General features: G+C 40.3%; 1 protein-coding gene across 1 annotated transcript; it reads right to left on the bottom strand.

The window, feature by feature from the left end:
- Nucleotides 1-66,538: 66,538 nt before the first annotated feature.
- On the bottom strand, nt 66,539-113,311 carry LOC124361376 (protein eva-1-like). Its single transcript, XM_046815423.1, has 11 exons — nt 113,284-113,311; nt 110,750-110,983; nt 110,517-110,707; nt 110,087-110,431; nt 100,923-101,046; nt 92,655-92,804; nt 87,883-88,026; nt 80,399-80,632; nt 75,742-75,918; nt 69,203-69,432; nt 66,539-67,599 (listed from the first exon to the last, which is right to left on the bottom strand). Exons 1-11 carry the CDS (start codon nt 113,309-113,311, stop codon nt 67,522-67,524), a joined length of 1,935 nt encoding a protein of 644 aa, XP_046671379.1. The 3' UTR covers nt 66,539-67,521.
- Nucleotides 113,312-144,179: the final 30,868 nt, after the last annotated feature.

The following is a 144,179-nucleotide window of genomic DNA, read 5'->3' as shown; positions in this document are numbered from 1 at the left end:
TCGTTATATCTCTAGCATAATAATATAATGTATAGTTCAATGAGCTACTGTACACATGATCTTTCAGTGCGGGAGCTTGTCAGTTCTGCAGCTGTGTTATATTGCTTCTATCGGTAATTCTCATCGTTATGTCTACAGCATATTAATATAATGTATAGTTCAATGAGCTACTGTACACATGATCTTTCAATGCGGGAGCTTGCCAGTTCTGCAGCTGTGTTATATTGCTTCTATCGGTAATTCTCATCGTTATGTCTACAGCATATTAATATAATGTATAGTTCAATGAGCTACTGTACACATGATCTTTCAATGCGAGAGCTTGCTCAGTTCTGCAGCTGTGTTATATTGCTTCTATCGGTAATTCTCATCGTTATGTCTACAGCATATTAATATAATGTATAGTTCAATGAGCTACTGTACACATGATCTTTCAATGCGGGAGCTTGTCAGTTCTGCAGTAGTGTTTTATTGCTTCTATCGGTAATTCTCATCGTTATATCTCTAGCATAATAATATAATGTATAGTTCAATGAGCTACTGTACACATGATCTTTCAGTGCGGGAGCTTGTCAGTTCTGCAGCTGTGTTATATTGCTTCTATCGGTAATTCTCATCGTTATGTCTACAGCATATTAATATAATGTATAGTTCAATGAGCTACTGTACACATGATCTTTCAATGCGGGAGCTTGCCAGTTCTGCAGCTGTGTTATATTGCTTCTATCGGTAATTCTCATCGTTATGTCTACAGCATATTAATATAATGTATAGTTCAATGAGCTACTGTACACATGATCTTTCAATGCGGGAGCTTGCCAGTTCTGCAGCTGTGTTATATTGCTTCTATCGGTAATTCTCATCGTTATGTCTACAGCATATTAATATAATGTATAGTTCAATGAGCTACTGTACACATGATCTTTCAATGCGGGAGCTTGTCAGTTCTGCAGTAGTGTTTTATTGCTTCTATCGGTAATTCTCATCGTTATATCTCTAGCATATTAATATAATGTATAGTTCAATGAGCTACTGTACACATAATCTTTCAATGCGGGAACTTGTCAGTTCTGCAGCTGTGTTATATTGCTTCTATCGGTAATTCTCATCGTTGTGTCTACAGCATATTAATATAATGTATAGTTCAATGAGCTAGTGTACACATAATCTTTCAATGCAGGAGCTTGTCAGTTCTGCAGTAGTGTTGTATTGCTTCTATCGGCAATTCTCGTCGTTATATCTCTAGCATATTAATATAATGTATAGTTCAATGAGCTACTGTACACATGATCTTTCAATGCGGGAGCTTGCCAGTTCTGCAGCTGTGTTATATTGCTTCTATCGGTAATTCTCGTCGTTATATCTCTAGCATATTAATATAATGTATAGTTCAATGAGCTAGTGTACACATAATCTTTCAATGCAGGAGCTTGTCAGTTCTGCAGTAGTGTTGTATTGCTTCTATCGGCAATTCTCGTCGTTATATCTCTAGCATATTAATATAATGTATAGTTCAATGAGCTACTGTACACATAATCTTTCAATGCGGGAGCTTGCCAGTTCTGCAGCTGTGTTATATTGCTTCTATCGGCAATTCTCATCGTTATGTCTACAGCATATTAATATAATGTATAGTTCAATGAGCTACTGTACACATGATCTTTCAATGCGGGAGCTTGCCAGTTCTGCAGCTGTGTTATATTGCTTCTATCGGTAATTCTCATCGTTATATCTCTAGCATATTAATATAATGTATAGTTCAATGAGCTAGTGTACACATAATCTTTCAATGCAGGAGCTTGTCAGTTCTGCAGTAGTGTTGTATTGCTTCTATCGGCAATTCTCGTCGTTATATCTCTAGCATATTAATATAATGTATAGTTCAATGAGCTACTGTACACATAATCTTTCAATGCGGGAGCTTGCCAGTTCTGCAGCTGTGTTATATTGCTTCTATCGGTAATTCTCATCGTTATGTCTACAGCATATTAATATAATGTATAGTTCAATGAGCTAGTGTACACATAATCTTTCAATGCAGGAGCTTGTCAGTTCTGCAGTAGTGTTGTATTGCTTCTATCGGCAATTCTCGTCGTTATATCTCTAGCATATTAATATAATGTATAGTTCAATGAGCTACTGTACACATGATCTTTCAATGCGGGAGCTTGCCAGTTCTGCAGCTGTGTTATATTGCTTCTATCGGTAATTCTCGTCGTTATATCTCTAGCATATTAATATAATGTATAGTTCAATGAGCTAGTGTACACATAATCTTTCAATGCAGGAGCTTGTCAGTTCTGCAGTAGTGTTGTATTGCTTCTATCGGCAATTCTCGTCGTTATATCTCTAGCATATTAATATAATGTATAGTTCAATGAGCTACTGTACACATAATCTTTCAATGCGGGAGCTTGCCAGTTCTGCAGCTGTGTTATATTGCTTCTATCGGTAATTCTCGTCGTTATATCTCTAGCATATTAATATAATGTATAGTTCAATGAGCTAGTGTACACATAATCTTTCAATGCGGGAGCTTGTCAGTTCTGCAGTAGTGTTATATTGCTTCTATCGGTAATTCTCATCGTTATATCTCTAGCATATTAATATAATGTATAGTTCAATGAGCTACTGTACACATGATCTTTCAATGCGGGAGCTTGCCAGTTCTGCAGCTGTGTTATATTGCTTCTATCGGTAATTCTCATCGTTATGTCTACAGCATATTAATATAATGTATAGTTCAATGAGCTACTGTACACATAATCTTTCAATGCGGGAGCTTGCCAGTTCTGCAGCTGTGTTATATTGCTTCTATCGGTAATTCTCATCGTTATATCTACTAGCATATTAATATAATGTATAGTTCAATGAGCTACTGTACACATGATCTTTCAATGCGGGAGCTTGCCAGTTCTGCAGCAGCATGTATAGTTCAATGAGCTAGTGTACACATGCCTTGTCAGTTCTGCAGTAGTGTTGTATTGCTTCTATCGCAATTCTCGTCGTTATATCTCTAGCATATTAATATAATGTATAGTTCAATGAGCTAGTGTACACATAATCTTTCAATGCGGGAGCTTGCCAGTTCTGCAGCTGTGTTATATTGCTTCTATCGGTAATTCTCGTCGTTATATCTCTAGCATATTAATATAATGTATAGTTCAATGAGCTAGTGTACACATAATCTTTCAATGCGGGAGCTTGTCAGTTCTGCAGTAGTGTTTTATTGCTTCTATCGGCAATTCTCGTCGTTATATCTCTAGCATATTAATATAATGTATAGTTCAATGAGCTACTGTACACATGATCTTTCAATGCGGGAGCTTGCCAGTTCTGCAGCTGTGTTATATTGCTTCTATCGGTAATTCTCGTCGTTATATCTCTAGCATATTAATATAATGTATAGTTCAATGAGCTAGTGTACACATAATCTTTCAATGCGGAGCTTGTCAGTTCTGCAGCTGTGTTATATTGCTTCTATCGGTAATTCTCATCGTTATGTCTACAGCATATTAATATAATGTATAGTTCAATGAGCTACTGTACACATGATCTTTCAATGCGGGAGCTTGCCAGTTCTGCAGCTGTGTTATATTGCTTCTATCGGTAATTCTCATCGTTATGTCTACAGCATATTAATATAATGTATAGTTCAATGAGCTACTGTACACATGATCTTTCAATGCGGGAGCTTGCTCAGTTCTGCAGCTGTGTTATATTGCTTCTATCGGTAATTCTCATCGTTATGTCTACAGCATATTAATATAATGTATAGTTCAATGAGCTACTGTACACATGATCTTTCAATGCGGGAGCTTGCCAGTTCTGCAGCTGTGTTATATTGCTTCTATCGGTAATTCTCATCGTTATGTCTACAGCATATTAATATAATGTATAGTTCAATGAGCTACTGTACACATGATCTTTCAATGCGGGAGCTTGCCAGTTCTGCAGCTGTGTTATATTGCTTCTATCGGTAATTCTCATCGTTATGTCTACAGCATATTAATATAATGTATAGTTCAATGAGCTACTGTACACATGATCTTTCAATGCGGGAGCTTGCCAGTTCTGCAGCTGTGTTATATTGCTTCTATCGGTAATTCTCATCGTTATGTCTACAGCATATTAATATAATGTATAGTTCAATGAGCTACTGTACACATGATCTTTCAATGCGGGAGCTTGTCAGTTCTGCAGCTGTGTTATATTGCTTCTATCGGTAATTCTCATCGTTATGTCTACAGCATATTAATATAATGTATAGTTCAATGAGCTACTGTACACATGATCTTTCAATGCGGGAGCTTGCCAGTTCTGCAGCTGTGTTATATTGCTTCTATCGGTAATTCTCATCGTTATGTCTACAGCATATTAATATAATGTATAGTTCAATGAGCTACTGTACACATGATCTTTCAATGCGGGAGCTTGTCAGTTCTGCAGCTGTGTTATATTGCTTCTATCGGTAATTCTCATCGTTATGTCTACAGCATATTAATATAATGTATAGTTCAATGAGCTACTGTACACATGATCTTTCAATGCGGGAGCTTGTCAGTTCTGCAGCTGTGTTATATTGCTTCTATCGGTAATTCTCATCGTTATGTCTACAGCATATTAATATAATGTATAGTTCAATGAGCTACTGTACACATGATCTTTCAATGCGGGAGCTTGTCAGTTCTGCAGCTGTGTTATATTGCTTCTATCGGTAATTCTCATCGTTATGTCTACAGCATATTAATATAATGTATAGTTCAATGAGCTACTGTACACATAATCTTTCAATGCGGGAACTTGTCAGTTCTGCAGCAGTGTTATATTGCTTCTATCGGTAATTCTCATCGTTATGTCTACAGCATATTAATATAATGTATAGTTCAATGAGCTACTGTACACATGATCTTTCAATGCGGGAGCTTGTCAGTTCTGCAGCTGTGTTATATTGCTTCTATCGGTAATTCTCATCGTTATGTCTACAGCATATTAATATAATGTATAGTTCAATGAGCTACTGTACACATAATCTTTCAATGCGGGAACTTGTCAGTTCTGCAGCAGTGTTATATTGCTTCTATCGGTAATTCTCATCGTTATGTCTACAGCATATTAATATAATGTATAGTTCAATGAGCTACTGTACACATAATCTTTCAATGCGGGAGCTTGTCAGTTCTGCAGTAGTGTTGTATTGCTTCTATCGGTAATTCTCATCGTTATATCTCTAGCATATTAATATAATGTATAGTTCAATGAGCTACTGTACACATGATCTTTCAATGCGGGAGCTTGTCAGTTCTGCAGTAGTGTTGTATTGCTTCTATCGGTAATTCTCATCGTTATATCTCTAGCATATTAATATAATGTATAGTTCAATGAGCTACTGTACACGGGAACTTGTCAGTTCTGCAGTAGTGCTGTATTGCTTCTATCGGCAATTCTCATCGTTATATCTCTAGCATATTAATATAATGTATAGTTCAATGAGCTACTGTACACATAATCTTTCAATGCGGGAGCTTGTCAGTTCTGCAGTAGTGTTGTATTGCTTCTATCGGCAATTCTCATCGTTATATCTCTAGCATATTAATATAATGTATAGTTCAATGAGCTACTGTACACATGATCTTTCAATGCGGGAGCTTGTCAGTTCTGCAGCTGTGTTATATTGCTTCTATCGGTAATTCTCATCGTTGTGTCTACAGCATATTAATATAATGTATAGTTCAATAAGCTACTGTACACATAATCTTTCAATGCGGGAACTTCTCAGTTCTGCAGCAGTGTTATATTGCTTCTATCGGTAATTCTCATCGTTACGTCTACAGCATATTAATATAATGTATAGTTCAATGAGCTACTGTACACATAATCTTTCAATGCGGGAGCTTGTCAGTTCTGCAGTAGTGTTTTATTGCTTCTATCGGCAATTCTCATCGTTATATCTCTAGCATATTGATATAATGTATAGTTCAATGAAATGAAATGAAATGAAATGAAAATTCCTTTATTTAAACAGGCAAAGTTAGGGCCTCATGGCCCTTTCTTACACTTAACCTGTCTGATCAATAATTATTCACAAATATTAACACTAATCTACCTTACTAAATACATTAAATTAAACATTAATCTAAACACTAAAAAATTATATATATGATACTTCTAAATAAAAATATAATTATACAATCATAACACAAAATAATATTACAACTTCCATTTTTGAAATAAATAATATATATGCAGTTTTGACTCACTCACACTCCTCACACACAATGCCAGCACCACACCCACAGACCCCTAGGACGGACCCGCCCCGACCAACGGTTCATGGTACAAACGTCTCAGTGCCGCCACAAACCGCCGATCTCCCTCAATGGAAGTGATTTCTGGAGGGAGGGAGTTCCTGTAGTTCAATGAGCTACTGTACACGTAATCTTTCAATGCGGGAACTTCTCAGTTCTGCAGTAGTGTTGTATTGCTTCTATCGGCAATTCTCATCGTTATATCTCTAGCATATTAATATAATGTATAGTTCAATGAGCTAATGTACACATGATCTTTCAATGCGGGAGCTTGTCAGTTCTGCAGCTGTGTTATATTGCTTCTATCGGTAATTCTCATCGTTATGTCTACAGCATATTAATATAATGTATAGTTCAATGAGCTACTGTACACATAATCTTTCAATGCGGGAGCTTGTCAGTTCTGCAGTAGTGTTATATTGCTTCTATCGGTAATTCTCATCGTTATGTCTACAGCATATTAATATAATGTATAGTTCAATGAGCTACTGTACACATGATCTTTCAATGCGGGAGCTTGTCAGTTCTGCAGCTGTGTTATATTGCTTCTATCGGTAATTCTCATCGTTATGTCTACAGCATATTAATATAATGTATAGTTCAATGAGCTAATGTACACATGATCTTTCAATGCGGGAGCTTGTCAGTTCTGCAGCTGTGTTATATTGCTTCTATCGGTAATTCTCATCGTTATGTCTACAGCATATTAATATAATGTATAGTTCAATGAGCTACTGTACACATAATCTTTCAATGCGGGAGCTTGTCAGTTCTGCAGTAGTGTTATATTGCTTCTATCGGTAATTCTCATCGTTATGTCTACAGCATATTAATATAATGTATAGTTCAATGAGCTACTGTACACATGATCTTTCAATGCGGGAGCTTGTCAGTTCTGCAGCAGTGTTATATTGCTTCTATCGGTAATTCTCATCGTTATGTCTACAGCATATTAATATAATGTATAGTTCAATGAGCTACTGTACACATAATCTTTCAATGCGGGAGCTTGTCAGTTCTGCAGTAGTGTTATATTGCTTCTATCGGTAATTCTCATCGTTATGTCTACAGCATATTAATATAATGTATAGTTCAATGAGCTACTGTACACATGATCTTTCAATGCGGGAGCTTGTCAGTTCTGCAGCTGTGTTATATTGCTTCTATCGGTAATTCTCATCGTTATGTCTACAGCATATTAATATAATGTATAGTTCAATGAGCTACTGTACACATAATCTTTCAATGCGGGAGCTTGTCAGTTCTGCAGTAGTGCTGTATTGCTTCTATCGGTAATTCTCATCGTTATGTCTACAGCATATTAATATAATGTATAGTTCAATGAGCTACTGTACACATAATCTTTCAATGCGGGAGCTTGTCAGTTCTGCAGTAGTGTTGTATATTGCTTCTATCGGCAATTCTCATCGTTATATCTCTAGCATATTAATATAATGTATAGTTCAATGAGCTACTGTACACATAATCTTTCAATGCGGGAGCTTGTCAGTTCTGCAGTAGTGTTGTATTGCTTCTATCGGTAATTCTCATCGTTATGTCTACAGCATATTAATATAATGTATAGTTCAATGAGCTACTGTACACATAATCTTTCAATGCGGGAGCTTGTCAGTTCTGCAGTAGTGTTATATTGCTTCTATCGGTAATTCTCATCGTTATATCTACAGCATATTAATATAATGTATAGTTCAATGAGCTACTGTACACATGATCTTTCAATGCGGGAGCTTGTCAGTTCTGCAGCTGTGTTATATTGCTTCTATCGGTAATTCTCATCGTTATGTCTACAGCATATTAATATAATGTATAGTTCAATGAGCTACTGTACACATAATCTTTCAATGCGGGAGCTTGTCAGTTCTGCAGTAGTGTTGTATTGCTTCTATCGGTAATTCTCATCGTTATGTCTCTAGCATATTAATATAATGTATAGTTCAATGAGCTACTGTACACATAATCTTTCAATGCGGGAGCTTGTCAGTTCTGCAGTAGTGTTATATTGCTTCTATCGGTAATTCTCATCGTTATGTCTACAGCATATTAATATAATGTATAGTTCAATGAGCTACTGTACACATAATCTTTCAATGCGGGAGCTTGTCAGTTCTGCAGTAGTGTTGTATTGCTTCTATCGGTAATTCTCATCGTTATGTCTACAGCATATTAATATAATGTATAGTTCAATGAGCTACTGTACACATAATCTTTCAATGCGGGAGCTTGTCAGTTCTGCAGCTGTGTTATATTGCTTCTATCGGTAATTCTCATCGTTATGTCTACAGCATATTAATATAATGTATAGTTCAATGAGCTACTGTACACATAATCTTTCAATGCGGGAGCTTGTCAGTTCTGCAGTAGTGTTATATTGCTTCTATCGGTAATTCTCATCGTTATGTCTACAGCATATTAATATAATGTATAGTTCAATGAGCTACTGTACACATGATCTTTCAATGCGGGAGCTTGTCAGTTCTGCAGTAGTGTTTATATTGCTTCTATCGGTAATTCTCATCGTTATGTCTACAGCATATTAATATAATGTATAGTTCAATGAGCTACTGTACACATAATCTTTCAATGCGGGAACTTGTCAGTTCTGCAGTAGTGTTATATTGCTTCTATCGGTAATTCTCATCGTTATGTCTACAGCATATTAATATAATGTATAGTTCAATGAGCTACTGTACACATAATCTTTCAATGCGGGAGCTTGTCAGTTCTGCAGTAGTGTTATATTGCTTCTATCGGTAATTCTCATCGTTATATCTCTAGCATATTAATATTGGGGGGGGGGGGGGGTGGGGGGGGGGGGGGGTGGGGGGGGGGGGGGGTGGGGGGGGGGGGGGGTGGGGGGGGGGGGGGGTGGGGGGGGGGGGGGGTGGGGGATTGGGGTTTTGGAGTAGTTTGGGTTTTATTTTGGGGGAAACGTCTTTTCGGTACCTTCCCGAATTTAGATCTAAAAAGTGGATACTGAAGTGCCCAAAATTTGTGGGAACCTTTTTTCGGTACCTGGGGTATTTAATCTGATAATTGGGAGTAGCTGATGATGTTAAATATTTGGGAGACCGTCTTCGGTACCCTTTGGGTATTAAGATTTTTTTTTTTTTTTTTTTTTTTTTTTTTTTTTTTTTTTTTTTTTTTTTTTTTTTTTTTTTTTTTTTTTTTTTTTTTTTTTTTTTTTTTTTTTTTTTTTTTTTTTTTTTTTTTTTTTTTTTTTTTTTTTTTTTTATATTGTTGGGAGACCTCTTCCGGTCCCTGGGGTAGTTAGTCGAGTGAGTTGAGTAGTTTGGGTTTTTTATATTGGGGGGGAAACCGCCCCCTGGGGTACGGGGGGTTTTAAAGATCTGAGAGTTGAGAGCGGTGTATATTGGGGGGAAACGTTTTCCCCCTTCCCGGCCCCTTTTTAATAAAATAATTTTGGATTTTTTAAAGCTGATGGTGTTTTAATTGTGGAACCCGTCTTCCGGTCCCGGGGGTAGTTGTCTGATGTTGAGTAGCTGGTGTTATTTTTGTGGGAGACCTCTTCTCGGTACCTGGGGTAGTTTAGATCTGAGTAGTTGGTACCCGGGTTTATTGGGGGGAGACCGTTTTTCTCGGTCCGGGGGGTATTAATCTGAGTAAGTTGGAAGCTTTTTTTTTTAAATTGGGGGGAGACCGTCTTTGGGTTCCTGGGGTAGTTAGTTTGATGGGTTGGAGTAGGAGGGGTGTTATATGGGGGAACCGTCTTCTCGTACTGGGTGGTTAATCTGAGAAAAGTTGGAGTAGTGAGATGTTATTTGGGGGAGACGTCTTCTGGTCCCCTGGCGGTATTTTAACGATAATTGGAGGTATGGTGTATATTGGGGGGAAACCTTTCGTACCTGGGGGTATTAATTGAGTAAGTTGGGTGCTGTGAGGGTTTTAATATTGGGGGGAAACCGCTTCTGGGTTACCTGGCGGTAGTTAGATCTGAGTGTTTTGGAGTACTTGGTGTTAATTGGGGGGAACCCGCCCTTCCGGTCCTGGGGTATTTTAGATCTGATAAAGTTGGAGTAGCTGTGTGTTATTTTGGTGGGGAAACCTTTCTTTCGGACCTCGGATTGTTTTATAGGGAGTAAAAAAGATGTTATTTTGGTGGAAAACCGTCTTCTCGTACCTGGGGTATTAGATCTGATAATTGGGAGTAGTTTGGGTGTTATATTGGGGGGAACCTTCCCCCGGGTACCGGGGTGTTAGATCTGAGTGAGTTGGAGATTTGGGTTTTATAGGGTGGGAGACCGTTTCTCGTCCTGGGTATTTAGATTCTGAGTAAGTTGGATAGCTGGTTTTATATTGGGGGAAACCGTTTTTCCGGTCCGGGGGTGTTAATCTGGTAAGTTTTGGAGATGATGAGTGATATTGGTGGGAGCCCTTCTTCTGGGTCCCTGGGGGTATTGATCTGGGGGAAAAATTGGAGTAGTGAGATGTTATATTGGTAAAACCGTCTTCCGGTACCTGGGGGGTGTTAGACTGAGTAGTTGGAGTAGCTGATACGTTATATTGGTGGGAGCCCGCTTTCGGTACCTGGCGGTAGTTAGATCGGGTGGTTTTGGAGTATTGGGTTATATTGGTGGGAGAGTCTTCTGGGTCCTGGGTGTTAGATTTTTAAAAGTTGGAGTGTGAGGGTGTATATTGGTGGGGAACCGTCTTCCGTTGGGGTATTTAGTTTAAGTTGGGTAGGGATGGTTATATTGGTGGGAGACGTTTTTTTTGGTTTCCTGGCGGAGTTAATCTGAAAAATTGGAGTAGGGGGTGTTATTGGGGGAACCGCTTTCGGTACCTGGCGGATTAGTCGGTAATTGGGAGTTGGGTTTTTGGGGGAACCGCTTTCGGCCCCTGGCGGTAGTTAGATTTTTTAATTTTGGAGTAGCTGAGATGTTTTTGGGGGAGACCGTCTTCTGGGCCCTGGCGGTTTTAGATTAAAAAAAAGGGGGGAGTACTGATGGTTTTTTTTTTTTTTTAATTAAAAGGGGTTTTTTTTTGGGGTCTTCTGGGTACCGGCGGTGTTAATCTGAGTAATTGGGTGTGATTTTTTAAATTGGGGGAGCCCTCTTCTCGGTACTGGTGGTAGTTGATCTGAGTGGGGTTGGGGAGTAGTGAGGTGTATTTGGTGGGAGACCGTCTTTCGGTACCTGGCGGTAGTTAGACCCTAAATAATTTGGAGTGTTGTTGATGTTTTTTTTGGGGGAGCCCCCGTTCTTCTCGGTACCGGGCGGTAGTTAGTTTCTAAATGGTTGGGATAGCAATGAGTGTTATATTGGTGGGGGGACGTCTTCTCGGTACCGGGGGGTAGTTGGGATCTGAGTAAGTTGGGTAGCTGTTGAGTGTTATATTGGTGGGAGACTGTTTCGCGGTTTCTGGGGGTAGTTAGATCTGAGTGGGTTGGATTTGCAAAGGGAGTGTTATATTGGTGGGGGGGGACCGTCTTCTCGTTACCGGGGGGTGTTAGATCTCAGTAATTTGGACGAGTGATGAGTTTATATTGGTGGGACTGTCTTCGGGTACCTGGGGGGTGTTAGATCTGAGTGAGTTGGTTAGAAAGCTGAGGGGAGTGTTTTATTGGTGGTGAGAACGCCTCTCGGTACCTGGCGGTAGTTAGTTTGGGAGTAATTTGGGGAGTAGTCAGGGACGGGTTATATGGTGGGGGGCCCCGTCTTCTCGGTACTGGCGGTAGTTAGATCTGAGTGGGTTGGAGTAGCTGATGAGTGTTTATTCGGGGGAGACGTTTTCGGTACCTGGGGGGTAGAAAAGATTGTTGATTGGAGTAGTCGGTGTTATTTCGGGGGGACGGTCTCCCACCAATATTAATTTTCCGAGAAACCCGATCTCCTCTTGAATAAAAATACGACTTTTTATAGACCCGTGTCATTTTATTTGATGCTGCACTGTGGTCTGCTTGGGGGGGGGCCTAATATCCGATAAGGTACGTTTCTCGGTTCCTGGGGGTAGTTAGATCTGAATGAGTTGTAGTACCCCGTGTTATATTGTGGGGACCGTCTTCTCGGTACCTGGGGATAGGGTTAGATCTGAGTGAGTTGGAGTTAGCTCGTGTTATTATTGTTGGGAGACCGTCTTCTCGGTACCTGGGGTGTTAGATTGAGTGAGGTTGAGTAGCTTGGTGTTATATTGGTGGGAGACCGTCTTTCGGTACCTGGGGGTAGTAAGATCTGATGGTTGGGAGTAGCTCGGGGTTATATTCGTGGGGCAGTCTCCCACCAATATTAACCCCTTAAGACGTTGGCCCGGGAGTTTCCGTCCTTCCCCTTTGCGCGGCCAATGACTAAAGAAGGGCAGCGCCGTTTCCCCTGACAGACATTTGACGATATTGAATATATTGCCCATTTGTGCAAGAAAGGGATTCACATTTTTCTGCATTTTTGTTCCCCAATATTCTAGTTATGTTTTTTTTTTCTTCTTCGTTTGCTGAAAAAAACTTGATATTGCCTCAAATCGTCTTGGCAAAACGCTTTCTTTTGTTTGTACACAGTCAAGATGGGGTCTCGCGGGGCCGGAATGATGTGTTTGTAAATTCGGGATGATTTTTCGGCTTACGTTGCTTGTTTTAGAGAAAAAGGGGGTGAGGGGAAAATGACAGTGACAAGGGTGACCCTAATACATGAAAAAAAATGAAAGTCTGATGGTTTCAACCCTTGACAACAGTGTATTTGAAGTGACGAAAACCCCGGCTAGGGGCCTTGTGATTTGCGTGGGTTTTTGGACCAAAAAACTGTTAGTAAAAAGGCGTTTTTTCCCCGGGAATCATGGAAATAATCCTATCATTTCGAGGCAGTTAGGAGAAAACTGCAACTGAATCAGATGTGTTTCCATTACCTTCTGTGACGAAAACCTTTTGGGCTCAGGTATGTAATGAAACGAACTCAAATATGCCAGTGATAGCCTAGGATTGGGAGAGGGAGACAATAACAGAGTGTCTAAATGGAAATACATTTCTGTAAATGAAAATTTAAAAGGCATTTTTTTGCCTTAGTTATCTTTTCGGCCCAGAATCCAAAGTCTGCAATTAGTGACTATTGGTCTTCTAGATGAGTTTAGTGTATGCCCATAAATTTTGGTGAAACCATGGCAAGGGGACCCGTTTCAAAAGTGTTAATTTCAAGGTATCTCCATTTTTCATCGTCTCTAAACCCGACGGACAAATTGAGAAAAACTCAGGCCCATTAGTTGATTATCTCTTACTAGTTTTCAAAAAGATTTTCACCCCTAGATAGGACATTTTGTATTGATGAAGAGTTGATGAGTGTTTCGGGGAAGGGCTTCTTTGGGGGAGCGGTGAGGTTGATACAAAATTTCAACCAATCAAAAAGAGCCAAGGTTTGGGATGGATAAAAATCTCATAAAGTATGTGATTCAAAATCTGGGGTACTGTTATTAGTTTAAAAATCTATACGGGGAAAGAAACTACTGCTTGCTTAGGCAAGAGTTTCTCAGTCAGTGAACAAGTTGTCTTGGACTTATGTTCAGATCTTTTGGATCAAGGGCCCCGTGTTCTGTTCATGGACAACTGGTACAGTTTCACAAAACTCTTCCCAAGGAGGCTTCATGGGAGAGACAGACAATATGATGTGGGGACTGTAGGGGCCAATTAGGCAAAAATTTACACTAGCTGATATGAAAAAACAGAAGTTGAAAAAAGGAGAGCTTACCTTTAGTTCCACCCAAAAACATGTTGTGTCTCAAATGGGAAGGACAGGAAGGATGTCAAATGCTATCTACTATCCAATGAGCGAACGGAACTTTGTAGATGTCGTTTCTCAAAGACAGAAAGATTGTAGGCCCTAACCCATAAAAATCAACTCTCCTAAACAATTGTGTGTGGTTGATTTAATAACCAAATTCAATTTGTGGGGTTTGATAAACAAGATCAGAGGATGGACCTCCTTCCCAGTGATGCGAAAGACCGTAAAAGGATACATAAAAGATTTTTTTCTATATCTTTGATGTTGCTATATATAATTGTCTGAATAGTTGCATAATATAATGACTGGGAAAAAAAAACAATCAATCTCAACATTCAGGAACAAATTTGCAGAGCAAATACTGCAGAATGTGGCAGCTACCTCCCAGAACAATACTGCTGGTAGGCCTCCCGCCTGTGGGGAATCCCTACTGCGCCTTCAAGGAAAAGTTTTGGGGGCATGTTTATTGAGAAGATACCTCCAACCACCAAAGCCAGGACGTCAGAAAATGTAAAGTTTGTGCCTCACAGGGGGAAAAGAAGTGAAACAGTGTACCAGTGTATAAAAGTGTCATGTTCACTTCATCTGGAAAAATGTTTTGAGGTGTTTTCACACTCAAACCAACTTCTAAGATAGTACAATAATAAATTTGTAAATAGTTTGTAATATAATATGTATTATTTTAAAAAACTAAAATTTTGTGTTTCATATAATAAACAAAGGAATAAAACTATGGTAAATTTATTTATATTAATAGCATGTTATACAGTAAGTGTTTATGCAAAGGTGCACCTGTTCTTACACGAAAGCATGGATAATAATCCAAGTACTGTGGTCCAAAAAATTTTTAGTACTTTATTCAGTCACTAATGGGTTATTACGATGCACACCGAATCTCCTCTTGGAATAAAAATACGACTACTTTATAGAACAGTGTCATTCTATAGATGCTGCACTGTGGTCTGCTGGATCCCTAATATCCGATAAGGTAACCGTCTTCTCGGTACCTGGGGGTAGTTAGATCTGAGTGAGTTGGAGTAGCTCGGTGTTATATTCGTGGGAGACCGTCTTCTCGGTACCTGGGGGTAGTTAGATCTGAGTGAGTTGGAGTAGCTGATGAGTGTTATATTGGTGGGAGACCGTCTTCTCGGTACCTGGCGGTAGTTAGATCTGAGTGAGTTGGAGTAGCTGATGACTGTTATATTGGTGGGAGACCGTCTTCTCGGTACCTGGCGGTAGTTAGATCTGAGTGAGTTGGAGTAGCTGATGAGTGTTATATTGGTGGGAGACCGTCTTCTCGGTACCTGGCGGTAGTTAGATCTGAGTGAGTTGGAGTAGCTGATGAGTGTTATATTGGTGGGAGACCGTCTTCTCGGTACCTGGCGGTAGTTAGATCTGAGTAAGTTGGAGTAGCTGATGAGTGTTATATTGGTGGGAGACCGTCTTCTCGGTACCTGGCGGTAGTTAGATCTGAGTAAGTTGGAGTAGCTGATGAGTGTCATATTGGTGGGAGACCGTCTTCTCGGTACCTGGCGGTAGTTAGATCTGAGTAAGTTGGAGTAGCTGATGAGTGTTATATTGGTGGGAGACCGTCTTCTCGGTACCTGGCGGTAGTTAGATCTGAGTAAGTTGGAGTAGCTGATGACTGTTATATTGGTGGGAGACCGTCTTCTCGGTACCTGGCGGTAGTTAGATCTGAGTGAGTTGGAGTAGCTGATGAGTGTTATATTGGTGGGAGACCGTCTTCTCGGTACCTGGCGGTAGTTAGATCTGAGTAAGTTGGAGTAGCTGATGAGTGTTATATTGGTGGGAGACCGTCTTCTCGGTACCTGGCGGTAGTTAGATCTGAGTAAGTTGGAGTAGCTGATGAGTGTTATATTGGTGGGAGACCGTCTTCTCGGTACCTGGCGGTAGTTAGATCTGAGTAAGTTGGAGTAGCTGATGAGTGTCATATTGGTGGGAGACCGTCTTCTCGGTACCTGGCGGTAGTTAGATCTGAGTAAGTTGGAGTAGCTGATGAGTGTTATATTGGTGGGAGACCGTCTTCTCGGTACCTGGCGGTAGTTAGATCTGAGTAAGTTGGAGTAGCTGATGAGTGTCATATTGGTGGGAGACCGTCTTCTCGGTACCTGGCGGTAGTTAGATCTGAGTAAGTTGGAGTAGCTGATGAGTGTCATATTGGTGGGAGACCGTCTTCTCGGTACCTGGCGGTAGTTAGATCTGAGTAAGTTGGAGTAGCTGATGACTGTTATATTGGTGGGAGACCGTCTTCTCGGTACCTGGCGGTAGTTAGATCTGAGTAAGTTGGAGTAGCTGATGAGTGTTATATTGGTGGGAGACCGTCTTCTCGGTACCTGGCGGTAGTTAGATCTGAGTAAGTTGGAGTAGCTGATGAGTGTCATATTGGTGGGAGACCGTCTTCTCGGTACCTGGCGGTAGTTAGATCTGAGTAAGTTGGAGTAGCTGATGAGTGTCATATTGGTGGGAGACCGTCTTCTCGGTACCTGGCGGTAGTTAGATCTGAGTAAGTTGGAGTAGCTGATGAGTGTTATATTGGTGGGAGACCGTCTTCTCGGTACCTGGCGGTAGTTAGATCTGAGTAAGTTGGAGTAGCTGATGAGTGTCATATTGGTGGGAGACCGTCTTCTCGGTACCTGGCGGTAGTTAGATCTGAGTAAGTTGGAGTAGCTGATGAGTGTTATATTGGTGGGAGACCGTCTTCTCGGTACCTGGCGGTAGTTAGATCTGAGTAAGTTGGAGTAGCTGATGAGTGTCATATTGGTGGGAGACCGTCTTCTCGGTACCTGGCGGTAGTTAGATCTGAGTAAGTTGGAGTAGCTGATGACTGTTATATTGGTGGGAGACCGTCTTCTCGGTACCTGGCGGTAGTTAGATCTGAGTGAGTTGGAGTAGCTGATGAGTGTCATATTGGTGGGAGACCGTCTTCTCGGTACCTGGCGGTAGTTAGATCTGAGTAAGTTGGAGTAGCTGATGAGTGTTATATTGGTGGGAGACCGTCTTCTCGGTACCTGGCGGTAGTTAGATCTGAGTAAGTTGGAGTAGCTGATGAGTGTCATATTGGTGGGAGACCGTCTTCTCGGTACCTGGCGGTAGTTAGATCTGAGTAAGTTGGAGTAGCTGATGACTGTTATATTGGTGGGAGACCGTCTTCTCGGTACCTGGCGGTAGTTAGATCTGAGTAAGTTGGAGTAGCTGATGAGTGTCATATTGGTGGGAGACCGTCTTCTCGGTACCTGGCGGTAGTTAGATCTGAGTAAGTTGGAGTAGCTGATGAGTGTCATATTGGTGGGAGACCGTCTTCTCGGTACCTGGCGGTAGTTAGATCTGAGTAAGTTGGAGTAGCTGATGACTGTTATATTGGTGGGAGACCGTCTTCTCGGTACCTGGCGGTAGTTAGATCTGAGTAAGTTGGAGTAGCTGATGAGTGTCATATTGGTGGGAGACCGTCTTCTCGGTACCTGGCGGTAGTTAGATCTGAGTAAGTTGGAGTAGCTGATGAGTGTCATATTGGTGGGAGACCGTCTTCTCGGTACCTGGCGGTAGTTAGATCTGAGTAAGTTGGAGTAGCTGATGACTGTTATATTGGTGGGAGACCGTCTTCTCGGTACCTGGCGGTAGTTAGATCTGAGTAAGTTGGAGTAGCTGATGAGTGTTATATTGGTGGGAGACCGTCTTCTCGGTACCTGGCGGTAGTTAGATCTGAGTAAGTTGGAGTAGCTGATGAGTGTTATATTGGTGGGAGACCGTCTTCTCGGTACCTGGCGGTAGTTAGATCTGAGTAAGTTGGAGTAGCTGATGAGTGTCATATTGGTGGGAGACCGTCTTCTCGGTACCTGGCGGTAGTTAGATCTGAGTAAGTTGGAGTAGCTGATGAGTGTTATATTGGTGGGAGACCGTCTTCTCGGTACCTGGCGGTAGTTAGATCTGAGTAAGTTGGAGTAGCTGATGAGTGTTATATTGGTGGGAGACCGTCTTCTCGGTACCTGGCGGTAGTTAGATCTGAGTAAGTTGGAGTAGCTGATGAGTGTTATATTGGTGGGAGACCGTCTTCTCGGTACCTGGCGGTAGTTAGATCTGAGTAAGTTGGAGTAGCTGATGACTGTTATATTGGTGGGAGACCGTCTTCTCGGTACCTGGCGGTAGTTAGATCTGAGTAAGTTGGAGTAGCTGATGACTGTTATATTGGTGGGAGACCGTCTTCTCGGTACCTGGCGGTAGTTAGATCTGAGTGAGTTGGAGTAGCTGATGAGTGTTATATTGGTGGGAGACCGTCTTCTCGGTACCTGGGGGTAGTTAGATCTGAGTAAGTTGGAGTAGCTGATGAGTGTTATATTGGTGGGAGACCGTCTTCTCGGTACCTGGGGGTAGTTAGATCTGAGTGAGTTGGAGTAGCTGATGAGTGTTATATTGGTGGGAGACCGTCTTCTCGGTACCTGGCGGTAGTTAGATCTGAGTAAGTTGGAGTAGCTGATGAGTGTTATATTGGTGGGAGACCGTCTTCTCGGTACCTGGCGGTAGTTAGATCTGAGTAAGTTGGAGTAGCTGATTACTGTTATATTGGTGGGAGACCGTCTTCTCGGTACCTGGCGGTAGTTAGATCTGAGTAAGTTGGAGTAGCTGATGAGTGTTATATTGGTGAGTTTCAAGAAATATTATCAATGAACTTTCCTTCTATTTTCAGTTACCAGTTCCTATTTGGTGATTATATTGTGTAAACCAACACGAAAGTGTTAAGATTTATTTGTTGCAATAAAAGTTACACTCATACATAGCATACCTCGCGGTCGGTCAATCTATTGCTTTTCTCTGAAAATATATTTTGTATTGATAAATTTTAGTATTTAATTTGTAATAAATATTCTGAATTTTTTTTATATTTGTTGAATAGTGTTACATATCACAGATAGGAAAATAGGTTCTTGTGTCATAGTAGCTGATATACATTTTTAAAAGTTTATTTCTTAAAGGAATTAAATTGTAACAAATAGTGATTGCCTGAGCATTAGCGAAGTTTGTTGCTTGAGGGTGTACAAATTTAATTTTTGTCCGTCTGTCTGTCCGCACGATATTTCGAGAGCGAAGTGAACTAGGGATCTGACATTGAGTATGAGACATTCCAGCATCGAGATCCATGATGTCAAGTCATTTTATTTGGCTGAGTGCTGACGAACATTTCAACATTAATGGCAATGAGAAGTCCACAGGATAAACACATCTTTAAGTAAAGTATTTATGAGTGCAATCATGTGATATAATAACACATTAAGTTTAACTATTCGCAAGATATTTTAAAAAGATATCTTTTGTAGACTTTAAATTGTGCATGAAAGTTTATTTTCACTTACACACAGATAAGTTCTATTACGTTGCATTTTGATCCATGAGGTTTGACTAAGTCGAAAGGCTCTCACTCAACAGGCTGGCACAAAGTCTGTAAGTATGAGTAAATAAATTAGTTAAGCTCAAGATAAATATTATAACATATTTATGAAAATCAAAACAGGAAACAAAATAACGTTTGTAATTAGCAACGATAGTGGCACAAACTCCATGTGCCACACTACATCGTGCCGTATACTCGTACAGTCAGACTCGCCTATTAACGTCACCGCCTCTATAATATACTGATGTCACTAAGCCAAGTGCCGCTGCGTTCATTATCTGGGCTCTCACTGTTGTGACCCCGCGGCTCCACAACACAGAAGTCTCATTGTTATTCAGTAAACAAACAACTAATACGTATACTCAATAAATACATTTTTTTCAAAATTTACATGCCGATGCTGGCTCACTTTAGGAGCCAACAGTAAATCAAAGTAAATTACTGTTCAAAAAACAATAAATCTGTTAAGAAAACCATAAATAATCGAACAACAAATCGGTGAACCACACTTTTAAAACAGACCGAAACATTTACCTAAAATGCAGTTCAAAGGACCATAACATCAAACGAGTAAATTTGTTAAAAATGAATGGAAATCTGCTTGAAATGTAAAATCTTATTGAAAACAGCTGGTTAATGTATCCAATTAAGAATTGCTCGGAATCTATGAGAAACCTCTAAAAAAAACTTAAATCAATAAAACTTATTATAAATTCTATGAAAACCAATTAAAACTGTTTATTCTACAAAATTAAGAGCAAATCATTCTTTATCTGTTATTGTTTTTTCCAGTAACAACTAAGTGAACAGTATGTATTTTGTTCCTCTGTAGATGTTTTTATCGCCTAATATCCGTTCGGTAGGGACACTGTGCACTTTTATAAACCCGCATTTTTTTTAGTTTGTGATATTTCTGATATTATTTGCAGTTCAGATCACGTACCTCATTTATACCTTTTAATTCTCCATCAAGTAAGAAAAAATGTAGCACTTGCATAGCTTTGTACCAGATGTACGGGGACAGACAAACCACATTAAACAGCAGACGACCATAAAACTGCTATCACTGTCCATAAAGGCGGTAAGCCGCCATCTGATGTTGTATTGTTTCTCTCTCGATGACAGGTCAGTCACAGGTAGCACTTGAATAGCTTTGTACCAGATATACGGGGACAGACAAACCACATTAAACAGCAGACGACCATAAAACTGCTATCACTGTCCATAAAGGCGGTAAGCCGCCATCTGATGTTGTATTGTTTCTCTCTCGATGACAGGTCAGTCACAGGTAGCACTTGCATAGCTTTGTACCGGATGTACGGGGACAGACAAACCACATTAATCAGCAGACGACCATAAAACTGCTATCACTGTCCATAAAGACGGTAAGCCGCCATCTGATGTTGTATTGTTTCTCTCTCGACGACTGTTCAGTCACATGTAGCACTTGCATAGCTTTGTACCAGATGTACGGGGACAGACAAACCACATTAAACAGCAGACGACCATAAAACTGCTATCACTGTCCATAAAGACGTTTAAGCCGCCATCTGATGTTGTATTGTTTCTCTCTCGATGACAGGTCAGTCACAGATAGCACTTGCATAGCTTTGTACCAGATGTACGGGGACAGACAAACCACATTAAATAGCAGACGACCATAAAACTGCTATCACTGTCCATAAAGACGTTAAGCCGCCATCTGATGTTGTATTGTTTCTCTCTCGATGACAGGTCACTTACATGTAGCACTTGCATAGCTTTGTACCAGATGTACGGGGACAGACAAACCACATTAATCAGCAGACGACCATAAAACTGCTATCACTGTCCATAAAGACGTTAAGCCGCCATCTGATGTTGTATTGTTTCTCTCTCGATGACAGGTCACTTACATGTAGCACTTGCATAGCTTTGTACCAGATGTACGGGGACAGACAAACCACATTAATCAGCAGACGACCATAAAACTGCTATCACTGTCCATAAAGACGGTAAGCCGCCATCTGATGTTGTATTGTTTCTCTCTCGACGACTGTTCAGTCACATGTAGCACTTGCATAGCTTTGTACCAGATGTACGGGGACAGACAAACCACATTAAACAGCAGACGACCATAAAACTGCTATCACTGTCCATAAAGACGTTAAGCCGCCATCTGATGTTGTATTGTTTCTCTCTCGATGACAGGTCAGTCACAGATAGCACTTGCATAGCTTTGTACCAGATGTACGGGGACAGACAAACCACATTAAATAGCAGACGACCATAAAACTGCTATCACTGTCCATAAAGACGTTAAGCCGCCATCTGATGTTGTATTGTTTCTCTCTCGATGACAGGTCACTTACATGTAGCACTTGCATAGCTTTGTACCAGATGTACGGGGACAGACAAACCACATTAATCAGCAGACGACCATAAAACTGCTATCACTGTCCATAAAGACGTTAAGCCGCCATCTGATGTTGTATTGTTTCTCTCTCGATGACAGGTCACTTACATGTAGCACTTGCATAGCTTTGTACCAGATGTACGGGGACAGACAAACCACATTAATCAGCAGACGACCATAAAACTGCTATCACTGTCCATAAAGACGTTAAGCCGCCATCTGATGTTGTATTGTTTCTCTCTCGATGACAGGTCACTTACATGTAGCACTTGCATAGCTTTGTACCAGATGTACGGGGACAGACAAACCACATTAAATAGCAGACGACCATAAAACTGCTATCACTGTCCATAAAGACGGTAACCCGCTACCGGATGTTGTATTGCTTTTCTCTCGACGACTGTTCAGTCACAGGTAGTAAACTAAAAGTCGTTTACATAAAACGTAAAATGGTTTGGAACATTCGAGATAGTTTCTTTCTCTCCTTTCTCTGGAAAACAAATACTTATAGAAAGTCAATTTTATACTGTAAGTTATTATAGGCAATGTAACAAAATTGGAATTTCACTTTAAAGAAATATGGTTCTGGACTATATTACGTAAATATGAGTTTATCTCACGGTTTTATAAAAAAATGTGAATGTGGTATGTTGATGAAACACACTAATCTACGTCTATATACGTGTTCTTGCAATGGAATAGAAATAGTAGATTATGTCAAGTATTTAGGCTTAGTTATTAACAGGAGCTTAAAATGGGATCACTATATAAGTTATTTAGCAAATAAAATTACGAAAAAGTACTTACATTTTGTATGTTTTAAGAGATTATATAAAAATGAACATTTTAAGCAGTTACATACGATCTGGGTTGAAGGCACCTTACGGTTGGGAATTTTACTCTACGGAGGAACATATAAGATTATCCTAAAACCAATTAGTTATCCAGAGACTTGCAGTTAGAAACATTAACAATATGAGGAAATTTGAACATTTCTTACATTTGTTTATAGAACAACGTGTACCGAACATTAAACAATTGTATGTGTCACGTATTTTAACTTATATTCAAGAACATTTCAAGAACAAGCACTAAGCGAAGTATACTAAATCTAAGATCCTAGATCATAGAGTCAAATAATATTAATACTTTCTTTTACGAAAGGAAATCTCCAGGCACCAATTTTTTTATATAGGTGTTAAAATTTATAATACAATTTTGAAGGAATGTAGTATTAATATTTATTTTTTTAAAGATAAGCCCAAATTCAAAATAAACTTCAAAGTTGTTTAAAACAATCTTATGTTAATCTGACCACACTTCTTTCAATGTAAAATACTTAATTTTTTTAAATTTCACAATGTTGTTGAATATTTAAACTTTCATTTCAATATCTGTTGTCCTACTAAAAGTTAAAATTGGTAAAAAATCACAAAATACTTGGATTACAAAAGGTGTCCTTGTTTCAAGGGACAAACTTAAGTTATTTTCAGAAATCAATAGAACCACGGCCAAAGAACAATTAAAGCCTTTCTTCGAGTTTACAAAAGAACTTATAGGAAAGTAATCATTGCTGCGAAAGCATATGCTGTTTCTGAATAATTCTTTTTTCCAAAACTCTCTGGGACATTATAAACAACAAAAGTCGTGAAAATAATCAAATACAAGTCCAAAAAGGGAATAGACTTGTGAGTGATGCCTCAGAGATCGCTAGCGAGTTTAATAGATTTTTTGCATCTGTTGCTGGTGGGCGAGATCCTCGTTCATCACTTCCACAAGGAAACCCCAGGCGTAGACTAAGCCCAGCAAACTCATTGGCGCTGGCTCCTGTGTTTGAGGAATAGATTAATCAAATAATTCAACAACTTCCAAACAAAAAGTCTAATGACATTAATTTTATATCAATGTGGCTCATAAAAAAATGCTCAAAGCATTTGTCAAGCCAAACAAAATTTTAATCTATCGTTTCAAACAGGACTCTTCCCCTCTCTCCTAAAAGTGGAAAAAGTGCAGCCAATTCATAAGAAAGATAACCCCCATTCAGTAAATAACTATCGGCCTGTCTCTATTTTGCCTGTATTGAGCAAAATATTCGACAAACTCTTTTTGTCAAGAATGCTAAATTTTTTGAACAAGCACAACCATCTCTCAGACGACCAATTTGGTTTCAGAAAGAGAAAGTCGGCAATTGACGCTATATTGAATCTTGTCGATATAGTTGTAGAGGGAGTTGAAGGTCCATAATCACACATTAAGTGTATTTATTGACCTTTCTAAAGCATTTGACTGTGTTGACCACAAATTCCACGGCATTCGAGGCGTGCCACTTTTTATGGATTAGTTCATTCCTAAACCAAATTTCGATTAGGTCGTCCAAATTTCGAATCAAATTTCAAAACATACTGCACTGAGGTATGGAGTTCCCCAGGGATCAATACTCAGTCCAATTCTTTTCCTGATATATGTTAATGACATTGAATCATCACTACTGCATGGGAAGCTTGTGCAGTACGCGATGACACGATTTTCTGTTTTAGAGGAAGTAAAAAAAAAACAATTAGAAATACAGACCTTTGTTGACCGTAACAATTTTGTCCAACATTTCAATAGCCTCAGTCTTCAAATAAACTCATCAAAATCAAATTTCCTAAACTTTTCAATGCGCTCTATAGATATTGAAAGTGGTCCTGCTGTTATGGTTGCAGATACATTATTGGGGAAAGTCTACTCTTTAAAGTTCCTTGCACTACACCTTGATCGAGGGTTGACCTGGAAAAATCACATTGATCATGTTTGTGCCAAATGATCCTCGTGCAGGAGAGCATTTAAAAATTTGCAACTGTTGACTTTGCCATATGTCTCTACATCTTAGAAACAACCTTATATTGTTTGTCTACCTGTGCCTTAACCAGAGGACAAGACATACATGAATATGAGACAGGAGGCAGAGAGATAAATACCGTTCGGGAATGCACAGAACGGTGATTTATGAACATTTGCCTTCGCAGGCAGGTGTTCATTTTATAAACGGATTGTCGAACAAAATTTAAAATGCCTCAACGCCCAAGGTGTAAAAAACTCAAATCAAACTCTGTGTGGCGTCAAACACTTTCTACAGTGTTGATGAGTTTCTGGCATTCAACTGGGAGACCACGCGATGAGAAAACTGACTCCAGCGCCGACAGTGGACGTAATTGGCATGGAATGAATGGGGTGTGAATGTTTGAATGTTGTAAGTTTTAATTTAGACTTGAAGTGGGATGAAAGAAAAAAATTACATATGAAAATTGACGTTTGCTATACAATGTATATTGTCAACTACAATTAAACGATTTGATTTGACATCCACGGCCCCATGCAGGCCGTTACTACAGCGCACTGTAGGTGTGGTGAGCGGAAAAGTGAATATCATCCAAGAACAAAAGCTCTCACCACATACACGGCCGCATGCAGGCCGTTACTACAGCGCACTGGTGAGCGGAAAAGTGAATATCATCCAAGAACAAAAGTTCTCACCACATACACGGCCGCATGCAGGCCGTTACTACAGCGCACTGTGGGTCTGGTGAGTGGAAAAGTGAATATCATCCAAGAACAAAAGTTCACACCACATACACGGCCGCATGCAGGCCGTTACTACAGCGCACTGTGGGTCTGGTGAGTGGAAAAGTGAATATCATCCAAGAACAAAAGTTCACACCACATACACGGCCGCATGCAGGCCGTTACTACAGCGCACTGTGGGTCTGGTGAGTGGAGAAGTGAATATCATCCAAGAACAAAAGTTCACACCACATACACGGCCGCATGCAGGCCGTTACTACAGCGCACTGTGGGTCTGGTGAGTGGAAAAGTGAATATCATCCAAGAACAAAAGTTCACACCACATACACGGCCGCATGCAGACCGTTACTACAGCGCACTGGTGAGCGGAGAAGTGAATATCATCCAAGAACAAAAGCTCACACCACATACACGGCCGCATGTAGGCCGTTACTACAGCGCACTGGTGAGCGGAAAAGTGAATATCATCCAAGAACAAAAGCTCACACTACATACACGGCCGCATGCAGGCCGTTACTACAGCGCACTGGTGAGCGGAAAAGTGAATATCATCCAAGAACAAAAGCTCACACTACATACACGGCCGCATGCAGGCCGTTACTACAGCGCACTGGTGAGCGGAAAAGTGAATATCATCCAAGAATAAGTCATCCAGAAGCCTCTACGAGCATTAGGATATTTTAAGGAGTGCTCAGGGACGAAATAATCTTTTTCTAATCAATGAATGAATGATTGTGAGTTGTAATGTGACTTTTACATTAGAACAATTCGTATCCAGTGAAACTGTATAATTATCTTAAAAGAATTCAGAACCACCTAATTTGAGTAGCAAATACCAGAGATGGCCATCGCTACATGGATGTAGCAGATCATAATCAATAAACAAGCTTGGCACTCTTGAAGCCCAACATATTATATATTATAGTGACTGTTTGTGATATCAACTTTCCTCTCCCTGGCCAGACAATATGTCACTCTACACTCTGCTCTCTGCCAGCCGCACAGTACGACACCAGTCCAGTGATATTTGATCATTTTTAAGGAGCATATTTTTGTCAGATTTTGTACAATATTCAATGTATCTGTTGCGTGGCCTATTTATTTACTAGTTGTTTAAAGTGTGCATTTTGTGGTGTGATTAAATAACGCAAAAAATAGTTTACATAGAAGAATCATTAGATAAAAATAATTAAATAATAATAGGGATGACGCATTATTTGTTAATAAGTGTCAAGTTGTATCAAAAATCAATGAAATGCAAACACTTCACATATTCTTGTGATAGATTGTCAACTGGAAGCTATCACTAGAATATACCATCACACTATTGGGTATCACAATGTAACGTACGGAGGCTCGCCAGAGGAGATCTAGTGTGAGACGTGAGAAGCCTATCACAGTCGATGTCAAAGACAAACAAGGTAATGAGGTGTACTCTCTCAGCTGACTGATGGGCGACCGCTTCCACTTCATTGCCTCGTGTAGCTTCAGAGAAGCGTTCCACATTGTTCTTTCACCACCCGTCAGTGCTTTAGTGCTTTCACCACCCGTCAGTGCTTTAGTGCTTTCACCATGTAAAGCATTAGGTACAACCATATCCTGGAAACAATCCGTGTTTTTGTGCAAGGGCTGGATTTGTTTCAAAGCTTAATTTTGTCAGTGGATTCTTACTCTAAAATTTTCTAAAAGTACTGTAAAAAATCATATCCTGGAAACAAAGCGTGTTGTTGTTGATGATTATTTTCAAGCTTAGTTTTGTCAGCTCTCTGCTATAAGGTAAGGAAAACGATTTCACTATGGACTAGCTTCATATCATTGTACGGTGGACGAGGAACCCTGGCAGCACCCACAGTCGGTCTTACAAACACGAAAAGTAATGGAAAACACCTTTATTATATTTCTTATACACACCAGTAAACAATATCTTCAACAATTATTTAATTGACAAACACACATTACAAATATATAGACATATTGTTTCTAATTACAAGAACAGACAAAAATTGCCTGTTATACTGCTGCAAAAACATTCTAACTGTATTTTATTTCTTAATTATGCTAGACCGGTTTAATATTTAATATTTATTCAAATGTGATAAAAAGAATGTTTTGTTTTTGTGATTTAATAGGATTAAATTATTGTTCAGGTTTAGACATACACTTCAGCAGTAACCCGCGTGCTTGCACGGACACTCATCCGCATATTCTTCTTAAATGGCTTTTCCATACAATCCTGAGATAAGTGATAGTCACTGAGAGATCTTACAAATATACACTTCAGCAGTAACCCGCGTGCTTGCACGGACACTCATCCCCATATTCTTCTTAAATGACTTTTCCATGCAATCCTGAGATAAGTGATAGTCACTGAGAGATCTTACAAATATACACTTCAGCAGTAACCCGCGTGCTTGCACGGGCACTCATCCGCATATTCTTCTTAAATGGCTTTTCCATGCAATCCTGAGATAAGTGATAGTCACTGAGAGATCTTACAAATATACACTTCAGCAGTAACCCGCGTGCTTGCACGGACACTCATCCGCATATTCTTCTTAAATGACTTTTCCATGCAATCCTGAGATAAGTGATAGTCACTGAGAGATCTTACAAATATACACTTCAGCAGTAACCCGCGTGCTTGCACGGACACTCATCCGCATATTCTTCTTAAATGGCTTTTCCATGCAATCCTGAGATAAGTGATAGTCACTGAGAGATCTTACAAATACACACTTCAGCAGTAACCCGCGTGCTTGCACGGACACTCATCCGCATATTCTTCTTAAATGACTTTTCCATGCAATCCTGAGATAAGTGATAGTCACTGAGAGATCTTACAAATACACACTTCAGCAGTAACCCGCGTGCTTGCACGGACACTCATCCGCATATTCTTCTTAAATGGCTTTTACATGCAATCCTGAGATAAGTGATAGTCACTGAGAGATCTTACAAATATACACTTCAGCAGTAACCCGCGTGCTTGCACGGACACTCATCCGCATATGTTCTTAAATGGCTTTTACATGCAATCCTGAGATAAGTGATAGTCACTGAGAGATCTTATAAATACACACTTCAGCAGTAACCCGCGTGCTTGCACGGACACTCATCCGCATATTCTTCTTAAATGACTTTTACATGCAATCCTGAGATAAGTGATAGTCACTGAGAGATCTTACAAATATACACTTCAGCAGTAACCCGCGTGCTTGCACGGACACTCATCCGCATATTCTTCTTAAATGGCTTTTCCATGCAATCTTGAGATAAGTGATAGTCACTGAGAGATCTTACAAATACACACTTCAGCAGTAACCCGCGTGCTTGCACGGACACTCATCCGCATATTCTTCTTAAATGGCTTTTACATGCAATCCTGAGATAAGTGATAGTCACTGAGAGATCTTACAAATACACACTTCAGCAGTAACCCGCGTGCTTGCACGGACACTCATCCGCATATTCTTCTTAAATGGCTTTTCCATGCAATCCTGAGATAAGTGATAGTCACTGAGAGATCTTACAAATACACACTTCAGCAGTAACCCGCGTGCTTGCACGGACACTCATCCGCTTATTCTTCTTAAATGGCTTTTCCATGCAATCCTGAGATAAGTGATAGTCACTGAGAGATCTTACAAATATACACTTCAGCAGTAACCCGCGTGCTTGCACGGACACTCATCCGCATATTCTTCTTAAATGGCTTTTCCATGCAATCCTGAGATAAGTGATAGTCACTGAGAGATCTTACAAATACACACTTCAGCAGTAACCCGCGTGCTTGCACGGACACTCATCCGCATATTCTTCTTAAATGACTTTTCCATGCAATCCTGAGATAAGTGATAGTCACTGAGAGATCTTACAAATACACACTTCAGCAGTAACCCGCGTGCTTGCACGGACACTCATCCGCATATTCTTATTAAATGGCTTTTACATGCAATCCTGAGATAAGTGATAGTCACTGAGAGATCTTACAAATATACACTTCAGCAGTAACCCGCGTGCTTGCACGGGCACTCATCCGCATATGTTCTTAAATGGCTTTTACATGCAATCCTGAGATAAGTGATAGTCACTGAGAGATCTTATAAAATACACACTTCAGCAGTAACCCGCGTGCTTGCACGGACACTCATCCGCATATTCTTCTTAAATGACTTTTACATGCAATCCTGAGATAAGTGATAGTCACTGAGAGATCTTACAAATACACACTTCAGCAGTAACCCGCGTGCTTGCACGGACACTCATCCGCATATTCTTCTTAAATGGCTTTTCCATGCAATCTTGAGATAAGTGATAGTCACTGAGAGATCTTACAAATACACACTTCAGCAGTAACCCGCGTGCTTGCACGGACACTCATCCGCATATTCTTCTTAAATGGCTTTTACATGCAATCCTGAGATAAGTGATAGTCACTGAGAGATCTTACAAATACACACTTCAGCAGTAACCCGCGTGCTTGCACGGACACTCATCCGCATATTCTTCTTAAATGGCTTTTCCATGCAATCCTGAGATAAGTGATAGTCACTGAGAGATCTTACAAATACACACTTCAGCAGTAACCCGCGTGCTTGCACGGACACTCATCCGCTTATTCTTCTTAAATGGCTTTTCCATGCAATCCTGAGATAAGTGATAGTCACTGAGAGATCTTACAAATACACACTTCAGCAGTAACCCGCGTGCTTGCACGGACACTCATCCGCATATTCTTCTTAAATGGCTTTTCCATGCAATCTTGAGATAAGTGATAGTCACTGAGAGATCTTACAAATATACACTTCAGCAGTAACCCGCGTGCTTGCACGGACACTCATCCACATATTCTTCTTAAATGACTTTTACATGCAATCCTGAGATAAGTGATAGTCATTGAGAGATCTTACAAATATACACTTCAGCAGTAACCCGCGTGCTTGCACGGACACTCATCCGCATATTCTTCTTAAATGGCTTTTCCATGCAATCCTGAGATAAGTGATAGTCACTGAGAGATCTTACAAATACACACTTCAGCAGTAACCCGCGTGCTTGCACGGACACTCATCCGCATATTCTTCTTAAATGACTTTTACATGCAATCCTGAGATAAGTGATAGTCACTGAGAGATCTTACAAATATACACTTCAGCAGTAACCCGCGTGCTTGCACGGACACTCATCCGCATATTCTTCTTAAATGACTTTTACATGCAATCCTGAGATAAGTGATAGTCACTGAGAGATCTTACAAATATACACTTCAGCAGTAACCTGCGTGCTTGCACGGACACTCATCCACATATTCTTCTTAAATGACTTTTACATGCAATCCTGAGATAAGTGATAGTCACTGAGAGATCTTACAAATACACACTTCAGCAGTAACCCGCGTGCTTGCACGGACACTCATCCGCATATTCTTCTTAAATGGTTTTTCCATGCAATCCTGAGATAAGTGATAGTCACTGAGAGATCTTACAAATACACACTTCAGCAGTAACCCGCGTGCTTGCACGGACACTCATCCACATATTCTTCTTAAATGACTTTTACATGCAATCCTGAGATAAGTGATAGTCACTGAGAGATCTTACAAATATACACTTCAGCAGTAACCCGCGTGCTTGCACGGACACTCATCCGCATATTCTTCTTAAATGGCTTTTCCATGCAATCCTGAGATAAGTGATAGTCACTGAGAGATATTACAAAAAGTTATCCAAAGTTATCTTAATGTCGGAGAGGACATTTATGAGTACATATAGGAGATGAGTATGCAAAATTTCTATTCAATTTTTCAAGATATTTTATTGAATAGCTCCAACGGTTTTAGTACCAAGTGGATAGTTTAGACCATTGTGGAGAAATTCTCAGTTGAAAATTGAACTAAAGCAGAAGTCCTTAAATTTAAAGGTAACTCAATTACTTATGATGTAATAACATTTTAGTTGATTAAAAGCCCAATAAAACCAAACCTAGGGGAATAAATGCTTCTGTACGTAACATGACATTAATAGTTTATCTGACCTTGACAAATGAATAATGACAAAAATTGCTATAACCCGTTTAAATGTGTATAGATTATTATTCACATTATTTTTGACGTTGAAAGTAAAAAACACAAAAGTAGTAAAAACACATTTTAATATCTGTCGATGAAGCCAAAAAAGTAGTTTTCAAGGCCTGTAGGGGGTTGGACAAAATGATTTTCGAAACAGGAATACGAAATGATTTTCGAAACATGAATAGGCCTATACTCGTATGTTAACCGAGGATCCAATGTAAAATGTTAGTACAATTAGTCCTGTAGATTTAGCGTGATTCAGTAACTCACACACCGCCAGACTTAGTTATGTAATAGTACAGATTGTTCCCCCAGAGGTTTGTTGCCATAATCTATTTCTGAATGCTTTTGGAAAGAATGTTCATGATTAAGTGAGTGATAACAATACTCTCGCAGAGAATTTATCGTCACAATAACAGACACTAGACTCACAACCATTGCGAGATGAGGAACATTACTACATTACTGACGTTTGTCAACTCTTTTCATTTCTTCTTTCACTACGCTTTTATTTTAATTTATCTGTAACACGTAGATGTTATTGTAAGCTCGTGTTGTGAAGTTGTAATAAAATAGCTCATTAATTACAGAACTCACCGAATCATATACAATATTCTCGGAATCAGATTTTTAAAAATACCGTCAAATCTTGCAAAGTGACTTCATAGAAAATTTTAAACTTCTTAAAAATACATATTCTAGAGATTTTTATTTTTAAGTTTATTGGTTAGGATTGAATTTACTGTTAGTATGAGCCCAGAATCAACAAACAAAGTAATAAACATTAAAATTTACACCTAAAATTAACTAATCGTTCCAATCACCTCACTGTTTATATACATGTAAGAATACAGGTTTTATTTTTAAATAACTTTACTGCACGGAAGCTAGTGAATTGTTTTCTTCTGCACCTACTCCAAGGTTCAAAATCATTATGTAAAAAATTTTCAAAATCGGGTAGTCAAGGTACATCCCAAACCTTAGACCAGCAAACATTTACCATTTCAGTAATAAAACAATAACACAAAAAATACAAAAACATTAAAAATTTGCCACTTATAAAAGATACACACACACACACACACACACACACACACACACACACACACACACACACACACACACACACACAAATCGATATAAGTTTCTTTATTCGAAAAATAACAGAAGTTAGAGAATGGGTTGCATGCTGTTCGACAGAGCTCAGTTCTTGTGACCAGACAACATTTGACGAACAGACGGACTTTGACTTGTGAAAAAGAAAGGGTTATTTATATGAAAGTTAACTTTTTTGACACAAGTTACTGAACGCTCTAAAGAGAATTCACCTAACCAAGTGGCTATCTTCCAGTTATCTGAGAAACAGGGGGAAATTTTTTTGTTGCTAGACTGGCCTTCTGCTGATAAAAACTTTTCTTAAAAACCCAATCTAACTAAGTAGTAATTCCGGAATCATTCAGAAATAATAAATAATAAATTCCTACTACCATACGATAACTATAAGGAGAGCTAACGGTACCTACACATAAGAGCTATGGTGAAAAGGGTTGATTCAATGGGATTATTGCGCTTAGCTCCAGTTCGCCGCCCGTTTACACTGTCACAGACTTCACTAGTACGATCTGGAGTCAAAAATCAACTGTAGCTTTGTTATGTGTTACAAAACTGGGTTGTCCCGCTGTTCCTAGCTCCAGTTCGCCGCCCGTTTAAATACACGTCGGAGTTCTAACACTGTCACAGACTTCACTCGTACGATCTGGAGTCAACAATCAACTGTAGCTTTGTTATGTGTTACAAAACTCGGTTGTCCCGCTGTTTCTAGCCCCAGTTTGCCGCCCATTTAGTACACGTCGAGTTCTAAACTGTCACAGACTTCACTAGTACGATCTGGAGTCAACAATCAACTGTAGCTTTGTTATGTGTTACAAAACTCGGTTGTCCCGCTGTTTCTAGCCCCAGTTTGCCGCCCATTTAGTACACGTCGGAGTTGTAAACTGTCACAGACTTCACTAGTACGATCTGGAGTCAATAATCAACTGTAGCTTTGTTATGTGTTACAAAACTGGGTTGTCCCGCTGTTCCTAGCCCCAGTTCACCGTCCGTTTAATACACGTCGGAGTTGTAACACTGTCACAGACTTCACTAGTACGATCTGGAATCAACAATCAACTGTAGCTTTGTTATGTGTTACAAAACTTGGGTTGTCCCGCTGTTCCTAGCTCCAGTTCGCCGCCCGTTTAAATACACGTCGGAGTTCTAACACTGTTACAGACTTCACTAGTACGATCTGGAGTCAACAATCAACTGTAGCTTTGTTATGTGTTACAAAACTTGGTTGTCCCGCTGTTCCTAGCTCCAGTTCGCCGCCCGTTTAAATACACGTCGGAGTTCTAACACTGTCACAGACTTCACTAGTACGATCTGGAGTCAACAATCAACTGTAGCTTGGTTATGTGTTACAAAACTTGGTTGTCCCGCTGTGCCTAGCTCCAGTTCGCCGCCCGTTTAAATACACGTCGGAGTTCTAAACTGTCACAGACTTCACTAGTACGATCTGGAGTCAACAATCAACTGTAGCTTGGTTATGTGTTACAAAACTTGGTTGTCCCGCTGTGCCTAGCTCCAGTGCCGCCCGTTTAAATACACGTCGGAGTTCTAAACTGTCACAGACTTCACTAGTACGATCTGGAGTCAACAATCAACTGTAGCTTGGTTATGTGTTACAAAACTTGGTTGTCCCGCTGTGCCTAGCTCCAGTTCGCCGCCCGTTTAAATACACGTCGGAGTTCTAAACTGTCACAGACTTCACTAGTACGATCTGGAGTCAACAATCAACTGTAGCTTGGTTATTTGTTACAAAACTCGGTTGTCCCGCTGTGCCTAGCTCCAGTTCGCCGCCCGTTTAAATACACGTCGGAGTTCTAAACTGTCACAGACTTCACTAGTACGATCTGGAGTCAACAATCAACTGTAGCTTTGTTATGTGTTACAAAACTTGGTTGTCCCGCTGTGCCTAGCTCCAGTTCGCCGCCCGTTTAAATACACGTCGGAGTTCTAAACTGTCACAGACTTCACTAGTACGATCTGGAGTCAACAATCAACTGTAGCTTGGTTATTTGTTACAAAACTCGGTTGTCCCGCTGTGCCTAGCTCCAGTTCGCCGCCCGTTTAAATACACGTCGGAGTTCTAAACTGTCACAGACTTCACTAGTACGATCTGGAGTCAACAATCAACTGTAGCTTTGTTATGTGTTACAAAACTTGGTTGTCCCGCTGTGCCTAGCTCCAGTTCGCCGCCCGTTTAAATACACGTCGGAGTTCTAAACTGTCACAGACTTCACTAGTACGATCTGGAGTCAACAATCAACTGTAGCTTTGTTATGTGTTACAAAACTCGGTTGTCCCGCTGTTCCTAGCTCCAGTTCGCCTCCCGTTCAGTACAGTCGGAGTTCTAACACTGTCACAGACTTCACTCGTACGATCTGGAGTCAACAATCAACTGTAGCTTGGTTATGTGTTACAAAACTTGGTTGTCCCGCTGTGCCTAGCTCCAGTTCGCCGCCCGTTTAAATACACGTCGGAGTTCTAAACTGTCACAGACTTCACTAGTACGATCTGGAGTCAACAATCAACTGTAGCTTGGTTATGTGTTACAAAACTTGGTTGTCCCGCTGTGCCTAGCTCCAGTTCGCCGCCCGTTTAAATACACGTCGGAGTTCTAAACTGTCACAGACTTCACTAGTACGATCTGGAGTCAACAATCAACTGTAGCTTGGTTATGTGTTACAAAACTTGGTTGTCCCGCTGTGTCTAGCTCCAGTTCGCCGCCCGTTTAAATACACGTCGGAGTTCTAACACTGTCACAGACTTCACTCGTACGATCTGGAGTCAACAATCAACTGTAGCTTTGTTATGTGTTTACAAAACTCGGTTGTCCTGCTGTTCCTAGCTCCAGTTCGCCTCCCGTTCAGTACAGTCGGAGTTCTAACACTGTCACAGACTTCACTCGTACGATCTGGAGTCAACAATCAACTGTAGCTTTGTTATGTGTTACAAAACTTGGTTGTCCCGCTGTGCCTAGCTCCAGTTCGCCGCCCGTTTAAATACACGTCGGAGTTCTAAACTGTCACAGACTTCACTAGTACGATCTGGAGTCAACAATCAACTGTAGCTTGGTTATGTGTTACAAAACTTAGTTGTCCCGCTGTGCCTAGCTCCAGTTCGCCGCCCGTTTAAATACACGTCGGAGTTCTAAACTGTCACAGACTTCACTAGTACGATCTGGAGTCAACAATCAACTGTAGCTTTGTTATGTGTTACAAAACTTGGTTGTCCCGCTGTGTCTAGCTCCAGTTCGCCGCCCGTTTAAATACACGTCGGAGTTCTAACACTGTCACAGACTTCACTCGTACGATCTGGAGTCAACAATCAACTGTAGCTTTGTTATGTGTTACAAAACTCGGTTGTCCTGCTGTTCCTAGCTCCAGTTCGCCTCCCGTTCAGTACAGTCGGAGTTCTAACACTGTCACAGACTTCACTCGTACGATCTGGAGTCAACAATCAACTGTAGCTTTGTTATGTGTTACAAAACTGTGTTGTCCCGCTGTTCCTAGCCCTTGTTCACCAATGGTCAAAAAGAAAGTAAAAAAAAGAGAGCTCCATGGAGATGTGATGCAATTAGGGAACTGACTAGGTAAAAAAATAAATTTAAAGCTATGTGTATCATAGATAATAGCGTGGAAGCAAGAAGACGATACTGCGAGGCAAGAAATAAATTGAATGCATCTATAAGGAAGGCCAAAAAGAAATATTGCAATGATAACCTGAACTTAAAAAACTCGAAAGCTCTTTGGGCTACTCTTCGATCCTCGGGTGCATGGGAATCCAAACAGGCAGGTGATGTTTATGGTTTTTCACCTGACGATTTGAATGACTATTTTTCTCGAATGGGTTGTGAAAAAAGAATCAGTGAGGAACAGCTGGAATGTTATGAGAACAGTCAGTGTGATAGAATTAAAAAGCATCTCCTCTACGGCCTGTGGAGCGGACGGTATAAATATTGTAATGGTGAAGAGTCTCAGTCCTTTCTGTGTTGGTGTTATCACTCACCTAGTAAATAGATGCCTGGTGACTGTCTGCTTTCCTGATTCTTGGAAGCGAAGTATTGTCTTGCCTCTGCCAAAGTCTAGCAATCCTTCATTACCCTCTCACTTCAGACCTATCTCGATTCTTCCAGTGGTCTCCAAAATATTATAAAAGGTAGTAGTTGAACAAGTTTCATCCTTTATAGAACAAGAACATGTCTTGCCTGAACATCAATCTGGTTTCAGAAAGGATTTCAGCACTTCCTCTGCTCTTGTGGATATTCTTGATGACATGTATTCTGCAGTTGATAGGAATCTCTGCTGTACCTTGACGTCTTTAGATTATTCACAGGCGTTTGACTCTGTCAATCACCGAATGCTCATCGCAAAACTAAAATTTTATGGGTTTGATGATGCCTCTGTAAGATTTTTTGCATCTTATAGTAGAAGATCTCAAATCACCAAAATTGGTAATGATTTTTCTAACATACTGCACAGATCTGGTGGAGTTCCACAGGGCAGCTGCCTCAATCCTATTTTGTTTTCCATCTATACGTCTATACCTTTAATATATTATGCTCTCCCCGCATTTGGAAATAGTTTGACCAAAGAAAAATTATTAATTTTAACAAAGTTAGAAAACAGAGCCATAAGATTTGTGTATGGTTTGAGGAAATATGACCATATCAGTTCTTATCGTAAATTGGCTCAAATTCCATCAATACAGGACACTTGCAAAATTCAAACTGTGTCTCTTGTCCACAAGGTATTGACAACCAGTAGGCCAACATATTTAAAAAATAAATTAGTTGCCCGGTCAATAATCAGGGAGCGTAAGACGAGACAGGATGCCCTGCTGGCGGTGCCGCGCGTGCGCCTTGAAAGGGGGAAAAAGGGCTTTTCTCACTTCGGTCCCCAGCGGTATAACGGCCTGCCGCCAGAAATGAAATATTTAAGTATGAGGGCGTTTAAAGACAAATTAAAAAAATGTTAGCTTAAGGAATATTGTTAAGTTATTTTTAGTGTTTGGTTGTATATTGTATGTTTAGTTTATACATGACCTGAGTTATTTTGTAAAACAACATCAATGTTTAAAATCGCTCATGAATAAAGGCCTTTTTATTTATTTATTTAATTTATGAGTTAAATGCAAGATTCCATGAAATTAAAATCACTGCTTTAGTCTACTGCTTTATAATAATAATTCTCTTCGAGGTATAATTAAATACCAACCACCTGAACTACAACTTGAGGTAGGTGACATGTAAGCTGACATGTTTCTATCGACAAAGTAAGAAAGGGTCCATGATTTCTTTTTTCAAATTACCTACAAAATAATGATACGCAAAATGGAGAGATATTTTAATAAAAATGTCATCGGTGTTTGGAAGTACCTGTTTATGTGAAATTTTATTCTCATTCATGAAGTTTCTGAAAAGTAAATAAAACAAAGTTTATAAAAGCAAAATATGAACAACCTTTCCAATGCGTATATAATTCATCTAATAAGTTTGGCTACAATACAACTAGACGTGGATATCTTTCTTTGATGGATGCAGCTGATCGCACACAATGTACACACTGATAAATAATATATATATTTTGATTCTCGATTATATATAAATATTGATTGCAAAACTATTTTGGTGAATATTTTTCTTCATTGTGTAAAACGAACACTTAAATAACAAAAATAATATTATACTAAATCCGTTTTATGTATAAATTTACATAATCTCTTACTGCTGTTTAAAATTTGGAGTATTACTATATGGGTCGCTATCAAGTTCAAGGTATCATTTATGGCTTTCAAGCCTCTGTGAGTTATATACGACCCTGTTGTAGACGATGTTCTACGTTATAGATGAGATTACATGTTATAGATGATATATATATATATATATATATATATATATATATATATATATATATATAATATATATATGTACTCGTATATATATGTACTCGTATATAGTTTTAACACAAATGATTTTCTGTTTGCATACTGATGTAAGAAGTGAAGACTTAAAAACAAAGTTTTAACAAAGAGTAGCGACGAGACATGTGACAAAAGTGAGTAATGGAGCTCACCCCGGTCTCGTAGTGAGTCTACTCTCTGTTATTGTGACGATAAATTCTCTGACAGTGAGATTACTGTTGTCCCTAACTTAATCATGACTTTCTTCTTTTTACTAACTCTGAAGCATGGTCAATTTCACAACATCTCTTTGACAGTTCTGCCAGAAGTTTTCTCAATAAAGTTCACAAAACTGAGCCCTCGGAAAATGTCGATACATTACCGACAAAATATCGTACTGTGTTATTATAAACTAACAGTTGTTTTTACTATTTGAGTTACTTCATGCCTAAGAGTATTTCAAAATTAGCTAAATAAATTCCAATCTTTTGAGGAAAACGGGTTTAAAAAACTAAGAAAAGTCAAAATCTTCTAACGAAATGACTAAAATGTATGCCTACATTAGATATAAAGCAAAATTAGAGCGAAGAATTAAGTTCGGTTATGCTCCATGGGCCAAATCAACAAAGACAAAAATAGCCTGTTATATGCAAATGTTATGTTCAGCTCCATTTCATTTTTCGCTTAGAGTAGAAGAAGCACAAAGCTTGATTTTGTAGTCTAAATCAAATAAAAACCATTCAAAGAATTTGTTTCTAGTATTAATTGTATTGTTTCCTAATAAAAGCGTGTAAAACGGGTTTACACGAACGTCTAAAACAATGCGTTTATTTGGGGGTTATGAGGTAAACAAATGAACACCAAATCTATCCTATCAATTTGTGACGGACCATTGTTTACGCTCAGCTAATGAATGAAGTCATATTAAAATAAAATAATAAATTGATACGTCACAAACCGCAGCTTCTACTGTTACTTACATTTTAATTTCCTTACTTTGAATTCAGTGACATCTGACTTATAATAATGAATTTTTGGGAAAATATTATTCTTTGAATGGCACGTTGTAAACCAAATGTATCTTATGTGAAAAGTTTATGAATTTCTCTTTTGCACTCATGTTAAAAATACAATGGATTTTTATTTTGATTTGATTGCTTATAGCGTGAGCTACAGATGCTGATGGAAATACGTTGACAGCGCTGACGAGCTGAACCACACAGATGTACTCTTGTTGTCACATTTCTCGGTCAGTAGATGTTGTAGAGTGAGCTACAGGTGCTGATGGAGCTACGTTGACAGTGCTGACGAGCTGAACCACACAGATGTACTCTTGTTGTCACATTTCTCGGTCAGTAGATGTTGTAGAGTGAGCTACAGGTGCTGATGGAGCTACGTTGACAGCGCTGACGAGCTGAACCACACAGATGTACTCTTGTTGTCACATTACTCGGTCAGTAGATGTTGTAGAGTGAGCTACAGGTGCTGATGGAGCTACGTTGACAGCGCTGACAAGCTGAACCACACAGATGTACTCTTGTTGTCGCATTTCTCGGTCAGTAGATGTTGTAGAGTGAGCTACAGGTGCTGATGGAGCTACGTTGACAGCGCTGACAAGCTGAACCACACAGATGTACTCTTGTTGTCGCATTACTCGGTCAGTAGATGTTGTAGAGTGAGCTACAGGTGCTGATGGGGTTACGTTAACAGCGCTGACGAGCTGAACCACACAGATGTACTCTTGTTGTCGCATTACTCGGTCAGTAGATGTTGTAGAGTGAGCTACAGGTGCTGATGGAGCTACGTTGACAGCGCTGACAAGCTGAACCACACAGATGTACTCTTGTTGTCGCATTACTCGGTCAGTAGATGTTGTAGAGTGAGCTACAGGTGCTGATGGGGTTACGTTAACAGAGCTGACGAGCTGAACCACACAGATGTACTCTTGTTGTCGCATTACTCGGTCAGTAGATGTTGTAGAGTGAGCTACAGGTGCTGATGGGGTTACGTTGACAGCGCTGACGAGCTGAACCACACAGATGTACTCTTGTTGTCGCATTACTCGGTCAGTAGATGTTGTAGAGTGAGCTACAGGTGCTGATGGAGCTACGTTGACAGTGCAAGCTGCGATGTACGAGAACACACATGTGTACTGCTTCTCGCTCTGTGTACTAGTTGTAGTAGATGTTGTAGAGTGAGCTACAGGTGCTGATGGGGTTACGTTGACAGCGCTGACAAGCTGAACCACACAGATGTACTCTTGTTGTCGCATTACTCGGTCAGTAGATGTTGTAGAGTGAGCTACAGGTGCTGATGGGGTTACGTTGACAGCGCTGACAAGCTGAACCACACAGATGTACTCTTGTTGTCGCATTTCTCGGTCAGTAGATGTTGTAGAGTGAGCTACAGGTGCTGATGGGGTTACGTTGACAGCGCTGACAAGCTGAACCACACAGATGTACTCTTGTTGTCGCATTACTCGGTCAGTAGATGTTGTAGAGTGAGCTACAGGTGCTGATGGAGCTACGTTGACAGCGCTGACAAGCTGAACCACACAGATGTACTCTTGTTGTCGCATTACTCGGTCAGTAGATGTTGTAGAGTGAGCTACAGGTGCTGATGGAGCTACGTTGACAGCGCTGACGAGCTGAACCACACAGATGTACTCTTGTTGTCGCATTACTCGGTCAGTAGATGTTGTAGAGTGAGCTACAGGTGCTGATGGAGCTACGTTGACAGCGCTGACGAGCTGAACCACACAGATGTACTCTTGTTGTCACATTTCTCGGTCAGTAGATGTTGTAGAGTGAGCTACAGGTGCTGATGGAGCTACGTTGACAGCGCTGACAAGCTGAACCACACAGATGTACTCTTGTTGTCGCATTACTCGGTCAGTAGATGTTGTAGAGTGAGCTACAGGTGCTGATGGGGTTACGTTAACAGAGCTGACAAGCTGAACCACACAGATGTACTCTTGTTGTCGCATTACTCGGTCAGTAGATGTTGTAGAGTGAGCTACAGGTGCTGATGGAGCTACGTTGACAGCGCTGACAAGCTGAACCACACAGATGTACTCTTGTTGTCGCATTACTCGGTCAGTAGATGTTGTAGAGTGAGCTACAGGTGCTGATGGAGCTACGTTGACAGCGCTGACAAGCTGAACCACACAGATGTACTCTTGTTGTCGCATTACTCGGTCAGTAGATGTTGTAGAGTGAGCTACAGGTGCTGATGGAGCTACGTTGACAGCGCTGACGAAGCTGAACCACACAGATGTACTCTTGTTGTCGCATTACTCGGTCAGTAGATGTTGTAGAGTGAGCTACAGGTGCTGATGGAGCTACGTTGACAGCGCTGACAAGCTGAACCACACAGATGTACTCTTGTTGTCGCATTACTCGGTCAGTAGATGTTGTAGAGTGAGCTACAGGTGCTGATGGGGTTACGTTGACAGCGCTGACAAGCTGAACCACACAGATGTACTCTTGTTGTCGCATTACTCGGTCAGTAGATGTTGTAGAGTGAGCTACAGGTGCTGATGGGGTTACGTTGACAGCGCTGACAAGCTGAACCACACAGATGTACTCTTGTTGTCGCATTACTCGGTCAGTAAGATGTTGTAGAGTGAGCTACAGGTGCTGATGGGGTTACGTTAACAGAGCTGACAAGCTGAACCACACAGATGTACTCTTGTTGTCGCATTACTCGGTCAGTAGATGTTGTAGAGTGAGCTACAGGTGCTGATGGAGCTACGTTGACAGCGCTGACAAGCTGAACCACACAGATGTACTCTTGTTGTCGCATTACTCGGTCAGTAGATGTTGTAGAGTGAGCTACAGGTGCTGATGGGGTTACGTTGACAGCGCTGACAAGCTGAACCACACAGATGTACTCTTGTTGTCGCATTACTCGGTCAGTAGATGTTGTAGAGTGAGCTACAGGTGCTGATGGAGCTACGTTGACAGAGCTGACGAGCTGAACCACACAGATGTACTCTTGGTGTCGCATTTCTCGGTCAGTAGATGTTGTAGAGTGTTCTACAGGCGCTGATGGAACTACGTTGACAGAGCTGACGAGCTGAACCACACAGATGTACTCTTGTTGTCGCATTTCTCGGTCAGTAGATGTTGTAGAGTGAGCTACAGGTGCTGATGGAGCTACGTTGACAGAGCTGACGAGCTGAACCACACAGATGTACTCTTGTTGTCGCATTTCTCGGTCAGTAGATGTTGTAGAGTGAGCTACAGGTGCTGATGGAGCTACGTTGACAGCGCTGACAAGCTGAACCACACAGATGTACTCTTGTTGTCGCATTTCTCGGTCAGTAGATGTTGTAGAGTGAGCTACAGGTGCTGATGGGGTTACGTTAACAGAGCTGACGAGCTGAACCACACAGATGTACTCTTGTTGTCGCATTACTCGGTCAGTAGATGTTGTAGAGTGAGCTACAGGTGCTGATGGAGCTACGTTGACAGCGCTGACGAGCTGAACCACACAGATGTACTCTTGTTGTCGCATTACTCGGTCAGTAGATGTTGTAGAGTGAGCTACAGGTGCTGATGGAGCTACGTTGACAGCGCTGACAAGCTGAACCACACAGATGTACTCTTGTTGTCGCATTACTCGGTCAGTAGATGTTGTAGAGTGAGCTACAGGTGCTGATGGGGTTACGTTGACAGCGCTGACAAGCTGAACCACACAGATGTACTCTTGTTGTCGCATTTCTCGGTCAGTAGATGTTGTAGAGTGAGCTACAGGTGCTGATGGGGTTACGTTGACAGCGCTGACAAGCTGAACCACACAGATGTACTCTTGTTGTCGCATTACTCGGTCAGTAGATGTTGTAGAGTGAGCTACAGGTGCTGATGGGGTTACGTTGACAGCGCTGACAAGCTGAACCACACAGATGTACTCTTGTTGTCGCATTACTCGGTCAGTAGATGTTGTAGAGTGAGCTACAGGTGCTGATGGAGCTACGTTGACAGAGCTGACGAGCTGAACCACACAGATGTACTCTTGGTGTCGCATTTCTCGGTCAGTAGATGTTGTAGAGTGAGCTACAGGTGCTGATGGAGCTACGTTGACAGAGCTGACAAGCTGAACCACACAGATGTACTCTTGGTGTCGCATTTCTCGGTCAGTAGATGTTGTAGAGTGAGCTACAGGTGCTGATGGAGCTACGTTGACAGAGCTGACGAGCTGAACCACACAGATGTACTCTTGTTGTCGCATTTCTCGGTCAGTAGATGTTGTAGAGTGAGCTACAGGTGCTGATGGAGCTACGTTGACAGTGCTGACGAGCTGAACCACACAGATGTACTCTTGTTGTCGCATTTCTCGGTCAGTAGATGTTGTAGAGTGAGCTACAGGTGCTGATGGAGCTACGTTGACAGTGCTGACGAGCTGAACCACACAGATGTACTCTTGTTGTCGCATTTCTCGGTCAGTAGATGTTGTAGAGTGAGCTACAGGTGCTGATGGAGCTACGTTTGACAGCGCTGACGAGCTGAACCACACAGATGTACTCTTGTTGTCACATTACTCGGTCAGTAGATGTTGTAGAGTGAGCTACAGGTGCTGATGGAGCTACGTTGACAGCGCTGACAAGCTGAACCACACAGATGTACTCTTGTTGTCGCATTTCTCGGTCAGTAGATGTTGTAGAGTGAGCTACAGGTGCTGATGGGGTTACGTTAACAGAGCTGACAAGCTGAACCACACAGATGTACTCTTGGTGTCGCATTTCTCGGTCAGTAGATGTTGTAGAGTGAGCTACAGGTGCTGATGGAGCTACGTTGACAGTGCTGACGAGCTGAACCACACAGATGTACTCTTGGTGTCGCATTTCTCGGTCAGTAGATGCTGTAGAGTGATCTACAGGCGCTGATGGAACTACGTTGACAGAGCTGACGAGCTGAACCACACAGATGTACTCTTGGTGTCGCAATTCTCGGTCAGTAGATGTTGTAGAGTGAGCTACAGGTGCTGATGGAGCTACGTTGACAGAGCTGACGAGCTGAACCACACAGATGTACTCTTGTTGTCGCATTTCTCGGTCAGTAGATGTTGTAGAGTGAGCTACAGGTGCTGATGGCTTACGTTGACAGCGCTGACAAGCTGAACCACACAGATGTACTCTTGTTGTCGCATTACTCGGTCAGTAGATGTTGTAGAGTGAGCTACAGGTGCTGATGGGGTTACGTTGAACAGAGCTGACGAGCTGAACCACACAGATGTACTCTTGGTGTCGCATTTCTCGGTCAGTAGATGCTGTAGAGTGATCTACAGGCGCTGATGGAACTACGTTGACAGAGCTGACGAGCTGAACCACACAGATGTACTCTTGTTGTCGCATTACTCGGTCAGTAGATGTTGTAGAGTGAGCTACAGGTGCTGATGGAGCTACGTTGACAGAGCTGACGAGCTGAACCACACAGATGTACTCTTGTTGTCGCATTTCTCGGTCAGTAGATGTTGTAGAGTGAGCTACAGGTGCTGATGGGGTTACGTTGACAGCGCTGACAAGCTGAACCACACAGATGTACTCTTGTTGTCGCATTACTCGGTCAGTAGATGTTGTAGAGTGAGCTACAGGTGCTGATGGAGCTACGTTGACAGAGCTGACGAGCTGAACCACACAGATGTACTCTTGTTGTCGCATTTCTCGGTCAGTAGATGCTGTAGAGTGATCTACAGGCGCTGATGGAACTACGTTGACAGAGCTGACGAGCTGAACCACACAGATGTACTCTTGTTGTCGCATTACTCGGTCAGTAGATGTTGTAGAGTGAGCTACAGGTGCTGATGGAGCTACGTTGACAGAGCTGACGAGCTGAACCACACAGATGTACTCTTGTTGTCGCATTACTCGGTCAGTAGATGTTGTAGAGTGAGCTACAGGTGCTGATGGAGCTACGTTGACAGCGCTGACAAGCTGAACCACACAGATGTACTCTTGTTGTCGCATTTCTCGGTCAGTAGATGTTGTAGAGTGAGCTACAGGTGCTGATGGGGTTACGTTAACAGAGCTGACAAGCTGAACCACACAGATGTACTCTTGTTGTCGCATTACTCGGTCAGTAGATGTTGTAGAGTGAGCTACAGGTGCTGATGGAGCTACGTTGACAGCGCTGACGAGCTGAACCACACAGATTACTCTTGGTGTCGCATTTCTCGGTCAGTAGATGCTGTAGAGTGATCTACAGGCGCTGATGGAACTACGTTGACAGAGCTGACGAGCTGAACCACACAGATGTACTCTTGGTGTCGCATTTCTCGGTCAGTAGATGTTGTAGAGTGAGCTACAGGTGCTGATGGAGCTACGTTGACAGAGCTGACGAGCTGAACCACACAGATGTACTCTTGTTGTCGCATTTCTCGGTCAGTAGATGTTGTAGAGTGAGCTACAGGTGCTGATGGGGTTACGTTGACAGCGCTGACAAGCTGAACCACACAGATGTACTCTTGTTGTCGCATTACTCGGTCAGTAGATGTTGTAGAGTGAGCTACAGGTGCTGATGGAGCTACGTTGACAGAGCTGACGAGCTGAACCACACAGATTACTCTTGGTGTCGCATTTCTCGGTCAGTAGATGCTGTAGAGTGATCTACAGGCGCTGATGGAACTACGTTGACAGAGCTGACGAGCTAAACCACACAGATGTACTCTTGGTGTCGCATTTCTCGGTCAGTAGATGTTGTAGAGTGAGCTACAGGTGCTGATGGAGCTACGTTGACAGAGCTGACGAGCTGAACCACACAGATGTACTCTTGTTGTCGCATTACTCGGTCAGTAGATGTTGTAGAGTGAGCTACAGGTGCTGATGGGGTTACGTTGACAGCGCTGACAAGCTGAACCACACAGATGTACTCTTGTTGTCGCATTACTCGGTCAGTAGATGTTGTAGAGTGAGCTACAGGTGCTGATGGAGCTACGTTGACAGCGCTGACGAGCTGAACCACACAGATGTACTCTTGTTGTCGCATTACTCGGTCAGTAGATGTTGTAGAGTGAGCTACAGGTGCTGATGGGGTTACGTTGACAGCGCTGACAAGCTGAACCACACAGATGTACTCTTGTTGTCGCATTACTCGGTCAGTAGATGTTGTAGAGTGAGCTACAGGTGCTGATGGAGCTACGTTGACAGAGCTGACGAGCTGAACCACACAGATTACTCTTGGTGTCGCATTTCTCGGTCAGTAGATGCTGTAGAGTGATCTACAGGCGCTGATGGAACTACGTTGACAGAGCTGACGAGCTGAACCACACAGATGTACTCTTGGTGTCGCATTTCTCGGTCAGTAGATGTTGTAGAGTGAGCTACAGGTGCTGATGGAGCTACGTTGACAGAGCTGACGAGCTGAACCACACAGATGTACTCTTGGTGTCGCATTTCTCGGTCAGTAGATGTTGTAGAGTGAGCTACAGGTGCTGATGGGGTTACGTTGACAGCGCTGACAAGCTGAACCACACAGATGTACTCTTGTTGTCGCATTACTCGGTCAGTAGATGTTGTAGAGTGAGCTACAGGTGCTGATGGAGCTACGTTGACAGAGCTGACGAGCTGAACCACACAGATTACTCTTGGTGTCGCATTTCTCGGTCAGTAGATGCTGTAGAGTGATCTACAGGCGCTGATGGAACTACGTTGACAGAGCTGACGAGCTGAACCACACAGATGTACTCTTGTTGTCGCATTACTCGGTCAGTAGATGTTGTAGAGTGAGCTACAGGTGCTGATGGAGCTACGTTGACAGAGCTGACGAGCTGAACCACACAGATGTACTCTTGGTGTCGCATTTCTCGGTCAGTAGATGTTGTAGAGTGAGCTACAGGTGCTGATGGAGCTACGTTGACAGCGCTGACGAGCTGAACTACACAGATGAGTTCTAAAAAATCTAATTTTTTGGGACAATTTAAAATATGTAAAATGGTATTAAGTATTGAGTTTACACAGTTTTAATGCGTTAAGTCTGAATTATTCATGTCCGATACTTGGTCAAACCCAGCGGCCAACGAGTCCTTGTGGGTGTACTCGGTTCACAGATGCATATATCTCATGTATTACAGTAATAATATAGAGTATAATATCTTAGATAGTTACTCGTATCTCATGTATCTTTATGTGTTTATACGAGTTAATGTGTAATGTATAACAATTATAATATGGAGAATAATGTGTCAGACATTTATCTTATGTGTGTGTGTGTGTGTGTGTGTGTGTGTGTGTGTGTGTGTTTATTTAGGAGTCATGTATCTCATGTTTAATAATGGGTATATGGCGACCAACGTGTCAGACATGTAGGGTTACTGTATCATGTAGGTATCTCATTATCTCAAGTACAACAATAATTCTATTGCAAATAATGAGTTATTCAGTTATCATTATGCGTTTTTTTGGGTTTGTATCATGTAGGTATCTCATTATCTCAAGTACAACAATAATTCTATTGCAAATAATGAGTTATTCAGTTATCATTATGCGTTTGTTTGGGTTATTGCATCATGTAGGTATCTCATTATCTCAAGTACAACAATAATTCTATTGCAAATAATGAGTTATTCAGTTATCATTATGCGTTTGTTCGGGTTATTGTATCATGTATTATAGTAATACTGTGGTGAATATTGTGTCATACCGTTACATTGTGTATTTATTATAGTTACTGATTATTGTATCTCGCAGTTTATATAATATCACGGTGACTAATGTGTCAGACAGTCATCTCATGAAAATGGAGATAGAACCACAAATGTGAGGGAGAAAGTAGAGTTGATAACTCAGGTCTCCAGGTGGCTTCGATCAGATACAAGGTATGAAATATGGATCAGGACCTAATAACAGTCTCGAGGTTCCTGCTGTAATATAGATCACCTAATCTTTGAAAGAGGAGATAATATTACATACATCAGTTTACCATTGAGTCCGTGTTATATTAATTACAATACAAATGTAACATACAATTTCATGTGTATAAAAATCATTAACACATGAAATTAACTAGCCTATCCTAATACTATCGAAATTGTCTAATTTCAAAGTAGGTACCATTTTCAAAGTACCTTTACAGGTCTGAGAAAATGTTATGCGAGTAATCAAAATAGTCTGAGTTAATGAAGTTCTAATTAAAACCCCTTTTCAGAGGGGGGTGGTATATAATTTTCTACCAGAATCACATTACGTCCAGGTAATGCGCACATCAAGATGTCGGTGAAGATATAAAATACCTTTTATCTAGCCTGTAATGTTCATTTTAAAGATTCCGATATGAACAAATTAGCTGTATATGTCGAATGTAATGGTCATTCCTTCAAGTATTGTTGTAATAAATATGCTATTATAATATTTCAATAATCGTACTACAGGTATTTACTTTCTTCAAACTGTATTATTGAATACGATGAACTCGTACAATCTCATTTCGTTTATCTAATCCCAGTTAAGGGGTTGAACACAAATTATTTCTTTCAGTCTGAATAAAAGCAGATTTCACGTTTATATGAATCAACTGAGATGCACTCATTCGTTAATTTAAAATCTGCATTTTTACAGCAATAGTTAATCCAAAACATATATTTAGTATATTCGAAATATTTTGAAATATGGAAACTGATCTTAGGAAACAAAGGAGACAGTAATGGATGAAGTTGACAATGACAATGATACGAGTAACTAGTGATGGTGAAAAAGACTACTATACGAGTAACGAGCGGTGGTGACTTTGGCAATGATGCGAGTAACTAGTGATGGTGAAAAAGACTATTATACGAGTAACGAGCGGTGGTGACTTTGGCAATGATGCGAGTAACTAGTGATGGTGAAAAAGACAATTATACGAGTAACGAGCGGTGGTGACTTTGGCAATGATGCGAGTAACTAGTGATGGTGAAAAAGACTATTATACGAGTAACGAGCGGTGGTGACTTTGGCAATGATGCGAGTAACTAGTGATGGTGAAAAAGACTATTATACGAGTAACGAGCGGTGGTGACTTTGGCAATGATACGACTAACTACTGATGGTGAAAAAGACAATTATACGAGTAACGAGCGGTGGTGACTTTGGCAATGATGCGAGTAACTAGTGATGGTGAAAAAGAATATTATACGAGTAACGAGCGGTGGTGACTTTGGCAATGATGCGAGTAACTAGTGATGGTGAAAAAGACAATTATACGAGTAACGAGCGGTGGTGACTTTGGCAATGATGCGAGTAACTAGTGATGGTGAAAAAGACTATTATACGAGTAACGAGCGGTGGTGACTTTGGCAATGATGCGAGTAACTAGTGATGGTGAAAAAGACAATTATACGAGTAACGAGCGGTGGTGAATTTGGCAATGATGCGAGTAACTAGTGATGGTGAAAAAGACTATTATACGAGTAACGAGCGGTGGTGACTTTGGCAATGATGCGAGTAAACTAGTGATGGTGAAAAAGACTATTATACGAGTAACGAGCGGTGGTGACTTTGGCAATGATACGACTAACTACTGATGGTGAAAAAGACAATTATACGAGTAACGAGCGGTGGTGACTTTGGCAATGATGCGAGTAACTAGTGATGGTGAAAAAGAATATTATACGAATAACGAGCGGTGGTGACTTTGGCAATGATGCGAGTAACTAGTGATGGTGAAAAAGACTATTATACGAGTAACGAGCGGTGGTGACTTTGGCAATGATGCGAGTAACTAGTGATGGTGAAAAAGACTATTATACGAGTAACGAGCGGTGGTGACTTTGGCAATGATGCGAGTAACTAGTAATTGTGAAAAAGACAATTATACGAGTAACGAGCGGTGGTGACTTTGGCAATGATGCGAGTAAGTAGTGATGGTGAAGAAGACAATTATACGAGTAACGAGCGGTGGTGACTTTGGCAATGATGCGAGTAACTAGTGATGGTGAAAAAGACTATTATACGAGTAACGAGCGGTGGTGACTTTGGCAATGATGCGAGTAACTAGTGATTGTGAAAAAGACAATTATACGAGTAACGAGCGGTGGTGACTTTGGCAATGATGCGAGTAACTAGTGATGGTGAAAAAGACTATTATACGAGTAACGAGCGGTGGTGACTTTGGCAATGATGCGAGTAACTAGTGATTGTGAAAAAGACAATTATACGAGTAACGAGCGGTGGTGACTTTGGCAATGATGCGAGTAACTAGTGATGGTGAAAAAGACTATTATACGAGTAACGAGCGGTGGTGACTTTGCAAAGATACGAGTAACTACTGATGGTGAAAAAGACAATTATACGAGTAACGAGCGGTGGTGACTTTGGCAAAAATGTGAGTAACGTGATGGTGAAAAAGACTATTATACGAGTAACGAGCGGTGGTGACTTTGGCAATGATACGAGTAACTACTGATGGTGAAAAAGACAAGTATACGAGTAACGAGCGGTGGTGACTTTGGCAATGATGCGAGTAACTAGTGATGGTGAAAAAGACTATTATACGAGTAACGAGCGGTGGTGACTTTAGCAATGATGCGAGTAACTAGTGATGGTGAAAAAGACTATTATACGAGTAACGAGCGGTGGTGACTTTGGCAATGATACGACTAACTACTGATGGTGAAAAAGACAACTATACGAGTAACGAGCGGTGGTGACTTTGGCAATGATGCGAGTAACTAGTGATGGTGAAAAAGACTATTATACGAGTAACGAGCGGTGGTGACTTTGGCAATGATGCGAGTAACTAGTGATGGTGAAAAAGACTATTATACGAGTAACGAGCGGTGGTGACTTTGGCAATGATGCGAGTAACTAGTGATGTGAAAAAGACTAATTATACGAGTAACGAGCGGTGGTGACTTTGGCAATGATGCGAGTAACTAGTGATGGTGAAAAAGACTATTATACGAGTAACGAGCGGTGGTGACTTTGGCAAAGATACGAGTAACTAGTGATGGTGAAAAAGACAATAATACGAGTAACGAAGCGGTGGTGACTTTGGCAAAAATGTGCGAGTAACTAGTGATGGTGAAAAAGACTATTATACGAGTAACGAGCGGTGGTGACTTTGGCAATGATACGAGTAACTACTGATGGTGAAAAAGACAATTATACGAGTAACGAGCGGTGGTGACTTTGGCAATGATACGAGTAACTAGTGATGGTGAAAAAGACAATTATACGAGTAACGAGCGGTGGTGACTTTGGCAATGATGCGAGTAACTAGTGATGGTGAAAAAGACTATTATACGAGTAACGAGCGGTGGTGACTTTGGCAATGATACGAGTAACTACTGATGGTGAAAAAGACAATTATACGAGTAACGAGCGGTGGTGACTTTGGCAATGATGCGAGTAACTAGTGATGGTGAAAAAGACAATTATACGAGTAACGAGCGGTGGTGACTTTGGCAATGATGCGAGTAACTAGTGATGGTGAAAAAGACAATTATACGAGTAACGAGCGGTGGTGACTTTGGCAATGATGCGAGTAACTAGTGATGGTGAAAAAGACAATTATACGAGTAACGAGCGGTGGTGACTTTGGCAATGATGCGAGTAACTAGTGATGGTGAAAAAGACTATTATACGAGTAACGAGCGGTGGTGACTTTGGCAATGATGCGAGTAACTAGTGATGGTGAAAAAGACAAATATACGAGTAACGAGCGGTGGTGACTTTGGCAATGATGCGAGTAACTAGTGATGGTGAAAAAGACTATTATACGAGTAACGAGCGGTGGTGACTTTGGCAATGATGCGAGTAACTAGTGATGGTGAAAAAGAATATTATACGAGTAACGAGCGGTGGTGACTTTGGCAAAAATGTGAGTAACGTGATGGTGAAAAAGACTATTATACGAGTAACGAGCGGTGGTGACTTTGGCAATGATACGAGTAACTACTGATGGTGAAAAAGACAAGTATACGAGTAACGAGCGGTGGTGACTTTGGCAATGATGCGAGTAACTAGTGATGGTGAAAAAGACAATTATACGAGAAACGAGCGGTGGTGACTTTGGCTATGATGCGAGTAACTAGTGATGGTGAAAAAGACAATTATACGAGTAACGAGCGGTGGTGACTTTGGCAATGATACGACTAACTACTGATGGTGAAAAAGACAACTATACGAGTAACGAGCGGTGGTGACTTTGGCAATGATGTGAGTAACTAGTGATGGTGAAAAAGACAATTATACGAGTAACGAGCGGTGGTGACTTTGGCAATGATGCGAGTAACTAGTGATGGTGAAAAAGACAATTATACGAGTAACGAGCGGTGGTGACTTTGGCAATGATGCGAGTAACTAGTGATGGTGAAAAAGACAATTATACGAGTAACGAGCGGTGGTGACTTTGGCAATGATGCGAGTAACTAGTGATGGTGAAAAAGACAATTATACGAGTAACGAGCGGTGGTGACTTTGGCAATGATGCGAGTAACTAGTGATTGTGAAAAAGACAAACTTATACGAGAAAACGAGCGGTGGTGACTTTGGCAATGATGCGAGTAACTAGTGATGGTGAAAAAGACTATTATAGGAGTAACGAGCGGTGGTGACTTTGGCAATGATGCGAGTAACTAGTGATGGTGAAAAAGACTATTATACGAGTAACGAGCGGTGGTGACTTTGGCAATGATGCGAGTAACTAGTGATGGTGAAAAAGACTATTATACGAGGTGAGCGGCGGTGGTGACTTTGGCTATGAATGCGAGTAAACTAGTGATGGTGAAAAAGACAATTATACGAGTAACGAGCGGTGGTGACTTTGGCAATGATACGAGTAACTAGTGATGGTGAAAAAGACAATTATACGAGTAACGAGCGGTGGTGACTTTGGCAATGATACGAGTAACTAGTGATGGTGAAAAAGACAATTATACGAGTAACGAGCGGTGGTGACTTTGGCAATGATGCGAGTAACTAGTGATAGTGAAAAAGACTATTATACGAGTAACGAGCGGTGGTGACTTTGGCAAGGATACGAGTAACTACTGATGGTGAAAAAGACAATTATACGAGTAACGAGCGGTGGTGACTTTGGCAATGATGCGAGTAACTAGTGATGGTGAAAAAGACTATTATACGAGTAACGAGCGGTGGTGACTTTGGCAATGATACGAGTAACTACTGATGGTGAAAAAGACAATTATACGAGTAACGAGCGGTGGTGACTTTGGCAATGATGCGAGTAAGTAGTGATGGTGAAGAAGACAATTATACGAGTAACGAGCGGTGGTTACTTTGGCAATGATGCGAGTAACTAGTGATGGTGAAAAAGACAAATATACAAGTAACGAGCGGTGGTTACTTTGGCAATGATGCGAGTAACTAGTGATGGTGAAAAAGACAAATATACGAGTAACGAGCGGTGGTGACTTTGGCAATGATGCGAGTAACTAGTGACGGTGACAAAGACAAGTAGGTATACGAGTAATGATTGGTGGTGACAATGGCAATGATACGTGTAATGAGTTATAGTCACAATGATAATAATAAGATGAAAGATTGATAGTGACTATGACTATGATTTATTCCGTTCTTAACTCACTGACCCTAACATTTATAAACAGTAAATTTTACCAAAATATGTCTTGAAAGTGGAATTACCTAAAAACATATAACAGTAAACGTGGTATAACTCTAAGTGCAGAAGTAGCACTACCCGCATCTCTAGGCTCTGATTTATTTCGCTCTTAACTCACCGACCCTAACATTTATAAAGAGTAAATTCTACCAGAATATGTCTTGCAAGTGGAATTACCTAAAAACATATAACAGTAAACGTGGTATAACTCTGAGTGCAGAGGTAGCACTACCCGCATCTCTAGGCTCTGATTTATTTCGCTCTTAACTCACCGACCCTAACATTTATAAAGAGTAAATTCTACCAGAATATGTCTTGCAAGTGGAATTACCTAAAAACATATAACAGTAAACGTGGTATAACTCTAAGTGCAGAGGTAGCACTACCTGCATCTCTAGGCTCTGATTTATTTCGCTCTTAACTCACCGACCCTAACATTTATAAACAGTAAATTCTACCAGAATATGTCTTTTAGGTGGAATTATCTAAAACATATAACGGTAATCGTGGTATAACTCTGAGTGTAGAGGTAGCACTACCCGCATCTCTACGCAGTGATTTATTTCGCTCTTAACTCACCGACCCTAACATTTATAAACAGTAAATTCCACCAGAATATGTCTTTTAGGTGGAATTATCTAAAACATATAACGGTAAACGTGGTATAACTCTGAGTGCAGAGGGAGCACTACCCGCATCTCTAGGCTCTGATTTATTTCGCTCTTAACTCACCGACCCTAACATTTACGTATAAACCGTCAATTCCACCAGAATATGTTTTGCAGGTGGAATTATCTAAAACATATAACGGTAAACGTGGTATAACTCTGAGTGCACAGGTAGCACTACTCGCATCTCTAGGCTCTGATTTATTTCGCTCTTAACTCACCGACCCTAACATTTACGTATAAACCGTCAATTCCACCAGAATATGTCTTTTAGGTGGAATTATCTAAAACATATAACGGTAAACGTGGTATAACTCTGAGTGCAGAGGTAACACTACCCGCATCTCTAGGCTGTGATTTATTTCGCTCTTAACTCACCGACCCTAACATTTACGTATAAACCGTCAATTCCACCAGAATATGTCTTTTAGGTGGAATTATCTAAAACATATAACGGTAAACGTGGTATAACTCTGAGTGCAGAGGTAGCACTACCCGCATCTCTAGGCTCTGATTTATTTCGCTCTTAACTCACCGACCCTAACATTTTCGTATAAACCGTCAATTCCACCAGAATATGTCTTTTAGGTGGAATTATCTAAAACATATAACGGTAAACGTGGTATAACTCTGAGTGCAGAGGTAGCACTACCCGCATCTCTAGGCTGTGATTTATTTCGCTCTTAACTCACCGACCCTAACATTTTCGTATAAACCGTCAATTCCACCAGAATATGTCTTTTAGGTGGAATTATCTAAAACATATAACGGTAAACGTGGTATAACTCTAAGTGCAGAGGTAGCACTACCCGCATCTCTAGGCTGTGATTTATTTCGCTCTTAACTCACCGACCCTAACATTTTCGTATAAACCGTCAATTCCACCAGAATATGTCTTTTAGGTGGAATTATCTAAAACATATAACGGTAAACGTGGTATAACTCTAAGTGCAGAGGTAGCACTACCTGCATCTCTAGGCTCTGATTTATTTCGCTCTTAACTCACCGACCCTAACATTTTCGTATAAACCGTCAATTCCACCAGAATATGTCTTTTAGGTGGAATTATCTAAAACATATAACAGTAAACGTGGTATAACTCTGAGTGCAGAGGTAGCACTACCCGCATCTCTAGGCTCTGATTTATTTCGCTCTTAACTCACCGACCCTAACATTTACGTATAAACCGTCAATTCCACCAGAATATGTCTTTTAGGTGGAATTATCTAAAACATATTACGGTAAACGTGGTATAACTCTGAGTGCAGAGGTAGCACTACCCGAATCTCTAGGCTCTGATTTATTTCGCTCTTAACTCACCGACCCTAACATTTACGTATAAACCGTCAATTCCACCAGAATATGTCTTTTAGGTGGAATTATCTAAAACATATTACGGTAAACGTAGGTATAACTCTGAGTGCAGAGGTAGCACTACCCGAATCTCTAGGCTCTGATTTATTTCGCTCTTAACTCACCGACCCTAACATTTACGTATAAACCGTCAATTCCACCAGAATATGTCTTTTAGTTGGAATTATCTAAAACATGTAACGGTAAACGTGGTATAACTCTGAGTACAGAGGTAGCACTACCCACGTTGCCCTTATATGTTTTTTGTAAGTCTAATTGCAAAAAGTTTGGATTTGACGTCCACTTTACTTTCCCAGGAAGGTGGATGTGCTGTGCTGTCACTGTAGTGAGACACTTCTAAGTTTACTCACAAGAAAGTCGTAAGAGTGTAGTGACATCAGTTGTATTTACAGTAATTCTTAGCTTACACACAAAAGTGGAGTACATGTGTTATATCATATACACATACAGGATTTAACGTCACAGTAAATTGTAGTTATTCTTTTTTAAATAGGAACGTGGATTTCCTAAGCTACATGATGGAAAGAATAATAAAGTTATTGCCTGGTTAGACTCAGTAATTGGTGTGCCACCAGTTGTAAATGAAAGTAATTCTTCCTTTACACAAGGTAGTGGATTATATTTGATACATCATATACTCAATCCAAATTACTGCCCTGAAAGATTCTGTGGCTTGTGGGATACAATATACTTCTTCCATTGCACAGGAAGGTGGATAACCTATGATACATCATAGACACAATCACGCTTGCTGTCACAATGTGTCAGTGACTAGTGTGACAACAGTTGTAATTTACAGTACCACTTGCCTTGCACAGGAAGTTGCATAGCCTATGATACATCATAGACACAATCACGCTTGCTGTCACAATGTGTCAGTGACTAGTGTGACAACAGTTTAATTTACAGTACTACTTGCCTTGCACAGGAAGTTGCATAGCCTATGGTACATCATAGACACAATCACGCTTGCTGTCACAATGTGTCAGTGACTAGTGTGACAACAGTTGTAATTTACAGTACCACTTGCCTTGCACAGGAAGTTGCATAGCCTATGATACATCATAGACACAATCACGCTTGCTGTCACAATGTGTCAGTGACTAGTGTGACAACAGTTTAATTTACAGTACTACTTGCCTTGCACAGGAAGTTGCATAGCCTATGGTACATCATAGACACAATCACGCTTGCTGTCACAATGTGTCAGTGACTAGTGTGACAACAGTTGTAATTTACAGTACCACTTGCCTTGCACAGGAAGTTGCATAGCCTATGGTACATCATAGACACAATCACGCTTGCTGTCACAATGTGTCAGTGACTAGTGTGACAACAGTTGTAATTTACAGTACCACTTGCCTTGCACAGGAAGTTGCATAACCTATGATACATCATAGACACAATCACGCTTGCTGTCACAATGTGTCAGTGACTAGTGTGACAACAGTTGTAATTTACAGTACCACTTGCCTTGCACAGGAAGGTGGATAACCTATGATACATCATAGACACAATCACGCTTGCTGTCACAATGTGTCAGTGACTAGTGTGACAACAGTTGTAATTTACAGTACCACTTGCCTTGCACAGGAAGGTGGATAACCTATGATACATCATAGACACAATCACGCTTGCTGTCACAACGTGTCAGTGACTAGTGTGACAACAGTTGTAATTTACAGTACCACTTGCCTTGCACAGGAAGGTGGATAACCTATGATACATCATAGACACAATCACGCTTGCTGTCACAATGTGTCAGTGACTAGTGTGACAACAGTTGTAATTTACAGTACCACTTGCCTTGCACAGGAAGGTGGATAACCTATGATACATCATAGACACAATCACGCTTGCTGTCACAATGTGTCAGTGACTAGTGTGACAACAGTTGTAATTTACAGTACCACTTGCCTTGCACAGGAAGTTACATAACCTATGATACATCATAGACACAATCACGCTTGCTGTCACAATGTGTCAGTGACTAGTGTGACAACAGTTGTAATTTACAGTACCACTTGCCTTGCACAGGAAGTTGCATAGCCTATGATACATCATAGACACAATCACGCTTGCTGTCACAATGTGTCAGTGACTAGTGTGACAACAGTTGTAATTTACAGTACCACTTGCCTTGCACAGGAAGGTGGATAACCTATGATACATCATAGACACAATCACGCTTGCTGTCACAATGTGTCAGTGACTAGTGTGGCAACAGTTGTAATTTACAGTACCACTTGCCTTGCACAGGAAGGTGGATAACCTATGATACATCATAGACACAATCACGCTTGCTGTCACAATGTGTCAGTGACTTGTGTGACAACAGTTGTAATTTACAGTACCACTTGCCTTGCACAGGAAGGTGGATAACCTATGATACATCATAGACACAATCACGCTTGCTGTCACAATGTGTCAGTGACTAGTGTGGCAACAGTTGTAATTTACAGTACCACTTGCCTTGCACAGGAAGGTGGATAACCTATGATACATCATAGACACAATCACGCTTGCTGTCACAATGTGTCAGTGACTAGTGTGACAACAGTTGTAATTTACAGTACCACTTGCCTTGCACAGGAAGTTGCATAACCTATGATACATCATAGACACAATCACGCTTGCTGTCACAATGTGTCAGTGACTAGTGTGACAACAGTTGTAATTTACAGTACCACTTGCCTTGCACAGGAAGGTGGATAACCTATGATACATCATAGACACAATCACGCTTGCTGTCACAATGTGTCAGTGACTAGTGTGACAACAGTTGTAATTTACAGTACCACTTGCCTTGCACAGGAAGTTGCATAGCCTATGGTACATCATAGACACAATCACGCTTGTTGTCACAATGTGTCAGTGACTAGTGTGACAACAGTTGTAATTTACAGTACCACTTGCCTTGCACAGGAATTTGCATAGCCTATGATACATCAATGCTAATACACCAATACCAAATGCCATAGAAGCAACCGATTGCACTCATATAAAAATACTGTGCCCACCAGGAGATAATAATGAACTTTTTCGAAATAGGAATGGTTTTTATTCTATTAATGCTCAATTTATATGTGATGCTGATATGAAAATAATGAATGTTGTAAGTCGATGGCCAGGTTCGACCACGATGCTAGGATTTGGGACAATAGTGTTGTTGCTGCAAGATTTTAAGCTGGTATATATGATGGTCAATATACACCGTCGTTTTGCAGGCCTTTTATGCCATGGATTCGTCTTACCTATAATATGCTGTTATAATAGAACTTTTTAGAAAAATAATCTTAAAATTTATTTTCTTTAAAAGATTAATTTCATTTTAATAAAGTGTTTACTTCATACAATGTATAAGTTTACTTATGACCAAGGAACAGTCTATTTACCGAATTTCAAGTCTCTATGTATAGGTTTGCTGTTCGTTGATTATATTAAAGCTAGGGCAAAGACAAATAGATATATTAGCCTAATACTAAACAATTAAGTCTTCATACAGACAATTAATTATTCATATCACAAAGTACAGGAGGGAGTTTTTAACGCTCTGTGTATTATATGTAACATACAATGCTACTTATATTTATTTGATGTCATGCTGTTGGTTTCTTTTGAAGTGGGCACCTCCTCATTCACCAAATTTGAATTATCATTAATTTCACTTTGATGAACATGTTCATCTTCCTTCTCTGAATTGTCTTCCTCATTACTTACCATGTTTTACTCTTCCTTATCATCGTCTTGTACATCAGACACACTTTCAAAAAGTTGGGGAATCATGTCAACAATGGTTTTTGAGGTTAGGTCAATTTCATAGTAATTACTTCCACCGCCAGTTTTTATTCTTTCCCTCTTCTCTTTAGACATTGCTTTTTTTGCCTTAGCCTTACAGTCCTTCCATAGTATCTTTAATTGGCCTAATGTTTTTGTCACTGTTGCCTCAGCATTAAAATCAACAAGTATGTCATCCCAAGCTTTCCTCTTCTTTTTAATTATCATGTTATCATGTTTTTTAGATTCTATTATATTAACATATCGTTTCATCACTTCAAGAAACATTGCCTTATCTGCATCTGAGATATGTTTGCTTTTTTTCTTTTCTTTTCAAGTTCCATTTTTAGAAACACACTGTTGTAAACAAACACAAACCACTATTTTCAGGTTAGAAATAAACCTTCCAAGCTTCCACCACAGAGTATTTGCATAAACTAAAGAAGTTAGAACTAAAGAAGTATCCTGTATTTGAGCTCTCCCGTAGTCACGGTAGTCTATTATACACTTCAGAAAAACTAATATTTGATGGCTACTTTTATAATTCATTATAAGACCTAGAAATTAATTTGTGAAGCAACGTTTTCATGGTAATAATATCGAATCACATGTTTTTAATTTTAAAATATTTCGTTAAACTCATAATTCTTGGTTTTGTTGAAATTTTGACTTTAATTTTTGTAATTTCTATACAGTTTAATCCTATTTAATTTATACTGTGCAGAAATTTTTCTGTTTTCTAAGTTGTCAATAATGTCATTTGCGAACGATATTAAAAATATATTTATAAATATAAACCCCTTTAAAGGAGTCCATACACTCCTCTCTTTTTTGTGTCACCTACCTTTTGTAATGATGACTAAATCAAGACAACGCGTACAATTCATTAGTAATGAATATTTTGGTTTTATTTCGATTATTACAATGTTATGTCAGTTTTGGGAATGTAAGATTCTAATAGCTGTAAAACACATTCATTATTTTATAATAGCGTGAATACATCAAATTTATTACACCATACCATTCGAACCAAATACCATTTATGTTATAAATGACTGGTGAATATTTAATAGTAAGAGGCAAAAAGCTTCAGGAGAGTTTTATGTTTTCGTACAATCTTTATGCAAGACACAAGATTTATTGCGTACATCTTCAGGAAACCCGGACTGTCAAACACACTGGAGGTCCCTGAACGCCTCGATATAAAATTGCCTCTAAATTTTCCCTTATATACCACAGTCACAGCAAATTTAATGAAACAACATGTACTACACGAACATCCAAATTTTTTATCGTAGGTTTCGCGATCTCTCAACTTTCACCAACAACTTTAAGTTTCAATGTTTAAAATTGAGACGTAAAATTATTTTTATTTATATTTGATATCGAGTCTTCTTTCAAAAATCATAGTTTCTGGTGACTCTAACACTGATCTTCTGCTCCTCCGTTAACAGGCCATGAATCAACAATCCTGCTTGATATAACATTAATTTCAAGTAAAAATCTCTGTGTAGACTTTGGACCTGCCACTCACGTGATCCACAAAGGAATTTAACTCCACATTTATCGATTGGTTATAATACTAACTGTCCCGAGAGTTACTAATAGGGTGCAAACGCTCCTGTAAAGGTTCCATTAAAGTAATTTGTAAATGCAGACTCGGCCCCACCCTTGCGTGTCACGGCTACCCAAGATGAATGCGAGGTTTAACTTATGAAATATCTGCTTCTCTACACGACATATTCGGTTTCAACTTGTACTATCCGTTGTGAAAAATATTCTTAACCGATATTTATCTAATATATCTTTTAAATTTACTTTTTTTAACATTATTTAAAAAGTAGTAAATTCATTTTGTTAAGTTAAATTTAGTACGTTAAAGTTATTTATCCGGTACCCTTCTTATGAATCAGCTCTTTGAAAACAGGTATGAAATTACTTTTTGATTATAATCATTGAAAAGAATGAATTTTGGTTATAGAACCGTGAAATAATATTTTAGAGGCTCGATTAAGAACGACCACTTCACACTAGGCAGTGAAGACGCCGAACACACTGATTTTAACAAGAGTTCACTAGGTTACACATAATGAGTTTATGAACAGTGCATATTCAAATAAAGTGTAGAAAATAAACAGTTACCTTTGTTTATATTTAAGTTCGCGTAACGTGCTTAGAATAATGAGTATTACAAGTAGGGCTGATAACTAACAAATATTGAGAAGCGGTAACCATTAAACACAGTAATCAGTTCACCTGTGCTGTGATAGTCTGAAAGCTTGTTTGTCAACAAAACAATGCAGTCGACAGAGCACCACAGCTGATATGATCAGACGTCACAGCTGATATGAGTGGAGAGGGGACTGGAAAATCGATATGCACGGACTTTGCAATCGTGAAAGAACCTGAAACCACACTTTGAAATATGCACTGTATATAGCTTATAAGGGTTGAGATTGCACTGATATTCACCAATGGACTAAAGTTCTTATTATCCGGCTCGCTAAGGACCATGAAAAGAATGAATTTTGGTTATGAGAACCGTGAAATAATATTTTAGAGGCTCGATTAAGAAGGACCACTTCACACTAGGCAGTGAAGACGCCGAACACACTTATTTTAACAAGAGTTCACTAGGTTACACATAATGAGTTTATGAACAGTGCATATTCAAATAAAGTGTAGAAAATAAACAGTTACCTTTGTTTTCATGAGAGGTACCTAACCGTAGTCTGCTGTTGTGGAGGGCCAGGTTGTGATCAGTAAGTGTGGAAATAGGCTGCTGTCTTGTAGGCAGGCGTGAAGACGGAAGATGTCCTTCACGGATTCACTCACGCACAATACGACCGCAAACCAATAGTTCATAACACTGTGGCCAGTCCTGTAGAGCACGGTAGACGCGGGTGTCCGGGAGCAGAGACGTTCTGGTAGAGATTGCCAATCCAGAGCACTGACTTTAATGTTAATGTAAATGTACAACAAATAGAAATAAACTAATATTTTAAGTGAGAGAGTAACACATGGGGGAGAGAGTAAGTATGGTCAGCAGTGGCTAGAGAGTACAAGTGCCCCAGGCGGGACCGAGAGTATAACGAGCAAGCGTGCCTACGCTTGCAAGGTGGGCAATTGATAAGTCAACCGTTGTGATTGGTTGGTGAGTGTACAGTAAACAGCTGATTCGGGAAACAATGGTTCATTGGTCTGTCACTGTACGTGAATATTTTAATCCAGTAAGGAATGGTATTGTAGGCACTAGGCCGCAGAAAGAGATATAGAATTAATGCAGTATATACAGTTTAGTAAAATAAAGGCAAATATAGAGTATAAATTGCCCAAAAAATATATACATAATTATTGTTAAATAAAAGTAGCCTTTTCATATTAGGCAATAAAAAACAAGTTATTTAAGGCAATAATACTTAACAATCATAGTTATTAAGTTGCAACCATCTTTACGATACATTTTTTAATATGGTAAAAAAGTATGGATTTTGGAACGAATTTATGACTGTATTTTTTTATCCTGGCATTTCGGAGAAAATAAAAATTGAACAAATTAATTCATGAATGCAATTTAGACTCTAGGAAGAAAAGTTACTACAAATTCAGCGGTTTAACAAGTTTTACATAAAATTACAAAATTATTAATCCCCAAGAGGTAGTATAAAATCCATTATAAATATGTTTAAACTAAAATTTTTGACACGGTCAACCACAACATTTTATTAAAAAAATTGTACAAGAGTGGAATAAGAGGCGTTGCGTATGATTGGTTTCATAGTTATCTCAAGAATAGGCGACAACGCGTTAGAATAAATGGCGTACTGAGCGAAAGTGCCATAATTAAGTATGGGGTTCCTCAAGGCTCAGTTTTGGGTCCAATTTTGTTTTTAATATACATAAATGACTTGTGTAATGGCAATTTTAAAGGGTTGGTAACATCATTTGCTGACGATACAGCTATAACTTACATCAAAGGCAGTAATGTGGAAATTCAAGAAGCTATGAATGCAGATTTGGCTGCTCTCAGATATTGGTTCGCAGTTAATAAAATGATTTTAAGTCCTGAAAAAACTGTTTATTTGAATTTTTCCTTAAGACAAACGTGTATACTTTTAAATCCTGTAACTTATAAATGTGTTGACTGTTTAACAAAATATACGGCCTGTAGTCAGAATTGTGTAAATTTAAAACAATGTAACAATATTAAATACCTTGGCATATGTTTGGATGAAAATTTAAATTGGAAAATACATGTATCAAGATTAGTAGGGCAGCTCAGCAATCATCTAAGAATTTTTTATTTCCTTAAAGATATATGCAGCAGTGAAGTGTTACGTACCGTATACTTTTCGCTTGTTCACAGCAAACTGGAATACGCAATTTCAGCCTGGGGTGGTACTTATGCAACGAATTTAAATTCTTTAATTGTTTTACAAAAACAATTCATTCGTATTATTAATAAATCTAAGTCGAGGGAGCCATCTTTTCCATTATTTAGTCAAACAAAAATTTTACCAGTAAGATATATTTATGTTTTTAAAGTTTTGAAATTTTTCCACATAAATCGTGATAAATATGCCGCAAGAGAAGACGTTTTACATAGTATGGCATTGCGAAATAGAAGGAATTTTTGTGTCCCGAAACCCTATATAGATTATTTTAGAAAAACATTTAATTTTATAGCTCCTCGTATATATAACGTTATTCCTGGAAATATAAAAGCTTTACCAAGTTTTAAAGTTATTTTTACGCAGTCTAAGAAGCTGGTTGTTCAAACAAGACAGTATAGACTACCTATTCAATGTAGTGGGCTAAGGCGTGACTTGTGGCTGGGGCGCCTCGCATTACTGCCAGGACTGAGCTTTGACGGGCGGAGTGTCTCCGCTCAGAGCCGCATGATGGAGAAAGTGGCGAGGATGCCTTCAGTCTGAGTGGCGACCTTGCAGCAACATTCACAACAATTCGTACACTTACACCTACATACAATATTATCTAAGTAAAGAATGCACCCATACCAACACATAAACCTACACACACTCACACGCACAGGACGCTGCTCAAATCGCGAAAGCCTACAAACAGACAAAGTCATTTTTTTTTTCTTTTTAGTTTTTTCTTGAGACATTTAAACTTTTACGGCCAAAATTAGGGACATATGATCAGCACCTAAAAAGAATGTTTTCCTATCATTATTTGTAGTCTATTAATTATATAATGAGTAAGCTACTATATTATTTATTTAATTATTATGCTCGACTTATAATATTTTGTTAATGTAGAAGATGTACCTCTGCACAGGCTTGCCTTTAGAGGTATATTATATTTCCCAAAATATAAAAAAAGATTAATTATTTAGAGCTGGGGGAGAGTATTTTAAGTATGTTAGTTAACCAAAACGTGTTTTTTTTTTATTTTAATTTTAGTACATTCTAGGAAAACAGTTAAGTTAAACTTTTAGATTATATTGATGTCTATGTAAATATTAATATTTTAATTTTGTGAGCTTCAATTATCTTAGTGTAAATCTTATAGCATATTTTTTCTGGTCGACACCCTGGCAGGTCAAGGACTTTATTGTATACATATCTGTTATTGTTTATTATGTATTAACTATGTTTTATTTTTGGGAAATAAATATTTTCTTTCTTTCTTTCTTTCTTTCTTTAGGAAATCTCTTAGTAATGCGTTCAATTTTGTAAAACAGTCACTAGAATATTTTCCAGGAATCAAATTAAATTAACTCCTTTCTCTGCGTAAGTTGTTAAAATTAGCGTATATCTAATATATTTTATAATTTCAAATTTACAAGAATTACGAGAACACTGTGAAAGACGGTTTTTGTAAATGGGAATTAGTTAAGACGGTAAAAAAATGGGCAACCACGAAAGCTTTAAAATTTTTCTAAAACACTCGTGCATAAATCACTTACATAATATATTCTAAGGTCTTCCTAGAATGAAAAATGTTATATAAATGTTTGATGGATAATTTGAATACAATTTATTCGTAATTTGTTATCGCTCTTGTAGAAAATGCACTCCCTCTCATATTACCACATCACATCCACGTTTAATGAATATGTGGCTTTAACATTACAAACAGTGAGTGAAAACATTGAGTTATAACCTGCCAGAGATTACCACATCACATCCACGTTTAATGAATATGTGGCTTTAACATTACAAACAGTGAGTGAAAACATTGAGTTATAACCTGCCAGAGATTACCACATCACATCCACGTTTAATGAATATGTGGCTTTAACATTACAAACATTGAGTTATAACCTCCCAGGGAGGAGAATTACTTGTGCCTACAATATCAGAATACAAGCATGACATTTGCTTCAATCATCACTAAGTCATATAAAGTACATATCCTGCACTCCAATGGACGGATAAGCTACTAAAGAACTTTTGTCTGTACTTACGCAACCAAGGAATGTGTTTTATAACTTAGTCTTCACATGGGTTTGCAGCCTCTCAGTTTGCAGGCACAATTACAGTCTTGAGATATATTTTCCTCACTGTGGAGATCTATCCTCGGCCACTCATAATACCAAAACGACTTGTCTGAAATTAATGTAAATAAGATTTACGAGGTTTTTGTGTAAAATGGGTACGATATCTGTGACATGGAAAATGTAAATAAACTGTGATTTATTAAAAATACAAAGCTTCTATACAAACATATTTTATTAGTAAAACACATACAACAGGCTGTACAGAAATACACTGTACAATGTCTACAAAGATCGATTCTAGTTTAACGTTACAGTCAGATATATACAGGGTTCAGGCACTGTGTGTGTTAGTAACTATGTCCAGTTCTACTTCAGTTACTCACTTGAAACAATACAGCTAACAAATATACGTAGAATATTCACAAACAGATAATATGAATTCAATTTTAAATTAATATTCTATTTACAAATAAATGTTAACAAAGTTAATCAAATTATTCTCGTTTCTGTAATATAACAAATATCTTAAAATTACTAATATAGTTATTATATCATAAACTTGATAATTTGTAACATAACAATATGCCAGCGATTACAATTTAATCGTAGCCTACTCTCCGATCACAATTTGCAGATTTATTTCTAACACTAATTATTACGTCAACCTATTTGTGTAGTTTCCTTTACATAGTTTATTATTTTCTCCGTTAATTTGGTTCATATCACATTACCTCTGTTAATTCGAACGATTCTACTAAATGGAATATTGTTGTAATAAACGGTTTATAAAACAAGTTTACCATTAAAATAGCTTCACAGTCTAAACAATCACGATTATTACCAATAACATACAAGCATTCTCGTAACGGTCTTATATTATACCTGAGTTCAGTAATACTTATATATACTAATATATATATTACCATCAAACATTCTTTTTACAAACACAATATAATAAAAATATTAAGACGATGTCTTGAAAAAATATACGTTTAAATATTTCAAAATATAAGAGAAATGTAAAAGAGCTAACTGTGCCAGATGAAAGTGTGTTGCTGACTGTGACTCAGTACTCAGTACTCAGTGTACGGTCCGGCACCCACGTCACACCACCGTCTCCTGCTAGAAACAATAGCTCCTGGAACTGTCCGGGTAGACTCCCTCGGTCCCCGGGAGCGGCTCCACGGGAACTATTGGTCACCCGTAGTAGTACTGGTTGTTGCCGCTTCTGCTCAGACTGCGAGGGGCGCTGCAGTCGCTGCCGAATCTGACGACCTGAACACAGAATAACACATCTGCTAATCTGCTACTATAAGGTATATGAGACAACCACTGGTTCCATTGACATTTTACATTACAAAGACCATTTTAGCCTAAGCATATAAACTGGCTTCAGAAAACTTGAACTTGTTTTAGATGCAATCAATCAGTAATTATGATATCAGTATTATTACACATTTATCCGTAGTATTCGTTGTTATTGTATACTTCTATGATCATTATCTTGACACCGTAAGAACTACCACTCCTTACAAATATTTATTTTAAAAAGTTGTTTTTAGTGCGAATGCTTCATTTTTTGAATAAACACAGTCGGCTCTCAAATGACCAATTTGGCTTCAGAAAGGGCAAATCGAAAATAGAAGCAATAGTGAGTCTTGTCGATATGATTGTAGAGGGATTGGAAAGTCAAACTAACATTTTAATTGAGTTTCTCGATTTATCTAAATCTTTCGATTGTGTTGACCATATTACACTGCTTGACAGACTGGAATCGCATGGCATTCGAGGCGTGCCTCTCAAATGGCCTAGTTCATTCCTAAGTCATAGAACTCAAGTTGTCCAAGATTCTAATCATATTTCAAATTCTGTGAATATGAATTATGGAGTCCCTCAAGGATCCATTCTCAATTCCAATTCTCTTCCTGCTTTATGTTAATGACATAAAATCATCACTGCCACACGGAAAAATCGTGCAGTATGGTGATGATACGACTCTTTGTTTCAACGAATCTTCGAAATTAATCTTGATTTATCCACACCTCAATTACGGATTGGTACTGTGGGGTGCCTCTGCAAGTAACTAATTTTCAAGTTACAGAAGCGAGCGATTCGCACCATGAATTGAAGTTTATAGAGTCGTGCAGGTCAACTTTAAAAATGTTGCAACTGTTAACTCTGCCTAGCCTCTACATTTTAGAAAAAACGTTGTATTGTATGTCTAAATGTGCCTTGACTACGGGCCGAGACATTCATTCGTACGGGACTAGAGGAAGAGATAACTACCGAACTGGGAGACACAGGGCCGCACACAAGGCCGAGATAGGGTTGGGGGCAATATCCGTGTGCCCGGAGTGGGACTTGCGGCACTTTGTTCGAGATATTGAGGGTCCGATTGTTGTATTTACCGCACACAAGGCCGAAATTGGGTTGGGGGCAATATCCGTGTGCACGGAGTGGGACTTGCGGCACTTTGTTCGAGATATTGAGGGTCCGATTGTTGTATTTACCGCACACAAGGCCGAGATTGGGTTGGGGGCAATATCCGTGTGCCCGGCGTGGGACTTGCGGCACTTTGTTCGAGATATTGAGGGTCCGATTGTTGTATTTACCGCACACAAGGCCGAGATTGGGTTGGGGGCAATATCCGTGTGCACGGAGTGGGACTTGCGGCACTTTGTTCGAGATATTGAGGGTCCGATTGTTGTATTTACCGCACACAAGGCCGAGATTGGGTTGGGGGCAATATCCGTGTCCCAGGCGTGGGACTGTGGCTCTTTGTAAAACAAGAGTGATAACATTAGTAAATTCATTTACCCATTTTTAAATTCACGTTTAAAGGAACAAATAAAATGCCCTTGATGTTTACAGAACAGACCTCTCCGGGCGGCAGAGGGCTGGACAGGATGGTGATCGTCGCCGGCGCAGTCAGGTCAATGTCCGTATCTACCTCACTCAAGTCGTCAGCGTAGTTGGGTAGAGTGGTGTTAGCTGCAACATGTCTTCTTCTGCGCTGCCACAGCAGTCGGCTGATCACCAGGACCAGCAGCGACAAGAGACCAGCACTCACACTCACAGAGAGGTACAGGATGAGTTTCTCTCTGTTCTCTGAAATAAATAAGCAGTAACAGGTCAGTTTCAATTCTCGAACCAATTGAACGTACTATGTAGAGGAGCCAAGAGCCTTCAGACGATCACCAGGACCAGCAGCGACAAGAGACCAGCACTCACACTCACAGAGAGGTACAGGATGAGTTTCTCTCTGTTCTCTGAAATAAATAAGCAGTAACAGGTCAGTTTCAATTCTCGAACCAATTGAACGTACTATGTAGAGGAGCCAAGAGCCTTCAGACGATCACCAGGACCAGCAGCGACAAGAGACCAGCACTCACACTCACAGAGAGGTACAGGATGAGTTTCTCTCTGTTCTCTGAAATAAATAAGCAGTAACAGGTCAGTTTCAATTGTCGAACCAATTGAACGTACTATATAGAGGAGCCAAGAGCCTTCAGACGATCACCAGGACCAGCAGCGACAAGAGACCAGCACTTGCACTCACAGAGAGGTACAGGATGAGTTTCTCTCTGTTCTCCTTCTCTTGTCTTAGACCAACAATGATATGTATGTCAGACATAATAACAGATTTAAAGAGTGGAAGTAATCATTGAGCTAGATTCTCAATATTCATGTTTTGCGATGTCAGATTATTAGGGCTTGTGTATCAGGCTTTCATACGGAATAAGATGCTAAAAATCCACCCATGTTGTAATTGGTAGTCTTATGTGTATAGTTGTATACATATACAACTATACCTTGTAGTATCCTTGCATTATGCCTGTTCTATACATATTTAGTGCTGTTGGGATTCTACACTTTTTATTGTGTTTCAGAGACACATAACTCTATGTATTGGTAATAAATATGCTTCATTGTAGAGGTCTCAGGTTAGGTATATTAATGGAATAATAATATATTATTTGTTTTTGATTGAGACGATTTCATTCTTTAACACATATTAGAGTAATTCGATTTAAGAGTGTATATAACTTGTATTTATGTTTATGTAAGACTTCAGATTCTCCTCTTCACGAATACTATAACAGTACGTAACTATTAACTGTACGGCTTATTGTACATGAGTTTAAGACTACCATGCTCACAGTCTATTTATCTCATTTCATAAACTGATTTGTGTGTCAAGTTTGCAGAGACACTTTCTTAACGTCCAAGTTTAAGAAACACCAATTTACGTATCACCGTGAATTTAATAATTACTTTTAAAAACATAATGCTACATTTATAACACTTAACATCTCTTTATGTGATAAATTCTCATGAAAGAGATTTATTATAGTTGGTGTAAGTACTAATATACTGTGACTAGTAAGGTAAGAATTAAAATTAAATTATTTTTAAAGAACTTTTAGAATAAGTTTAATTATTGAGATTATACTGCCACAGTTTGTGGAACAATTCTGAATGATAAAGAATACAAGGTTTCGAAAGCGCTCACGTGGAACAAATCAAATCAAATCAAATCACTTTATTCCACATACTTTAGAATATACAAGAAAAACAAAGCTTATTATTACTATGGAAATTCCCAGCAAGACTACAGGTCAGAGTGCTGAGAAGAGTTCTTTCTTATATTTACATATCGTTACATAAAAGCTATATTAATGAAAGAATAAAAATAAAATGTCTTTAAAAGTATAACCTAAAATACTAACAACTTTGAAAAGAAAGGATTACAACTAAAACAAATAACTTGTCTAACAAACTAAAGCAGGTCCTGGTTATACAAAGTACAGACACCACGTGGTGAAACACTTTATTAAACTAACTCACTTAGTCCTCTTTGACAAATATTGTAAGTAACACCAACACGAGAATTGTGCAGCGTTTCATCCTCGTCTTGACATCACAGTCTTAGCTCATAACACTTCACTAACAATGAACAGTAGTCACATAGTGGGCCGCTTATTAGACTAACTCACTTAGTCCTCTTTGACAAATGTTTTAAGTAACACCAACACGAGAATTGTGTAGCGTTTCATCCTTGTCTTGACATCACAGTCTTAGCTCATCACACTCCACTAACAAAGAACAATAGTCACGTAGTGGGCCGCTTATTAAACTAACTCACTTAGCCCTCTTTGACAAATGTTTTAAGTAACACCAACACGAGAATTGTGCAGCGTTTCCTCCTCGTCTTGACATCACAGTCTTAGCTCATAACACTTCACTAACAATGAACAGTAGTCACGTAGTGTGCCGCTTATTAGACTGACTCACTTAGTCCTCTTTGACAAATGTTTTAAGTAACACCAACACAAGAATTGTGCAGCGTTTCATCCTCGTCTTGACATCACAGTCTTAGCTCATAACACTTCACTAACGATGAACAGTAGTCACGTAGTGGGCCGCTTATTAGACTGACTCACTTAGTCCTCTTTGACAAATGTTTTAAGTAACACAAACAAGAGAATTGTGCAGCGTTTCATCCTCGTCTTGACATCACAGTCTTAGCTCATAACACTTCACTAACAATGAACAGTAGTCACGTAGTGGGCCGCTTATTCGACTAACTCACTTAGTCCTCTTTGACAAATGTTTTAAGTAACACCAACACGAGAATTGTGCAGCGTTTCATCCTCGTCTTGACATTACAGTCTTAGCTCATAACACTTCACTAACAATGAACAGTAGTCACGTAGTGGGCCGCTTATTCGAATAACTCACTTAGCCCTCTTTGACAAATGTTTTAAGTGACACTATTACGAGAATTGTGCAGCGTTTCATCCTCGTCTTGACATCACAGTCTTAGCTCATCACACTCCACTAACAATGAACAATAGTCACGTAGTGGGCCGCTTATTAAACTAACTCACTTAGCCCTCTTTGACAAATGTTTTAAGTAACACCAACACGAAAATTGTGCAGCGTTTCCTCCTCGTCTTGACATCACAGTCTTAGCTCATAACACTTCACTAACAATGAACAGTAGTCACGTAGTGGGCCGCTTATTAGATTAACTCACTTAGCGCTCTTTAACAAATGTTATAAGTAACACCAACACGAGAATTGTGCAGCGTTTAATCCTTGTCTTGACATCACAGTCTTAGCTCATAACTCTTCACTAACAATGAACAGTAGTCACGTAGTGGGCCGCTTATTAGATTAACTCACTTAGCGCTCTTTAACAAATGTTATAAGTAACACCAACACGAGAATTGTGCAGCGTTTCCTCCTCGTCTTGACATCACAGTCTTAGCTCATAACACTTCACTAACAATGAACAGTAGTCACGTAGTGGGCCGCTTATTCGAATAACTCACTTAGCCCTCTTTGACAAATGTTTTAAGTGACACTATTACGAGAATTGTGCAGCGTTTCATCCTCGTCTTGACATCACAGTCTTAGCTCATCACACTCCACTAACAATGAACAATAGTCACGTAGTGGGCCGCTTATTAAACTAACTCACTTAGCCCTCTTTGACAAATGTTTTAAGTAACACCAACACGAAAATTGTGCAGCGTTTCCTACTCGTCTAGACATCACAGTCTTAGCTCATAACACTTCACTAACAATGAACAGTAGTCACGTAGTGGGCCGCTTATTAGATTAACTCACTTAGCGCTCTTTAACAAATGTTATAAGTAACACCAACACGAGAATTGTGCAGCGTTTAATCCTTGTCTTGACATCACAGTCTTAGCTCATAACTCTTCACTAACAATGAACAGTAGTCACGTAGTGGGCCGCTTATTAGATTAACTCACTTAGCGCTCTTTAACAAATGTTATAAGTAACACCAACACGAGAATTGTGCAGCGTTTCCTCCTCGTCTTGACATCACAGTCTTAGCTCATAACACTTCACTAACAATGAACAGTAGTCACGTAGTGGGCCGCTTATTAGACTAACTCACTTAGCCCTCTTTAACAAATGTTTTAAGTAACACCAACACGAGAATTGTGCAGCGTTTCATCCTTGTCTTGACATCACAGTCTTAGCTCATCACACTCCACTAACAATGAACAGTAGTCACGTAGTGGGCCGCTTATTAGACTAACACACTTAGCCCTCTTTGACAAATGTTTTAAGAAACACGAATACGAGAATTGTGCAGCGTTTCATCCTCGTCTTGACATCACAGTCTTAGCTCATCACACTCCACTAACAATGAACAGTAGTCACGTAGTGGGCCGCTTATTAGACTAACACACTTAGCCCTCTTTGACAAATGTTTTAAGTAACACCAACACAAGAATTGTGCAGCGTTTCATCCTTGTCTTGACATCACAGTCTTAGCTCATCACACTCCACTAACAATGAACAGTAGTCACGTAGTGGGCCGCTTATTAAACTAACACACTTAGCCCTCTTTGACAAATGTTTTAAGAAACACAAACACGAGAATTGTGCAGCGTTTCATCCTTGTCTTGACATCACAGTCTTAGCTCATCACACTCCACTAACAATGAACAGTAGTCACGTAGTGGGCTTATTAGACTAACTCACTTAGCCCTCTTTGTCAAATGTTTTAAGTAACACCAAAACGAGAATTGCAGTGTTTTATCCTGGTCTTGACATCACAGTCTTAGCTGATAACACTTCACTAACAATGAACAGTAGTCACGTAGTGGGCCGCTTATTAGACTGACTCACTTAGTCCTCTTTAACAAATGTTTTAAGTAACACCAACACGAGAATTGCATCGTTTCATCCTCGTCTTGACATCACAGTCTTAGCTCATAACACTTCACTAACAATGAACAGTAGTCACGTAGTGGGCCGCTTATTATACTAACTCACTTAGTCCTCTTTGACAAATTTGTTGTAAGTAACACCAACACGAGAATTGCAGCGTTTCATCCTCGTCTTGACATCACAGTCTTAGCTCATAACACTTCACTAACAATGAACAGTCGTCACGTAGTGGGCCGCTTATTATACTAACTCACTTAGTACTCTTTGACAAATGTTTTAAGTATCACCAACACGAGAATTGTAGCGTTTCATCCTCGTCTTGACATCACAGTCTTAGCTCATAACACTTCACTAACAATGAACAGTAGTCACGTAGTGGGCCGCTTATTAGACTAACTCACTTAGTCCTCTTTGACAAATGTTTTAAGTAACACCAACACGAGAATTGCAGCGTTTCATCCTCGTCTTGACATCACAGTCTTAGCTCATAACACTTCACTAACAATGAACAGTAGTCACGAAGTGGGCCGCTTATTAGACTAACTCACTTAGTACTCTTTTAGAAATGTTTTAAGTAACACCAACACGAGAATTGTAGCGTTTCATCCTCGTCTTGACATCACAGCCTTAGCTTATTACACTTCACTAACAATGAACAGTCGTCACGTAGTGGGCCGCTTATTAGACTAACTCACTTAGTCCTCTTTGACAATTGTTTTAAGTAACACCAACACGATCCTCGTCTTGACATCACAGCCTTAGCTCATCACACTTCACTAACAATGAACAGTCGTCACGTAGTGGGCCGCTTATTAGACTAACTCACTTAGTCCTCTTTGACAAATGTTTTACGTAACACCAACACGAGAATTGTGCAGCGTTTCATCCTTGTCTTGACATCACAGTCTTAGCTCATCACACTCCACTAACAATGAACAGTAGTCACGTAGTGGGCCGCTTAATAGACTGACTCACTTAGTCCTCTTTGACAAATGTTTTACGTAACACCAACACGAGAATTGTGCAGCGTTTCATCCTTGTCTTGACATCACAGTCTTAGCTCATAACTCTAGCGGTGTCCCTCTTCTTGGTATTCTGATGTAATATTGGGGCTGCAGGGTGTTTTATACTTGTCGTGGTAAACGTAACATGTCGTGATATATCTAAATCATCGTTTTCAAGATTGAATCTCTAGAAATAGATTTAAAGTATTCTTCTAAACCTTGTACATTCGTTTTTGTGTATTTAAATTCTTTTATCATTTAAATTCTTGTTATTTATTACAACTCGTCGATCCTTTACATTAAACAGTCACGATAATATTAGGAATATTTTTTATATAATTTACTATTATCTATTAGTCTTAGCCCAATTATTTATTTATCACAAACAGCATAATGTAATAACTATTATTACGTATCTATTACGTATTGGAAACAAATGGTTATAAATAGTAATACTAACAACATTTTACATTCTTAAAGTAAATATATGTATAGAGGTGTATACTTAAAAAGTGCTTGTTAAAGTTTTGGTCAATTTTGTCGCTACGAAAAAACCGTTTCCTCCTATAGGTTTGTTATGGGAAATCGTAGCCATAAATTTTGTTTACACGAACAGTTACGTCTCTGCTACCTAGCTACATCCTGATATCGAGTTCTTGGTGGGGTTTCTTCGTAGCGACAAATTCGACTGACTTACTGGAGAGGAAATTGTAAGTGTGGATCCACTCGGATATGAACCCGATGACTCTAGTTTTCTCGTTGTAGTACGGAGTGACTGTGCAGTTTGTAACTTGCTCCGGCCCAGAGTCCCCCTGGACCAGGTCAGTGTGATGGCGGGGGGGCACGAGAGGGGGGAGCGACGACGTCAACCGCCCTACACACATCAGATATATAGTTACGTCAGTGCACGGCAAACACACACAGCTACTCTACTGTTATTTACACAAACTAGCCGGGCTTCTGTTAATGAGGCGGGATATTGATGGCGGCTAATGTACGAGTAGATAATGTCACGTGATTTATGCGCGACGTTTAAATTTAATAACAATTTTCTAATCCTCAATAAAATATATACCGTAACGAAAGGTACCATTTTAAATTTGAAATATTTTATGTAGTACGAAAATAATTAATAAATTTCAAAATATTAGGAGGAGTAAAATTCTTCTAGACAGTAAGTTTCGACACTGAGATCGTTAACTTAACTAAAGAGATCTGAAATACTTTATTGAATCACTCAAAGAAAAGCATCTTCTGGTTTAGATGTTACTGTAACTAATTGACGTAAAAAGAACTTTGCCAAATCTCATTACGGCATTTTACGACTTCATCTAAAACTGTTGAGTGTGTTCGTTGGTAATGTAAATATGCTCAAATTCACAGAGCTTTTCAACCATCAGTTCTGCGCGAATGTTTCTTTGACATTCGAACACAACAGAGAGGCGTCGCGTCGTAACGACGAATTCCGCTCTCCGTATTTTCACTTTGTCAGGGCGAGCAAACTTTTCCTCGTTCAGAAGGAATCGTCTCGTCCTGAACTTGGCCGGATGAATAAGGAAGTGTTTACAAGTGAAGTTGTGTCGGAAGCTTTGTGAGGGCTTAGCGTGTAGTTAGGTGCTGAAGCGTGAAGCCGCAGGGGGTGAAGGGAGTGGGGGTGTGGAGGGGGGAGCAAGCTACAAACCACACTTTACAAGACGCTGCTAGGAGGTGCAAACATCACAGGCTATACACTAGGTTATATAATATGCAGGCAGGTACCTGGACAATGAACCGGTTCCCGAACAACCACAGACTATACACTAGGTTAAATAATATGCAGACAGGTACCTGGACAATGAACCGGTTCCCGAACATCCACAGACTATATACTAGGTTATATAATATGCAGACAGGTACCTGGACATTGAACCGGTTCCCGAACAACCACAGACTATACACTAGGTTATATAATTATGCAGACAGGTACCTGGCCAATGGAACGTTTCCCGAACAACCACAGACTATACTCTACGTTATATACTATGGAGACAGGTATGTTGACAATAAACCGGTTCCCGATCAACCCAGGACTACACTCTACGTTATACACTATGTAGACAGGTACCTGGAAAATGAACCGGTTCCTGAACAACCAAAGACTATACTCTACGTTATATACTATGGATACAGGTATGTTGACAATAAACCGGTTCCCGAACAACCACGGACTACACTCTACGTTATACAATATGGAGACAGGTATGTTGACAATAAACCGGTTCCCGATCAACCAAGGACTACACTCTACGTTATACACTATGTAGACAGGTACCTGGAAAATGAACCGGTTCCTGAACAACCACAGACTATACTCTACGTTATATACTATAGATACAGGTATGTTGACAATAAACCGGTTCCCGAACAACCACGGACTACACTCTACGTTATACACTATGCAGACAGGTACCTGGACAATGAACCGGTTCCCGAACCACAACAGACTATACTCTACGTTACACACTATGTAGACAGGTACCAGGAAAATGAACCGGTTCCTGAACAACCATAGACTATACACTAGGTTAAATAATATGCAGACAGGTACCTGGAAAATGAACCGGTTCCCGAACCACCACAGACTATACTCTACGTTATATACTATGGATACAGGTATGTTGACAATAAACCGGTTCCCGAACAACCACGGACTATACTCTACGTTATACACTATGTAGACAGGTACCTGGAAAATGAACCGGTTCCTGAACAACCATAGACTATTTACTAGGTTAAATAATATGCAGACAAGTACCTGGACAATGAACCGGTTCCCGACCCACCACAGACTATACTCTACGTTATACACTATGCAGACAGGTACCTGGACAATGAACCGGTTCCTGAACAACCAAAGACTATATACTAGGTTATATGATATGCAGACAGTTACCTGGACAATGAACCGGTTCCTGAACAACCAAAGACTATACTCTACGTTATACACTATGCAGACAGGTACCTGGACAATGAACCGGTTCCCGAACCACCACAGACTATACTCTACGTTATACACTATGCAGACAGGTACCTGGACATTGAACCGGTTCCCGAACCACCACAGACTATACTCTACGTTATACACTATGCAGACAGGTACCTGGACATTGAACCGGTTCCCGAACCACCACAGACTATACTCTACGTTATACACTATGCAGACAGGTACCTGGACATTGAACCGGTTCCAGAACCACCTAAATTTTGTTATGGTTTGCCTTTTCAGGGCAATAATCCTTACATTAACATCGGGCATATATCACTGCTTCACCAGCTTAACATTAAGCGTGGGATTAAGAGGCCTAAAAGTTGTCTCATAGATTATAGAATTTGTAAAATTGTACTTTTCCTTCAGAGCCTAATATCTTATATAAGAGTTTTGAATTCGCAACTTTTACATTATCATTTTCTTAATCTTTTACTCCAGAACTGTAACTAATTAATTTTTTTTAACACTGTTTTGTAACATATAACGATGGCAAATGTCCGAAATCCTGTATCATTTCAGATTATCCATCTTTATTAACACACTTTGAAGAAAGACGAGTTTTTAAATTTTCTTGTTACTGGGATGATTTAAAAATATTGCAATATGTCTAAATAAACGAGATGAGTTTAATTTTACTCACAATTGCAGACCTGTGGAAATTACGCAAAGGAATTGTTAATAATGTAAGAAATATTGATGAAAGATATTCACACATTTTTCTGAGCCTTAGCCTATGTGACTAACAAGAAATTCAAACCTACAAAATTGCAATGCCTAAAATTTAATTTGTAATGTTTTATATATATATATATGTTATATATATAAAACATATATATATGTTATATATATATTTTATATTATATATATATATATATATATATATATATATATATACATATACTAACCCTTATTATCCAGTATTGACTCAAGTATTTACAAAATAATAATTACTATGACACTTACACGGCAACGGACTGTCTGTGTAGGTTTAGGAGTATAACATTATACAATACAGTATGCACACCAGTGTGAGGACTGCAGTATTTACAACAGTAGAATAATAATTCTATGACACTTTCACGGCAACGGACTGTCTGTGTAGGTTTAGGAGTATAACATTATACAATACAGTATGCACACCAGTGTGAGGACTGCAGTATTTACAACAGTAGAATAATAATTCTATGACACTTTCACGGCAACGGACTGTCTGTGTAGGTTTAGGAGTATAACATTATACAATACAGTATGCACACCAGTGTGAGGGACTGCAGTATTTACAACAGTAGAATAGTAATTCTATGACACTTTCACGGCAACGGACTGTCTGTGTAGGTTTAGGAGTATAACATTATACAATACAGTATGCACACCAGTGTGGGGACTGCAGTATTTACAACAGTAGAATAGTAATTACTATAACACTTTCACGGCAACGGACTGTCTGTGTAGGTTTAGGAGTATAACATTATACAATACAGTATGCACACCAGTGTGAGGACTGCAGTATTTACAACAGTAGAATAATAATGCTATGACACTTTCACGGCAACGGACTCTCTGTGTAGGTTTAGGAGTATAACATTATACAATACAGTATGCACACCAGTGTGAGGACTGCAGTATTTACAACAGTAGAATAATAATTCTATGACACTTTCACGGCAACGGACTGTCTGTGTAGGTTTAGGAGTATAACATTATACAATACAGTATGCACACCAGTGTGAGGACTGCAGTATTTACAACAGTAGAATAATAATTCTATGACACTTTCACGGCAACGGACTGTCTGTGTGGGTTTAGGAGTATAACATTATACAATACAGTATGCACACCAGTGTGAGGACTGCAGTATTTACAACAGTAGAATAATAATTACTATGACACTTTCACGGCAACGGACTGTCTGTGTAGGTTTAGGAGTATAACATTATACAATACAGTATGCACACCAGTGTGAGGACTGCAGTATTTACAACAGTAGAATAATAATTCTATGACACTTTCACGGCAACGGACTGTCTGTGTAGGTTTAGGAGTATAACATTATACAATACAGTATGCACACCAGTGTGAGGACTGCAGTATTTACAACAGTAGAATAATAATTCTATGACACTTTCACGGCAACGGACTGTCTGTGTAGGTTTAGGAGTATAACATTATACAATACAGTATGCACACCAGTGTGAGGACTGCAGTATTTACAACAGTAGAATAATAATTACTATGACACTTTCACGGCAACGGACTGTCTGTGTAGGTTTGAAAGTATAAAAAAATGTAGAATAAAGCACACTGCTATGACATCATGCCGCCTTACCTCTAGGCTGTGGGTCTGCAATGTGGTACTTAGGGGGAGACTCGGAAGGCCCCCCCGTTATGTTGTTGGCCCCCCCAGTCCGAGAGCCCCCCAAGTTGGGGGAGGCCGAGTACACGCTGCCCTCCCGGAGCGCGTCGTCCACCACGTCGTATGTGTCTATGTCCTGGTCCGGTTCCAGTGTTTCGTCTTTCTCCGGGCGTTCCTCGTACTGTTCCCTCAGCACGCTACGGGGAACTGCGGACAGAGGACATGGTCATATATTTCAAAATTTCACATTATAATTTCCGACATACCTCATTTCAAAATATGTAAGTTAAATATCACTTCTGATATTAACTATCTTTATATATATATATATATATATATATATAAGATGCCGCCACACATTTTCTTGAAACAAGGCCAAATAACACTAAACCTTCAACAAACTTTCTAACCTCACTCATTCATTTGACTTTACCAATGAACAATTTCAAATTCGTGGATCAGAATTATCTCCAAATTAAAGGAACGGCGATGGGTACTCGGTTGGCACAACATCTCCTTCCTCTATTGTGGCTCAGATTTATAGACGACATTTTTGTAGCCTGGAATCATGGGATATGAAAACTTCAACATTTCCTTGATAGTTTAAATAACTTTTCATGTCTTAAATTTAATTGGAATACTAATCACAAAATCGTCTCTTTTTTTGGATGTCGATGTTTTCAAGTCAAAAAGTCCAAACCAAAAGTCTTTCTATAAGAGCCAAATTCTTATGTACAAACGCTTCAGATTTCAAAATTTACAAAAACAAACTTAATAAAGCTCTTTCTAACAGGGGATACCCTAAAAACCTTTTGAACCGGCAGCTCAGACAACCCAAAAAAGGTTACAAATATTCCAAGTCACTTCCAAATGATCCTAAATTTATAACAAAATGTTATCCTTGTTTGCACAAATTCAATAGAGTTATGAAAATTTGCTATGAAATTTTTAATAAACTCAGCCTTAATTGAGAAACTATTATCCAGACCACTCAATATTATTTAAGAGACCTACAATTAAATAATATGCTTGCAAGGCCCAAAATTAATGTTGGAAAAAAATCTGAAATTGTTTTGCTGTGAGCCCACTCCAAGTAGGTCGGGTGGACCACATCAAAGAGGCAGAACATTTTTTTTGCATTTAAAATGTAGAAAATTATTATTGAAAAGTGCTTGATCAGTAGTGTAATTCGAATTTCATAGACTAAGTTATTACCTAATTTTAAATTTAGATTGCACCAATAATCAATAAACTATGTAATGCAAGAAATTACTAATAAACGCGGTTATAAAACAACCTCCTAGTTTGTACTTTGTTTGTTGTGGTTTTGTAGGTTGTACTATCGCTTTGTAGCCGTAAATGTTTGCACATAAGGTAATCGAATTTGGTTAGTTCGAAGGTAAATGAAAAGAGCCAAAAGAAGACGCTTTATGATCGAAATTCGTATTCGTTGATACATTTTCTTGATCGGAACATAAGGAAAACTCCACAACAATACTGGTATTATCTTACACAGAAAATTAATTTTAACAGACCGAATTTGATTCTTTATAACCAAATTAGTCCATCGAGATGCATCCATATAAATTAATTGTACTGAATAACTTATGCAAAAACTTAGCAAAAACCACAAAAGATAGAGGCAGGAAATATGGTGCATACCTTCATAATGCGTCCAAGAGGCTCACGAAGGAATGACTATTAATTATCTCAGGAGAGTTTAGATTGTGATACAAAAAGAATACGTGAATATAGTTAACTGTTTTTCAACAGGAAATTGCGTGCGAAGCCGCGGGCAACTGCTAGTTTCATACAGCATCCGAAAAACGTAAGCAACAATTATTATTCTACATTCTCGGACCTATCAAAGAAAGACCTATCTAACTCAATGTATATAAATATTAATATTAGACTACAACCTTCCTAAGTACAACATTAGGTCGTAAATATTTTACCTCACTTATTTAACATATAGAATTTGTAAAGATCATCGGTTGTTAAGTCAGTAAAATATTTAATATGATTATTAATATTTATTTTACATTCTGATAAACTCAAAGGTAATTAAGACAATGAATAAAAGAGTCATGTATGAAGAATTAGTGGACTTCCTTAGTTTAGGACGTAGTTAAGATTAGTACGTACATTCCCTTTCCAATCTTATTATATGATATAATTGAATTGAAGATTTTATTTACAAACTTTCATGAATTAAAGTTTTTAAAATGTTGAGAATATTTTGTTCTGAATAAAATGTGCATTAATCATTCACTAGTATTCGCGTGATAGCAGAAATCACTTGGATTCTGTATGTACGAGCACATTACAGTATGCATGTAACTACCAAACAATATTATTACACAAAAAAATTTTTATATAGTCTATTTTATATGGATATATATTTGTTATTGATTTTCACAATACATCAATTTATAACTTCCGTAAATCAATTTGAGTGTAAATTTAATTTTATAAGGAAACAAAAGCACTAGAATAATGCGATTTTACGATTATTAATTATGTAAGTAAACCACATCCTAAGTATAAATCTGTTGCCAAGCGCAACGGCCATAAATACGTGATGATCTTCCCTCCACCAAGGAAGTTTGCTTGCAAGGGTTAAAATATGGCGAGTGTGTGGAACAAAACTGCTCCGCAGCGCCCGTGATTCTGCATACATTAAACTGTACATGTACTCGTATTCATCACGAGCTCACAGACACACGCGCTTCAGTTAGCCGAGCTGTTCCGCAGCGCCCGTGATTCTGCATACATTAAACTGTGCATGTACTCGTATTCATCACGAGCTCACAGACACACGCGCTTCAGTTAGCCGAGCTGTTCCGCAGCGCCCGTGATTCTGCATACATTAAACTGTGCATGTACTCGTATTCATCACGAGCTCACAGACACACGCGCTTCAGTTAGCCGAGCTGTTCCGCAGCGCTCGTGATTCTGCATACATTAAACTGTGCATGTACTCGTATTCATCACGAGCTCACAGACACACGCGCTTCAGTTAGCCGAGCTGTTCCACAGCGCCCGTGATTCTGCATACATTACACTGTGCATGTACTCGTATTCATCACGAGCTCACAGACACACGCGCTTCAGTTAGCCGAGCTGTTCCACAGCGCCCGTGATTCTGCATACATTAAACTGTACATGTACTCGTATTCATCACGAGCTCACAGACACACGCGCTTCAGTTAGCCGAGCTGTTCCGCAGCGCCCGTGAATCTGCATACATTAAACTGTGCATGTACTCGTATTCATCACGAGCTCACAGACACACGCGCTTCAGTTAGCCGAGCTGTTCCGCAGCGCCCGTGATTCTGCATACATTAAACTGTGCATGTACTCGTATTCATCACTAGCTCACAGACACACGCGCTTCAGTTAGCCGAGCTGTTCCGCAGCGCCCGTGATTCTGCATACATTAAACTGTACATGTACTCGTATTCATCACGAGCTCACAGACACACGCGCTTCAGTTAGCCGAGCTGTTCCGCAGCGCCCGTGATTCTGCATATATTAAACTGTGAATTTACTCGTATTCATCACGAGCTCACAGACACACGCGCTTCAGTTAGCCGAGCTGTTCCGCAGCGCCCGTGATTCTGCATACATTAAACTGTGCATGTACTCGTATTCATCACGAGCTCACAGACACACGCGCTTCAGTTAGCCGAGCTGTTCCGCAGCGCCCGTGATTCTGCATACATTAAACTGTGCATTTACTCGTATTCATCACGAGCTCACAGACACACGCGCTTCAGTTAGCCGAGCTGTTCCGCAGCGCCCGTGATTCTGCATACATTAAACTGTGAATTTACTCGTATTCATCACGAGCTCACAGACACACGCGCTTCAGTTAGCCGAGCTGTTCCGCGGCGCCTGTGATTCTGCATATATTAAACTGTGCATGTACTCGTATTCATCACTAGCTCACAGACACACGCGCTTCAGTTAGCCGAGCTGTTCCGCGGCGCCCGTGATTCTGCATACATTAAACTGTGCATGTACTCGTATTCATCACGAGCTCACAGACACACGCGCTTCAGTTAGCCGAGCTGTTCCGCGGCGCTCGTGATTCTGCATACATTAAACTGTGCATGTACTCGTATTCATCACTAGCTCACAGACACACGCGCTTCAGTTAGCCGAGCTGTTCCGCAGCGCCCGTGATTCTGCATACATTAAACTGTGAATTTACTCGTATTCATCACGAGCTCACAGACACACGCGCTTCAGTTAGCCGAGCTGTTCCGCAGCGCCCGTGATTCTGCATACATTAAACTGTGAATTTACTCGTATTCATCACGAGCTCACAGACACACGCGCTTCAGTTAGCCGAGCTGTTCCGCAGCGCCCGTGATGCTGCAAGCTCACCATTGAGCAGTGAACTATGCACCTGACTACAGAGACATTCTGATACTGGGAGTAAGTCATATTTGGGGCAACCTAACCTGCAAAACCTGACCTAAAACAAAACCTACACACCGCTGTCAGCCCTGTCGTTATCGTGTATGTGCGGTACACCCACAGTCAGTCATGATGTGTTTTGTCTTTGTAACGTAACATCTACTCGCCGTTAATTGCCCTGTCGGTATCGTGTATGGGCGGTATACCCACAGTCAGTCATGATGTGTTTTGTCTTTGTAACGTAACATCTACTCGCCGCTGTCGGCCCTGTCGTTATCGTGTATGTGCGGTACACCCACAGTCAGTCATGATGTGTTTTGTCTTTGTAACGTAACATCTACTCGCCGCTGTCAGCCCGGTCGTTATCGTGTATGTGCGGTACACCCACAGTCAGTCATGATGTGTTTTGTCTTTGTAACGTAACATCTACTCGCCGCTGTCGGCCCTGTCGTTATCGTGTATGTGCGGTACACCCACAGTCAGTCATGATGTGTTTTGTCTTTGTAACGTAACATCTACACACCGCTGTCAGCCGTGTCGTTATCGTGTATGTGCGGTACACCCACAGTCAGTCATGATGTGTTTTGTCTTTGTAACGTAACATCTACTCGCCGCTGTCGGCCCTGTCGTTATCGTGTATGTGCGGTACACCCACAGTCAGTCATGATGTGTTTTGTCTTTGTAACGTAACATCTACTCGCCGCTGTCGGCCATGTCGTTATCGTGTATGTGCGGTACACCCACAGTCAGTCATGATGTGTTTTGTCTTTGTAACGTAACATCTACTCGCCGCTGTCAGCCCGGTCGTTATCGTGTATGTGCGGTACACGCACAGTCAGTCATGATGTGTTTTGTCTTTGTAACGTAACATCTACTCGCCACTGACAGCCCTGTCGTTATCGTGTGTGTGCGGTACACCCACAGTCAGTCATGATGTGTTTTGCCTTTGTAACGTAACATCTACACACCGTTGTCGGCCCTGTCGTTATCGTGTATGTGCGGTACACCCACAGTCAGTCATTATGTGTTTTTGCCTTTGTAACGTAACATCTACACACCGTTGTCAGCCCTGTCGTTATCGTGTATGTGCGGTACACCCACAGTCAGTCATTATGTTTTTCGTCTTTGTAACGTAACATCTACTCGCCGCTGTCAGCCCTGTCGTTATCGTGTATGTGCGGTACACCCACAGTCAGTCATAATGTGTTTTGTCTTTGTAACGTAACATCTACTCGCCGTTGTCGGCCCTGTCGTTATCGTGTATGTGCGGTACACCCACAGTCAGTCATGATGTGTTTCGTCTTTGTAACGTAACATCTACTCGCCGCTGTCGGCCCTGTCGTTATCGTGTATGTGCGGTACACCCACAGTCAGTCATGATGTGTTTCGTCTTTGTAACGTAACATCTACTCGCCGCTGTCAGCCCTGTCGTTATCGTGTATGTGCGGTACACCCACAGTCAGTCATGATGTGTTTCGTCTTTGTAACGTAACATCTACTCGCCGTTGTCAGCCCGGTCGTTATCGTGTATGTGCGGTACACCCACAGTCAGTCATGATGTGTTTTGTCTTTGTAACGTAACATCTACTCGCCGCTGTCAGCCCGGTCGTTATCGTGTATGTGCGGTACACCCACAGTCAGTCATGATGTGTTTTGTCTTTGTAACGTAACATCTACACGCCGCTGTCAGCCCGGTCGTTACCGTGTATGTGCGGTACACCTACAGTCAGTCATGACGTGTTTTGTCTTTGTAACGTAACATCTACTCGCCGCTGTCAGCCCTGTCGTTATCGTGTATGTGCGGTACACCCACAGTCAGTCATGACGTGTTTTGTCTTTGTAACGTAACATCTACTCGCCGCTGTCAGCCCGGTCGTTATCGTGTATGTGCGGTACACCCACAGTCAGTCATGATGTGTTTCGTCTTTGTAACGTAACATCTACTCGCCGCTGTCAGCCCTGTCGTTATCGTGTATGTGCGGTACACCCACAGTCAGTCATGATGTGTTTCGTCGTTGTAACGTAACATCTACACGCCGCTGTCAGCCCGGTCGTTATCGTGTATGTGCGGTACACCCACAGTCAGTCATGGTGTGTTTCGTCGTTGTAACGTAACATCTACACGCCGCTGTCAGCCCGGTCGTTATCGTGTATGTGCGGTACACCCACAGTCAGTCATGACGTGTTTCGTCGTTGTAACGTAACATCTACACACCGTTGTCAGCCCGGTCGTTATCGTGTATGTGCGGTACACCCACAGTCAGTCATGACGTGTTTTCGTCGTTGTAACGTAACATCTACACGCCGCTGTCAGCCCGGTCGTTATCGTGTATGTGCGGTACACCCACAGTCAGTCATGACGTGTTTCGTCGTTGTAACGTAACATCTACACGCCGCTGTCAGCCCGGTCGTTATCGTGTATGTGCGGTACACCCACAGTCAGTCATGACGTGTGTTTCGTCGTTGTAACGTAACATCTACACACCGCTGTCAGCCCGGTCGTTATCGTGTATGTGCGGTACACCCACAGTCAGTCATCATGTGGTCTATTATGGTGTGTTTTGTCGTTTTTATTTATATTTAATTACATGTGTTTGTATAGGTGTTATTTTTACATTTGGAAATCATTGTGACTGTTTAACTTTTAATAAACCCTACGACGATCTTTTTACTGTATGTTTTAACTCCCTTGTAATGGAACTTTAGTTCCAAAGCATGTTGGGTTAATATAAACAGTTTTGGCTAGGTATAGTATCATATTTTTAGTTTATTATATAATTACTTGGCTGTATATCATTAGTTTTTATGAGACGGACCCTTGAATACGATACTTCTACTGTTCATTTTCTGTTATTTTGCTGGAAATATTACAAAGGCACATGTGAATCTCTGGCCTCTACTCATGGTATGGACCGTAACTATTGATTTGGAATATATTACTTGACGATCATGACAAAGTGCCAACAGCCATGGCATTGAAACTACAAAAATTTGAGGATTTCAGCTGATGAACTGATACCCTTACCACTTACCGCAAGTATATACAACTTTCAGGTACATCCTGGATTGTTGGTGACAGGGGTTGCCGAAGGTTGCAGAATCTGCAGACAAAGTGCAGGAGCGTTTGCCGTGGCAGATCTGCATTACCGTCTCTGTCGCGTAGCTCACCAAACACGCTGTACAAACAAAGAATTAATAAATTAGTTTACGTTATTGTAGGGCGTAGATCTGTTTTGTGTTCTACTAATATTACCCTCGGAAATCAGGATCTGAAAAGTAATATGCAAAATGTATAATTTTAAGGTGTTCGCTGCTATGACCTTGGCCACCTCGCGACCTCAACGCGTGGCAGGCGAGCGGAGCGTGGCAGCAGTTAATTGTTGACACATTTGGTCGTGGTTTCTTTTAGCTTGGTTCCCCGGTAACACTTGGTCTGTATGTAGCGGTTAACTGCTTACACATTTGGTCGTGGGTTCTTGTAGCTTGGTTCCCTGGTAACGCTTGGTCTGTATGGAGCGGTTAACTGCTTACACATTTGGTCGTGGCTTCTTGTAGCTTGGTTCCCCGGTAACGCTTGGTCTGTATGGAGCGGTTAACTGCTTACACATTTGGTCGTGGGTTCTTGTAGCTTGGTTCCCTGGTAACGCTTGGTCTGTATGGAGCGGTTAACTGCTTACACATTAATTTGGTCGTGGGTTCTTGTAGCTTGTTCCCTGGTAACGATTGGTCTGTATGGAGCGGTTAACTGCTTACACATTTGGTCGTGGGTTCTTGTAGCTTGGTTCCCTGGTAACGCTTGGTCTAAATGGAGCGGTTAACTGCTTACACATTAATTTTGTCGTGGGTTCTTGTAGCTTGTTCCCTGGTAACGATTGGTCTGTATGGAGCGGTTAACTGCTTACACATTTGGTCGTGGGATCTTGTAGCTTGGTTCCCTGGTAACGCTTGGTCTGTATGGAGCATTTAACAGCTTACACATTAATTTGGTCATGGGTTCTTGTAGCTTGTTCCCTGGTAACGCTTGGTTTGTATGGAGCAGTTAACTGCTTACACATTTGGGCGTGGGTTCTTGTAGCTTGGTTCCCTGGTAAAACCTGGTCTGGAGGGTTGGGAGGTCAAGTAAAACTTTTTAAACGCAAACCCCATCAAATGACACTTCATTGTAAAGGTCTTTATAAAAGAAGAACAACGCCACAGACTAGAGGTCTCTATCTAAATCCAGTGCGAAACAAGGTTTATTGAAAAGTTACGCTAAAACACTATTTTTCTTAACTCATCTGTTCAGACGTATTCTTAATACTAAGCAGTGCTAAATAAAACTTAAAATAATTAAACTTAATGTTGAAATCTTACCTCAACCTTTTTTAAGCTCAAAGTAAATGCTCAAAATGGTCCCCATTTTCATTCTGGCAAAAATAAAGTCTTAATTCGAATACAAAACAACGAATTGTCAAAATTAATACAAAAATACAATTCAAATCACTTGAAACAATTCTCAAATTTTTCTCCTCTCAGACACACTGAGCTGTAGACAAGCGAAGCTCACGTGCTATGTACGAGTAAATGTTGAAGAATACATAGCAAACCTTCATGGGGTCCCTTCAGATAGAGTAACCTACTCACTCTCCTCCCAGGCACACTGTGCTGCAGACAAGCGAAGATCTTGCACTCTGTATGATTGAAGCTCACCGGATATATGACGGACGTGTATTGCGTCCAGTCATGTTCAGTAGCCTGATCATTCTCTTCTCAGACACACTGTGCTGCAGACAAGCGAAGATCTTGGATATATGGCGGACGTGTATTGGGTCCAGTCATGTTCAGTAGCCTGATCATTCTCTTCTCAGACACACTGTGCTGCATACAAGCGAAGATCTTGCACTCTGTAAGATTGAAGCTCACCGGACATTGGGTCCAGTCATGTTCAGTAGCCTGATCATTCTCTTCTCAGGCACACTGTGCTGCAGACAAGCGAAGATCTTGCACTCTGTATGATTGAAGCTCACCGGATATATGACGGACGTGTATTGCGTCCAGTCATGTTCAGTAGCCTGATCATTCTCTTCTCAGACACACTGTGCTGCAGACAAGCGAAGATCTTGCACTCTGTAAGATTGAAGCTCACGTGTATTGGGTCCAGTCATGTTCAGTAGCCTGATCATTATCTTCTCAGACACACTGAGCTGCTGACAAGCGAAGATCTTGCACTCTGTAAGATTGAAGCTCACCGGATATATGGCGGACGTGTATTGGGTCCAGTCATGTTCAGTAGCCTGATCATTATCTTCTCAGACACACTGAGCTGCAGACAAGCGAAGATCTTGCACTCTGTAAGATAGAAGCTCACCGGATATTGGGTCCAGTCATGTTCAGTAGCCCGATCATTATCTTCTCAGGCACACTGTGCTGCAGACAAGCGAAGATCTTGCACTCTGTAAGATTGAAGCTCACCGGATATTGGGTCCAGTCATGTTCAGTAGCCTGATCATTCTCTTCTCAGACACACTGTGCTGCATACAAGCGAAGATCTTGCACTCTGTAAGATTGAAGCTCACCGGATATATATGGCGGACGTGTATTGGGTCCAGTCATGTTCAGTAGCCTGATCATTATCTTCTCAGACACACTGAGCTGCAGACAAGCGAAGATCTTGCACTCTGTAAGATAGAAGCTCACCGGATATTGGGTCCAGTCATGTTCAGTAGCCTGATCATTATCTTCTCAGACACACTGTGCTGCAGACAAGCGAAGATCTTGCACTCTGTAAGATTGAAGCTCACCGGATATATGGCGGACGTGTATTGGGTCCAGTCATGTTCAGTAGCCTGATCATTATCTTCTCAGACACACTGTGCTGCAGACAAGCGAAGATCTTGCACTCTGTAAGATTGAAGCTCACCGGATATTGGGTCCAGTCATGTTCAGTAGCCTGATCATTCTCTTCTCAGACACACTGTGCTGCATACAAGCGAAGATCTTGCACTCTGTAAGATTGAAGCTCACCGGATATTGGGTCCAGTCATGTTCAGTAGCCTGATCATTATCTTCTCAGACACACTGAGCTGCTGACAAGCGAAGATCTTGCACTCTGTAAGATTGAAGCTCACCGGATATATGGCGGACGTGTATTGGGTCCAGTCATGTTCAGTAGCCTGATCATTATCTTCTCAGACACACTGAGCTGCAGACAAGCGAAGATCTTGCACTCTGTAAGATAGAAGCTCACCGGATATTGGGTCCAGTCATGTTCAGTAGCCCGATCATTATCTTCTCAGGCACACTGTGCTGCAGACAAGCGAAGATCTTGGATATATGGCGGACGTGTATTGGGTCCAGTCATGTTCAGTAGCCTGATCATTCTCTTCTCAGACACACTGTGCTGCATACAAGCGAAGATCTTGCACTCTGTAAGATTGAAGCTCACCGGATATATGGCGGACGTGTATTGGGTCAGTCATGTTCAGTAGCCTGATCATTATCTTCTCAGACACACTGAGCTGCAGACAAGCGAAGATCTTGCACTCTGTAAGATAGAAGCTCACCGGATATTGGGTCCAGTCATGTTCAGTAGCCCGATCATTATCTTCTCAGACACACTGTGCTGCATACAAGCGAAGATCTTGCACTCTGTAAGATTGAAGCTCACCGGATATATGGCGGACGTGTATTGGGTCAGTCATGTTCAGTAGCCTGATCATTATCTTCTCAGACACACTGAGCTGCAGACAAGCGAAGATATTTCACTCTGTAAGATTGAAGCTCACCGGATATTGGGTCCAGTCATGTTCAGTAGCCTGATCATTATCTTCTCAGACACACTGTGCTGCAGACAAGCGAAGATCTTGCACTCTGTAAGATTGAAGCTCACCGGACATTGGGTCCAGTCATGTTCAGTAGCCTGATCATTCTCTTCTCAGACACACTGTGCTGCAAACAAGCGAAGATCTTGCACTCTGTAAGATTGAAGCTCACCGGATATTGGGTCCAGTCATGTTCAGTAGCCTGATCATTCTTTTCTCAGACACACTGTGCTGCAGACAAGCGAAGATCTTGCACTCTGTAAGATTGAAGCTCACCGGATATTGGGTCCAGTCATGTTCAGTAGCCTGATCATTATCTTCTCAGACACACTGAGCTGCTGACAAGCGAAGATCTTGCACTCTGTAAGATTGAAGCTCACCGGATATATGGCGGACGTGTATTGGGTCCAGTCATGTTCAGTAGCCTGATCATTATCTTCTCAGACACACTGAGCTGCAGACAAGCGAAGATCTTGCACTCTGTAAGATAGAAGCTCACCGGATATTGGGTCCAGTCATGTTCAGTAGCCCGATCATTATCTTCTCAGGCACACTGTGCTGCAGACAAGCGAAGATCTTGCACTCAGTATGATTGAAGCTCACCGGATATATGGCGGACGTGTATTGGGTCCAGTCATGTTCAGTAGCCTGATCATTCTCTTCTTAGACACACTGAGCTGCAGACAAGCGAAGATCTTGCACTCTGTAATATTGAAGCTCACCGGATATATGGCGGACGTGTATTGGGTCCAGTCATGTTCAGTATCCTGATCATTCTCTTCTCAGACACACTGTGCTGCAGACAAGCGAAGATCTTGCACTCTGTAAGATTGAAGCTCACCGGATATATGGCGGACGTGTATTGGGTCCAGTCATGTTCAGTAGCCTGATCATTCTCTTCTTAGACAACCTGAACTGCAGACAAGCGAAAACTTCGTGCAATATACGAGTGAAGCTCACCGAATATATATCAAGATGTGTATTGGGCCCAGTGTAATACTCACTCTCCTCTCTGACGCCCTGAGGCTGCGGACAGGCGAAGCTCTCGTACTCCGTACGACCGAAGCTCGCGGAGTACACCGCAAGGCGAGTATTGGGATTACACGTTAGCTGCAGCACCTCGTTCTCACAAGCCACTCGGCTGCGAAACTCGTCTGAAAATTAAAGAGATAAAACATGTTATTGTTTATTCATTGTTAACTGTTTATTCATTCATTATTTCTAAACAAAATGAAGTCAAGCAGATACTAAGATTTACGCTACAATGTACTTCTGGACAAACAAGTTAATAATGAGTTGATGTAACTTGTACTAAACAAAATGAAGTCAAGCAGATACTAAGATTTACGCTACGATGTAGGCTACTTCTGGACAAACGCAAACCTCTTGTGCGTTTCCATCTTGAACTCTCAAGTTAATAATGAGTTGATGTAACTTGTACTAAACAAAATGAAGTCAAGCAGATACTAAGATTTACGCTACGATGTAGGCTACTTCTGGACAAACGCAAACCTCTTGTGCGTTTCCATCTTGAACTCTCAAGTTAATAATGAGTTGATGTAACTTGTACTAAACAAAATGAAGTCAAGCAGATACTAAGATTTACGCTACGATGTAGGCTACTTCTGGACAAACGCAAACCTCTTGTGCGTTTCCATCTTGAACTCTCAAGTTAATAATGAGTTGATGTAACTTGTACTAAACAAAATGAAGTCAAGCAGATACTAAGATTTACGCTACGATGTAGGCTACTTCTGGACAAACGCAAACCTCTTGTGCGTTTCCATCTTGAACTCTCAAGTTAATAATGAGTTGATGTAACTTGTACTAAACAAAATGAAGTCAAGCAGATACTAAGATTTACGCTACGATGTAGGCTACTTCTGGACAAACGCAAACCTCTTGTGCGTTTCCATCTTGAACTCTCAAGTTAATAATGGGTTGATGTAACTTGTACTTATTTATTACTATATTATGATGCGTGAATATTTAAAAGTAGATTGTTTCCATTTTTCAATAGCTAGTAATCATATTACTCAAAGAACTAAAAGTGTAAATAATGGTAAAAAATAAAAACTATATTCCGTATTAAATACTTGACAAAGGCATTTTGGACGGATGTAAGATGGCAGTTATCATGAAAATTGTGAAGAAACCTTATCTTCAAAACATTCGTAGTATACGTAATTTGGCCAATCAAAAACAAAATTTGATTGTATCAGTTGTGATATACTGTATTCAAATGTATTGGATGTGTATTCTTTTCTTATTTGAGTGCAATACAATGCCCAAGCAACCTTACAGCTGATAGAATTAAAAACTAAATTTGTACAGTTTATTTTTGGAACAGTTATATAGTTTATGTAATTTGTGTAGTAACAAAATTTAAATCATTTGCCTTGAAAGAAATGCAAAAACTGACGAAAACTGTCCAATGTGGTAATACTGCTGCAGTTTACCCACATTTTCTTAGTAAGGAAACAAAATCAATAAATACGTACAAAAAAAACTGTTTATATAATTTTGTAACAGGGGGTAGTTTCTATTTTTGCGATATTATTGTTTTAATCCAAGAAAAGCTATGTATTTTAGAGGTAGAATAAAAGTAGACCTCATAGTAATTTAACCGAAATTAACATTTTTTTCTTTTGACTATTTATAAAATTCAGAGTTGTTAGGCATGGTTTGCGTGTGAGGACAGAGTCGCCTGTAGAGCCAACTTTTACCATGAGACAGAGACTTACGTGCTATGTTAAATGTTTAAATAGTCTCTTTCTATAAATAATCAACCCTAAATCAGAAAATTATATTTACTTAAGCCAATCCCATTTGTGTCGGAATCATCCGAGAACATAAAAGAGTGAATAATGTTTGAATGACAAAATATATACAAATACAGTATGTATTAGGTCCGTGTTAGTACACTTAACGTGCTTAGGCAAAATTTCGTACAAGCTAAATAAAAACGCACAAAGATAATAAATACTAAATTTAAAATACAAACCCCAGTTTAAAACAAATAAATAGGTAAGACCAAAAAAACAACCGAACGATTAATAAAGAACAAAATGAAAACATGTGTAAGAGTTTATCAAATAACTGGTCTTACGAATAGAATTAAACTAGGTAATAGTAATAATAAATTGATGAGAACTCAGAAATTTAGAAGAGAACCAACCATTCAGTCTACCAGCAGTAGAATTAGGATGCATTGGTTGACAATACCAAAAAACTGACTACAAGGCAACCTAAAAAATGAAATAGAAAGCAGAATTCTAATAATATAAGTCACGTAGTAGTCAAGTTCATGGTAAATAGTCCACGCAGATGAAACCATGCAGTTCTTTATTGGTCACCTTCGAGTTTCTGTCTTGATGACCGCAGTTTATAAGTGCAAACACTGTTCAGTAGTCAATGATTTGTTATCATGACAAGGTACGCGTGTAGTATGTGTTCATGAATCCTGTATGAAATAATCAGTGCAACATGGTGAATACACACAACACGTTTGTTAATCTTCACAGCTAAGTTATCAGTGATTTGTTGTAACGAGAGGGCACGTGTGGTATGTGTTCATGAATCCTGTATGAAATAATCAGTGCAACATGGTGAATACACACAACACGTTTGTTAATCATCACAGCTAAGTTATCAGTGATTTGTTGTAACGAGAGGGCACGTGTGGTATGTGTTTATGAATCCTGTATGAAATGGTCAGTGTAACGTGGTATATACACACAACACATTTGTTATTACTCACTACTAAGTTGTCAGTGATTTGTTGTCACGAGAGGGCACGTGTGGTATGTGTTCATGAATCCTGTATGAAATGGTCAGTGTAACGTGGTGAATACACACAATACATTAGTTATTACTCACTGCTAAGTTGTCAGTGATTTGTTGTCACGAGAGGGCACGTGTGGTATGTGTTCATGAATCCTGTATGAAATGGTCAGTGTAACGTGGTATATACACACAACACATTTGTTATTACTCACTACTAAGTTGTCAGTGATTTGTTGTCACGAGAGGGCACGTGTGGTATGTGTTCATGAATCCTGTATGAAATGGTCAGTGTAACGTGGTATATACACACAACACATTTGTTATTACTCACTGCTAAGTTGTCAGTGATTTGTTGTCACGAGAGGGCACGTGTGGTATGTGTTCATGAATCCTGTATGAAATAATCAGTGCAACGTGGTGAATACACACAACACATTTGTTAATCATCACAGCTAAGTTGTCAGTGATTTGTTGTCACGAGAGGGCACGTGTGGTATGTGTTCATGAATCCTGTATGAAATGGTCAGTGTAACGTGGTATATACACACAACACATTTGTTATTACTCACTGCTAAGTTGTCAGTGATTTGTTGTCACGAGAGGGCACGTGTGGTATGTGTTCATGAATCCTGTATGAAATGGTCAGTGTAACGTGGTATATACACACAACACATTTGTTATTACTCACTACTAAGTTGTCAGTGATTTGTTGTCACGAGAGGGCACGTGTGGTATGTGTTCATGAATCCTGTATGAAATGGTCAGTGTAACGTGGTATATACACACAACACATTTGTTATTACTCACTACTAAGTTGTTAGTGATTTGTTGTCACGAGAGGGCACGTGTGGTATGTGTTCATGAATCCTGTATGAAATGGTCAGTGTAACGTGGTATATACACACAACACATTTGTTATTACAAAATACTAAGTTGTCAGTGATTTGTTGTCACGAGAGGGCACGTGTGGTATGTGTTCATGAATCCTGTATGAGATAATCAGTGTAACGTGGTGAATACACACAACACGTTTGTTAATCATCACTGCTAAGTTGTCAGTGATTTGTTGTCACGATAGGGCACGTGTGGTATGTGTTCATGAATCCTGTATGAAATGGTCAGTGTAACGTGGTATATACACACAACACGTTTGTTATTACTCACTACTAAGTTGTCAGTGATTTGTTGTCACGAGAGGGCACGTGTGGTATGTGTTCATGAATCCTGTATGAAATGGTCAGTGTAACGTGGTATATACACACAACACATTTGTTATTACTCACTACTAAGTTGTCAGTGATTTGTTGTCACGAGAGGGCACGTGTGGTATGTGTTCATGAATCCTGTATGAAATAATCAGTGTAACGTGGTGAATACACACAACACGTTTGTTAATCATCACTGCTAAGTTGTCAGTGATTTGTTGTCACGAGAGGGCACGTGTGGTATGTGTTCATGAATCCTGTATGAAATGGTCAGTGTAACGTGGTATATACACACAACACATTTGTTATTACTCACTACTAAGTTGTCAGTGATTTGTTGTCACGAGAGGGCACGTGTGGTATGTGTTCATGAATCCTGTATGAAATAATCAGTGTAACGTGGTGAATACACACAACACATTTGTTATTACTCACTACTAAGTTGTCAGTGATTTGTTGTCACGAGAGGGCACGTGTGGTATGTGTTCATGAATCCTGTATGAAATGGTCAGTGTAACGTGGTATATACACACAACACGTTTGTTAATCATCACTGCTAAGTTGTCAGTGATTTGTTGTCACGAGAGGGCACGTGTGGTATGTGTTCATGAATCATGTATGAAATAATCAGTGCAACATGGTGAATACACACAACACGTTTGTTAATCATCACTGCTAAGTTGTCAGTGATTTGTTGTCACGAGAGGGCACGTGTGGTATGTGTTCATGAATCATGTATGAAATAATCAGTGCAACATGGTGAATACACACAACACGTTTGTTAATCATCACTGCTAAGTTGTCAGTGATTTGTTGTCACGAGAGGGCACGTGTGGTATGTGTTCATGAATCATGTATGAAATAATCAGTGCAACATGGTGAATACACACAACACATTTGTTAATCATCACTGCTAAGTTGTCAGTGATTTGTTGTCACGAGAGGGCACGTGTGGTATGTGTTCATGAATCATGTATGAAATAATCAGTGCAACATGGTGAATACACACAACACGTTTGTTAATCATCACTGCTAAGTTGTCAGTGATTTGTTGTCACGAGAGGGCACGTGTGGTATGTGTTCATGAATCATGTATGAAATAATCAGTGCAACATGGTGAATACACACAACACGTTTGTTAATCATCACTGCTAAGTTGTCAGTGATTTGTTGTCACGAGAGGGCACGTGTGGTATGTGTTCATGAATCATGTATGAAATAATCAGTGCAACATGGTATATACACACAACACATTTGTTATTACTCACTGCTAAGTTGTCAGTGATTTGTTGTCACGAGAGGGCACGTGTGGTATGTGTTCATGAATCATGTATGAAATAATCAGTGCAACGTGGTGAATACACACAACACGTTTGTTAATCATCACTGCTAAGTTGTCAGTGATTTGTTGTCACGAGAGGGCACGTGTGGTATGTGTTCATGAATCCTGTATGAAATAATCAGTGCAACATGGTGAATACACACAACACGTTTGTTAATCATCACAGCTAAGTTGTCAGTGATTTGTTGTCACGAGAGGGCACGTGTGGTATGTGTTCATGAATCCTGTATGAAATGGTCAGTGTAACGTGGTATATACACACAACACATTTGTTATTACTCACTACTAAGTTGTCAGTGATTTGTTGTCACGAGAGGGCACGTGTGGTATGTGTTCATGAATCCTGTATGAAATGGTCAGTGTAACGTGGTGAATACACACAATACATTAGTTATTACTCACTGCTAAGTTGTCAGTGATTTGTTGTCACGAGAGGGCACGTGTGGTATGTGTTCATGAATCCTGTATGAAATGGTCAGTGTAACGTGGTATATACACACAACACATTTGTTATTACTCACTGCTAAGTTGTCAGTGATTTGTTGTCACGAGAGGGCACGTGTGGTATGTGTTCATGAATCCTGTATGAAATGGTCAGTGTAACGTGGTATATACACACAACACATTTGTTATTACTCACTACTAAGTTGTCAGTGATTTGTTGTCACGAGAGGGCACGTGTGGTATGTGTTCATGAATCCTGTATGAAATGGTCAGTGTAACGTGGTATATACACAAAACATATTTGTTATTACTCACTACTAAGTTGTCAGTGATTTGTTGTCACGAGAGGGCACGTGTGATCTGTGTTCCTGAATCCTGTATGAAATGGTCAGTGTAACGTGGTATATACACACAACACGTTTGTTAATCATCACTGCTAAGTTGTCAGTGATTTGTTGTCACGAGAGGGCACGTGTGGCATGTGTTCATGAAACCTGTATGAAATAATCAGTGCAACATGGTGAATACACACAACACGTTTGTTAATCATCACTGCTAAGTTGTCAGTGATTTGTTGTCACGAGAGGGCACGTGTGGTATGTGTTCATGAATCCTGTATGAAATGGTCAGTGTAACGTGGTATATACACACAACACATTTGTTATTACTCACTACTAAGTTGTCAGTGATTTGTTGTCACGAGAGGGCACGTGTGGTATGTGTTCATGAATCCTGTATGAAATGGTCAGTGTAACGTGGTATATACACACAACACATTTGTTATTACTCACTACTAAGTTGTCAGTGATTTGTTGTCACGAGAGGGCACGTGTGGTATGTGTTCATGAATCCTGTATGAAATGGTCAGTGTAACGTGGTGAATACACACAACACATTTGTTATTACTCACTACTAAGTTGTCAGTGATTTGTTGTCACGAGAGGGCACGTGTGGTATGTGTTCATGAATCCTGTATGAAATGGTCAGTGTAACGTGGTATATACACACAACACATTTGTTATTACTCACTGCTAAGTTGTCAGTGATTTGTTGTCACGAGAGGGCACGTGTGGTATGTGTTCATGAATCGTGTATGAAATAATCAGTGCAACATGGTGAATACACACAACACGTTTGTTAATCATCACAGCTAAGTTTTCAGTGATTTGTTGTCACGAGAGGGCACGTGTGGTATGTGTTCATGAATCCTGTATGAAATGGTCAGTGTAACGTGGTATATAAACAAAACACATTTGTTATTACTCACTACTAAGTTGTCAGTGATTTGTTGTCACGATAGGGCACGTGTGGTATGTGTTCATGAATCCTGTATGAAATGGTCAGTGTAACGTGGTGAATACACACAATACATTAGTTATTACTCACTGCTAAGTTGTCAGTGATTTGTTGTCACGAGAGGGCACGTGTGGTATGTGTTCATGAATCCTGTATGAAATGGTCAGTGTAACGTGGTATATACACACAACACATTTGTTATTACTCACTGCTAAGTTTTTAGTGATTTGTTGTCACGAGAGGGCACGTGTGGTATGTGTTCATCAATCCTGTATGAAATGGTCAGTGTAACGTGGTATATACACACAACACATTTGTTATTACTCACTACTAAGTTGTCAGTGATTTGTTGTCACGAGAGGGCACGTGTGGTATGTGTTCATGAATCCTGTATGAAATGGTCAGTGTAACGTGGTATATACACACAACACATATGTTATTACTCACTGCTAAGTTGTTACTGATTGGTTATGTCGTATGTTGTTATTCCAGGCGAGGGCACAAACGCGTTATATGACGAGGTGTTAACAGTATCACTGAAGAATAGACCAAATCATCACTGCAGTTTATGGGTAAATGTTGGCAGGTATTTATTAGATTCAGTAGTAGTCAGTCACTTGGTCTGTACTTGAAGGCCCCTCGTGACGGGACAAGGGTCTCCACCGAAGGTCTTCGGCGAGGATCGGAACTAGCATTGCCTCCTGGAGTATAGTCTCATTTAGTAGTAATATAATATTCTGTTCAGTACTCATTTGGTCTACACTTGAAGGCGATCTCGACATACTTCCGCGTGCCGGGACAAGGGTCTCTACCGAAGGTCTTGGACGAGGTCTGGAACTAGCATTGCCTCCTGGAGTATAGTCTCATTTAGTAGTAATATAATATTCTGTTCGGTACTCACTTGGTCTACACTTGAAGGCGATCTAGACATACTTCCGCGTGCCGGGACAAGGGTCTCTACCGAAGGTCTTGGTCGAGGTCTGGAACTAGCATTGAATCTTGGAGTATAGTTTCATTTAGTAGTAATATAATATTCTGTTCAGTACTCACTTGGTCTACACTTGAAGGCGATCTAGACATACTTCCGCGTGCCGGGACAAGGGTCTCTACCGAAGGTCTTGGTCGAGGTCTGGAACTAGCATTGCCTCCTGGAGTATAGTCTCATTTAGTAGTAATAAAATATTCTGTTCAGTACTCACTTGGTCTACACTTGAAGGCGATCTCGACATACTTCCGCGTGCCGGGACAAGGGTCTCCACCGAAGGTCTTGGGCGAGGTTTGGAACTTGCATTGCCGCTTCTTCTGACAGGCCTCGACCACCGTCTGCAACAAGGAGTACTGAACCCCGTCAATCAGTTGTCTGTCAGTGTTGTCGTGGCTTCCGCTATATCTACCACAAGTACAACTATACCTCTCGACATGTGCACTTTACACAAGTACATTGATCTTCTGCGACAAGGAGTACTGAACCCCGTCAATCAGTTGTCTGTCAGTGTTGTCGTGGTGTCGGCTATATCTACCACAAGTACAACTATACCACTCGAGATGTGCACTTTACACAAGTACATTGATCTTCTGCGACAAGGAGTACTGAACCCCGTCAATCAGTTGTCTGTCAGTGTTGTCGTGGTGTCCGCTATATCTATCACAAGTACAACTATACCTCTCGACATGTGCACTTTAGACAAGTACATTGATCTTCTGCGACAAGGAGTACTGAACCCCGTCAATCAGTTGTCTGTCAGTGTTGTCGTGGTGTCGGCTATATCTACCACAAGTACAACTATACCTCTCGACATGTGCACTTTACACAAGTACATTGATCTTCTGCGACAAGGAGTACTGAACCCCGTCAATCAGTTGTCTGTCAGTGTTATCGTGGTGTCGGCTATATCTACCACAAGTACAACTATACCACTCGAGATGTGCACTTTACACAAGTACATTGATCTTCTGCGACAAGGAGTACTGAACCCCGTCAATCAGTTGTCTGTCAGTGTTGTCGTGGTGTCCGCTATATCTACCACAAGTACAACTATACCTCTCGACATGTGCACTTTAGAAAAGTACATTGATCTTCTGCGACAAGGAGTACTGAACCCCGTCAATCAGTTGTCTGTCAGTGTTGTCGTGGTGTCCGCTATATCTACCACAAGTACAACTATACCTCTCGACATGTGCACTTTAGACAAGTACATTGATCTTCTGCGACAAGGAGTACTGAACCCCGTCAATCAGTTGTCTGTCAGTGTTGTCGTGGCTTCCGCTATATCTACCACAAGTACAACTATACCTCTCGACATGTGCACTTTAGACAAGTACATTGATCTTCTGCGACAAGGAGTACTGAACCCCGTCAATCAGTTGTCTGTCAGTGTTGTCGTGGCTTCCGCTATATCTACCACAAGTACAACTATACCTCTCGAGATGTGCACTTTAGACAAGTACATTGATCTTCTGCGACAAGGAGTACTGAACCCCGTCAATCAGTTGTCTGTCAGTGTTGTCGTGGCTTCCGCTATATCTACCACAAGTACAACTATACCACTCGACATGTGCACTTTAGACAAGTACATTGATCTTCTGCGACAAGGAGTACTGAACCCCGTCAATCAGTTGTCTGTCAGTGTGTTGTCGTGGCTTCCGCTATATCTACCACAAGTACAACTATACCTCTCGACATGTGCACTTTAGACAAGTACATTGATCTTCTGCGACAAGGAGTACTGAACCCCGTCAATCAGTTGTCTGTCAGTGTTGTCGTGGTGTCCGCTATATCTACCACAAGTACGAGATGTGCACGACAAGTACATTGATCTTCTGCACTGAACCCCGTCAATCAGTACTATATCTACCACAAGTACAACTATACCTCTCGACATGTGCACTTTAGACAAGTACATTGATCTTCTGCGACAAGGAGTACTGAACCCCGTCAATCAGTTGTCTGTCAGTGTTGTCGTGGTGTCCGCTATATCTACCACAAGTACAACTATACCACTCGACATGTGCACTTTACACAAGTACATTGATCTTCTGCGACAAGGAGTACTGAACCCCGTCAATCAGTTGTCTGTCAGTGTTGTCGTGGCTTCCGCTATATCTACCACAAGTACAACTATACCTCTCGACATGTGCACTTTAGACAAGTACATTGATCTTCTGCGACAAGGAGTACTGAACCCCGTCAATCAGTTGTCTGTCAGTGTTGTCGTGGCTTCCGCTATATCTACCACAAGTACAACTATACCTCTCGACATGTGCACTTTAGACAAGTACATTGATCTTCTGCGACAAGGAGTACTGAACCCCGTCAATCAGTTGTCTGTCAGTGTTGTCGTGGCTTCCGCTATATCTACCACAAGTACAACTATACCTCTCGACATGTGCACTTTAGACAAGTACATTGATCTTCTGCGACAAGGAGTACTGAACCCCGTCAATCAGTTGTCTGTCAGTGTTGTCGTGGTGTCCGCTATATCTACCACAAGTACAACTATACCTCTCGACATGTGCACTTTAGACAAGTACATTGATCTTCTGCGACAAGGAGTACTGAACCCCGTCAATCAGTTGTCTGTCAGTGTTGTCGTGGCTTCCGCTATATCTACCACAAGTACAACTATACCTCTCGACATGTGCACTTTAGACAAGTACATTGATCTTCTGCGACAAGGAGTACTGAACCCCGTCAATCAGTTGTCTGTCAGTGTTGTCGTGGCTTCCGCTATATCTACCACAAGTACAACTATACCTCTCGACATGTGCACTTTAGACAAGTACATTGATCTTCTGCGACAAGGAGTACTGAACCCCGTCAATCAGTTGTCTGTCAGTGTTGTCGTGGCTTCCGCTATATCTACCACAAGTACAACTATACCTCTCGACATGTGCACTTTAGACAAGTACATTGATCTTCTGCGACAAGGAGTACTGAACCCCGTCAATCAGTTGTCTGTCAGTGTTGTCGTGGTGTCCGCTATATCTACCACAAGTACAACTATACCTCTCGACATGTGCACTTTAGACAAGTACATTGATCTTCTGCGACAAGGAGTACTGAACCCCGTCAATCAGTTGTCTGTCAGTGTTGTCGTGGCTTCCGCTATATCTACCACAAGTACAACTATACCTCTCGACATGTGCACTTTAGACAAGTACATTGATCTTCTGCGACAAGGAGTACTGAACCCCGTCAATCAGTTGTCTGTCAGTGTTGTCGTGGCTTCCGCTATATCTACCACAAGTACAACTATACCTCTCGACATGTGCACTTTAGACAAGTACATTGATCTTCTGCGACAAGGAGTACTGAACCCCGTCAATCAGTTGTCTGTCAGTGTTGTCGTGGCTTCCGCTATATCTACCACAAGTACAACTATACCTCTCGACATGTGCACTTTAGACAAGTACATTGATCTTCTGCGACAAGGAGTACTGAACCCCGTCAATCAGTTGTCTGTCAGTGTTGTCGTGGCTTCCGCTATATCTACCACAAGTACAACTATACCTCTCGACATGTGCACTTTAGACAAGTACATTGATCTTCTGCGACAAGGAGTACTGAACCCCGTCAATCAGTTGTCTGTCAGTGTTGTCGTGGCTTCCGCTATATCTACCACAAGTACAACTATACCTCTCGACATGTGCACTTTAGACAAGTACATTGATCTTCTGCGACAAGGAGTACTGAACCCCGTCAATCAGTTGTCTGTCAGTGTTGTCGTGGTGTCCGCTATATCTACCACAAGTACAACTATACCTCTCGACATGTGCACTTTAGACAAGTACATTGATCTTCTGCGACAAGGAGTACTGAACCCCGTCAATCAGTTGTCTGTCAGTGTTGTCGTGGCTTCCGCTATATCTACCACAAGTACAACTATACCTCTCGACATGTGCACTTTAGACAAGTACATTGATCTTCTGCGACAAGGAGTACTGAACCCCGTCAATCAGTTGTCTGTCAGTGTTGTCGTGGCTTCCGCTATATCTACCACAAGTACAACTATACCTCTCGACATGTGCACTTTAGACAAGTACATTGATCTTCTGCGACAAGGAGTACTGAACCCCGTCAATCAGTTGTCTGTCAGTGTTGTCGTGGCTGTCCGCTATATCTACCACAAGTACAACTATACCTCTCGACATGTGCACTTTAGACAAGTACATTGATCTTCTGCGACAAGGAGTACTGAACCCCGTCAATCAGTTGTCTGTCAGTGTTGTCGTGGTGTCCGCTATATCTACCACAAGTACAACTATACCTCTCGACATGTGCACTTTAGACAAGTACATTGATCTTCTGCGACAAGGAGTACTGAACCCCGGTTCAATCAGATCTGTCTGTGTGTCGTGGCTTCCGCTATATCTACCACAAGTACAACTATACCTCTCGACATGTGCACTTTAGACAAGTACATTGATCTTCTGCGACAAGGAGTACTACATGACATTGGCACTGTCTGATCTCCGACAAAGATACTCTGTAGCGTGTACAGATCTCGAGATGTGCAGGTACATTGATCTTCTGCGACAAGGAGTACTGAACCCCGTCAATCATTGTCTGTCAGTGTTGTCGTGGCTTCCGCTATATCTACCACAAGTACAACTATACCTCTCGACATGTGCACTTTAGACAAGTACATTGATCTTCTTGCGACAAGGAGTACTGAACCCCGTCAATCAGTTGTCTGTCAGTGTTGTCGTGGCTTCCGCTATATCTACCACAAGTACAAACTATACCTCTCGACATGTGCACTTTAGACAAGTACATTGATCTTCTGCGACAAGGTGTACTGAACCCCGTAAATCAGTTGTCTGTCAGTGTTGTCGTGGTGTCCGCTATATCTACCACAAGTACAACTATTCCACTCGAGATGTGCACTTCTAGACAAGTACATTGATCTTCTGCGACAAGGAGTACTGAACCCCGTCAATCAGTTGTCTGTCAGTGTTGTCGTGGTGTCCGCTATATCTACCACAAGTACAACTATACCACTCGACATGTGCACTTTACACAAGTACATTGATCTTCTGCGACAAGGAGTACTGAACCCCGTCAATCAGTTTGTCTGTCAGTGTTGTCGTGGTGTCCGCTATATCTACCACAAGTACAACTATACCTCTCGACATGTGCACTTTAGACAAGTACATTGATCTTCTGCGACAAGGAGTACTGAACCCCGTCAATCAGTTTGTCTGTCAGTTTTGTCGTGGCTTCCGCTATATCTACCACAAGTACAACTATACCTCTCGACATGTGCACATTTAGACAAGTACATTGATCTGCGACAAGAGCCTACTGGACCCCGTCAATCGTTTTGTCTGTCATATATCGACTGTGGTGTCCGCTATATCTACAAGTGCAAGCACCTCTTAATATGTACATTGATCGTTTTCAAGAGCCTTGGACCACGGTTTAACTTCTTCTGATATATCGACTGTGGTGTCCGCTATATCTACAAGTGCAACTACCTCTCGATATGTACATTGATCGTTTTCAAGAGCCTTGGACCACGGTTTAACTTCCTCTGATATATCGACTGTGGTGTCCGCTATATCTACAAGTGCAACTACCTCTCGATATGTACATTGATCGTTTTCAAGAGCCTTTGGACCACGGTTTAACTTCCTCTGATATATCGACTGTGGTGTCCGCTATATCTACAAGTGCAAGCACCTCTCAATATGTACATTGATCGTTTTCAAGAGCCTTGGACCACGGTTTAACTTCCTCTGATATATCGACTGTGGTGTCCGCTATATCTACAAGTGCAAGCACCTCTCAATATGTACATTGATCGTTTTCAAGAGCCTTGGACCACGGTTTAACTTCCTCTGATATATCGACTGTGGTGTCCGCTATATCTACAAGTGCAACTACCTCTCGATATGTACATTGATCGTTTTCAAGAGCCTTGGACCACGGTTTAACTTCCTCTGATATATCGACTGTGGTGTCCGCTATATCTACAAGTGCAACTACCTCTCGATATGTACATTGATCGTTTTCAAGAGCCTTGGACCACGGTTTAACTTCCTCTGATATATCGACTGTGGTGTCCGTTATATCTACAAGTGCAAGCACCTCTCAATATGTACATTGATCGTTTTCAAGAGCCTTGGACCACGGTTTAACTTCCTCTGATATATCGACTGTGGTGTCCGCTATATCTACAAGTGCAAGCACCTCTCAATATGTACATTGATCGTTTTCAAGAGGCTTGGACCACGGTTTAACTTCCTCTGATATATCGTCTGTGGTGTTGCCTAATTGTTTGAAAATCAAGGAGAAATGAGAAAGCAATTACCTTACTGTTTAGATCGTTACAATTTTAATCTTTGTAGATTGAGGAATGAAGCAAATTGTTCAACAAGGAATTTACAGGAACAAGTGATCTTGTTTACTTCCACCACAAAATTCCCAAGATAATATCTGTTTGAAAAACATTTCCGGAATATAACTTAAAATTTAAAACCCACTATTATAAAACGCCAACTGTCTGTACATCACTGTCATTCAAATGGTAAAAACTAATTTTATTCTGAAAAACGAAGGTAGAAAATAGTCAATAAAATAGGTTTATAAGGATAAAAAATGGTATATGAACTAAATAAAATTAAATGAAATATATAATCTGTTAAGTACAGATCTAACCTTGTAGATTTTGAATTTGATCATTTAATAACTAAAAGTGCAGGAACTGTCGTTATATTTGTGCTGTTTAATTCTCAAGCTTCCATTCAATATACCTTGACAAATCTTTACTCTTAGTTAGTGAGGCGCACACTTTTAGTATTTAAGATGAACTTTATTTATATAATGAAATTATATAATATAAATGAATGTGTGTGTGTGTATGTGAGATGAAAATACAACATTGATTATTACTGATTCCAAATGGAACGTGTACACTTATCTTTAAATCCTTATATAAAAGCACTACAGAATACTAATTTTTACTTTTATAATGTTCCAAACATGAGACCAAAGTTTCGGTTCTGAGGAAAAGTCTGGATGATAATGTCACAACAGATGTATTCTGTCGTCTTGTCAGGCTCGAATATGATCCTGTCTGTTATCTTACGTATAAAGAATGTGTGTACTCAATCCTTGTAACTAAAAGCCTGGATGACAATGTCGCAACAGGTGTATTTTGTCGTCTTGTCAGGCTCGAATATGTTTCTATCTGTTATCTTACGTATAAAGAATGTGTGTACTCAATCCTTGTAACTAAAAGCCTGGATGACAATGTCACAACAGGTGTATTTTGTCGTCTTGTCAGGCTCGTATATGATTCTATCTGTTATCTTACGTATAAAGAATGTGTGTACTCAATCCTTGTAACTAAAAGCCTGGATGACAATGTCACAACAGATGTATTTTGTCGTCTTGTCAGGCTCGAATATGTTTCTATCTGTTATCTTACGTATAAAGAATGTGTGTACTCAATCCTTGTAACTAAAAGCCTGGATGGCAATGTCACAACATGTGTTTTGTCGTCTTGTCAGGCTCGAATATGATCCTATCTGTTATCTTACGTATAAAGAATGTGTATACTCAATCCTTGTAACTAAAAGTCTGGATGATAATGTCACAACAGGTGTATTCTGTCGTCTTGTCAGGCTCGAATATGATCCTATCTGTTATCTTACGTATAAAGAATGTGTGTACTCAATCCTTGTAACCAAAAGCCTGGATGATAATGTCGCAACAGGTGTATTTTGTCGTCTTGTCAGGCTCGAATATGTTTCTATCTGTTATCTTACGTATAAAGAATGTGTGTACTCAATCCTTGTAACTAAAAGCCTGGATGACAATGTCACAACAGGTATATTTTGTCGTCAGGCTCGAATATGTTTCTATCTGTTATCTTACGTATATAGAATGTGTATACTCAATCCTTGTAACTAAAAGCCTGGATGACAATGTCACAACAGGTGTATTTTGTCGTCTTGTCAGGTTCGAATATGTTTCTATCTGTTATCTTACGTATAAAGAATGTGTGTACTCAATCCTTGTAACTAAAATCCTGGATGGCAATGTCACAACAGGTGTATTTTGTCGTCTTGTCAGGCTCGAATATGTTTCTATCTGTTATCTTACGTATAAAGAATGTGTGTACTCAATCCTTGTAACTAAAATCCTGGATGGCAATGTCACAACAGGTGTATTTTGTCGTCTTGTCAGGTTCGAATATGATCCTATCTGTTATCTTACGTATAAAGAATGTGTGTACTCAATCCTTGTAACTAAAATCCTGGATGGCAATGTCACAACAGGTGTATTTTGTCGCTCACGTTTCTCTTTTTGAGCGTTAGGTTTGACAATTTCGGTTTCAGTCGTTCGTCTATGCGTATGGTTCGCCTCGCCACGAATGGTGCAACCCATTTCGTTCGCCCCTTGAGCGGGCTTCGTCTTTGTAACGCCGTTCTCGCTAATCGTAGACGCTTCGTGAGATTTATTGAACTTCTTCTTGGCATGGTATGCCGTCTCTGGCACTAGGGCGAGTGATGGCAGTGGAGGAGGCCGGTAAGTGTTTTGGGTCCTCTAATATTCTTCATATTGTTCAGCCTGGTGGATCATATCAGATATGATAGTATATTCCTGTCGTTTCATCGTAAGTTTGTACTCAAGACGCATGTTCGAATATAAAATGTTGAGTTTATCGTCTAATGTAACGACCCTCTTTTGCGCATTAATGTCATTAGATTTCATAGATAGGACGACCGCCAAAAATACGTCTAAGACCTAGTTAACATAAAATCTAAGAAACAAGATGTGTACAAGAAAATACTAATAATTTAAGACTACTTTGCCTGGAAATTGAATTAAAAAACTTATTAACATTTTTGTTGTACAGTAATAAAGAGTAAATTCCAGCTAAAGTATTTTAGAATGTCACAGTTGAGCTGCTTAAGGATTTAAAAGTGAACAAAAACGGGGGACATATATAAGTCGTGATGAAAATAATCTTACATCTCTAAAGTTCAAAAAAGCTAACATGTAGATGTATTTTTTAAAAATTTATAATAAATAAATTTCTAATTTTATTTATACCGACATACGCTTCATTAATAACCCATAATGCATTTCATTATATGTAATTCATTATTAGCTTTCCATAAAAAGAGTTGAAAATCTTAAAGTATTTTGCTCCACTATTTAAGATTATAGATTTTTTTATTACTGGTTTTAAAGATAAACTCTTACTGGTTTTGGTACGTTCGTGCATACTGTGTGTACAGTATATCTGAGCTAAGTGTTGTATTACAGTTCTGTACATTATAAGCAAAGAGGTCTGTATGATAAAAATGGAAGTAGGAAGTTGCCGATAAGTGAGTTGCGGACAGAACTGACCTGGAGGGCATTCGGCCAGAAGCAGGTATTGTTAACGACGTTACGATGAGGGTTGGCGGGGTCCGGGCAGAGAGCGGCGAGGGCGTCTGCAGACTTGCCGTACTGAGCGACTTGGACACTGATACTGGTGCTGTCCGGACACTTGAGGATGATGACTTGGTCGTCACAAGCTGCTCGCTGGAACGTGCGGAGAGTCCCGGACAGTAGAGCTGTAACAGAAAATATTTGATCATAAATAATGGTAAATGACAGACCTGGAGCTACAAGTTCTGTAACACTTGAGGGTGATAACTTGGTCGTCACAAGCTGCTCGCTGGAACGTACAGAGAGTCCCGGACAGTAGAGCTGTAACAGAAAATATTTGATCATAAATAATGGTAAAGTTACAGAAGCTGGAGCTACAAGATCTGTAACACTTGAGGATGATGACTTGGTCGTCACAAGCTGCTCGCTGGAACGTGCGGAGAGTCCCGGACAGTAGAGCTGTAACAGAAAATATTTGATCATAAATAATGGTAAAGTTACAGAAGCTGGAGCTACAAGATCTGTAACACTTGAGGATGATGACTTGGTCGTCACAAGCTGCTCGCTGGAACGTGCGGAGAGTCCCGGACAGTAGAGCTGTAACAGAAAATATTTGATCATAAATAATGGTAAAGTTACAGAAGCTGGAGCTACAAGATCTGTAACACTTGAGGATGATGACTTGGTCGTCACAAGCTGCTCGCTGGAACGTGCGGAGAGTCCCGGACAGTAGAGCTGTGACAGAAAATATTTGATCATAAATAATGGTAAAGTTATAGAAGCTGGAGCTACAAGATCTGTAACACTTGAGGATGATGACTTGGTCATCACAAGCTGCTCGCTGGAACGTGCGGAGAGTCCCGGACAGTAGAGCTGTAACAGAAAATATTTGATCATAAATAATGGTAAAGTTACAGAAGCTGGAGCTACAAGATCTGAACTCTTGAGGATGATGGTCTAATAGTGAGAAAGTTGTTAGAAAAGTGCTGAGTTTGCAAAGTAGTATTATTCATAGTACGGTAATACCTTTGTTTTAGTTTCGATAGCCTTATTTACATATAAGAGCTGAAACAGATAATACAGGAGACATACATATATGATTTAAAACTGGAGAAATTAAAACCAATAAGAGCTCCACGATTCTTTTTAGTTATTAAACTAAATTCATATTTTAATTTATATTTCTATATTTCTGTCCTATTTCATTGGGATCTATTAGGTAATATATGTCTGTAGATATTATGGAAGCAAAACATTTAAATGCAACAAGAGCAATTTCATGAAATTTAAATCATTTTATAGAATTATGTTATATTTTGTTTTAAAGTCTATTATAATAACATAAGAACATCTACTGCGTTATTAGTAGTGGTTGTAGCTTACAAGCATCGCAAGTACATTATTGTGACTGTGATACTTCAGTCGAGTTATAAATTAAACGTTCTGTATTAAACCAATACAATTCCTTGATAAATTTATAACGTGAAGCCACAATCGAGTAATATCTTGAAAGCGGCTTCAGAGCGCCTGCAACTGTAGAGCGGCAGTCACAAAGCACAACTGTAGAGATATTGCAGGGTCTGTGGTCGGGCTCTGACGAAATAACTGCAATTCCTCTGGTTACTCAACATACGAGTCGGGTTCAACACATTTCTGAACGTTTCCTCTACAGCCACTAAATTTACGGAACATCGCAGTTTTCCTTACAGTTTATTTATTTTACTTTAAATTCAAACAAAGAAGACTCAATTAGTTGTATTTCCTTATTCCTAAAATCATGCAAATACATACTACAATGTAGCAATCATATTTATTAAATGTAAAGACGAAGAGTTTTATATTATAATTAAAATAGAGTAATACAACGTATGTGTTATGATGCAACGAAATTATCTATAAATGTATAGTAGAAATTTATTGTAGTATCACTAGATAAAGGAATACAACATTTTCCAATATATAATTTTTTATTTTGTGCAAGGCCTTTCTGAATCAAAGATTCCATCATCAGGCACTTCACAAATTATCAAATGTTTACATTTTTGTAATAATATAATATAGTAGAAATGATAAAATGCACAACAGAATAAAATATTACATTTAGTACACAACTATAACAAAATTTTGAACGTCGAGTTTAGCTCCAGTTCACCTTCCTATATTATGCGGGGTTTGCTGTACCATACGTTTAACTGTATGTACACACTAAGTTAAATAATCTCATAATAAATCTACAAGTGTTTGTACCAAGATTCTACCTCCAAGAAGTTCATCAATTTTGGGGCAGGAAAAATTTCTCTTTTACCGATTTAACCGTCAATCAAGAGAATACCCCAAGATCGATTTGCGATGCGGCCACGAAATCTTCCTTACACATGAGCTATATGGTGGCACGTACCTAATGTCTTGTTAAGCAGCACAAGTTCCTATGCACTGTTATCTTGTAATGAATATATTTTATTAATATTGAAAGAAATTATTGAATAGTAATACTCATTAATAAATAGGTTGATTTGTACTTAAGCCTACGTCCCAATGTTTTCATACATGGGTAGTTTTCATATCCCTGCTACACTCATCTATTGCAAACAAACTAGAGTTTTAGATATCACTTAATTTCCTCTATTAATGTACTCACCAGCAGAATAAACTCCTAAACACCAAAACAGTCTGAGCTCACGTCAGTTTTAATTGTTTAAATGCTAACTCTGCTGCTGCGTTCTGCAACTTTACTGTTCCTCCCGCAGTTCCGTAGTGATGAGTAAAAGTAATAAAATCCCTTAAGCAACAATAGTCTGCACTCACATAATTGTTATAATGCGGACTCTACTGCTGCGTTCTGCAACTTTACTGTTCCTCCCGCAGTTCCGTAGTGATGAGTATAAGTAATAAAATCCCTCAAACAACAATAGTCTGCACTCACTTAATTGTTATAATGCGGACTCTACTGCTGCGTTCTGCAACTTTACTGTTCCTCCCGCAGTTCCGTAGTGATGAGTAAAAGTAATAAAATCCCTCAAACAACAATAGTCTGCACTCACTTAATTGTTATAATGATGACTCTGCTGCTGCGATCTCCAAATTTAATGTTACTTCCACAGTTCTATAGGGAGTATGAGTAAATAAATCCCTTAAACATCCATACAGTCTGCCCTCCCCATAATCACAAATACCGGATGGGTGACAGGCGGTGTAGTCCATGATGAATTACACAAGAGACCTAAACTCGTGTGAGGCGCGGCGGTGTGTGTTGAGGGTTGAGGAGCAATTAAAGAGGCCGCAGATGTCTCGAGGATTTACACCCCATCAACGAACACCCTTCGACAGTCAACCACCGACTGTAAACACATGTGTTCCGCGGACCACAGGAGTCTTATAAACTTGACAACTGTGGTATCTCCATAAACCGTTTAGCGTATCGTGTCTCTCGTAGTTCGTAGTATTGTAGTCAACCCGGGAGCTGTGGTATCTCCATAAACCGTTTAGCGTATCGTATCTCTCGTGGTTCGTAGTATTGTAGTCAACCCGGGAGCTGTGGTATCTCCATAAACCGTTTAGCGTTTCGTGTCTCCCGTGGTTCGTAGTATTGTAGTAAACCCGGGAGCTGTGGTATCTCCATAAACCGTTTAGCGTATCGTGTCTCTCGTGGTTCGTAGTATTGTAGTCAACCCGGGAGCTGTGGTATCTCCATAAACCGTTTAGCGTATCGTGTCTCTCGTGGTTCGTAGTATTGCAGTCAACCCGGGAGCTGTGGTATCTCCATAAACCGTTTAGCGTATCGTGTCTCTCGTGGTTCGTAGTATTGCAGTCAACCCGGGAGCTGTGGTATCTCCATAATTCGTTTAGCGTATCGTGTCTCTCATAGTTCGTAGTATTTTAGTCAACCCGGAAGTTAAAACTTCATTTTCCATTCCAATTATTAAAAAGTCAAACAACTATACGTTTACTTCTTATTTTAACTTAACTAGTTTCACTTAGTGAACTCTTTACTAAACATAGTTCAGCTTGTCCTACGATTTAACAGCTTAAGCAACATTTTTGATGTTATATATATTAATTAATATTTATTATTTAATTTAACATGTTAAAATTTAAATAACTTTTTAAAACTTTAAATTGTATTCAACGTCTGTCAGTTTTGACCCTGTTTATGCAGATTCTAAATATGATAAAAAACTGCAGTTTCTATATATTTAAAAACTTGTACTGTGGACTAAAGATATCAACGTCTTATCTTATTTTCTATTAAAGATAAAACGAACTACAATCCTTCTTTATAGCAAAGTGTTGCAGTATTATTATATTACATCATTATTGTACAAAATACTAAAAATCATTTATTGCTAAGGGAATGTTTCAATTACTGTTTTAGAACATATTCTCTCACAAAACGTTCCACATTCAACCGACAACAGACACTCTCGCCTAGCGGGTTGGCTCGCTGATTTATTTATAAAACAATACGAGGGCGGAAATATTCCGTGCACTTGAACCCGACCGCGTTCGGAACGGGATAGCAAACAACGAGTGCAATAAATGTGCTGACACGCTTCTGTCGCACGGATCATCTACCCGTGGAGTCTTCGCGGCTCCGAACACAACATTGTTATAAACTATGCAGCTTAACATACCTGTCAGAGACAACGAGTGCAATAAATGTGCTGACACGCTTCTGTCGCACGGATCATCTACCCGTGGAGTCTTCGCGGCTCCGAACACAACATTGTTACAAACTATGCAGCTTAACATACCTGTCAGAGACAACGAGTGCAATAAATGTGCTGACACGCTTCTGTCGCACGGATCATCTACCCGTGGAGTCTTCGCGGCTCCGAACACAACATTGTTACAAACTATGCAGCTTAACATACCTGTCAGAGACAGCGAGTGCAATAAATGTCCTGACACGCTTCTGTCGCACGGATCATCTACCCGTGGAGTCTTCGCGGCTCCGAACACAACATTGTTACAAACTATGCAGCTTAACATACCTGTCAGAGACAGCGAGTGCAATAAATGTGCTGACACGCTTCTGTCGCACGGATCATCTACCCGTGGAGTCTTCGCGGCTCCGAACACAACATTGTTACAAACTATGCAGCTTAACATACCTGTCAGAGACAGCGAGTGCAATAAATGTGCTGACACGCTTCTGTCGCACGGATCATCTACCCGTGGAGTCTTCGCGGCTCCGAACACAACATTGTTACAAACTATGCAGCTTAACATACCTGTCAGAGACAGCGAGTGCAATAAATGTGCTGACACGCTTCTGTCGCACGGATCATCTACCCGTGGAGTCTTCGCGGCTCCGAACACAACATTGTTACAAACTATGCAGCTTAACATACCTGTCAGAGACAGCGAGTGCAATAAATGTGCTGACACGCTTCTGTCGCACGGATCATCTGCCCGTGGAGTCTTCGCGGCTCCGAACACAACATTGTTACAAACTATGCAGCTTAACATACCTGTCAGAGACAACGAGTGCAATAAATGTGCTGACACGCTTCTGTCGCACGGATCATCTACCCGTGGAGTCTTCGCGGCTCCGAACACAACATTGTTACAAACTATGCAGCTTAACATACCTGTCAGAGACAACGAGTGCAATAAATGTGCTGACACGCTTCTGTCGCACGGATATCTGCAAGTGGAGTCTTCGCGGCTCCGAACACAACACATGCAGCTGTTGTTACAAACACTGCAGCTTAACATACCTATCAGAATGCGCCGCTTTTTTAAATTTCGTGTTTCAGTAGAATCATTAGAAATGTTCAAATATTTTTAGTGGGGATGATTTAATTTAATGTCTTAATAATTCTCGTTATCCTCAATCCCTAATCCTTTCCTTACCCAAAATACCAACATTCATTTCGATGAAGTTAATATGTCAAAAAGTGTATAGTTTATAGTGTAGCTATTGAAGTGTATAGTGTGTAGTGTGGCTATTGAAGTGTATAGTGTGTAGTGTGGCTATTGAAGCGTATAGTGTGTAGTGTGGCTATTGAAGTGTATAGTGTGTAGTGTGGCTATTGAAGTGTATAGTGTTGCTATTGAAGTGTATAGTGTGTAGTGTGGCTATTGAAGTGTATAGTGTGTAGTGTGGCTATTGAAGTGTATAGTGTGTAGTGTGGCTATTGAAGTGTATAGTGTGTAGTGTGGCTATTGAAGTGTATAGTGTGTAGTGTGGCTATTGAAGTGTATAACAACAGTTTAACAGTTTTTTTTATTTGATACATGATCCCATGTGCCTGGCACAGCTCGTGCGGGATTCTGAAAAAAACAAGCATCTTTAATACAATTTCTTTATACGGCTACTATACAGTGCAATACTCCAATATAGGAAAAGTCTACTCCAGAATGAAATTACCTTTTACTAATAATTATATAGTAATTATATAGTATAGTGTGGCTATTGAAGTTTATTCCGGCCCAAGTATTTTGGTGCCATGGTTTAATTTGCCTTCTTGTCCGATCAAGAAAATATAGCCTTCATATACAGTTATGACAAAACTATTCCTTTCAAAAGAAAGCTAATACAGTTTTTACAAGTAATTTATATCAATCTTTGATATCTGTATTACAGCACTGCGTACTTAATACTTGCTAAAATGTACAATCAAAAGTATATTTCAACTAAAACTTTTATTTTATTATCTGAATATTTCCTTACTCTGTGCTCAACAATGGTCGCTAGAAGAATGAAGTAAGAGGTGTTGTTTTTACCAACGTTACTGTATGCCTTCAAGACTATTATAAGTGTAAACTAATTAAAAATATTGGTTACAATAAATAAACGTATGTTTGGTCGTACTTTCGTAAAACAAAGTTTACACAGAACAGTTTATTACATTTAGCAAAGTCTATAATATTATAAAACAATAATTGTATTCTTCTCTTCACCTGATTTTTTCAGTGGACTTTTATGATATTACTAATTTTACAATTGTTATTTGATACTAGGGTCGGAGACGAATCCAACAAATCAGATATCATTAAAATCGCTACAGCCATTATTGTGTTATATGTAGATATAACGACATAACAGAAATGTATTAAGTGAATATGATGCCTTACCTGAAATATATTTCAGTTTGAAGAAGACGTAAATAGAAAATAGGATTAGTCTCATAGCAGAACCAACAGGCCGGCTCGGTCACAACAGCAATCGTGTAGTCTCCACGCACTCACTCCCACCCGCACCCTGCCACCAGACAGACAATAGTGTCTGTTAGACATTACAGCTCCCCCCCGGCATCCCCACCTCGCCACCGGGTCGCGTGCCGGATCCGTCAGTAGTCAGCGCCAGATGGACCCCCATTATCGCCGGTAATGGTTAGGATCTGGGGCAGGGCAGCGGCTACTTACTACCGGGTAGCGGGTAGTACAACTCCCAGTGAATTATCATTATGTCCTACAAACGGGACACAAGAGTGAGTTACTCTTCCAGAATTAGATCTTTCTACTAGTAAAGAAAGCAGGCAGTCTAAACAATTAAATAGGTTTCAAATATAACCCGTATTTCAATCAACTAAAATTGTTTTCATTATTAGCTAAACGTTATCGAATCCTGTCAAATGCGCAAGAAACATTTTATTTATACATGATTGTCCGTACGATTTATCGAAACGAACTGACATTGAGGCTCGAAATTCTGCATCAAGATTCATTCATATAGGCGCAACACTGGGGTACATGATGAATGGTACGCGTCATTCCACAGTATTTGGCTGAACGTTAGCGAACATGTTCACTACCACCTCTAAGAGTAACTATGGTGGTAACACTGGGTTACATGATGAATGGTACGTGTCATTCCATAGTATTTGGCTGAACGTTAGCGAACATATTCACTACCACCTTTAAGATTAACCATGGTGGCAACACTGGGTTACATGATGAATGGGACGTGTCATTCCATTGTATTTGGCTGAACGTTAGCGAACATATTCACTACCACCTCTAAGATTAACCATGGTGGCAACACTGGGTTACATGATGAATAGCACGTGTCATTCCATTGTATTTGGCTGAACGTTAGCGAACATATTCACTACCACCTCTAAGATTAACCATGGTGGTAACACTGGGTTACATGATGAATAGCACGTGTCATTCCATAGTATTTGGCTGAACGTTAGCGAACATATTCACTACCACCTCTAAGATTAACCATGGTGGTAACACTGGGTTACATGATGAATAGCACGTGTCATTCCATAGTATTTGGCTGAACGTTAGCGAACATATTCACTACCACCTCTAAGATTAACCATGGTGGTAACACTGGGTTACATGATGAATGGGACGTGTCATTCCATTGTATTTGGCTGAACGTTAGCGAACATATTCACTACCACCTCTAAGATTAACCATGGTGGTAACACTGGGTTACATGATGAATAGCACGTGTCATTCCATAGTATTTGGCTGAACGTTAGCGAACATATTCACTACCACCTCTAAGATTAACCATGGTGGTAACACTGGGTTACATGATGAATAGCACGTGTCATTCCATAGTATTTGGCTGAACGTTAGCGAACATATTCACTACCACCTCTAAGATTAACCATGGTGGTAACACTGGGTTACATGATGAATGGGACGTGTCATTCCATTGTATTTGGCTGAACGTTAGCGAACATATTCACTACCACCTCTAAGATTAACCATGGTGGTAACACTGGGTTACATGATGAATGGGACGTGTCATTCCATTGTATTTGGCTGAACGTTAGCGAACATATTCACTACCACCTCTAAGATTAACCATGGTGGTAACACTGGGTTACATGATGAATAGCACGTGTCATTCCATAGTATTTGGCTGAACGTTAGCGAACATATTCACTACCACCTCTAAGATTAACCATGGTGGTAACACTGGGTTACATGATGAATGGGACGTGTCATTCCATTGTATTTGGCTGAACGTTAGCGAACATATTCACTACCACCTCTAAGATTAACCATGGTGGTAACACTGGGTTACATGATGAATAGCACGTGTCATTCCATAGTATTTGGCTGAACGTTAGCGAACATATTCACTACCACCTCTAAGATTAACCATGGTGGTAACACTGGGTTACATGATGAATAGCACGTGTCATTCCATAGTATTTGGCTGAACGTTAGCGAACATATTCACTACCACCTCTAAGATTAACTATGGTGGTAACACTGGGTTACATGATGAATAGCACGTGTCATTCCATAGTATTTGGCTGAACGTTAGCGAACATATTCACTACCACCTCTAAGATTAACCATGGTGGTAACACTGGGTTACATGATGAATAGCACGTGTCATTCCATAGTATTTGGCTGAACGTTAGCGAACATATTCACTACCACCTCTAAGATTAACCATGGTGGTAACACTGGGTTACATGATGAATAGCACGTGTCATTTCCATAGTATTTGGCTGAACGTTAGCGAACATATTCACTACCACCTCTAAGATTAACCATGGTGGTAACACTGGGTTACATGATGAATAGCACGTGTCATTCCATAGTATTTGGCTGAACGTTAGCGAACATATTCACTACCACCTCTAAGATTAACCATGGTGGTAACACTGGGTTACATGATGAATAGCACGTGTCATTCCATAGTATTTGGCTGAACGTTAGCGAACATATTCACTACCACCTCTAAGATTAACCATGGTGGTAACACTGGGTTACATGATGAATAGCACGTGTCATTCCATAGTATTTGGCTGAACGTTAGCGAACATATTCACTACCACCTCTAAGATTAACCATGGTGGTAACACTGGGTTACATGATGAATAGCACGTGTCATTCCATAGTATTTGGCTGAACGTTAGCGAACATATTCACTACCACCTCTAAGATTAACCATGGTGGTAACACTGGGTTACATGATGAATAGCACGTGTCATTCCATAGTATTTGGCTGAACGTTAGCGAACATATTCACTACCACCTCTAAGATTAACCATGGTGGTAACACTGGGTTACATGATGAATAGCACGTGTCATTCCATAGTATTTGGCTGAACGTTAGCGAACATATTCACTACCACCTCTAAGATTAACCATGGTGGTAACACTGGGTTACATGATGAATAGCACGTGTCATTCCATAGTATTTGGCTGAACGTTAGCGAACATATTCACTACCACCTCTAAGATTAACCATGGTGGTAACACTGGGTTACATGATGAATAGCACGTGTCATTCCATTGTATTTGGCTGAACGTTAGCGAACATATTCACTACCACCTCTAAGATTAACCATGGTGGTAACACTGGGTTACATGATGAATAGCACGTGTCATTCCATAGTATTTGGCTGAACGTTAGCGAACATATTCACTACCACCTCTAAGATTAACCATGGTGGTAACACTGGGTTACATGATGAATAGCACGTGTCATTCCATAGTATTTGGCTGAACGTTAGCGAACATGTTCACTACCACCTCTAAGATTAACCATGGTGGTAACACTGGGTTACATGATGAATAGCACGTGTCATTCCATAGTATTTGGCTGAACGTTAGCGAACATATTCACTACCACCTCTAAGATTAACCATGGTGGCAACACTGGGTTACATGATGAATAGCACGTGTCATTCCATAGTATTTGGCTGAACGTTAGCGAACATATTCATTACCACCTCTAAGACTAACCATGGTGGCAACACTGGGTTATATGATGAACAGCACGTGTCATTCCATAGTATTTGGCTGAACGTTAGCGAACATATTCACTACCACCTCTAAGATTAACCATGGTGGCAACACTGGGTTACATGATGAATAGCACGTGTCATTCCATAGTATTTGGCTGAACGTTAGCGAACATATTCATTACCACCTCTAAGACTAACCATGGTGGCAACACTGGGTTATATGATGAACAGCACGTGTCATTCCATTGTATTTGGCTGAACGTTAGCGATAAATACGTCTCAGAAAACTATTGGGCCTTGCCCAGCCAACTCAAAAAAGAAGGCTGTATTGGGTACTAAAACCACTGGTGAAAGAAAACTAACTGTTGCTAGCGTTAAGAAGAAGTGGGTGTTTGTGTCTAGATTGGATGTCAGTGTAACACAAGAAGTTATGGAACAATATCTCAAAGACTATAATGTGACTGAGTTTGCTTGTGTTGAACTAAAACCGAAGTTTGATGACTAAGTCTTTCAGAATAGGTGTGAGTGAGGAGACTGCCAATATCATCTCGAATCCAGAGTTTTGGGAGGAAGGAATTTTGGTAAAGGAGTTTGTTTTTCCTAAACGTTATCAAAAGGATTTTTTAGTCCAGCAGAGAGGTTAGGTTTGGCTTCACCTAACTTTTCAAAGTCTTCGAGTGATGTTTCCAACATCATTGACTTCAAGTCTGTTGACACTTTTAATGCTAAGATACTGTATTTAAATGCTCAGTCTTTAATGGACAAACGTGAAGTGCTGGAGGTTTTGTTATCTGAATCTTGTTATCTTGGACTCTGTGTCAGTGAACATTGGTGCTCTGGACTGACTTCTGATGTGGTTAATATCCAGGGCTTTCTATCAGCTAGTATGTACTTCCGATCTATTAATCAACGTGGGGGCTCTGGTATCCTACTAAGGCAGGGTATCAGGTTCAACGTTTTTGATGTTGATGAATTTTGCAGCGAGATGAACATTGAAGTGGCGGGAGTCCTTTTGACTGAGTATAAAATAATTTTATTAGCACTATATAGGCCTCCTGGAGGGAATATGGCCATCTTTATGGGTCTCTTTGAACGTTTGCTTGATCACCTAATTGAGTTTAAATGTTCTATTATTTTGTGCGGGGATTTCAACATTGACTTTTTGAAGGCTAACTTATCTAGTGTTAACAATTTAAAAGACATTTTAAGATCAGTGGATTGTAAATTGACTGTAAATCTCCCGACAAGAGGCAACGCCTGCCTCGACAATGTTGTGACCAATTTGGGTGACAATTGTTTTCAGGCCAAGGTTTTAAGTGAATGTTTGTCTGATCATAACGTGATTGAAATATCCCTTGTCCTTGAATTGCAATTCACGAAGAATTCTCGGGAAAAGCAGATTGAGGTGAGATGTCTAGCTCCTAGTAACATTGAAAGTTTAATCTCTTATTTAACATTTACTAATTGGCCAGCCATATTTGCAAATTGTGATAATAACACTATATTATGTGACATTTTTATGGAAATATTTTCAACTATTTTTAATCTGTGCTGCCCCTTTAAAACCAGAACTGTTAATAATTCTAAGCTAAAAAATGTTAAACTCAAATGGTATACCGATCACTTAAGAGATCTAAAGGAGCGAGTTATGGCTGTTTATACAATTTATTGTCATACCAAAACTGATCTTGCACAAAGAGCCTACACCAGTGTAAGAAACATGTATAAAAGTGAACTGAAGAAGGCGAAGCTTAAATCTAATGAGTCTTTAATCAACTCTGCGTCAAATCCCTGCAAGGCTCATACACTAACAGCTTAGTTGATCAAGCTAGTCACTGGCAGCAGTACAGTAACAATTGGTGCTTGCAGTATACAGCCAACCTCACTCTCATACACTAACAGCTTAGTTGATCAAGCTAGTCACTGGCAGCAGTACAGTAACAATTGATACTTGCAGTATACAGCCGACCTCACTCTCATACACTAACAGCTTAGTTGATCAAGCTAGTCACTGGCAGCAGTACAGTAACAATTGGTACTTGCAGTATACAGCCATCCTCACTCTCATACACTAACAGCTTAGTTGATCAAGCTAGTCACTGGCAGCAGTACAGTAACAATTGATACTTGCAGTATACAGCCGACCTCACTCTCATACACTAACAGCTTAGTTGATCAAGCTAGTCACTGGCAGCAGTACAGTAACAATTGATACTTGCAGTATACAGCCGACCTCACTCTCATACACTAACAGCTTAGTTGATCAAGCTAGTCACTGGCAGCAGTACAGTAACAATTGGTACTTGCAGTATACAGCCATCCTCACTCTCATACACTAACAGCTTAGTTGATCAAGCTAGTCACTGGCAGCAGTACAGTAACAATTGATACTTGCAGTATACAGCCGACCTCACTCTCATACACTAACAGCTTAGTTGATCAAGCTAGTCACTGGCAGCAGTACAGTAACAATTGGTACTTGCAGTATACAGCCATCCTCACTCTCATACACTAACAGCTTAGTTGATCAAGCTAGTCACTGGCAGCAGTACAGTAACAATTGATACTTGCAGTATACAGCCGACCTCACTCTCATACACTAACAGCTTAGTTGATCAAGCTAGTCACTGGCAGCAGTACAGTAACAATTGATACTTGCAGTATACAGCCGACCTCACTCTCATACACTAACAGCTTAGTTGATCAAGCTAGTCACTGGCAGCAGTACAGTAACAATTGATACTTGCAGTATACAGCCGACCTCACTCTCATACACTAACAGCTTAGTTGATCAAGCTAGTCACATACAGCAATGCTGTAATTGGTATTTACAATATTCAGCCGACGAAACTATTCCTACCACCTAATTATAGTATGTCTGCCTTTAAAATTAGAATTCAAGAAGAAGCCCTGATTGTATTAGTCAGTTGAACCTGACACCAAGAGTGAAGTACGGACTGGGGTGAAGTAAGATGTATTATTACTTTCAAGTCTAATTGTATTTGCACTACTCATAATCATATAAGTGGTTCGGAGCTCTATAATATATCCAACGTCCCTATTGCTGCCTATTTCCATAAAAATATAAAGTTCCTTATAATAATTCAATATACTTTTTTTCAAAGCTTTCTTGTTTGAGAAGATACTGAAACTGTTCAAGTACTAAAAATAGATTTTTTATAAATTCTGCAAGGTTTTAAATTAGATTTTCAGTATTAGAAGTAACGAGCTTATATTAAACTCTGTTGGGTACTCGAGTGGTCACAGACTTACGTACGAGAAATGTTCACTAAAATATTTGGTATTTTATTTAAGATTGTAAACATTTTATACATTTTAAAAATTTCTTACGAATTAATTACTGTATTTAATTGCGTTAGACTTCATTATTCCTATTTTATTGTTCAAAATCATTGAAACCCGATATAAATTCCTGGTGTTTAAGTTTGTTTTGGGTTATATTTACATTACTCTAGTACAGCCGTATTCAATAATATACCTATACAAAGTAGTTATTTAATAATAAAAATAATAGTTACAAAGTTGTTGTATTTTGATTATTTTACGAAAACAACAACTAATATTAACATAGTTTAATAAAATTGTCTCTGTTTAACAAGACATGAACTATTTACACATTTTGGTTTGGCTAGCAAACTAATGTTACCGTAATAAAATTTTGTCTTCCACGGATGTGTTAGCTGTTTCATTTTATTGTTATTTATATCAAATTATAATCTATCATTATTTACCTTAATTTCAATTGACATAAAATGAGTAAGTAAACGTACAACACTGGAATGGTCGTAATGGCGTCGCCATTCGTAACTAAGTGGTAGCTAACTGGTAGCTTATCTTGGTAGCTAACTGACGCAAGCGCTCCTGAGCCCATTCGTAGCCAAAGTGCACAATCAATGAAAAACGTGAGCAATACAAATATTCTATTACGATCTTCACCTGACCAAGAAAAACAAACACTTTCTCACATAATTCCTTTTTTTATAATTCGTAGCTTTGAAAGGTTTTGTTACTAATATTTAAAATTAATTAAAATACACATTAAAATCAATCTGTACTTTCTAAATTGCTTCTCATCATACAGAGATACTTCTAAATAAGTATACAAAATTTCACATTTCATTTTTACTGATTTTTACAATAGTATGAAACGCAAAAAATAAGCTGAGCGTAAAATTTGGACATTGGTTCAAGGTCGTCAATAACAGGGAGCGTGGTTCGTCATCCACTTCTGTATAATGGCCTTCTTGTAGATGCCCAGCCCATTCCTTTCTTCGGTCTGTGTGGTTGTGATATTTAAATCAATTAGACTAGGAAGCAAATACTAAAAATTACCAAATCATAAAAATACATTTTAAACTCATTGATAATCCGAGATTTTAAAAACGTGACTTTAAATCGTTAAACTAGCAACACGTTACAACACGACCTCGTTGCATCTGCGCAGTCAGGAAGTCGTGAGCACCACACTGTGCCGTCAGGAAGTAGTGAGCACCACACTGTGCCGTCAGGAAGTAGTGAGCACCACACTGCGCCGTCAGGAAGTCGTGAGCACCACACTGCGCCGCCAGGAAGTCGTGAGCACCACACTGCGCCGCCAGGAAGTCGTGAGCACCACACTGTGCCGTCAGGAAGTCGTGAGCACCACACTGCGCCGTCAGGAAGTCGTGAGCACCACACTGCGTCGTCAGGAAATCGTGAGCCCACACTGTGCCGTCAGGAAGTAGTGAGCACCACACTGAGCCGTCAGGAAGTCGTGAGCACCACACTGCGCCGTCAGAAAGTCGTGAGAACCACACTGCGCCGTCAGGAAGTCGTGAGAACCACACCGCGTCGTCGGGAAGTCGTGAGTACCACGCTGCACCGTCAGGAAGTAGTGAGCACTACACTGCGCCGTCAGGAAGTCGTGAGCACCACACTGCGCCGTCAGGAAGTCGTGAGCATCACACTGCGCCGTCAGGAAGTAGTGAGCACTACACTGCGCCGTCAGGAAGTAGTGAGCACCACACTGCGCCTGTCAGGAAGTCGTGAGCATCACACTGCGTCGTCAGGAAGTAGTGAGCATCACACTGCGCCGTCAGGAAGTAGTGAGCACCACACTGCGCTTGTCAGGAAGTAGTGAGCATCACACTGCGCCGTCAGGAAGTAGTGAGCATCACACTGCGCCTGTCAGGAAGTCGTGAGCATCACACTGCGCTTGTCAGGAAGTAGTGAGTACCACGCTGCACCGTCAGGAAGTAGTGAGCACTACACTGCGCTTGTCAGGAAGTAGTGAGTACCACGCTGCACCGTCAGGAAGTAGTGAGCACCACACTGCGCTTGTCAGGAAGTCGTGAGTACCACGCTGCACCGTCAGGAAGTAGTGAGCACCACACTGCGCCGTCAGGAAGTAGTGAGCACCACACTGCGCCTGTCAGGAAGTCGTGAGCATCACACTGCGCTTGTCAGGAAGTAGTGAGTACCACGCTGCACCGTCAGGAAGTAGTGAGCACCACACTGCGCTTGTCAGGAAGTAGTGAGTACCACGCTGCACCGTCAGGAAGTAGTGAGCACTACACTGCGCCGTCAGGAAGTCGTGAGCATCACACTGCGCCGTCAGGAAGTAGTGAGCATCACACTGCGCCTGTCAGGAAGTCGTGAGCATCACACTGCGCTTGTCAGGAAGTAGTGAGCATCACACTGCGCCGTCAGGAAGTAGTGAGCATCACACTGCGCCGTCAGGAAGTAGTGAGCATCACACTGCGCCGTCAGGAAGTCGTGAGCACTACACTGCGCCGTCAGGAAGTCGTGAGCACCACACTGCGCCGTCAGGAAGTAGTGAGCATCACACTGCGCCGTCAGGAAGTCGTGAGCACTACACTGCGCCGTCAGGAAGTCGTGAGCACCACACTGCGCCGTCAGGAAGTAGTGAGCACCACACTGCGCCGTCAGGAAGTAGTGAGCACCACACTGCGCTTGTCAGGAAGTAGTGAGCATCACACTGCGCCGTCAGGAAGTAGTGAGCATCACACTGCGCCGTCAGGAAGTCGTGAGTATCACACTGCGTCGTCAGGAAGTAGTGAGCACCACACTGCGCCGTCAGGAAGTAGTGAGCACCACACTGCGCCTGTCAGGAAGTCGTGAGCATCACACTGCGCCGTCAGGAAGTAGTGAGCACCACACTGCGCCGTCAGGAAGTAGTGAGCACCACACTGCGCCTGTCAGGAAGTCGTGAGCATCACACTGCGTCGTCAGGAAGTAGTGAGCACCACACTGCGCCGTCAGGAAGTAGTGAGCACCACACTGCGCTTGTCAGGAAGTAGTGAGCATCACACTGCGCCGTCAGGAAGTAGTGAGCATCACACTGCGCCGTCAGGAAGTCGTGAGCATCACACTGCGTCGTCAGGAAGTCGTGAGCACTACACTGCGGCGTCAGGAAGTAGTGAGCATCACACTGCGCCGTCAGGAAGTCGTGAGCATCACACTGCGCCGTCAGAAAGTCGTGAGAACCACACTGCGCCGTCAGGAAGTCGTGAGCATCACACTGCGCCGTCAGAAAGTCGTGAGAACCACACTGCGCCGTCAGGAAGTAGTGAGCATCACACTGCGCCGTCAGGAAGTAGTGAGCATCACACTGCGCCGTCAGGAAGTAGTGAGCATCACACTGCGCCGTCAGAAAGTCGTGAGAACCACACTGCGCCGTCAGGAAGTCGTGAGCATCACACTGCGCCGTCAGGAAGTAGTGAGCATCACACTGCGCCGTCAGGAAGTAGTGAGCACCACACTGCGCCGTCAGGAAGTCGTGAGCATCACACTGCGTCGTCAGGAAGTAGTGAGCACCACACTGCGCCGTCAGGAAGTAGTGAGCACCACACTGCGCTTGTCAGGAAGTAGTGAGCATCACACTGCGCCGTCAGGAAGTAGTGAGCATCACACTGCGCCGTCAGGAAGTCGTGAGCATCACACTGCGTCGTCAGGAAGTCGTGAGCACTACACTGCGGCGTCAGGAAGTAGTGAGCATCACACTGCGCCGTCAGGAAGTCGTGAGCATCACACTGCGCCGTCAGGAAGTAGTGAGCATCACACTGCGCCGTCAGGAAGTAGTGAGCATCACACTGCGCCGTCAGGAAGTAGTGAGCATCACACTGCGCCGTCAGGAAGTAGTGAGCATCACACTGCGCCGTCAGAAAGTCGTGAGAACCACACTGCGCCGTCAGGAAGTAGTGAGCATCACACTGCGCCGTCAGGAAGTAGTGAGCATCACACTGCGCCGTCAGGAAGTAGTGAGCATCACACTGCGCCGTCAGAAAGTCGTGAGAACCACACTGCGCCGTCAGGAAGTAGTGAGAACCACACTGCGCCGTCAGGAAGTAGTGAGCATCACACTGCGCCTGTCAGAATGTTTACGGGACTCAACTTTCGCGGGCAAGAGGAGCGAAAAGAAGTTTATTTGTGACTCACAGAATTCCGTTCACACGGACCGAGTTCCTTGAACCGCTTTCTCGCACCGACCCCTCCGTGATGTTTGGACCTTCTAATAAAAACTGTGAAGTCACAAAAGACAACACTCCTAAACACGTAAACCGGGGATCCGGATTTAACAGGGAGGCAGACAGAAACAACAAACGGGCGCCTGAGATGTTTCAGTTTCGCGTGATGGGTGAGTTTTTGTGTGCAGCGCAGTCCGTGGGCGGGATAGAAGGGGGGAGGGGAGCAGCTGCGGTGACATGTGACGAGATGCAAGCTGCGATAGCGGTGACGAGCCATCATACACACATAGAGGTCGTACACAGTCGAGATGGAGATTCACCGAGCCTCTATAACTATTTCTACTGGCCTGGAATAAAAATAATTAACCCTGGGTGAGGAGTTCACTGGGGAGCTCTAAACATTTTCTGTTACGATTCGTGCATTTCAAAGAATCAGACCGATGTAATGACTCTAAGTTAAAATACACCAATAACGTGTCTTTATGTACTCATGGACTTACAACTTATAAAGAAGTCATTTTTGAGCGTGTGTGAATGACTTATTAGCGATTTTAAGCTAGGAATTCGTTATAGGCTATTATGGATGACGAGAATAGGACATACAACTTAACAGTAGGTACAACAGCTATTCTTTGCTGTAATTTCAATGACAATATGTCTTGCACTTTATTATAAACCTTTTGAATTATTATCATCTCTACGTACTCATTAATATTAGTTTGAACGATTAGTTTGATTATAAACAAACAACTATCTCATTCATTAATTTTCAAATTAGAAAACTTGCCATAGTTCCTGTCAAACCCTAAATTAAGAAATAAGAAACGGAAGTGTTTATTTAGCACCCAAAAATATGAAATAATTTAATGGAACAACTCGAGCTGTGTAATGGTAAACCTAGCAGTAGCTGAACTCCGGCAAGGAAACTTTAATATGAAAGCTCACCAGCAGATGTGTTAAATTGTTATGAAAGTTTATCTAACTTTTCATCAAAGAAGGTCGTAATGTTTAGTTAAGTATTTGCCCTTAATTATTCCCCTTGATCTTCTCTAGTCTTAGAATTAAGAAAAGAGCCATTTAGAGCTGATTGTATGCAAGCGAAGGTCACACTCGCAGTCTCCACGTTTTATTTGGGTAAGTGTAGTTGACATTTCTTTAGGTAATAATCCAGAACACTAGTAACGTCATATCAATAATAAATATATCCGATTAGTATAAGTGAATATAAATATTAGTATCATTATTGTGAATATGAAAAAAAGTTGACATGATAACTAAAGAACTCGGTTCTCAAATTTTGATACTCGATAAGACGAGTATTTAAAAATTATTCATTCAAGAAAAATCTGTAATAAACGTTTTAGTTTTACTCTATGAAAACAAATTTAAATTTCTAATATTCTCTACTCTCTTTTTAACTCATAGAGCTATGAGAGAAACATAATAGGCTAAAATGAAATTGACTATTGAAAAATATTTCCTTGAGATTGATTTCTCCTAAAGAATGTGAACACGTGGTCTGCATGTTAACCGTATCATGTGATATTACTGTGAAATAAGACATACAAGGCCTAATTATGCATGTGATCACAAAACAATGCACTGTAGACGTGGTTATCACATGGCACCAACTATAATACAATTTGTATTTAGAATAATGAATCTGAATGTTTTATTAATAATGTTCATTGAAAAACATTTAACACTGAACATGCACTGTATAGACATGGTTATCACATGGCACCAACTATAATACAATTTGTATTTAGAATAATGAATCTGAATGTTTTATTAATAATGTTCATTGAAAAACATTTAACACTGAACATGCACTGTATAGACATGGTTATCACATGGCACCAACTATAATACAATTTGTATTTAGAATAATGAATCTGAATGTTTTATTAATAATGTTCATTGAAAAACATTTAACACTGAACATGCACTGTATAGACATGGTTATCACATGGCACCAACTATAATACAATTTGTATTTAGAATAATGAATCTGAATGTTTTATTAATAATGTTCATTGAAAAACATTTAACACTGAACATGCACTGTATAGACATGGTTATCACATGGCACCAACTATAATACAATTTGTATTTAGAATAATGAATCTGAATGTTTTATTAATAATGTTCATTGAAAAACATTTAACACTGAACATGCACTGTATAGACATGGTTATCACATGGCACCAACTATAATACAATTTGTATTTAGAATAATGAATCTGAATGTTTTATTAATAATGTTCATTGAAAAACATTTAACACTGAACATGCACTGTATAGGCATGGTTATCACATGACACCAACTATAATACAATTTGTATTTAGAATAATGAATCTGAATGTTTTAATAATAATGTTCATTTAAAAACATTTAACACTGAACATGCACTGTATAGACATGGTTATCACATGGCACCAAACTGTAATACAATTTGTATTTAGAATAATAAATCTGAATGTTTTAATAATAATGTTTATTCAAAAACATTTAACACTGAACATGCACTGTATAGACATGGTTATCACATGGCACCAACTATAATACAATTTGTATTTAGAATAATGAATCTGAATGTTAAAATAATAATGTTCATTAAAAAACATTGAACTCTGAACATGCACTGTATAGACATGGGTATCACATGGCACCAACTATAATACAAGTAGTATTTAGAATAATGAATCTGAATGTTTTAATAATAATGTTCTTTAAAAACATTGAACACTGAACATGTACTGTATAGACATGGTTATCACATGGCACAAACTGTAATACAATTTAATAAATCTGAATGTTTTAATAATAATGTTTATTCAAAAACATTTAACACTGAACATGCACTGTATAGACATGGTTATCACATGGCACCAGCTATAATACAATTTGAATTTAGAATAATGAATCTGAATGTTTTAATAATAATGTTCATTAAAAAACATTGAACTCTGAACATGCACTGTATATACATGGGTATCACATGGCACCAACTATAATACAATTTGTATTTAGAATAATGAATCTGAATGTTTTAATAATAATGTTTGTTAAAAAACATTGAACACTGAACATGCACTGTATAGACATGGTTATCACATGGCACCAACTATAATACAATTTGTATTTAGAATAATGAATCTGAATGTTTTAATATTAATGTTCATTAAAAAACATTGAACACTGAACATGCACTGTATAGACATGGGTATCACATGGCATCAACTATAATACAATTTGTATTTAGAATAATGAATCTGAATGTTTTAATAATAATGTTCATTAAAAAACATTTAACACTACACACGCATTGATATATACAAATATTTTGTAGGTAGAGTACACGGTCGAAAAAAACGAAGTTTAAAGTATATCATAAACACTGGTGACTTTAAAACTGGTCCTAAATGTTAACAAAAAATTGTTATTAAATAAAAGGCAAAATGTTATCGGCAACAAGAATTACATATCAAGTGTAACGTGTATAATATAATAAGAATAATAACGTTATAATATATAATAAGTTGTAACAGTAGAGAGATCAATGTAAAATCGACGTAGCAGTGTAACGGGGCACAGAATTGTATCGTGCACACAGCAGTGTAAAATCGACATAGCGGTGTAACGGGGCACAGAATTGTATCGTGCACACAACAGTTTAACATTGACATAGCGGTGTAACGGGGCACAGAATTGTTTCGTGCACACAGCAGTTTAACATTGACATAGCAGTGTAACGGGGCACAGAATTGTATCGTGCACACAGCAGTGTAACATTGACATAGCGGTGTAACGGGGCACAGAATTGTATCGTGCACACAGCAGTTTAACATTGACATAGCGGTGTAACGGGGCACAGAATTGTATCGTGCACACAGCAGTGTAACATTGACATAGCAGTGTAACGGGGCACAGAATTGTATCATGCACACAGCAGTGTAACGTTGACATAGCGGTGTAACGGGGCACAGAATTGTACCGTGTACACAGCAGTGTAACATTGACAGAGCGGTGTAACGGGGCACAGAATTGTATCGTGCACACAGCAGTGTAACATTGACATAGCAGTGTAACGGGGCACAGAATTGTATCGTGCACACAGCAGTGTAACATTGACATAGCAGTGTAACGGGGCACAGAATTGTATCGTGCACACAGCAGTGTAACATTGACATAGCGGTGTAACGGGGCACAGAATTTTATCGTGCACACAGCAGTTTAACATTGAAATAGCGGTGTAACGGGGCACAGAATTGTATCGTGCACACAGCAGTTTAACATTGACATAGCGGTGTAATGGGAACAGAGCAGTGTAACATTAACATAGCAGTGTAACGGGGCACAGAATTGTATCGTGCACACAGCAGTTTAACATTGACATAGCGGTGTAATGGGAACAGAGCAGTATAACATTAACATAGCAGTGTAACGGGGTACAGAATTGTATCGTGCACACAGCAGTGTAACATTGACATAGCAGTGTAACGGGGCACAGAATTGTATCGTGTACACAGCAGTTTAACATTGACATAGCGGTGTAATGGGAACAGAGCAGTATAACATTAACATAGCAGTGTAACGGTGCACAGAATTGTATCGTGCACACAGCAGTGTAACATTGACAAAGCAGTTTAACATTGACATAGCGGTGTAAAGGGAACAGAGCAGTGTAACATTAACATAGCAGTGTAACGGGGCACAGAATTGTATCGTGCACACAGCAGTGTAACACTGACAAAGCAGTTTAACATTGACATAGCGGTTTAATGGGAACAGAGCAGTGTTACGGGGACAGAGCAGTGTAACATTGACAAAGCAGATTAACATTGACATAGCGGTGTCATGGGAACAGAGCAGTGTTACGGGGACAGAGCAGTGTAACATTGACAAAGCAGATTAACATTGACATAGCGGTTTTATGGGAACAGAGCAGTGTTACGGGGACAGAGCAGTGTAACATTGACAAAGCAGATTAACATTGACATAGCGGTGTCATGGGAACAGAGCAGTGTTACGGGGACAGAGCAGTGTAACATTGACAAAGCAGATTAACATTGACATAGCGGTGTAATGGGAACAGAGCAGTGTAACATTGACACAGAAGTGTAACGGCTACATAGCAGTTTAACGGGGATAGAGCAGTGTATCATTGACATAGCAGTGTAACGGAGACACAGCAGTGTAACAGGGAAAGAGCAGTGTAATGAGGCTACTCTCTACATTGGATGCAATTTAGGTAACGAAACAGCGCCACAAACAGGCCACGTTCTGCTGGTTAAGTGTCGGTATTATCACCAACTGCTGCTCAGGCAGCACATTGCCAACTAGGTGATAGGTGCGTAATTTTTGGATTTGGAAATATACGTGTATTACCTTACAGTCGTTGTTTCAGTACATTCTCAGTACAATGTAATTTATGTGTTTACGTCTTATGTTATAGTGCATTTTTAAACGTATAAACCTAGCATAATATAAAGTAAAGATTGATTGTTATATTTTTTATAAACTGTTGCACAAATGAGGTAACACTAGTTCATGAGAGATCGTAACGTGGGTCAGGTACGGCTTATAATAATTTTATAAAAAAAGTCTCTTGATTAACTTTGTGTTTAACTATAATATCAATTTCTTAAAGTCGAAGCTTCCTAGAATAATTTGGTTGCTATAAAAATAAAACATATGAACGTTATTAAAACCGACATTATTTAATCCAAATATACTCCAGAAGTTTAAAACTTACGTTTTTAGTAAAAACTAGAACATTTCCAGGCAAATGCCTTTGAATATCTCGTTAACTGAGCAGTTACATATACTTGTACGGTTTTCCGAGGTTATATTGGCATCTTCTAAGTTGATTTTCTGAATTATGTCCCTCGTCCGTAAGATTGCCTAGTTTATATAATAATAACAATAATATTCCTACGTGTAAGGAGCTCTTTCCTCACATAGTCAGAAAGTGTAGCAGCTCAGAAAAATAAGGTTATTTTAAACGCAGTAAATCATTGCACTTACCGGTTATATAACCGCATAACATTTTACCTTTACATGATAATTTTAATAACAATATTAGAGAGAATAATAAACAAGAAAAGTATTTTTTTACTGGTATTGTGTAATGAGACCATTATTAATAGATAAGTTTATTTTACACAATAAATATATATTATATATATGATGTGCCGGTTTCTTCAGTTCTCTTATAAATAAGAAGTCAATTTTGTTGCTATAATGATATATATATATATATATATATATATATATATATATATATATATATATATATATATATATATATACACACACACGCGCGCCGCGCGCGCACACACACACACACACACACACACACACACAATCAAATCAAATCAAATCAAATCTTTTATTGCTCGTCACAATTACACGTCAGAATTAATTATAAATTTAAAACTCGCATACCACATTACCACCACGTCCAAACTTACATAATTTTCATGCATTCCAGTCTCATTCATCCATCGCCAATCTCAACCCACTTTCAGCGCTGGAGTCAGTCATCGAATTGGGCGGTCTCCCAGTTCAACGCCAGAAACTTATCAACGCTGTAGAATGCATTTGACACCAGGAAGCGAAGGCAAGTGGTCATAAACCACCGTTCTATGTCTTCCAGTACGGTAGTTATCTCTGCCTCTAGTCTCATACCCGTGTATGTCACGTCCCCTGGTTAGGGCACATTTAGACAAACGGAACCTAGATGTTTTCTAAAATGTAGAGACTGGGCAAAGTCAACAGTTGCAAAGTTTTGAATGCTGTCCTGCACGACTCTCTGAAATTCAACTTTGCGATGATACGAATAGCTTTTTTTTGCAATTTGAACACCCTCAGGAAATTATTGCCTGTACAGGCCCCCCACAACACCACTCCATAGGAAAGGTAAGAGTGAATTAGCCCATAATATGCCGCAATCAATACCTGACTGGGGCAGTACCGGGCCAAGGACCTCAAAACATATATTCCTGAGGACAGTTTGGCGCACACATGGTCAATGTGATTATTCCATGTCAACCCTCGGTCGAGGAGTATTCCAAGGAATTTTGAGGAGTAGACTTCTTCCAATATGGAATCTGCCAACATGACGGCTGACCCACATTGGGAGTCAGTTGGACGCAGTGTGAAATTCAACACGTTGGATTTCGAAGGATTCGTTTGAAGGTTGAGGCTATTGAAATATTGCACACAATTGTTGATATATACAAAGGATTGTAGCTCCAAACCTTCTTGTGTGTTATCTCTGAAACAGAGAGTCGTGTCATCAGCATACTGCACAATTTTACCATGCAGCAGCGATGAATGTACGTCGTTGACGTATATCAGGAAAAGGACTGGACTGACTGAGGGACTCCATAACTCAGTTGAATTGGTTTAGAAAATTGGTTTGAGATCTGAACCACTTGACTTCTCTGACTTAAAAATGATTTAAGCCATAAGAGCGGCACACCTCGGATGCCATGAGAATGTAATGTGTCAAGCAGTATTTCATGGTCAACGCAGTCGAATGCTTTAGAAAGGTCCAGGAACACACTTAATGTGTGATCCTGACGTTCTAGACCCTCTACAACCATATCAACCAGACTGACCACTGCGTCTATCGTCGATTTATTTTTCCTGAATCCAAATTGGTGTTCAGAAAGCTGGTTGTTTTCGTTTAAGAAATAAAGCATTCTCGTTAGAAAGAGTTTTTTCAAATATTTTGCTCAATACAGGCAAAATTGAGACTGGCCGATAGTTATTTATTGAACAGGGGTTTTCTTTCTTGAAAATTGGATGCACTTTTGCAATTTTTAGGAGAGAGGGAAAAACTCCTGAGTTAAAAGACAAATTGACCAATTGAGTCAGTGGTTTCACGATATGCTTAGAGCATTGTTTTATTAACCACATGGATCTCGTTTCTAGATCATTCGATTTTTTAGCTGGGAATTGTTGAATGATTTTATCGAGCTCTTCCTCAGGAGTCAGAGCCATTGAGGCTGTTGGACTCTGTCTACGCGTGGGATTCCCCTGTGGCAGCGATGGACGAGGGCCCCGTCCACAAGCAACAGACGCAAAAAATCCGTTAAACTCGTCGGCAACCCTAGAGGCATCGCTCACAAGGGTGTCCCCAATTTTGACTGTGATTTGCTTGGATTCTTGATGTTTATTGTTAATGATGCCCCATACAGTTTTAGAAACGTTTTTTGAAGAAGTAATTGATTTTGAGACATCATACGATTTTGCACCTTGGATCACCTTCCTGTAAATTTTTTTATATTTTCGAAAAAAGATTTTGAACTGTTCATTGGCTGTTTTTCTGTTTATTTCGGAGAAAAACTTGAGTTTTTCTCTCGACACCAGAATGCCTTTAGTGACCCAAGTATTATTTACCTTCTTTGGACGAGGTTTGATCGTTTTTGTAGGGCAGCAGGTGTTGAGATGGAAATTCAAACATTCATTGAAAATTTGAAACTGCTGCTCTACTGGGTGTGAAGAATTTAGAAAATTCCACTTTTCTTTTGAAAGGGAAGCGTTGAGGAGAACAATATTTTCTGGCCTCGTGTCTCTTATTGTTTTGGTAATTCTTGGTTCTTTCTCGATTTGTTTTCCACTAATGATAGCCTCTTGGCCATAGTGGTCTGAGATAGCTGTGTTGACCACCGATACTGTGACATTTTCAATGTTTGTGATGATGTTATCAATAGCCGACTGTGTTGTAGCCGTCACTCTCGTTGGAGTTTTGACCAGCAGTTCAAGGCCAAATGACCTCAGCAGATCGACTAGTCGCTTGGTGGATGGATGGTTGCTGTCCATCGCATCCACGTTGAGATCGCCCATCAAGACGTAATCGTATTGATGGTTAGTCAGGTCAGTGAGTAACACTTCGAATTTTGAAAAAAAACTGATCTTCATTTCCACTGGGAGACCTGTAAATCCCTATCACAATTAATGTTGACCTGTTAGTTTGTACTTTGATCCCAACTGCTTCGAAATCTTTCGCGGTCGTTTCTTTGATTGTAAATTTTGTAAAAACTAAATTTTGTCTCAGAAAAATTGCTACACCACCTCCTTTGGAGGTCTGGCGACAGTACGCTTCTGCCAAGTTGTAATTTGGAATTTTGCATAGTTCAAGGTTTTCGTTGTTAAAACCGTTCTCGGTTACAACGAGTATATCTGATTTCAGCTCCTCACACATCAGCTGAATTTCATCCAATTTGTTGGTTGCGTACTGGGCGTTTTGGTGGAGTAGTCTTAGGGAACCTTGAACATGTAATTTTTGATTTGTCTGATTTTGCCGATTTTGGTCTGTCAATTTAGTCCTTTGCTGTAAAGTGGGCCCCCTAAAAAAACTGAATTTTCTTTTAAGTTTGTAGAGCCTCCTATGATCTGCAGAATGTCTGGACTGGGGGAGCGTCTCACGGCGTCCGCGTAGGAGACATCCTGTATGCTAGCTGGCCGTTGAGGGGTGGTCGCCAACTCTTCTCGGGCAGCAGCGGGCGTTGGCATGCTGGAGGTGGAAGCAGCCGCTGCGCGAGGATTCCCCCAGAGTCGCGGCTGCGCCTTCATTTTTGATTCTTGAGTGGCTGGACTCATCGCCGCCACGATCATCCCAGCCAGTAACCGCTTGCCCCGCCAGGAGAGATGTTGGCCGTGTCTCGTGAAATACCTACGGCTGATGTCATTGAAGTTTAACACTCTAATATTGTGTCTAACAGCCAGTTCCTCAATGTAGGCATTCACGAGAACGGTCTGATAGTGGACAGGGTGGGTCGGGTCCAGATCGTGGCGATGCGGCAGTGTGGTGAGGATGATCTCGGTGCTGGAAGATCCAGCAGCGATGTACCCCTCCAGATGGCGGTAAATATTTCGCTGCCCGCCGACCGCCAGGTCGTTAGTGCCGGCGATCAGCACCTCGCAGCAGGGCCGGGGCTCAGATGCCGTTCGAGCTGGTCTCACAATATCCAGAAACCGGCCGCCGGGTACACAGACGTCGCTCACCGCGGTTGCAGGGCCGAGCTGTTTCCTCACGAGTCCAGCGATGTGGCGAGCGTGGCTATCCCCTCGAACAGTTATGGACTTAAACTGTACGTTGCGTGTAGGGGTTTTTGGAGCTTGCCATGATTTTTTTGACGTTTTTTGAAAGTTAGTTGGATAATTTTGATTTTTTATCATTTTAGAAAAAGATTCACTTTTTTGTTGAGTTTCATTTTTGGTTGGGGGGCAAATAAATTTATTTTGAACCGGTACCGGGTATTTGGGCTTCCTCTTCTTCACTTCTGTCCACCTGTAGTTCTCTTTGAGATCAGCGCACTCGCAAGTTTTCAGCTGCTGCTTGAGACTCTGGTTCTCCACCTCCAAGACCTCTATTGTTGTCCTCAATCTGTCGAGAAGGTCAGCCCGCTCACACGTGGCAGCGGTTGGCTGTTCCGGCAGGTCGCACTGCACTCCGAACTCCACAGAAACGGGTGGGCTGAGGAGCAGCTCGCACTGCACTCCGCGGTCCGAAGTCAAGGGAGCATGAATCGTCTGGTCGTCGCGGGACGAGGTGTCGACAGGGAAAATCTGGTCCGTGAACTGCAGTAGGCGGGTGTCGGATTCAATAGTATGATCTAGGAGACCCTGGAACTCTTTGTTAAGGCGTTCTATCTCCTTTTTTAGTCTTGCGATCTCTGCTGCTGCATCCTCAGGTGTTGTTTCAGGGGTCGGTTCGGGTTCCGTAGAGACAGACGCAGGTGGAAAGGCGGTGAGTGAGGTGGCGGGGTCCGGGCCGGGCGTGGAGCAGACGGGCGCGGGCGTCGTCCGTGTGTCGGGGGACGGGGTGGACGCAATACGGGGCTTAAGTAAAGGCGAAGAGAGGGTTCGCATAGTAACTGGATGATCCCCACTGTGCTTTTCGTTACAAACCGTCACTCTCGTTATGTTCTCATCAGTTCTGATTGATGCTCCGCAACTTTTCCCTAGACACCGCCATGATATTTCGCCGTTTTTTAGAGTCCGTTGTTGCCTAAATTTGAAATTGTTGTATACAATACAAGGTCTACCAGTTTTGGTTTTTTCGATTAAGAAAGACATTGTTGAAATGAATAAATAAATAAATAAGGTAATAAATAAATAAGTTAATAGCCATACTAACTAATAGTAACTAGTAGTAGTAGTTGGTGGTGCTTGTAATACGTTAATAAATAAATTATTCAATAAAATATTGTAGTCAACAGATAAATTTGTCAATAACTAAATTATTAAAATAAATCAGTCAACAAACAATAATAATAATAATAACAACAACAACAACAACAACAACGGTTTTAAAAATATTAAAAATAATAAAAGTCAACAGCAACAATAAAATCTGAACAATAAATAACAAGGTCTATGTGGTTGCTTCAAGCAAAAAGATATGTCAGAAGCCGGTAATCGAACTGATGTCCTCGAGCGTAACTGACAAGTACGCAACCGATTCTGCCACCCGAGAGGTTGGTTGTGCAACTGTTATTACTTGTCTTTATATTGCGCGCTCCAAAGTCACGTGAAACAGCATGTCCTTCTACACTTGTAAATTGCCAGTCTAACCTTGTTAGTTTGATGGTTAGCTTTTATGGCTATTTACTACTCACAAATGTAATGCTGTCCGATTCGTCTTGATCCAGGTTTATGACATTAAATAATCCCTTGAATTCGTCAAAACCTTTCGTTATGTCTTTAAAACTAAAAATAAATCACACAGAAACACACACACACACAAACACAAAACAGTTGAATATCGGTTAAAACTGTCTCGATACGAATAAAGTGTACTAATTATCTTGTAAAAATACTACATAAAAACACAATCCCCTGACAAATGCTGTGTGTTTAGATCCCACATCTTTGTCGATGTATTCAACCTAGCGTGTACGTCTTTCCGCCAGGTAAACCTCTTACTGCTTCCCAGCGTTTCGGCCCTCTGTTGTCTCTTGATGTCTCTTAGTCACTATCACACCCCCAGAGCTGTGCAGAATGTTATACGCTCAGATACTACATCCTAGTTAGTGTATCTAACATATCGCCGGGTAGACCTCTTACTGCTTCACAGTCTCTCCTCTCTGTGTCTGTTGTCTCTTGATGTCTCTTAGTCACTATCACACCCCCAGAGCTGTGCAGAATGTTATACGCTCAGATACTACATCCTAGTTAGTGTATCTAACATATCGCCGGGTAGACCTCTTACTGCTTCACAGTCTCTCCTCTCTGTGTCTGTTGTCTCTTGATGTCTCTTAGTCACTATCACACCCCCAGAGCTGTGCAGAATGTTATACGCTCAGATACTACATCCTAGTTAGTGTATCTAACATATCGCCGGGTAGACCTCTTACTGCTTCACAGTCTCTCCTCTCTGTGTCTGTTGTCTCTTGATGTCTCTTAGTCACTATCACACCCCCAGAGCTGTGCAGAATGTTATACGCTCAGATACTACATCCTAGTTAGTGTATCTAACATATCGCCGGGTAGACCTCTTACTGCTTCACAGTCTCTCCTCTCTGTGTCTGTTGTCTCTTGATGTCTCTTAGTCACTATCACACCCCCAGAGCTGTGCAGAATGTTATACGCTCAGATACTACATCCTAGTTAGTGTATCTAACATATCGCCGGGTAGACCTCTTACTGCTTCACAGTCTCTCCTCTCTGTGTCTGTTGTCTCTTGATGTCTCTTAGTCACTATCACACCCCCAGAGCTGTGCAGAATGTTATACGCTCAGATACTACATCCTAGTTAGTGTATCTAACATATCGCCGGGTAGACCTCTTACTGCTTCACAGTCTCTCCTCTCTGTGTCTGTTGTCTCTTGGTGTCTCTTAGTCACTATCACACCCCCAGAGCTGTGCAGAATGTTATACGCTCAGATACTACATCCTAGTTAGTGTATCTAACATATCGTCGGGTAGACCTCTCACTGCTCCACAGTCTCTCCTCTCTGTGTCTGTTGTCTCTTGATGTCTCTTAGTCACTATCACACCCCCAGAGCTGTGCCGAAATCAAAATTTTCAAAAACCTCAAAAAATTCAAAATTCAAATTCAACCCAAAAGATTAAATTGGTTCACCAAAACGCTCAGATTGCAACAAACAAAATTGATGAATTGGCTTTAATGTGCGAAGAGCAAACACCAGATGTGTTTATAGTCTCTGAGCACGGATTTCCCCCTGAAAAAACCCACCTTTTCAAAATTCGAAATTATTTTTTGGCAAAATATTTCTGTCGAACAAGCTTCAAAGGGGGTGGTGTGGCAATCTTTTTGAAAGAATTTTCCAAATTTGAACCTTTCAAAATTAACTGCAATGCTGACATGGATTTTGAAGCCGATGGCATCAAAATCAATTCCAATTATTTCGGTAAAATAACAGTCATTGGGGTGTACAGATCCCCCAATGGCTGTATTAACTCCTTTTTTGAAAAACTAGAACAGCTCATGAATTTTATTTTTTCAAACTCAATGAAGTTTCTCATAATCGGCGACCTCAACATTAATGTAATGGACCTCATCGACCCCCTCACCCAGCGGCTGCGCGTTATTCTGAACTCCTTCAACCTAAATTGGTCTGTGAATTCACCAACACGGGTGACCGCTACGACTAGCACAGCCATCGACAATGTGATCACCAACATTCATGGCACCACGGTCTCTGTTTTAAACACTGCGATCTCTGACCACTTTGCGCAGGAGGTCCTGGTTCATGGATGCAAGCTGGAAAATCAAAACCCAAAATATAAAATTGCAAGATCTGTCAATTTTCAAAACATTTGCCGACTGAATAAATTGCTGGAGCGCGAGTCTTGGGCATTTTTAAATGAGTTTGAGAATGTTGGGGATAGGTTTCAAGCTTTCAGTAATAGTTTCAATTATTATTTGGATGTTGCTTGTCCGTTTTAAAAAACTAAACAAAATCAAAAACCACGGAAAAATGGCTGGTTGACTAAAGGAATTCTTATATCTCGAGACAAGCTTAAATTCTACCACAATATTTTTATTCGAACCCAAAACGAAGATTTCAAAACTTTCTTTAGAACATACCGCAGGATCTATAGAAAAGTCATACGAGCCGCCAAAGCCTATGACATCAATAGAGCCTTAGGTAATTGTGAAAATTTCTCAAAAACTGCTTGGAAATTTATTAACAACCTTTCTCGAGATATAAACTCAAAAAAGTCTTCCCAACCGATTGCAATCAAAATTGAAAACAAAATTTACGAAGATCAATTTCAAGTGGCTAACCAATTCAATAAATACTTCTCTACCGTGGCTACAATGAACTCGTCATTTAAAGAATCTCAGTCACACGGAAGAGAAGTCAGTGATCCGGTTGCATCCATGGCCTTGGCCCCTGTGTGGGAGGGGGAGGTAGCAAATGTCATACAGAGGCTGAACACAAAAAAAACCAGTGACGCCAATGGGATGTCAGTATGGCTACTCAAACGTTGCTATAAGCACATTTTGAGACCGCTCACAAAATTGATCAATTTCTCATTTGAAACTGGAAATTTTCCATCTTCTTTAAAGACTGCCAAAGTCATTCCGATTTTCAAAAAAGACGATCCTTGCCTCGCAAGCAACTATCGTCCAATCTCAATTCTTCCTGTGTTCAGCAAAATTTTTGAAAAATTATTCTATGAAAGACTGGAAAGCTTTCTAGAAAAAACAAAATTCTGAATCCAGAACAATTTGGATTCCGAAAAAACAAATCCACTATTGACGCGGTGAACAGCCTTCTGGACAATGTTGTCGATGGACTGGAAGGTCGTGAACATGTGCTAAGCATATTCCTCGATCTTTCCAAAGCCTTTGACTGTGTGCATCACGGGACACTGTTGCAACAGTTAGAAAAATGTGGCGTCCGGGGTCTCCCACACTTATGGCTCACGTCTTATGTAAAAGATCGAGATCAGCGTGTGATGATCTCGAGCGTCGTTTCCAGCAAAATAAAAATGGCTCATGGTGTCCCTCAGGGATCTATCCTTGGACCTCTCCTTTTCCTGATTTATGTCTGTAGATTGAACTCAGTAATCCAACTTGGGGCACTGGTTCAATATGCTGACGACACGACTCTCTGTTTCAAAAGCAATTCAAAACAAGACCTGGAAATAAAATCTTTTGTGGGATTGAACGCATGCATTCAATATTTCACAGAATTGAACTTGACATCAAACCAGTTAAAATCAAGCGTCATCAATTTTTGTCTTCGTCAGAATGATCATTCGATGCGACCTTCTGTCTTTGCGGTTGATGCCCTTTTAGAGGATACAGATTCCACACAGTTTCTGGGGATGTTCCTTGACAGAGGACTGACCTGGAATGATCATGTTGATAGCATCTGTGCTAGGGTTACCACAGGCATATTTGCCCTACGGCACCTAGCAAAGTTCTGTACCCTAGAGGTTCTAAAAACGGCCTAATACGGCCTAATCCATCCACATCTTGTGTATGGATTAAGACTCTGGGGAGGATGTGCCAAAAACAAAATGGAACGGGTTTTCAGGCTCCAAAAAAAAGCAGTCAGGATAATTTTAAAACTGAATTATAGAGAGTCGTGCAGGGCATCTTTCGGGGAGCTGGGATTGATGACATTGCCCTGCCTTTACGTTTTTGAGGTGATCGTGTACTGCAGATCGAGATGTGCCTTGATAAGTGGCAGGGACGTTCACCAATATGAAACTAGAGGCAGGGACAACTTGCGAACTCATCAACGCAGACTGACATTATCGCAACACCTCCCTCAGCAGGTGGGTGTCAGACTAATCAACAAGCTCCCTGAGGATATCAAAAACTCCAACAACCTTAATCAATTCAAAAACTCGTCTCAGACGCCTGTTGGTGTCTAAAGCGTTTTACTCGGTTGATGAATTCA

This window comes from Homalodisca vitripennis, chromosome 4 (genome assembly GCF_021130785.1).
Source record: "Homalodisca vitripennis isolate AUS2020 chromosome 4, UT_GWSS_2.1, whole genome shotgun sequence".
NCBI classification, from domain to species: domain Eukaryota; kingdom Metazoa; phylum Arthropoda; class Insecta; order Hemiptera; family Cicadellidae; genus Homalodisca; species Homalodisca vitripennis.
This window is presented reverse-complemented; position numbering and strand designations above follow the sequence as displayed.

Excerpts from the sequence above, each read along its gene's own strand:
- LOC124361376 (XM_046815423.1), bottom strand. The coding sequence starts at position 113,311 with ATGGACTACACCGCCTGTCACCCATCCG. Across the intron at positions 110,984-113,283 it reads CACCGCCTGTCACCCATCCG|CTCTACTGTCCGGGACTCTC; the intron begins GTATTTGTGATT and ends TTTCTGTTACAG. Across the intron at positions 80,633-87,882 it reads GAAAGTTGTATATACTTGCG|TTCCCCGTAGCGTGCTGAGG; the intron begins GTAAGTGGTAAG and ends CTCTGTCCGCAG.